Genomic DNA, 105,132 nt, shown 5'->3' on the forward strand with positions numbered 1-105,132 from the left:
GTTGAAAATAATACTAAACCCAAGAACTGAAAGAGAAGCTTGCATTTATTATTACCAGAGCCTGGAACATAGTGCCACCCTCAGATTTTTTTTCCTAGGTTCAGAATTTTCGATTGTGCTTCTAACAGTAGAGGATGGGGAATGGAAAATAGCTGTGGGCTCTTCAATGACCCATGCATCACTGTTTGGAACAGTGATACACACAATGAGAGTGCACCTTTTACTGAGTGATTTTAGAGGAACAAGCAGATCAAAGAGGCACAGATGAAAAAAGTTACCATCACTGGAAGATTTGAAGTATTTCCGTGTATATGGGATAGGGGGGTACGTGACATGACTTTTTGCTTTAAAACTGGCACTCTTGAAGCAGTAGGAGTAGGAGATTGGAAGACAGAGACTAGGAGCAGGTGAACCCTTCGGTGACCCCTTATTACCAATGGTGGAGCCCCCAAATAAGGAAGTGGCAGCAGGGATGGAGGCAAGGGAATGGAATGAAAGATATTTAGAAAGAAGAATCAACAGAACCTAGAGATGGAAGATACAGTTAGCCCTTCGTATCTGTGGGTTCCACATCCAAGGAGTCAATCAACTACAGAAGGGAAATATTTTTAAAAATCTAGAAGGTTCCAAAAAGCAAAACTTGAATATGCCACATACTGGTAATTATTTACATAACATTTACATTGTATTTGCAACTATTTACATATCATTTACATTGTATTAGGTATTGTAAGAAATCTAGAGATGATTTAAAGTATACAGAAGAATATGCTATAGGTTATATATATAGGCAATTACTATGCCATTTTGTTTAAGGCACTTGAGCATCATGTATTTTGGTATCTGCAGGGTCCTGAGACCCGTCTCCTGTGGATACCAAGGGACAACTGTACTTACATTTGTTATTTATTTTGTGTAACAAATCACCTCTAAACTTAGCAGCTAAAAACTGCAAATTTATTAACTCACACAGTTTCTGAGGATCAGGAATCTAGGAGCAGCTTGACTGGGAGGTTCTGGCACAGAGTTTTTCAAAAGGTTGCAGTCAAGCTATTGGCTAGAGCCTTATCATCTCAAAGTTCAGCTGGGACTGGAGAATCTGCTTTAAGTTTCACTTTCATAGTTGTGGGCAGGCCTTGGTTGCTAGCTGGCTGTTGGCCAGAGGTGGCGCACAAGGGAGCCAGAGCTCAAAATAGAAGGCACAGTCTTTTTCTTTTCTTTTCTTTTCTTTTCTTTTCTTTTCTTTTCTTTTCTTTTCTTTTCTTTTCTTTTCTTTTTTCTTTTCTTTTTTTTTCTTATTTTATTGAGTTATAGTCAGTTTACAATGTTGTGTCAATATCTGGCACAGTCTTTTAAAGCAGTCTCAGAAGTGGCCTGCCATCCCCTTTTGTATGCTATTAGTCAAAAAGACCAACCCTAGTCGGGGTGGGGGGTATAGCTCAGTGGTAGCGCGCATGCTTGGCATGCTTGAGGTCCTGGGTTCAATCCCCAGTGCCTTCCTTAAGTGAAAAAAAAAAAAAAAAAAAAAAAAAAAAAAAGAATAACCCTAGTACAATGTAGGATGGGAATTCCAGGAGGAAAGGATCATTGTTGCCATGTTGACGGTTGCCTACCATAGTAATAAAGGAATCAGGAGTGACACCCAAGAATCAAAGCCTGTGGGACATTATGTAGGGAGGCCCACCAAGTGTTTACATATGTTGATCTGAAGCTCAAAAGAAATTTGGATAGGAGATAGAGGTTTAGAGGAATATAGATGGTAGTTGAAACCATGGGAAAAATAAGGTTGTCCAGGCAGAGGGTATGCAAAGTGCTCAGAACAGAGCCTGGGCATGACTGGTACTTGGTGTGCTTACAGAGGAAGCTGCATACGAATCTGCGATGGAGGGATCAGGAGGGATCAGAGACATAACATGGGAGCAGAGCCATCCTCAGAGGAACTCCAAAGGCCTCAAATATGAGGGGTAGTGATGGTAAGAGCTTTCCTTCAGGAGTTTCATTCTTGGAGGAGAATGTAAAGCTCAGAGAGAAACAGACACTTGGCAAATGTCACCAGCCCCGAGGGACCAGGGTCTCCCAACCACACTGAAGGCTTCTTTGAAGTGTGGAAAGCCCTGGAACCTCAGCAGCTGGGTACCACGTGAGGTTCCACTCCCAACCACCTCATCATAGGCTGAACCCCAGGCTCAGGACCCAGGCTCCAGGGCAACTCAGAAGCAGCACAACTTACCACGGACTTCCTGGGCTGCAGGGCAGGAGGCCAGAGCTGGAAGACCAGCATCCACTCCATCCTGGCTCAAGGGAAGGGAAGACTCAACCCAGGGCAGTGGAAGGACTTCCCCAGACCAAGGCCAGTGAGCTGGTAAATGGTTGCTACCCTCTGCTCTGGCAGAGGATGGGGGGGAAAGCCCAGATTTGTAGTGTTCGCCCATTTCTGTGGTCTAAATATTCCCATGAGATGGAGATCAAGACGGCAGAATAAGAGGATATGGAGCTTACCTCGCTCACAAACACTTCAAAAATACATCTACATGTGGAACAATTCTCACGGACAACTAGCTGGAAACCAGCAGAAAAATTCCTATAAAACTAAGGCTGCAAGAAAGACCCCCATGTAATCAGGTAAGATGGGAAGAAAAGCATCAGGCTGGGACCTGTAACCTATCAGGGAGGGGACTAAGCAGAAAAGGGAGCTCACACAGGTGGACACTAGCTCTGGGGAGTGAGTGGGTTGAGCCCAGACTGGGCATCCCAGACGTGAAAGAGACAAGCTCCTTTAGCTGCTTGGAGAATGGCCGGGACAGATAACGGGGCTGGAGAAACCTAGACTCCACTCGTGAGGAGTGCGCAGATGCTGGCTTGCCATCAGACAGGGCGGAGAAAGGTCTGCCACAGCAGCTGCCTCCTTGCCGCGCTCCCCAATAAGAGCTGGGAGAACACCCCGGCCCCACTTACTCCTCACCACAGCTTGGCAGTGGACTTCGGGCAGCCAGGACCTGGGAAAAGACTTGATCTACGGATGCAGAGGCAACCCAGGGGTCTGGGGAGCGGTCCAGGTGGGGCATGAGTGGACATTGTTGGCAGTTACTCAAACAGCGCCACAGAAGCAGCCCAGCCTCCGAGGTCAGCAAGGCTGCTTCAACTGCCGGGACCCTCAGTCTCAGCCTGGTGAACACGCTGACTCCACCCACTCTGCACCAAAACTTTCCATTGGATGTGGGATGGCCGTAAATGTGTGTGTGTATGTGTGTGTGTAAGGAACAGGCTTGTTTGATTTTGCCAACATTGTTTGACTAGCACCTGCCTTCTCTGCAGAGTGATTGGATCAGTCTGTTTTACCAGCTGGGCGTGGTGAATCTCACGTCACCACCAATCCTTGACATTATTTTCTTTTCTAATTTTTGCCAGTCTAGTGGGCATGTGGTGGTATCTGATTGATGTTTTAATTTCTTGATTCCTCTTACTAATGCATTTGAGCACCTTGAATATACTTTTGGTTTTTCTCTTCTGAAAATTACTTCTTCTTGTCCTTTGCCCATTTTTCTGTGAGGATTGCTGCATTTGTTGTTGTTGTTGTTGGTTTGAAGGAATTCCTTGAATAGTCCAGAAAAGGCAGTCATCTCTTGACAACCTTAAGCATCACGAGTATCTACCCCTACTCTGCCAACGGTTAACTTCCTTCATGGTGTCCTTTACTGAGCAGATATCCTTGCTTTTCACATAATCAGCACCTTTAGTTTTTTGCCTTATGGTTTGTACATTTTTTCTTTAAGATGAGTATTTTTTTATAGATCTTTCCCATCACCCTGTGTGATATCCAGGTTCCATGGACACACTTGTGAAAGCGCCAGAAGAATTTGGCTACAGGATAACCTGGACTGGAAACCTCCCAGGAATACAGAGAGCACCCACCTTGCCTTCCTCTGGAGATCTTGCCTTTCTACCCTGTACTTTCACTTCTTTTGCCTTTTTATATGCTCTTAATGTAAACCTACCACTTTTAATCTAATTTATTCTGGGTTTGAAAGTGTAAAGACTATAATGATTCTGGGAGAATTCTGAGTACAAAGACCTTCAGCCTATTCAGCATATAGGCAACTTCCTATGACTCCAAAGTCTAGCCACTCAAGCTGTTAGGAAATCTCTGTGAGCCTTTAAAAAGACAAAAACAAAAACAAACAAACAAATTTTATCCCCGTCTGGATACCGCATTGTATGTACTAGTACAGGAGTGTCGAAGGGCACAAGTGTTACTGGTTTTCACAAGCTTGTGAGTGGGCTCAAAACTTCAACAGCTCTGGCCTCCTCAAGACATCATGACCTTGCTTAAACCCTAGCTCTGGTACTTGGTTTCTTATTTAGTTCCTCCACCCCCAGCCCTTTGCTATTTTGAGAAACAGAGTAACCAAAACATTCTCTCCCCTTTCCCACCATCCATTTCAACAATAACAGCCAGTTATAACCATCTCATTCTCCTTGCCCGAAACTCCGCCTCAGTCTGTTGGATTGGCAGAAATAACAAATAACATGAGAAACTCTGACAGTTTTTTTTCCTATACAACCCACAGATTGAATTTTATACGTATTTTTATAATCTTTATTTTTCACTACACTCAGAAACTAAGTTGCTTGATTCATAAATTATTTCTAGCCAAAAAAAGTAAACAGGAAATATTAATTAGTACAATTGAAAAAGACCTTTCATTATTTGATTATTAAAAGCAACCTGTAGACTCAGTTTCAAATTCTTAGGTAGGAAGAATTTGTTGCTTATTTTCTTATCAAGCTTAAAAAAGTTCCTGCACTGTTCTATGCTGCTTTGCTAGACTCTGTAGTCTTCTAGATAATCATATACTGGGAACAACTGACGGCTGTATTGAACTCTGTCCACTCTTTGTACTTCTGGAGCATGTTTTGATACTTCTTCTGCAAATGTTAAGGAAGATCTTAGAGGATGCTAGTTGCGAAGGGTAACCTACAAAGGTAATGCCAGTCATGGCTCCCAATCCCCTGGTGACTCTAGGTCTCAGGTGCAAGGCCTAAATTAAGAGCCAAGTCAATGATAAAATTCTCTGTAATCCTTGAGGGCTAAAGATCCCCTTCGGGAAAGTTTATTTATACTTAATATGTTGACACTTTTGCTGTGCTCATTAAATACTACAAAACACTTGCAATCCATTTATGCCAGTTGGGTTTCCCTTATCATAAATATCAGGCACCTACTGCTTTAAGCACCCTGAAAAGGACAGAGAAAAGATTCAGGTGTTTCCCTAAATGATTTTATTCCTAGTTGAAGAGAGCAAACACATGCAGAAAATTTTAAAATGAGTAAATGCTAAACTCTGTTATTCTGATTGTAGGAGCAACAGAATTTTAAAGGGATTAATCACAGTGATCTGCTAGAGTTAAGGAAAAAACATAATGAAAGAGGTGAAAAATAAGGACGGTAGGTTTGATGGGGCCAAATAATTGATTAGTCTGGATTCTCTGGAACAACTCCAACTTGAAATTTTGTGTGTTGTTTCCTTCGTATGACAAACTAACGTTCAAAACTTTAATAGTGACTACTACAATAGTTAAGGATACAAATTGTTCCAAAGACTGAGGACAAAAGGATATCCAATTTGGGCAAAAACAACCTTGCAGGTTTTATCTATTCGTTAAACTAGTTTTTACTGAGCACTTGATGTGCTCAGCCCTAGCCATGCAGGGTTCCTTCCTTCCTGAGCTTACTTCTCTTTCAGGAGACATTCGCGTTAGAGTATCTGAACCACTACAGTAACAATGCCTATTATGTGCCAGGTACTGCGCTAAGGTCCCTTCACATGCCATCTCATTTAATCATCCCAACAACCCTAGAAAGTTTGCACCTGAGGTTTCCGGTTCTGTCTTCGAAGGGCACCTCATCTACCAGGGGTCCCTATGATAGAAGCTGCAAAACATTTTGCTGCATCAAAATGCTATAAATCCCTAACGCCCCCAAAACGTTCAAAAGTAGGTAGCTCACGGCAGGAAGAAGCCGGGTGGGGGTGCAGCCAGCAGGCACAGAGAGTCTCCCAGGCGACGGGACGCTTCCAGCCGCTAGGTTGCCGTAGCCCCTCCCCGCCCCCGGGGCGCCCTCGGGCCCAAGCCCGCTTTCTGCGCATGCGTAGCGCGCTGACCCCGCCCCCTTGGCGCCGCGGCCGGAGCCATTTCGCCGCCGCCTCCATGCAAGTTGAGGTGCGCTCGCCGGTTGTCTGTGGGGAAGACAGGCGTCGCGGACTATCCTGAGAGGGCTGTGCTCTCGGGCACTAGGAGGCGGACGCCGGTAAGGAAAGCCGTCCTTGTCACCCGTTGGGGCGGCAGGGGTGCCCGCGACTCTGCAGCCGGGCTTTGTTGCGAAGCGCGGGCCGGGTGGCGGGTGGGGGGAGGGGGAGGGGAGCCGCCCCGCTGGGTTCCCGGATTGTGGGCTGCGGGCTGCTCCCCGCGCCGCGCTGCTCGGGGCCGCCATGGGGCCCCCAGTTGTTCGCCAGCCGTTCGGGGTCCCACTTCCTCCCCCGGCCTGCACGCGGGGGTGGCTCTGTTGCCGCGGCGCGGAAGCGGGGGTGAATCCCCTGGGGGTGGGCCCGCCGAGGCGCCACCCATGCCAGGATCTCTTCCTTCATTCATTTGTGCCACAAGCAGTGGGTGCTGTCCTGCAGGCGTGGATAGAGCAGTAAGCAGGTTAGGCATGGTCCTGCCCTTCCTTCCCGGGGGTGGGGGTGGGGGGGCAATAGGCAAACATGCCTGCAGGTTTAGGTAAAAAAATCGTGAGAATGAGCGTAAAGAGAGAGAGCTACTTTACACAGAGTGGAGGGAAAGGCTTTTTTGAGGAGGTAGAGATCTTTGAGCTGATGTCTCCGGAATGCGTCAGCTATGAAGATGCGGAGAAAAGCAGATGTCCACTGAAATAAATGCACCGCCTGAAAGTTGAAAGTTATGTTTTATTTGGCGGACATTTCTGAGGACTCACACCCCTTCGACCGGGTTGACAGCCTCCCAGGTCGCTCTGAGGGACTGCTCCAAAGAGATAGGGGAGGAGCTAGGATATATAGGAGTTCTACAACAAAGACCAGGCAGTCCGAACATTAAAAATTACTTGTTAACTGAAGAAAGCCAGACATCTCAAGTTAAAGAATTTAGCGCTGCTCTATGTATGGGAGGGAGCAAACATTTGGGCTTATTGAAGTCATTCCTTTGACAAGCATTTAGCTATTTAGGGCCAGTATCCTGTCCTTCATATTTTAAGTCCTCTCAGGCTGCAGAAGCTGAGCTGCAAGCTTATCTTCACTGTGAGGGGTGGTGGCAGTGACTGATGATTTGATGGCTTTTACTGATAGGGCTTGCAATATTTTTGGTTCACACAGAACAGAGAAAGAAGGGATTAGTTAGTGCTTACTGGCCGAGATCGGAAGGAAACCGAAAAAAGGCCATGTGACTGGAATGTGGCGAGAAGAATGGAGGTAGTGTAGCCAGAGTGTGGGAATTGCTTAGGGCGTTATTGTTTTTCTGCAGGTGTGCGGTGGTGGTGGCAGGGGAAATGGAGAGAAGCGAATGGATTGGATGATGTTTTGGAGGCAGAAGTGCACGGTAGATCAGGACTACCTGGCTTGAAATTCTGGGTCTCCCAATAAGGAGCTCTGTCTCCTGGGGCAAGTTATTCTTTGTCTCAGATTACTCTTCTGTAAAAAGGGAATGATAATAATAATGCACTTAATAAGGGCTCTACAGCAGATGGCTATGGAGAAAGATCTTTAGGGTGTGAATGAAAAATCCTGCAAGCCATATCGGTTAACAAAGAATGCTGAAGCCATCAAGTCAGCAGCCACTGCCGCCAACCCCCAGTGAGGACAAGCCTGCAGCCCAGCCTTTGCAGCCACTCACAGTGGTGCACTCTGAGGGGACTCACAGTAAGAAAGGACAGGATACTGGCCCTAGATAGCTAGATGCTTGTCAAAGGAATGAATTCAGTGAGCCCAAAAGTTTGCTCCCTCCCATACATAGAGAAGCGCTAAATTTTTAACTTGAAATGTCTGGTTTTCTTCAGTTAAAAACTAATCTTTTAATGTTCAGACTACCTGGTCTTTGTTGTAAAACTCCTATATATCCTAGCTCCTCCCCTATCTCTTTGGAGCAGTCCCTCAGAGCGCTCTGAGAGGCTGTCATCCCGGGCTCGAGTCCCCCCGCCAAATAAAACAACTCTCAATTTTCAGGCTGCGTATTTGTTTCAGTCGACAAGGGACTGGATAAATCCCAAGCTGTGACTTGCATAACTTGGTGGGTGGTGGTGCCATTTAGGAGATGGGAATTACTGGGATTGTCGGGAAGAGGTACAGGTTTGGGGAGGAAATTTAAAATTCTAATTTAACTGAGATTCCAAGTTAGGTATTCAAATGGGTACTTTTGTGCTGCAGTTGGATGAACTTGATTTTGGAGCATAAAGAAAAAAGACTAAACCTTCGGTACATATTTGAACATCATTCGCATATTGTTGATATTTAATATTATGGAGTTAGCTGAGACTACCCCGGGAGGAAGGAATTTGATAGTGTAGTTCTTCATGTTTCATGTTAGTCATTCACTCTGAGGGCTTGTTTTTTAAATCAATTATTTAGGGTTGGAATTTGTAAATAGATATTCAGCTTTCCATAGATTCTTAATAGAATGGTCCCCAGGGTTAACCTATGACTGAAGAATAAACTTTATACTAGGGTCCAGTTCGATGACACAACTTAGGTGCTAACAAAATGCTCTAGACATTAACAAGAGACACAGACAGTGCTAGCAGTGGGGTTTCTTCTGACATCACAGCAAACTAAATTTATAGCATATTTTCTCTGGTTCTAAATTTGGTCTCAAATACCTTGTTTGTAATTTAAACTTAAGTGCCATCTTTTGCTGTCGTATGAACTGGATTAGAGGGAGAGTGCCAACAAGTGTGGCATGTTGCATTTCAAGAAAACGTAATATCCTCAAATTTTAATAAATAACGAGATCCAAAGGAGAGACTTGGTACAAAATATTTAAGTTAACTGATTACTATTTTCAGTTTAAGTACTGAATACTTAATATTTATTTGGACTTACTAATATAATATTGCCTACAACTTTGAGGACAGTCTACTAAGAGACATAATCCAAGTGAGGATAAACTATTGGATTTATATACAAAATGATTCGTGACCATTTTTTAATATACTAGTTTGTGTTTGAATTGAGGCCTTCACAGTGGGTGACTTGGAAAAGTTACTTAAACTTTCTGTGCTCTAGTTTCTTCCCCCGTAAAAAAGATGATATAGTAGAATCTACCATATATAATGTTATCTATCGTTATGAGGATTAAATTAGTTAAAATACATAAAGTGTGTCTTGTAAAAAGTAGAACATTAAGTAAAATGTTTTTTAAAAAAAATATAAAAATCACGTGTAGTTACTCAAGGATAACCATTTGGATGGGAGGGAATGTTTCTTCTCCAGTCTTGATTTGTGTATGTGTACTTACTGTGTAGTTCAAATCATACAGTTTTGTGTCCTGCTTTTTCTTACATCATAGACCTTCCAATTATGCCATTAAAATTTCTTCATAGGCAGTGTTGATAGCAGCAGGATACTTAACCTAGTATCTGTACTATCTGTACTTAACCTAGATTTCCGGTGAATTCCAGTTATTGGTTATTTCCAGATTGGTAATTAACAATGTTTGTTCTTGTAAATAATGCTGTTTTTAACTAACTTGTTTTCTTTCTTAGGTCTGAAGAAGATTTGAATCATGGGTGATGTTAAAAATTTCCTGTATGCCTGGTGTGGCAAAAGGAAGATGACCCCAACCTATGAAATTAGAGCAGTGGGGAACAAAAACAGGCAGAAGTTCATGTGCGAGGTACTAAAAAAATACCATTTACATTTATGTGACTTTTGAGGCTTATTAGAAGAGTGTTTTCTGTTTGAAAATGTTAATGTGTTGTATGATGGAGAATTTTGTTTATTGTGACTTGCCTGCTATTCTATTTCATTGTAAATCTTTTTTTTTTTTTTTTAATAGATTTATTGCAAGGGTCTCACATGATTGTGGGGTTTGGCTGGGTATGTTTGGCTGGGTGGTCAGGGAGGGCAGGCTGGGCTGAACCTACTTTCTATAGGTAAAATTTCTGCTTTTGGGGAACCACAGCTCTCCTCTTAAGGTCTTTCAACTGATTGAATCAGGCCCATCCAGGTTATCTAGGATTATCTCCCTTAGAGTCAACTGAGTATGGATTTTATATATATCTGTGTATATACATATATATAATACATACGTATAGAAGCATAGTTGACTTACAATGTTGTGTTAGTTTCCCATGTCCAGGAAAGTGAGTCAGTTATATATACATACATTCTTTTTTTGATTCTTTTCCATTATAGGTTATTACAAGACACTGAATGTAGTTTCCTGTGCTACACAGTAGGACCTTGTCTTATTTATCTATTTTATATAAACTCCTAAATTTATCTCTCCCACCTCTTCCCCTTTGATAACCATAGTTTTCTATGTGAGTCCATTTCTTACAACTTACTTGTAAATAAGTTCATTTGGTTTTTTTTGTATTTTGTTTTTTGGGTTTTTTTTGTAAATTCAGCATGTAAGTGATATATTTGTCTTTCTCTGACTTCACTTTAGTATGATAATCTCTAGGTCTATCCATGTTGCTGCAAATGGCATTATTTCATTCTTTTTTTATGACTAATATTCCGTTGTGTATATACACTATACCTTCCTTATCCATTCATATGTTGATGGACACTTGGGTTGTTTCCATGTCTTGGCATTGTTAATAGTGCTGTGCTGCCATAAGCAAACATTGGGGTGCATGTATCATTTTGAATTAGAGTTTTCTCCAGATATATGCCCAGCAGTGGGATTGCTAGATCATATGGTAACTCTACTGTCAGTTCTCAAAGGAATCTCCATACTGTTCTCTATAGTGGCTGCACAAGTTTACATTCCCACCAACAGTGTAGGAGGGTTTTTTCTCCACACCTTCTCCATCATTTATTATTTGTAGACATTTAATGATGGACATTCTGACTGGTGTGAGGTGATACCTCTTTGTAGGTTTTATTTGCATTTGTCTAATAATTAGCAGTGTTGAGCATCTTCTCATGTGCCTGTTAGCTATCTGTGTCTTCTTTGGAGAAATGTTCATTTAGGTCTTCTGCCCATTTTTTTGATGGGCTTGTTTGTCTTCTTGATACTGAGCTGTGTGAGCTGTTCATATATTTTGGAAATTAATCCTTGTCGGTGGCATCGTTTGCAAATACTTTCTCCTATTCTGTAGACTGTCTCTTCATTTTGTTTATGGTTTTCTTTGCTATGCAAAAGCTTTCATGAGGTCCCATTTATTTATTTTTCTTTCATTTCTAATACTCTAGGAAATAGATCCAAAAAAATATAGCTGCGATTTATGTTAAAGAGTGTTCTGCCTGTGTTTTTCCTTTTAGGAGTTTTAGAGTGTTACATTTAAGTCTTTAATCCATTTTGAATTTATTTTCTATAGTGTTGGAGAATGTTCTAACCTCATTCTTTTACATGTAGCTGTCCAGTTTTCCCAGCACCACTTATTGAAGACACTGTTCTTTTCTCCTTGTCTTAAATGCATGGGTTTATTTCTGGGCTTTCCATCCTGTTTCACTGATCTTTGTGTCTGTTTTTGTGCCAGAACCATACTGTTTTGATTATGGTAACTTTGTAGTATGAAGTCAGGGAGCATAATTCTTTCTCAAGATTATTTTGACTATTCAGGATCTTTTGTGTTTCCATTCAAATTATAACTTTTTTTGTTCCAGTTCTGTGAAAAATGTCATTGATAATTGGATAGGGTTTGCATTGAATTTGTATATTGCCTGGGTGATATGGCCATTTTAACATTGATTCTTCCAATCCAAGAACACGGTATCTTTCCATCTGTTTGTGTCATCTTCAGTTTCTTCCATCAGCATCTTACAGTTTTCAGAGTACAAGTCTTTTGCCTCCTTAGATAGGTTTATTCCTAGGTATTTTATTTTTGATGAAATGGTAAATAAAATTTTCCTTAATTTCTTTTTCTGCTATTTCATTGTTAGTGTGTAGAAATGCAACAGATTTCTGTATATTACTATTGTATCCTGCAACTTTACTGAATTCACTAATGAGCCCTAGTAGTTTTCTGATAGCATCTTTAGGATTTTCTATGTATAGTATCATGTCATCTGCAGACAGTGGCAGTTTTACGTCTTTTCCAATTTAGATTCCTTTTATTTATTTTTCTTTTCTAATTGCTGTGGCTAGGACTTCCAGATCTATGTTGAATGAAAGTGGCAAGAGTGAGCATCCTTGTCTTATTCCTGATCTTAGAGGAAATGCTTTCAGCTTTTCACTGTTGAGTATGTTAGTTGTGGGTTTGTCATATATGGCCTTTATTATGTTGAGGTATGTTCCATCTGTGCCCACTTTCCGGAGAGTTTTTATCATAAATGAATATTGAATTTTATCAGAAGGTTTTTCTGCATCTGTTGAGATGATCATATGGTTCTTATTCTTCAGTTTGTTATTGTGGTATGTCACACTGATTGATTTGTGGTTATTGAAAAATCCTTGCATCCCTGGGATAAATCCCACTTGATCATGGTGTACCATCCTTTTAATGCATTTGGAGTTGGTTTCCTGGCATTTTGTTGAGAAATGTTGCATCTGTGTTCGTAAGTGAGATTGGCCTGTAACTTTCTTTTTTTGTGATATCTTTGGTTTTGGTATCAGGGTGATGGTGGCCTCATAGAATGAGTTTGAAAATGTCCCTTTTGTTCTCTTGTGATTTGGTGCCTATCTATATAGTGTTACGTATGGATTCCTTTTTCTTTTTGGTGTGTATGTCCATTAGAGGTTTTTGGTTTGTGGTTACCATGAGGTTTTGGAATAGTGATCTATCTATTTAAGGGCTCAGGAAGTCTTTGGGCAGCTTGTGTGCTGTTGGAGGGGAATGTGCCCCCACCTAGTTAGTTGTTCAGCCTGAGGCGTTCCAGCACTGGATCCCACAGGCTGTTGAATGGGGCCAGGTCTCGGTGCTAATGACCCAAGCAAGGTGTCAGCCTCCAGGAGAGTTCATGCACGTAAACACTCTCCAGTATGTCTGCCACTGTGTCTGTGTCCCCAGAGTGAGCCACAGCTGCCTCCCCAGGAGACCCTCCAAGACGAACAGGTAGGTTTGGCCAAGCCTCCTACGAAGTTACTGCTTTTGCCCCTGGCCTGCCGAGTGTGAGATTTTGTGGGCGTCCTTTTACAGTGAAGTCTCTCTTTCCCCCAGTACTGTGGAGCTCCTGCAATTAAACTCTGCTGGCCTACGAAGCCAAATGCTCTGGGGGCTCCTCTTCCCGATGCCGGACCCCCGAGCTGGGGAGTCTGCTGTGGGACTCGGAGCTCTCACTCCTGTTGGGGAACCTCAGTGATATAATCATTCTCGTTTGTGGGTTGCTGCTTGGCAGGCGGTGGGTGTGGGATTTGATTATGTCCTGAGTCTGCCCCTTCTACCCATCTCGTTGAGGTGCCTTCTTTATGTCTTTAGTTATGGAAGATCTTTTCTGGTAGGTTCCCGTCTTTTTTATTGATGGGTGTTCTGCGGTTAGTTGTGATTTTGGTGTTCCTGGGAGCAGTTGAGGTCCGGTTCCCTCTACTCTGCCTTCTTGGCTGTCAGCCCTGAGTGTGTAAATCATTTTCAAGTGAGCATTAACTTGAAACAATCTGATAGGTAAATTATTCTCATTAGAACATGAATCTCCCACAGCTCCCACCGTACCAGTAGTGCAGATTAGAAAAGCTGGGTCAGCTGTTCATAACTCTGGTAGAAAGTAGATCAGCTCTTGTTTGCTTCAAGTCAAAGTGCTTTAGGATAAATACAAATATAGAGCTTGTTCTTGGGTCTCATAAAATTTTAATGTGGAACATTCTGTTACATGAGAAGAAAGTATCTGAGCCGTGTAAATTAGCATTCTTTTTCTTGGATTAGCTTATCATTGGCCAACATGATTCAAGCTTCTTTATAAGACAATCCATGAATTCTTTTAGCTGTTATTTTCAGTGTGTTTACAGGGTATATCTCTAACAGTTAACTATTATCCCTTAAGGGACTAGTGAATTATGAATTTTTAAATCTTTGAATTACCCAGGTCAATTTCTTAATGTATTTTTCTCTTGACTGTCAAAGGTCCGAGTGGAGGGATACAATTACACTGGCATGGGCAATTCCACCAATAAAAAAGATGCCCAGAGCAATGCGGCCAGAGACTTCGTTAACTATTTGGTTCGAATTAATGAAGTAAAGAGTGAAGAAGTCCCAGCGGTTGGGGTAAGTATGGCCGAGCGCTTGAGACATGCATTGTGCAATTATGCTCATCCAGGGTGATCATTCTTCACTGTTGCTTTCAGATAACGTATTAATGTGTTCCTTAGTGAACCTTGGCATCTTGTTTTCACAGAGAACTAGGAAGAGTTCCTGAAGGTTTGGATTTCATTCTCATTATGTACCTGACTTGTGGGCTTGGGAGAGTCCTTTAGTCTGTGTGTCTTACGGTTTTATATATTTCATTCGTTCATAAGCTGATTTTTCACATTTTTCCTATTGTTTTGTGTACTTCCAAAGATAACATTTTAAACAGAATATAAAAATTAGTAACAATTTAACATTAGTAAAAAATTAGTGACTTTAGTAAAATTAGTAGAATACAATGTTTTCTCCCGTTGACGCTTAGCTTTGAAAAGGTAATATTTAGTGCATTGGAATGTCATCCTTGTGTTTTTGAGATCATGATTATTTTAATTGTGAATATGCAACAAAGACCCCTTTTTGGTACTGTTTTTAAGAAATAAGCTTTATCATTAAAAAAATGAAAATACTAAGTTTCATAAAAATAAGAGGTATTTGACATTATAGAAGGATTCACATTATGATTTAAGTAGATCCTTTTATGTATTACATTAAAGATCCAGTAAAACCTTGGGAATAATATATTAATTTTAACATTTTTTACTGAGTTTTTGTATTCTGACTTGCTTATAAAGGTAAAAATGTTTTATTTTCTTCCATTGCTTTTATCCAGAAATTAAGAGATTTACTTTCCTAGTATATTGTACCACAAGATAACTTTAGAATTTTCAGTTACATTGGTTGAAATGGAGGGATTGGACAAGATGACCTTGAAGATTCCTTCTGCTGTGAAAGGAATGTTGCAAATATCTTCCAAATATTTGAAAACATTTGGTATTTGCTCTATCTGTTTTAGCCTTTTCCCCTCTCTTGTAGTATAGGTTTGCCAGTGACAAATTCTCTTAAATTTCTTTTATGTTAAAGTATTTTTACTTTATCTTCTGTCTTGAATATTATTTTGCACTGGATGTAGAATTCTGAGGTGCCAGTTTCTTTCAGCAGTTTAATTTTCCATTGTTATCTTACTTGCATTGTTGTCTGATGAGAAGTCAGCAATAATCATATCAGTTCTTCCTGTACGAAATGTGTTTTATTTGGTTGCTTCCATTTTTTTCTTTATCTTTGGTTTCCAGAAGTTTGATTGTGATGTAACTAGGTGTGGTTTTCTTTGTACTAATAATGCTTGGGGTTTGCTGAGATTTTTGACTGTGTATTTTTAAGTCCTTCACCAAATTTGGGAAACTTTTGGCTATTTTTTTTTTTAAATGTTTCTTCAGTTTTTCTCTTCTTTTCTGGGACTTTCATGTTATGTATGTTAAACCTTTTATATTATCCCAAAGGTCCTTGAGGCTGTCTCATTTTTTTCCTTTCTCTCTGCTCTTCAGACTGGATGATTATATGTGTGTGTGCATATATATATTCACCATATATTGAAGAGAATCAATTTCTTCTATATTTCTGGTGGCATTTCTTTTTCATTTATTGTAAGAATATGTTTATAATATGAATGTGAGTTTGTTTTATGTCATTGAGCATAGTTATAATAGCTGCTTTAAAATCCTTGACTGCTAATTCTAACACCTGGGCCATTTCAGGATTGGGCTCTGTTGATTGTGCTTTCTCTTGAGGTTTTTCCTCTTTGTATGTCAAGTAATTTTGGATTATATGCTGGGCATTGTGAATATTACCTTGTAGAGATTAAACAATATTATTCCTCCAAAGAGTATTTCTTTTGTTGTTGTATTGTCGAGTAGTTAATTTGGACTCAAACTGCAAACACCATTTTTTGAGTAACAGCTTAGATCACACTTCCGTTTTCTGATCCTATGTTAAGGAGTCTTCGAATTTTTCCTGTATATATGTAGTTCAAGGGTTAACCAGAGATTTGGGGAGTTTATACACAGAATTTGAGCTTCCTCCTTTCCTTTCCAGGATTCCCTTCTCACTTTGTAGCAGCTTTGGTTTCCCCAAATTTTTATCTTCTGATTCTTCAGGCCAGGAAGACTAGGTATTCTGTTGCGTTTTAGCTGCCTCACCTGATCTTCCTTCAGGCTACAAGGCATAATAAGCAAAAATTACATCCTTGCTATTTCTTGCTTTCTCATTTCAAGTTCCTTCTAGAATCTGCCAGCTTTTGTTCACTTTTTAGTGCCTGCATGTAGTCGTAGTGACTTCATGTGTATTTTTGTTTTTGTATTTGTTTTCCTAGAGTTTGTTACCTGTAGGAGGATCAGTCTAGTAGAAGCTTACTTGGCCCTACCAGAAACGATACCCTATTCTCAGTTTTTTCATAACAGCATTTTAGCACATTCAGATCTTTCCCATTGAATGCTTTGACTATGCATTTCCTATTTTCTCCCTCACTTCTTCCAGCGACACTGGCCTTCTTGCAGTTCCTCAAATAGGCCAGCACCTTTTCCACCTCAAGACTTTTGTGCTTAACTATTCTTTCTGCCTAGATTGCTCTTCCCCAGCCATCCTGTTTGAAATTGCAAATCTGCTACCCTGGTACTTCTTACCTCCTTTCGCTGTTTCATTTTTCTCCATGGCACTTAGTTAAATTAGCTTAAAGCCCAGTTGACAAAAATCAGCTGGAGGTGATCTTGTCCCCCAGGGACATTTGGCAACATGTGAAAATATTTTTGTATTTTGTTGTTAGAACTGGAAGTGGGTGGCGGCTACATTGACATCTAGTAGGTAGAGGCCAGCCATACTGCTCAACATCCTGCAAGCACAGGATTGCCTCCTACAGCAGTTATCCAGCCCAAAATGTCAGTCGTACTAAGATCGAAAAACCCTCTTCTACTGTTTTCCCCCTTGATCCTCATATTAGAATGTAAATTCATGAGTGCAGGGGATTTTTTTGTCTGATTTTAGTTCATTGCTGTGTCCTTAGCATCTAGAATAGTTCCTGGCCCATATAGCAGGCACTTAAAAGTTTTTTTGGTTAAATGAATGAAGGAGGAATGGATGAATTTGGAGAAATACTAATTACAGCACAAGCCAATCTCTACTTTGAGCTGCCATCTTTATCTCACCTCCCCATCCCTGCCAGGCCCTGTTTGTGTCCACTTCACTTGCTCTTTCACTCTGCAGATGGCACTTGCCCAAGATTACCTGTTTCTAAGTGCAGAGGATACTTAAGTTTTTTATTGTGCAAAATGTCAAACATGTATCAAAGTAAGAATACGAATAATATTGTGAATCCCTGTGTTCCCATAATCCAGTTGCAGTACTTTTCAACATGGCCAATCATGATTCATCTCTAGTTTCTGTCTACCTTCTTCTAGATTATTTTGCAGCAAATCCCAGACATCTGTCATTCACCTGTTACTATTGCAGTTTGTATCTCTAAAAGATGATTCTTTTAAAAAAAAAACAGCAATTCTATTATCAAACCTAAAAAAAAAAAGTTAAGTATGGTTTCCTAAATGTCCCCAAATATACATACAACAGACCCACACTATAAATTCCAGTGCTACCACCAATAATACGATTACTGAAAAATTTAAATTTTTTTGTAGTTCTTATCATATTTAGGGTATGTCTCACTTACAGACATACAAATTACTGCCCTTTAAAGTTTGAAATAATTTATCTTGGTTATTATACTATCATCTCTGTACTTGAGTTCATTTGTTTCATTTTGCTTTTGATTTTTAGGGATTGGCTTTTTAAAATTAAATAATTATATGAAATATTTACATAGTTTTGATGTTAACAAAACTTAGAAAAGTCTGGCTTCTGTCTCTGCCTTCTCCATCCTTTTTCCAGTCTTCTAGTTTTCTGTTTTTGTTTTTTTAGTCTTTGGTCAACCTTCCTTTTTCTCATTATAAGCAAATAATGTGTATATTAATATCCCTTATCTCAACTCTTTCTTAACACTATTTTATTGTGTACACTTTTTTCTTTACCTACCTGTTTTTTACTTTCATGGTACCATAGTTTATTCAACTAGCCTTTATAGGTGGATTCCTGTTTCTTTTTACTGTTACCTATAATGCTGAAATGAATAGCCTATATATTATGCATATGTATTGTATTTTTGCTAGTCTCCCTATGGGAGAGATTCCTTGAAATGAGACTGCTGGATCAAAGGATATATGCATATGTGATTTTTTTTTCTTAGTTGAAGTATAGTTGTTAATTTACAATGCTGTGTTAGTTTCTGGTGTACAGTGTAGTGATTCAGTTATACATGTATGTGTATATGTTCTTTTCCACATTCTTTTTCATTATAGGTTATTACCAGATACTGAATATAGTTCCCTGTGCTGTACAGTAGGACCTTGTTTTCTGCATATGTGAGCTTGCAAGCAGTTACCATTTTCTCTCTCCATAGGATAAGGTTGTATTATTTTGCATTTCTACCAGCAGTGGTTCTCAACAAGGGGCAATTTTGCCCCCCACCACAGGGGGCAATTTTGCCCCCCACCACAGGGGACAATTGGCAATATCTAGATGCATCTTTGACCAAGGGGGAGGAGGGTTGCTACTGGCATCTAGTGGGTAGAGGCTAAGGATATTGCTAAACAATATCCTGTTCAGGACAGTCCCCCACAAGAAATTAAGTGGCCAAAGTGGTGGTGTCAGGGTAGAGAAACCTGGGTCTGCAACATCACCACCGCTGGATTTTTGTCCATCTGTTGTAGAAATGTCAGTGTACCTTTAATTTGCCTTTCTTTTATTCTGAATAAAGTTGAAGATCTTTTGGCATTTAAGTCCCATGTATTTTCAATGAACTTGTTCTTACAGCTAACCCCTTTTTCTGTTGAATTCTTGATCTTTGTTTTTAAGTTATTTGCAGTTAGCTGTATTAACCCTTCATCTGTGATATGTCACAAGTATTTTCCCCCAGTTTGTCCTTTATATCTTAATTTTTGCTCGTGGTATTTTTTGCCGTACCAAGAAAAATGTTCTTAGTGTAAACTGAATACTCCTTTACTCCCCTTGCCTAATCAGCATTCAGCTTTATTGTGCCGTCTCTACACACTCTTCCTTTGTCTTCTCGAGCACCCATTTTTCTTGATGTTCTTCCTGTCTTTCCCACTGCTGCTTAACTTTTTCATCATCCCTTCACTTAGTAGGGTGTGGTCCCATACCCTTAAGTCTAAGTATTCCATCCTGTCGTTATCCCATCCTTTGTCCATCCTGCTCTGTGAGCTTTGCATTCTGTCAGGTATTGGTACTTGTATCTTTTTGTAATGAATGTATCAATTCTCAACATTTCCTTAGGCTAAATCATAATTAATCTTCTGTTATTACTTGACAGGGAGCCATATATTCCTTCATCTTGAATAAGACCTTTAATCTCAATAGATCAACTTTAAACAGGCATTCCGAAAGACAGAGTGACTACCGTGAGAATTCATGAAAGTTCCCTGTGCAATTCTTTCCTTAACCTTGAATTTTTGAATTATGTATAGTGAGCAGTCTTTCTGGCGTTGCTTCCTTCTATTAGATGAAAATCTTTTTGGGTTTTGATGGGGATTTTGTTTGATTTATTCATAGGAACAATATGCTCTCTGAAATAGTGAACCTATATTGCCACCTGTTTTGGGCGGGGGGTTGGTCACACCAATCAGTAGGTGAGTATATGTTGAATATTATAAATTCTTAATGTGATATTGCAAGATTATCAGAATTCTTGAACCATTTTACATTTCAGTGTATCACTTATATCAACAGAGTTAGTATTTTTGGTGCTGTTTTTAAAAAATTATTTGTTAATTTGAGAGATAAAGATAGTATGTTTTAATTTGTATTTAGTATTAATAGGTCTCTTCTAAATGTTTTATCTTTTCATTTGTATTTCTTTAGTTATTAATAAGTTTCTTTCTTCTAAGTGTTATTTTTAACTTCCTTGTTTGGATTATCTCCTCGCTTATCTATCAGTAGTTTGTGTTTTACTAACTGTAAGTTCTAGAATTAAAAAAAAGTGTTTTTTACAGTAATTAGTATATGTTGATTGCAGAAATTTTGGAAACAAAGATTACAAAAAGATGACATAAATGAACTATTGTATTGCCAGTGTTGCTAAAGTCTTTGTATTTTTATTTAGATATTTAAAAGTGTATTTTAACATGATGGTACACATTATTGCATTTACTATTTTATAACCTCCTTTTTTCGTTTAACATCGTAAACATTTTCTTGTTTTATTAAGTGTTCCTTAGGCAGAGCCAAGGTTATACACAGTGACACACTTTTAATACCCTTTCCTGCACCTTAAATCTTAATTGATGAATAAATGTAAAAAAAAAAAAGGAAATCTTCCCTGTGTTAGTTAGGGCTGCTGTAACAAAGTATAGTAGATTGGTGGCTTATAAACAAGAGAAACTTATTTCTCACACAATCTGTAGGCTGGGAGGTGTAAGCTCAAAGTTCTGTCTGATTCAGTATCTGGTGAGAGAGCTCTCTGCTTTATTTTTAATAGGGGCACTATACCCAATTAGGGGGGCTCCACCTCATGGCCTAATTACCTCCCATAGGCCCCAGCTCCTAGTACTGTCACATTGGATGTTAGGGTTTCAATATATGAATTTGAGGAGACACAGGCATTCAATCCATAATACTCCCTATCACTGGAAAATAGGAGGTTGGTTGTCCCAGTAAAAAACCTCGAGGAAGAAATTTTTTAAGTTGATGTAGATAGGTGGAGTGGAATTGTGGCCCTGGAGTGGGCAAGGTGGTGGAAAGAGGAAACACAGGTCAGCGTTGTGACACCAGGGCTGACCACTGCATATTTCCGGGGACCTGCTTGTTAAGGCTGTCCCAAGACTAGGCTATACTTTGTCTCCACAGCCTAACCTTGGAGGGGGTATCATGCCTCAAGCCCTGTGCTATGTGTATAAAATAATCTTTTAGTCAGAAAGATTGAAAGTAAAGACAAAGTGTACAGGCAAATGAGATACAAAATAAAGTAGGAGTACCAATATTAATATCACAGGAACCTTTAAGGAAGGAAGCAGACAAGACAGACATCATCTCACAGTGTCCCAATGTGTCTAGCATTAGAAATGCTGGTGTATATATTGGTAAACTAAGTGGTAATGTGAACAGGTAGCAAAGGGACCAAAAAGTTCCAGACACTTGGAAATTTGAACACTAAGTTCTAAATGAAAGTTTTGAATTACAATTACAGACTATTTAGATAACATTGTCTATCAAAACCCTGGAGAGCTAGAGGAATAGTCATTTATTCAAAGGAACAGCATCCAATGCTTTTATTATTATGTAAGGAATAGTTTTTTAAATGAATGAAAAAATAAGTTTCGACTCAGAAAGATACACCAGATAAAACAGGAAGAAATTAATAATGACAAAATCATCTTGCTGAGTTAGAAAAAAAAAAGTAAAAGTGATAAGTAAAAATTGTGAATTCTCTTTGTAAAAGAAATAAAATAGTCCATCCCAAGTCTAATAAAGAAAAAAGTAAATACTATAGATTCCTAGATAAAATCAAAGAATCAAAAAGCCACGTGGTTAGATTGGTCTGGAAATTGAGAATGTTTTGTATTTTAGAAAAGTAATGTGGTGCACATACCATATCTTATATGACATTCAGCACATTTGAATTAGAACCTTGTAATCAGACTTTCTTAACTACATCATGATGAGTTTAGAAGAGAAATATCTACTCGGTGGTCAACTTAATAGAGGCTTTAAAAAAATTTTGACTAAATTAAATGATTATTACCAATAAAGTACTTTGGAAATGGAGTAGAAAAATACTTCCTGACGTGCTAAAAGGCATCTTCTAAAAATAACAGTAAGCGCTGTTCTAAAAACAAGCCCTAGGGCGGTGCCGCCCAAAGTGTTTGTTACAGTTTGTGAGGAGGGAGGTACAGAAGTGAAGCATTTGGAAATTCTTAACAGTTTTGACAGCAAACGTACATTTGTTGAGTCTAATAAGTAGAAAATTTGCACTTGTATTTTGTATGCTTTTCTGTTTCATATTTCTAGCAATTCATTTTTTAAATACTTTACAAAAATATTGTTCCCAGTGGATTAAGGGGGGATCTCAAAGCCAGTTCTTCATCACATACAGTTTGAGATACCCTGCACTAGGGGAACTTCTGTTAAGTTAACAAGACCGAGGTGTCCACTGTCAACCACAATACTTAATATAATGCAGTAAATAAGAAGAAATTAAAGGGACGTGCAATATAATAGAAAGAAATGAGGTATAAATATTATAAAGAATTTGATTGGAAAAATATTTGACTATAATAGTAAAAATTATAACAGAATTAAGAATGTGTAGTTTGTAGGACCTGTAAGAACAATACAGCAGATTTTCACTGAAGAATGGCATCAAGAACTCTTAAAAGAGTCTGAGATTTTACCGTGCTTGCAAGCTGACAGTTCAGACTGGCAGGTTCATAGATGCCGGCAGAAGACACAAGACTTATGAATCAGAGGCAAAGGATGTTATTACTCGGGGGATAGCAGGCAGCGTGAGCTTTGTGTTTGCATTGGCGTACCCCCATTGTCCCTAAATCCCGTGGGGGACAGTGTGGAGTGGGTCCAGGTGGATACTGAGGACACAGTGGGTTTGTATCACAGCTGAGGCACTTTGAGCTTGGGGAATTCCCAGTCTTACAAGGGGGCTACTGGCAAACCTACCACCTAGCTTTATCATTGTTTTAGGAAACAAGCCCCCCTCCTACCCTAGAGGAAGATATTACCTCCATCTTCCATAGTTATTTGCTATCCAAACATGCTTGAAGAAGCGTTTAAATAAGACTTGCAGAAACAAGATATCCGATCTCTGGAGAATTGTCTCAGCAGATAGAAGACTTGATGAAATGTAGAGCCATGCCCTGTTTCTGGGTGGGTGGTTGTGTTATTTTAAGATGTCAGTCAGTTCTCCCTGAGTAAGTTACATAAATTTAACATATTATTTGATAAATTAGACTAAGCTAATTAGGAAAAATAATTGCTAAAGAATACCCAAGAAAAACTGAAAGTTAAAAATACTAGTCACTCCTATCACATATTACTAAAGAATTTTAATTATTTTAAATCTACTGTAACTAAATTTGCATGACACTAGCTTCAAAATGGGAAGGGGAATGTGTGTGTGTGTGTGTGTGTGTGTGCGTGTACACGAACATAATGTAGGACAGGTCTCAGGATAGGGAAGGCCATTTGTGGAGGATGTCACAAGCAGAAACCAGATTGGACTGCAGAAACAAAGATAAAATAGCATTAAGCAGCATTTAACAGAGTTGAAAAGGACAAACAAAAATTACTTGCAACTTGTATAAGAGTGAATAGCACTGAAATAGTAAATTCTTAGAAATCAGTGAGAATGATGAATATCCTGATAGAATAATGGGCAAAAAAAAATGTAAATGAAAATGATAGGTTGCCGTAACAAAAAATAAAACTAATACTGGTTGGTACAAGTGTAAGACACATGCTGTAATTCCCAGAATAGGTGAGGATATGGGGAAATAGATTCTCATATGTCATGCTAGTGTAAGTGTGAAAGTCAGCAAGCTTTCTGTAGAGCACTGTGATGCTTTTTTAAATGTTGATGCCTTTTAACCCAGGGATTCACTTCTATGAATTTTTCCTGAAAGAAGTAAGCCAAAGTGCAAAGAGTTTATGGCAATACTGTTCTATGATTAAAGATTGGCTACAATCGAAATGTCCGTTAACATGGTATTGCTTGAGTTCTGTATAGTAGCATCCGCACAACGGATTTGTAAGTCAGTCAGATACATGTAGATCAGTATTTAAAGTAGAAGATGTACATAAAATGGTTTGTATTTGTCTTGGAACTTGGTGTTCCCTCTCTCTGGAAACCTCTTCTCCCAGATATTCTTAAGAAGTTGGCTCCGCACTTGCTTCCTGTCTCTTCTCATGTCGCCTTGTGAGTGCAGCTCTGCCTGTTCTCGGTGTTCAGACGGTGTTCTCCCACAATCCCCGTTTTCCTTTTCTGGTGGTATTGTATCATACTTAACGGGCCACGTGACTTGTTTATTTAGCTCTGTGAGAATACAGAATTAGAGTGTAGATACTTGAATGTAGCTCTGTAAGTACAGAGTATCTGTTTTGTTCCTTGTTTTACCCCCAGTACCCATAGCAGTGTCTGTCAGAAGGAAGTCTCCTAACAGATGCTTCTTGAAAGTTGAACATATTTATAAAGATATTAAGTGGAAAAGGTGAAATTATAGCACATACTGATCCCACTTTGGGAAAATTCATTCATCTAAATAATTATGTAATCTCCAGGTGGAAAATTAATTTTTTTTTACTACCCTTACCCTCTCTTTTGCCTGAAGTGAGAATATAACTGTTTTATAATCACTGAAACAAGATGTTAATATTATGGAGAGACAAGGGCTGACACATGGGCCTCCTCTAAGCATAAAGGATTTAGCAGTCTCTGGAGGCAGAATTACTGACACCGCCTTGACTTTGCCTATTTCAGGTGGCACCTCCGCCCTCAATTACTGATACACCTGACACTACAGCAGATACTGGGGGAGGTTTACTGACAACCATGGGAGGACCTCTTCCTCCACATCTGGCTCTCAAGGCAGGTAAGGGACTTGCATGTGTGCACACGACTGAGAATAAGATAGACACAGTCTTGGTTGATCACTGTCTCCCTTTCTCACTTGGATAGATTGAAGTAATGGTACTAAACATAGTGTTGAGAGAGAGAACCCAAGGCCTTCGTAAATCTGCAAATACCACCAGATTACTTAATCTCTCTAATAAAGAGGTACAGCTTAATTCCTTGTTGTCATTAGCTTTTACTAGTTTTTGAACTCTAGATAGATTTTGCACAGAACATTTGGTTAAAGGGTCTTATTTACTGCCGTTTCTTGTTTTTAACTTAATTCTATCAGATACGTTGTAGGCTTGTTTGTTTGCCTTATGAATCCCAGTCACTGCTGAATTCTGTATATTACTAAAACTTTTATGTAGGCTAGATTAACTAGGATATTGGCCAAATTACCTAAGTCTCAGATCCAGTATTTATGAAACAAGAATAATGTTTGTATTTACTTCATAAGGTTGTTGTGAGGAGTAGTTTTTAAAAAGCATGTGCTGAACTTAATAGAATTTTAGTCAGTATTAACTGTTGTTTTTAGTTACTCTGCTTTCTCATCAAGATTCACTACTTTTTAACACCTTTTCAGCTTCTCCTCATTTAAATCTCTAGCACTAGCAGTTAGCTTTCTTTCAGGGTTGTCTTTAGCAAAGAAACAATTTTATCATTTAATCAGTTGTTACTGCATACGTAACAAAGTTAGTACATGTGGAAAGCAAAGCTGCACTGATGATGTATGCTGGATTACCAGCTACTTCTGATCATTACCAGTGGCATCCCCTGCATATGGAATGCTCTTTAAGTAAGTCGTAGAGATTTCAGGCCCACTTCCAAATAATTGAAACCTTGGATTTCTAATACTGGAGAGCTAAAATCTTAATTAGGAATATATATTTTTTTAAGATCTGGAATCTTCCTACAGTTTGATTGCTCAAGAGAACAACCGTTTTCTTCCCTTAATAGAAAACAGTTCTGGAGTTGGGGCCTCTGGCTATGGTGCTCCTGGGCCCACCTGGGATCGAGGAGCCAATTTGAAGGATTATTACTCAAGGAAAGAGGAGCAGGAAGTACAAGCGGTAAGGCTGTCCCCCGTGCTGCGTCTCTGGGACTGAGCTCACGGCAAGGCTTGAGACACTTGCAACTTAATAATTTGGTGATTGTTTTAAGTAGTTGTTTGAGACTCTTTGCTGACACAGGACACCATAAACCTGAGCAGACTGTTAAATCTGGTCACTAGAATTGCCTGTGGAATAAAACAGTGTTTATCCTGGTGGTGGAAGGTCTCCTCATCTGCTTTATGGAAAATGTAGTGGGCTTAGTAAGCTTCATTTCATGAGCACTCACAGTACAAGTGCTTTGATAAGACAGCTTACTTTTCCACTTAATACGTTTAAAATGTTAAAGCCAGCATAAAAAAATTGTTAAAGGTTTCTCAGGAACAGTTTAAATACAGCACGTTAACTACTAGCTCATTTATACACTAGGGCCATCAGATGGAGTAAAACCTAATTCTGGCTCAGTTTTGACTAGGATTAGAAACTATTGAAAAAAATAATAACTTTTGCATTATGAAGCATGTGGTACAAAGGTATTTTTATAAATGTTTGTACCTTAAATATGCATAGCTAAACTAAAATTTAGCACAGCCAAGTTTAAGTCTCATTGATTCCACAGACTCTGGAGTCCGAAGAAGTGGACTTAAATGCTGGGCTTCACGGAAACTGGACCTTGGAAAACGCCAAGGCTCGTCTGAACCAATACTTTCAAAAGGAGAAGATCCAAGGGGAGTACAAGTACACCCAAGTGGGTCCTGACCACAACAGGTTTGCTTGTTTCAGTCTTAACCTTCTATAGTAAGTTAGGGGTTTATATATTCATTGTTCCGTTTTTGTACATGTTATCTGGTTCAGTTTGTGGATTGATGGATTGTGAGAAGAAGATGTGTTATTTTGCACAAGAAAAATCGTCATTGATTTGTAATGTATAGTTGACCATGGTGTTCACTTATGAGTGTGATTTTTAGCTGTGTAAGAAGTTCTGCAAAAATCTGCTGTTTGTGTTGCTAGACTTTTAGGTTCTCATATGAATCTGAGAGGCAAAAATCACAGCCACAAGAGTGATGTGTCCATAATTGACTCGAAAAGTCCGCCAGTGGCAGTTTATCTCCTTGGTGTTGTTAGAAGTAGTCATGATGTTTATTTCTTTAATGGGTTGAGTTAGACACTTAGGTTTCACAGTCCTCAGAGGTAGATGGCTTTGCATCTAGAACCAAATTTCCCACCAGCTCTGATAGTTAACTACCTCTCAGGAGTCCTGTTCTTGAAGATTCAAGGGCTTATGTAAAGCTGAGACAGCTTCGTCTTTGTGAGTTAAATTAGCACACTTCTATTACATTTATAAAGCTGAACACAGACGGAGGAGGTGGTTCTGACAGTGGCAGTATGTTTCTCAGCCTGCTTGCTGTTCTTCCTGAGAGCGTTCCAGGGTGTGGTCATTGTTACTCCCGGGAAGGCTCATGTGGATTAGACCTTCTGGGGACACTGTGCTTTACTGGAAGGGAGGGAATGTTAAACTAGAAACATCCTGGATGATTTAATTTGCTGTCCTTTACTTGTATGAAATAAATTACTCAAAATATATCAAAAGTATTTTCCTTGAAAATCCAAGTGTTCTCCTTTGATGCATCTAGCAACCATAAAATAATTATTACTAAAATAAGACTTCAACACTGTGGTCAAAATGATATTCAGAGCATGGTTCCCCCTGCTTCCTGCTGTTTTGTTCAGTCCTGAATTCTTAAATACTTAATTTTGATGTCAGACTTTTTCAGCTCTCAGATTGTAAAGCAAAGATTCATTTGTTGATGACTTTTCTTTAATAGTTTGTTCTAAACTGATAGAGCTAGGTAACAGTGGTGATTTTAAGAGAAGTTAGATAATTTGAGTATGCCTGAAGCGTATTATAAACTTTTTTTAAATTATTTTTTAGAATCTTACTGACTTCTGATACAAAGAGTTGAAGGATTCAGGCTGTGACAAGGAGGGCACAGACAGCTGGGGGAGCTAGGACAGCCTCGCTTCTTGTATGTCCTTTGTTTAAAGGCGCAACAGACAGCGACACCAGAGGTCTGTGTTCACACACATGTGCTGCTGCTTAGGCTGAACTAAGCAATCACATGGGAAACTCATGTAAACTGATTTCTGGTGTCGCTGTTCCCCCAGGTGGAGGAGAATGAGATTGAGTGCTGACTTTAAGCCTGGCTGAGAAACATACTGGCATCGGTGTCATTAATGAAAGGGTGGATGTTGTTCCCCTGAAAGCCAGTGGCCTTTGACCCCTGAAGCCGCTGTGCCTGAAGGTCAGTTCACGAGAGGTATAGGAAGGAATCTAACGTTTATTTTTTTCTTAAGCCTCATCTAGCCGTATACTCAGCACACGGCACGATTGGCATATACCTGAGCAGTGAAGGATCAGAAAGCAGTTTTCAAAGGACAGTTTTTCCTTTATTAAAACCTAAATTTCTTCTCTTGAGTCTGCTAGAAATTTTAGCTATAATTTTCAAAAATATTTTGTCATCCAGGACCTGATTTAAATAATTGTGATACAAATAAGCTAAACTTTTGTTATCAAGGGCTGCTTCCAACTGCAGGCAGATACCAGACCCCTGCCTCAGAGCCACTGCCGTATGCACAGCGTTTGTATGCCCATGTGTATGTGTGTGTGCATATGTTCAGCTTCTCTTAACAGATTGAAATCGTTGGTGGGTGGCGCATGCAAAGGAATCCTAAAATAATCATGACTATAATTTAAAGAGTTTTAGGTCTGTTTTATTTCTTGGCCTCAAGCTTAGTGGATTCCTTTTCACTGAATGTGTTCTAGCTACTCAGACTGCAGCCTTTGGAATAAGAGTTGAGTAAGTAAGTACAGAATCAAGAGCCCTAACACTTTCTTTTCATGAACAATTGGCTCATCAACTTTGAGTATAGCTGTTTTGTGCCATGTTGTGCATTATTTGAAGTTCACATACTTCATTTGTTCTAGGATTAAACAGAAATGAATGTTGACAGTGATTTTTTTGCTGTGATTTGCCCAAGCAGTTGGAAAGCTTGCCAAATTTGGGAGTCCTGGATTTAGTAATTTCTAATAGTGGGATTTCTAACCTTGTTCATATATGTTGTTACAGGAGCTTTATTGCAGAAATGACCATTTATATCAAGCAGCTGGGCAGAAGTAAGTGTTACTGCTTCCCTAATATTCTGAATCGTGTATGGTGTGGTAATACTCACTTTAAAGTCTTGAGGCACATATATGTGAGTTTATTAATTTGAAAGAGTACATGATGTAAGGTAGCATTTAGGGTATTTTAAAATATTAGTAATTAAAGGGCCCAGTTTCCCATTTTTATATGTGGGAAAAAAAGATTGTACTAGGGTTACATTTCATAGGAGAAGAGATCGTAGGCTACTGAGGAACCTGCCAGTGTCAAAGAATTTTAAAACATTTTTTTAATCTTTCTATGTAAAAGCTAGAGTTCCTTCAGGTAAAACTAGCTAGATGACATTGAGAAAGGAGTATATCAAATGATAGGGTTGGAAAACTAAAAGTGGATGTGTAAGCGTTTAAGAGTCAATAGAGTCAAAAAAAGAAAAAGAAAATCTGCATTTCAGTTACTCCTTGGGTTTTATTAAACTACTCATACAATTCTTTAGTTAGTTTGTGAATTATGGACAAAATAAGATGCTCTTGAAAGCTGTATTTCCTAGAGACTCCAATAAAGAGATTTTTATGGAATTTAAAAAAAAAGTCAGAGTTGAGAAGGTGAGAAGGTTACTCTGAGGAAACACTTAAGGGATAGATGGGGTTTATTCATAAAAGAAGTAAAAAGGCAAAGATATGCATGTACTCTATTTTTAGTAAGTTTCAAGCAGGCAGTGTGTCATGCTTGAAAGTAAGAAATAGTAGGGGAGGGTAATAGTTCATTGGTAGAACACACACTTGGCATGCACGGGGCCCTGGGTTCAGTCCCCAGGACCTCCATTTAAAAATAATAATAATCATAAGGAATAGCCCTGTGTACTTGGTTTTGTTACTAACAAGTTTTGTGGTTTTGAATAAATCACACCCTGAGTAAATTGCTGGGACTCAGGAGAACTGGAACTCAAAGTGAGAGAAGTGGCCTAAGAGTCTTTCCAGCTTGAGAATTCTGCAGTTAACTCTGATGATTTAAATTTAGTGTATGGGCAACTTCTAATAGAATCAGGCCTTTGAATGAATCATCAGGAGATGATGTTGAATTTTTTTTATCCTATAACTTAAAAATAAGTTGTTTTGAGTGGTTGGGTTGTTAAGGGAAGAAGATAAAGAGTCTGTCAGCCCATTCTGACCGTCAGAATTAATTTGACTAAATCGACCAGTCAGGCAGGAAGGTACCTCTGCTCCTTCCTTCCTTATGTCATGTCTCCTGAAGCTGACTGGTTGGAGGAGAGGAACCTTTATTAACATTTTCTTTAAGAGTATGGGTAATTACTCGCTTCAGTCTAATGCCAGGATCAGCAGACTACAGCTCTGTGACCAAAGACAGCCTGCTTTGTTTTATAAATGAGTGGCTTAACTGTGTTGCAATAAGACTTTATATTTAATAAGTTTATTTTAAACTTACTGCAGTTCAGCTAGTCATTCATTTACATCAGGGGGTAGCAAACTTCTGTAAAAGTCCAGATAAATATTTTAAGCTTTGTGAGTCACGTGTAGCATACATTGTTATTTCTGTCTTATTTTTGCAACTCTTTAAAAACATAAAAACAAGTTAAGTTCCTGGGCCTACAGTTTGTCGAACCCTGGTTTATGTCTTGTCAGTGAATGCTTTCTTGCTTCAGAGGCAGAGTTGAGTAGTTACGACAGACCGGGTGGCCTGCAAAGCCTAAAATATTTATTACCTGACCTTTATAGAAAGAGATTGCTGGCTCCTGGTCTAGGCGCTTTGGGCCCATTTTCGTTCCTTTGATTGATTTACTTTTTGACGCTTTGCTTTTCAGAAGTTAAACTCTCTTCCCACTTTAATCCACATGTTGTTCACAATGACAGCTTTGTTGAAATAAGTGTGTTTGCTTTTATGAGGATTTGTGTCTTAGTGTCTGCCTGTTATCAAGATGGTTGGTCACTTAGTTGATAAGCTGTTCTGGAATTGCTTTTGGTTAGCAGTTAGAATGAAAAGGAATGTAAAACCCATAACATACTCAGTTTTAGGGCAGCTTTTGTACCTATGCCCCTAGTTGCTTATGGTAAGATGTTCCTTTACTCAGGTGATTTATTCTTCTGTCTTTGGTAATCCTGACATTAAATTACAGGAATTTTTGCACGTGAACACGGATCAAATAAAAAACTGGCAGCACAGTCCTGTGCACTGTCCCTCGTCAGACAGCTCTACCATCTTGGAGTGATTGAAGCTTACTCTGGACTTACAAAGAAGAAAGAAGGAGAGACAGTGAGTCTTTAGACTTAGTAGCCCAGAGAGATATTGTAAGGTTCAGTTTGGCTTCTGTTTAATATTTGGCTAAAGAAGTTTAATTGATAGTTATAGGACTTTTGCCTCAAGAAATGGAAATGATCCTGCTAACCATCTGTGGCGTGATGCTGTGTTCATGGTTGGCAGCGAGTGAATAATCCTTTAAGTAGTTCTTCCACAAGGGAACGGACTCACTGGCTTTAGGAATATTGTAGCCTGGGTGTGGACTACGTACCCTTAACCCTACTATAGTGGATGTGAGTAGTGCTCGTGGGCATATGTTACATGATTTTCATGGCCATCCCTCTTCTGTAGGTGGACCCTTACCAAGTGAACCTCTCTCAAGATTTGGAACATCAGCTGCAAAACATCATTCAGGAGTTAAATCTTGAGATCGCGCCCCCAGTGAGCATACAGCTGTTTGGTTCACCTTTGTATTATTGAACTTCTCTAGTCAGACGAGCAACTGATACTGTTTTTTTGGTTTGGTTTGGTTTGGTTTTGTTGTTATTTTTTAATAGCCTGATGATCCTTCTGTTCCTGTTGTCCTCAATCTTGGCAAATTGGCTCATTTTGAGCCATCTCAGCGACAGAACCAGATGGGTGTGGTTCCCTGGTCACCTCCACAGTCCAACTGGAATCCGTGGACGAGCAGCAACATTGATGAGGGGCCCCTGGCTTATGTGAGTGCGGTGTTGGCTTTGAGATCAGACTCTTCTGTTTTCCTTTTGAATGTATTTCATTAGGATGTCTAGATAAAAAAAAGGTTTCATTTGAAGCTAACTTACGCTTTTGGCGGCTGCCTTCCCATTTACAGGCTACTCCGGAACAAATAAGCATGGACCTCAAGAGTGAATTAACGTACCAGCTGGAACAGGATCATGATTTGCAAGTAGTAAGTCTGTGGAGTATTTAGACATACGGTGCTCAGAGCTTCAGGACTTTCTAGGTATGGGCAGAAGGACAGTGAATGACATATTTTTGCTTTAGGGAGGTAGATCAAAGATATTAACCTAAATGCTAATCCTCGTTACTTCTATGGTAGTTGTTAAGGGCCTGTGATTCTCAGTGTAAGTGGAGAGGTGGATAATAACTTTCTTGATGTGTTTTGGTATTTTCTGAATAAGACAACTTAAAATGTTAGAAGAAAGGGAGTGCATATGAAATATCTAGGGAGAAGAGGAGAGAATAAACGTGTGGATAAGGCCAAAACATAGATGCTTCAGAAATTCAGGGAAAAGAGGCAGTTCAATTAGAGATGTAAATATATACGTTCTTTTATGAAAAAGTATATTTTGACTAAGCCAATGTAAAGGAGTAACTTTTTACAGAGATGGCAGATATTTTTAGAATTGCTTCTAATATATATGCTGGCAGAAATTTGAGGTGTAACTTTTCTGATACAGATCTTACAGGAGAGAGAATTACTGCCTGTGAAGAAATTTGAAAGTGAAATCTTGGAAGCAATTAGTCAAAATCCAGTTGTCATTATCCGAGGCGCTACTGGATGTGGTAAAACCACGCAAGTTCCCCAGTTTATTCTAGACGACTTTATCCAGAATGACCGAGCAGCAGAGTGTAATATTGTAGTGACTCAGGTAAGTGGCAAGCCAGCCTACACGGGTGTGTCCCCGGTGTGGGTTGTGTTTGAGAGGTGGAAACACCCAGAAGCCAGTCTCTTTCTAATTCTTTGATCAGCTCCCCTTTGGAGCCACGTAAAGTTCTGAAAGTGATAGACTAATAGGCCCTTTAAAATTAAAAAAAATAGAAAAAGAAAAAAGACATGAAAAGAATTTAAATCTTGTGCTAATCCCGAGTGTCCTTCACTGACAGGCTGAACTGAACCATGCGGGGAGTTCTTTTTGTCTGGACTAGAGAGAGTCTTTGGGTCTAGAATTAAACAAAACTGAGAGTACTTTCTCCTTAAGTTCACATCCAAATCTTGACTCTCTTTATCTTATCACCTCAATATTCAGTTTAAAAAAAAAAAAAAAACAACAGAGCCAGAGTAGACAAGCGAGGCAAACGTAAAGGTTGACTTTGGTTGAATGCTTACCGTATGCTCAGTTCTGTACAGTTCATATTTTTTAACTTATTTAAATTTTATGACTCTGAGACATAAGTGCTATTTTATTTAGTATTTCTCTTTTAATCACTTAAGGCACAAAGAGATTAAAAAATTGCCCAGTGTTACCATAGGAAGTATTTGAAACTAAGATCATAACCAAAAAACCTGCCTTCGGTATTCCTCCTTTTGACTGCTGCGTGCTGCTGGCTTACCAGCAGTGAGCGATGCCTGCAGGTTTGTCCGGCTGCTCAGGGAGGAGCTGACTAGCTCTTCGAAGCCTTCCTAGGTTAAAGCAGTTCCCTCAGCTCTGACCTGGGTTTCCGGCCCTTGGAAGGAGCAGTGTGAGAGGCCAGGTAACGCTCTTCATGCTGCGCGGACCTTGACTTAGGGATTCTTAACCTGTGAAGCATAGTTGATACTCAGGAGAGTAATGCACCTTGAAATAGCAAACAATGTTCGTGCAGGTGCATTTATGTGTATGTACAAGTCATATTGCTTAAACATGCCTGAAAGGGAGACATGTCTTATAATTGACATCTATGTTGTAAATGAAAGTTGGGTTTGGGGGCCTAAAAAAATTACTGAAGGACTCAGTGTTGCGTTTAAAATTGGTGATATCTTAAGCTTGAAAAAATTCGATAGGTCTCCCTCCATTTTTCTGAGATAGGACCCTTAGGTTTCTTCTTGAAACATTCTTTGATTGCCCTTCTCATTCCCCAAACTGGCTGTGAATTCTTTGCCTCACAGTGGAAGTTCCTACTCCAGGTACATTGATCAATAAAATATCCTTGCTCTTAAGGTTTATCTGATCTCTCAGGAGGTATACTGTTCCAGGATGGCATCATTTTACAGAAGAACTTTGAGTTCTGCTCTGCTGTCCCTCCTTACTACCACTGTTCCATTTCTAAACTCAAAAAACACTCAGCCATATAGCAAAAATGTGGAACGCAGCAGATAAGCTGAAGCCCTGTGTTCTCACGCAGAAGTTGTTTGCATGTCATGAGTAGGAAGAAAACTAACTCGTGCCCAAGTGAGAAGTATTTTTTTTCCCTTCCTGTCTCACTTGATCAAAGCCCGGTTGTTCTAGACAGAGGTGGTTTTTATATTGTGGTCTTCAGCTTTGAATAGTTTGCTTACTAACTTGAGTCCCTTCCCAGATAATGTGGACATTTCCAGTGGGTTTCATCTGTAAAGTGTGCAGATTTCTGTACGCAGATTGTAACAGATGTAAGAACATTGAGCTACAGGGGGAAGAGCTACATGTTCTTCTTTTGCGTAGAAAACAGCTCTCACTTACCTACGAGTCCTCCTGCATTTATATTCCTTCATAAAATGATGGACTCATGGAGTTAGAAGATACTTCAGAGAATTATTCTGTCTTTTTATTTAGGGTGGAATGTGCATAATAGGTGGTCACCTGACTTCTGCTTAAAAATTTCCAGTCATGTGGAGATGTGGCCTTGACTTCTGATTTGGGATGAATGCCTGAACCGTCGTATTAGGTCTGCATCCTGTGGCTTCTATGTTCTTACCCAGTGCTTGTCCCCGGACCAGTCTCTGTACCGCTTATGTATAGTAAGCCTCCAAAACTTTGAAGACTTACATAGTGTCCTAGTGTATCTCCTTTGTCTTATAAATGTCTGTGATTCAGCCATGAGGTTAGGGCCCAAGGCTATTAGCCACATTCGAAGCATCAGCATGCCGGCTGTAAAGGCAGGCCTGAGCGTGCTGCTGGGTCACTGCAGAACACAGGTTTCAGTGTTTCTGACGATATGTGTAGGACTTCTGTCAAGGTAGTCTGAGGCCGTGTTAGTAACTTTTGTAGTAATGCCACTCTTGTGCCAGTTTTCCTTTTTCCTTCACTTGCAGTCATGTATAGGACACCACATGAAGTCATTACCTTAAGTTTTTTATGTGCTTTGTTTAAATATGTTATTTCAAGTCCTAGAGCACAAGTTGAAAGTTATTATGAACTAGAATAAAACAGAGTGAGTGGTTCCGACCTTAGCTCCTAACCTAACCACCAGCCTTAGTGTAAATTCTGTACCAAACTTACTGTATTCTTTCTGGGCCTTCAGGCTGTTCATACTGAAGCCACTTAAAACTGTGGTGTGAGTGAATTAGCAGTTGAAAATAGTAGTTATTTTCTGATCTTAAAGATGTTTGAGAGAGAGAAGTTATAACTGCTAGGATGCAAATCAAGTGTGTTAAATTACCATCTTCTGTGACTATTTTGGCAATCCCAAGTACCGTCATTTTGGGATACAGCTGACCCTCGTGTAAAATAAACTTGGACCTTAAGAAAGTAGAGGAAGTGGAGCCCAGTATGTTTTGTGGTATCTAATGCCTTAGAAGTCTTGTGTTTTATTGCAGCCTAGTTCTGCTACCGTGCATTTGAATACCCAGATGAGGAATAGAGGTGCAAAGCTCTGAAACTTGTACTCTTTCAGTTAGATATCTCTAAGATTATAGTTCCAGATAAATGTTGGAAGGGGTGCAAGAGATGCAGATTGCAGAATACTGTAAAAGAGCACCTTGAGACAGGTCGATAGCCACCTGTGGTATGGAAAATTTTATTCCTAATATTAGCTATTTTAATTAATTAAAGTAAGCAAAGAACTGTGAAGAGGAGGTAATCACTTTACTCCTATGGCTAGACTCCAGGCTAGAGTAATAAGATTCTGGAGAGCAACTGAGAGCAGATAAATAAGCGAAAATGAAGAAAAGCTCGTATGCTGGAGGATAATTTGAAGTGCTCTGCTGGAATGACTTAACATTGTCCCTTGTGTTCATCGCCACTGCTTTTTAAATTAGTTTCACTTAAATGGGTTATTGTCTTATTTTTAACATATTTAATCCAAATTCAACATAAAGTTACAACATTAAGAGGCACAATAGTTGATAAAAGGATTAGATTGGGAGTAAAGAAAATTTGTATTATATCTAAAGTCACGTATATGAATTTAGGCAAAATAACTCTTTGAGCTTGTGTTTTTGTCTACTAGAATGGGAAAAGCTGTTATTCTGAAGCACAAGTAAAATAGTATATGCAGTCCTGGTTTTTACTGATACTAATTATGATTGTTTTGGGGGTTTTCATAGTCTTAATTATATTTCCTTTAGGCTGTAGTGTATTTCTGTATACTGTGAAGTATTTGAGAGGGACAGTTAAGCCACGTGTGGAGAGGTGTAGAAAGAAGATGATGTTTTACCAGTGAAGCTTGCTTTGTACTTACTGTAGGACAGTATGTAGAACGATTATTTAGTATCACGGAAAAAGGTAAGTTATTCAGGGGATAAGTAGAGCGACTTCTTTATACGCAATTGGGTGGCGTGCAGTCTGAGAAGTGTTTAAACGTTCATTAATCTTTTGTGTTAAGCATTGTTCTCCTACACAAAATGCCTGTCCTGTGAGTATTTCTAATGAGCTAAGAATTATGAGAATAAGATTTAATTTTTAAATTTTTTTTCTGACTATAACAGTAATATATACTCATTGGGGGAAAAAAACCAGAAAACAGTAAATTTTAAAAGAAACCGAAGCTTACTCAAGATCCCACCATCCAGCAGTAATTTTTACTTTTGGTCTTTATCCTTTCAGATTTCATGTGTGTATACTGTATGTTCACCATCTTAACCTGTCCCCTTTATGTAACAACACGTGTGGTATTAAAGCAACAGCTTAATTTCCTAATGACTTCATAATTTTCCATTTTATGCGTATGCCTTTATTAAAATGATGGAGATATTTCAGGATTGTTTCTAATATTTGGTACTGCATATGCTGGGATGAACATACTTGTACATGCATTTTGTGCTCTCATTTGATTATCTCATTGGAATAAATTCCTAGACATGGGATTGTTGGGTTGAAGTGTATGCATATTTTAACTTTTTATGCAATTGCCATACTCTCCTCAGGAAAAGCTACACTGATTTCCAGGTGAATCAGTTATGAATAAAAGAAGCACCTCTGTTTTTAGTTTGTATTTTGAATGCTTTATTTAGAAGGCAGGGCTATTGACATCGGAAGCCGACAGGTTAGAGAAGCACACAGAGCACGGCAAGGAGACACGGGCTGGTTCTTTGCGGTGTGAGTAGTCGTCTTCATGTCGATGTTTTCTCTTTATGCTCAGGGAAATTTGGCCTGTGCGGCTTCTGGAGATGATGCTTCAGCACCTACTGTATTAGTTGGTAACCACCTCTGTTGTGGATGACTTGGGGGTGGGGGCAGTACGTTAAGAACTACGGCAGGTACTGCTCGCGGAATATGCCGTCTCCTGTTCTTCTTCGTTTTAAAAGGCTGGAAACTACAGAGATGACAGACCCCAAAGTAGCCTCAAGGTGATGAAAGCAATCCTTGAGCACCCAGTAGCGTATGAATGCACCTCAGAAGAGTCAGATGTCCTAACTGATCTGAAGTTCTTCTAGAAGCCAGCTGTTTAGTAGAAATGTTGAAAACTGTAGGAAAGACAGGAGAGGAAGGGGATAATAGTAGTGTTGAACATTTATACCTGTTCTTCATAGAATGCAAAGAACTTATTCAGAGTGCCTGGAAAACTTTGTATTTTATACCTTTAGTGGAACATCGTCTTCACATTCCCTGACATAAGTGTATAGCAGAACTCTTCTGTTGGTGGACAAACGCGTACTCAGGCCTTCATGTAACACTTTTATTCAGGGTTAGCGAGGTGCAGAGAACTAACTGGTCAGTGGTGGTCATTAAAAGCTAGCATCGTTCAGCAAGTGAAGGCACATAAACCAGACATAATAAGACAATGTAAGCTCAGGAAAATACACAGTATGTTTAAGATGGCATCTTTTAATCCCTTACCTCTGTGGACAGATTAAATATGAACTGGGTGCTTATATATACTTATCTGTACTGGTTACTAGCTCTATACCATGAGGGACTCATGCAAGGGAATGGAGTAAATCAGGTTTTATATTAATCCAAGGGATATTGATAACTCTCATGAAGTTACTCGTCTTCTGAATTTTAGGGGTTTTTTTTTGTTTTTTGTTTTTAAAGATTGTGTCTCCTTCTGTTTTCCTGAATAGTCATGTCATAACCTGGGGTATAATCATATAGGTACTTAACTAAATGTGGAACTCAGAAAAAGTTTTTTCATTCTAAGAACTAAAACACAATCTGTCATCAGGAACTTTTTGACAAAATCAAACACGAGGCAACCCAGAAGCGTTCAGTCTATAAATCTACCTGTGTACCTTCATAGCTGAACTTCCAGGATGTAATGTTAGCCATAGTATTCATCAGGTAAATGCAGTTTTGTGTACTTAGAAGATAGGGAACACTTTGGAAGTTTTCGGAAAAATCAGGGTCCAACACTTCAAACACGAACCTGTAGCATTCTCTAAGCTTAGGGTTCAGTTACAGCAGAGGAGGAGATTATTCACCTTCCTAATTAATACCCGTGCGTCTCAGTTAAATAATTCTTTAAACGTGTGCTTTCACCATGGCAGGCAGTTACAAGAACAAACTTTCCCCTCGTGTTCTGTGTGCTTCCCTACTGGAAAATCATTCGATACCATTAAGAGTTGGGCCAATGGTAAAGAAATTTTTTATTTTATTTTTAATAAAAGTCTTGGAATCACTTTACATACAAAGTAAAAAAAAAAAAAAAACACTTTTTTAAGTGCCGTAGAATTAAGTGGTAAATTTTTGTCTTTTTTTTTTTTTTTAAACTAAATTTTGGAGCTTCCCAAAGATACCGTGACTGTTATTGTTTCTGTTGACTACTGAGCTGGCAGTGGGACAGATTTATTACAGTAATTTAATAACCCTAATAAACAGGTACAAGTGTCATTTTGTAGCTTTTCAATTGTGTGTGTTTGTTTTGTCTCAGCCCAGGAGAATCAGTGCCGTTGCTGTGGCAGAGCGAGTTGCGTATGAGAGGGGAGAAGAGCCTGGGAAAAGCTGTGGCTACAGTGTTCGATTTGAGTCCATACTTCCCCGCCCTCATGCCAGTATCATGTTTTGTACTGTGGGTAAGTAACGTGGGTTTTTTTGGTCTTTCATTTAGGGTTTATATTTTGGTTATTTGTGAAGAAAACTTTATGGTAACAGCACAGAATGACTAGAAATGGTAATCAAAAAGCCAGTCTCAGAATTCTTATTTAAATAGAACCTTTGGCATTTTTTTTCTGAGAGAGACTTTGAGGTACCTGCTGGTTGATGTAGCTTAGAGAAAATGAAATTATCTTAGGTTACTAGAGTTATATCTTTTAATACTCTTTTCACTAAGCAAGCATGTTGCAGAGTACACGATCACCTTTTTAATAATTTAAATATACCAGTGATTATCCTTCCCCTAAAATGCTAGGATTATATTAAAGCGTAGTTGATTGTCTAGACATTTTTTTCTTTGCATTTTTCAATACCTCCCTACTTTAATTAATATAGAAGCTCATCTTCAGTTTTTCCTCTGATTTTCTTTTCAAGGTGTGCTCCTAAGAAAATTAGAAGCAGGCATTCGAGGAATTAGTCATGTGATTGTAGATGAAATACACGAAAGAGACATAAATGTAAGTAACTTGAGAGTTACGGTAAAGTACAAATGCTAGTTGTTCTGAAAGAAGAGAAATCAAAGTAGAATGTCTTTTATTTTATTTCCCTTTTCCCACTGCTGACATCGTCTTGTCAAAATTACGAACTTCAGTCACTAAGATATCGGTTACCTTTTAAAGCAAGGCCATTAAACCTTTTTTTTTTCCTTTGGTAAAGAACAGAATTCTGAAAGTAAAGACTTTCCTGTAAAGCAAGTGTAATTGCAGTGACCACTGAGCTATTAGCATGATTCAATTGAGCTAATGATTTACTGTTGAACAGCTGATGAAATTTTAATAACCAGTTTTTCTTTGGATTGGAATTTATCTGTGATAAATTTTACAATTTTTAAATGTAATATAATTAATAGTGTATTTTTGGATGTTTGCAGCTCCAGTCTTTTCAGATGTTACTGACAATCATGTCAGAATTAAGAAATTAGAATGTATTTCACATCCTCCCCTCTTTTGGTCCTTGGCAAAACTCGTATAGAATTAACTTATTATACAATTGTATAATTCAGAGAGTGTTACCATAAAGCAATGACTTATTTTTATGACAGCATTTTGCATACCAAAGGCGTCGGTGGATTGATAGTATGTCATTCAAACTATTGCCAAGCTGCTATTACTCAAAACATTTGTTGGAGTTCCTCCTCTTTAGAAAATCTTCCATCACCATTATTATTAATTATCTTTGGTTTTAGTAAAATTTTGACCTTCGTGATTGAGCAAAAGCAAGTAAGAAAGTTTGCATGGTTTTTATCAGATGACCTTTTAAAATCTGAAATCTGACTATTCAGTAGGATAAAATTTTTATTTTTGTCATTCAAAATCTTTTGTAAACACAATTTTTTTCCCAAATAGCTTAACCAAACTTAAATGCTTCAGTTTTTGTTGTTGCTAGCATGGTAACATACTAGAGTTCTTAGAGTTTAAATTATTCCAGATCATACTGAAAACATGGATCATTACTATTTTCCAAAAAAATAAGTGGTTTTGGTCAACTTTTCATGAAAGTTTGATTGTCAGGTCCTTATTAATGTATCCTTCACAGTGAAAAATGGAAAAATGACTTTGCAGAAACATGTTCTCTTTCAGAGGAACCTTATCTAAATTTCTCACTCTACAGTTGAAACCGAAAAGAACTTATGGACTAGTTATTATAAATAATAGAATATAAGCAGATAGCAATGTGGCTGGATGAAAGGATGACATACAGAAGTCAGTTGCATTGTATACACTATAAACAAACAGATAGAAAACAACTAGAAAGATACCACTGTACTAGTTAGAGTGTCAGGTACCCAAGTCCAAGAAAAAGACCTGTAGAACCTCCACAGGAAAAATAAAAACTTCATTAGAAACACTTATAAGACTACATTGTGTTCACGGCTAGGAGGACTTAATATAATACAGACGTCAGTTCCCCTTAAGTTGATCCATATTTGAATGCAGTTCTAATCAAATTCCCAATAGGTTTTTTAATAGCCTAATTATAAATACCTGTAAGGAAGACTTATGGCCAGAAATAACCAGGACTCTTACAGAGGAACAGAATGGAGGGTCTTGCTTTATAGATACTGGAACTTAATTTGAAGCTGTATTTTTTGAGAAAGTATAGGACACGCATTGACGGTGTGACCCGTGGAACGATGCAGAGTGTGTGTTGTCTGCAGCTTTGGTACAAGAGTGAGAGAGAGGCGGCGTGTTGCATCAGTGGGAAAGGGAGTGGACTGTTCAATGGATGGGGCTGGAAACAAACGGTCGTCCACGAGGAGATCGTTGAAGTTGGATCCTTACCTCATAACCAAGTGCAAAAATCAACTCCACATAGATAAATCAAGTCTTACATGCCAAAGCAGTTCTAACTCTTAAGCGGAAAGTGTTAAGTGGGCACATGGACAGCACTATCAATAGAAATATAATGTAGACCACATGTAATTTTTAATTTTCTAGAAACATATCTTAAAAGGTGAAAAGAAACAAGAAAAATTAACTCAGTGTACCTAAAATATTTTCATCACGTAGTCAATTTAAAAAATACTGAGGTTTTAAATAAATAAATAAAATACTGAGATTTTTTACATTCTCTTTTTCGTATTGAGTCTTCAAAATCTGTGTTTTACACCTAGAGCACACCTCAGTTCAGATTAGGCACATTAGTTTCGTGTGCTCGGTAGTCAAAACTGTATTGGACAACAGTTCTAAACCTGCTGGAAGAATTTCTTAAAATACGAAATGCATTAATCATGAAACAAAAGACTGAGATTAAGATCATTTATTTATTCGAAAGCTGTTTTAAGGAAAATCACAAGCTAGAATATTTCCAATATAGCCAGCAAAGCACTGGTGTAGAAATATATCAACACTTCCTACAGATCCGTGAGGAAAGTACAGATGACTCAATACAAAAATAGGGGAAAATACAGGCACTTTACAGAAGAGGAATTTGGCTGATAGTCATGACGAGGTGTTGAGTCTCGTTGGTGAGTAGGAAGGTGCAGGCCAAGACTGTAATTTGATAATTGATCAAAAAGGATATAAAACCAAATGGCTTTATATCCTTTTGATAAACAAAAATTTAAGTGACGATGCCAAGTTTTGGAGAATATAAGCAGCAGCAGGATCTGTTGCTCATTGTCATGGTGGCTTGTAAGCTGGCGGAGCTCCTTGGGGAGATGGCTGAGCATTATCTCCTAAAGCTCAACATTTACACGCCCTGTGAGTGCAGTTCTATACCCACACTTAGGAAAAGGTAAATTTAAAAATGTGTGTATGCCTGCATGCGTGTGTGTGTTTAGGAATCTAGGTGAGAGGAGTGGTACGTAAAAGGAACAATAGAAGATTCAGAATGGTGGATTCCTCTAGTTTGGGGGGCAGAGAGTGATGGGACTTGAGGACCACACAGGCAGAGGAGTTTTGTCAGAGTTCTCCAGCTTTCATATTGTTTGGTGGGTGATGGAAACTTTACATTATTAAATAATAAATGTCTTTTAACCATTGTTTTGTTTGAACTAAATAGTCTTTTCAGCATTTTTAAGATTAGCCTTACAGGTGATTGGAAAACTGATTTTTGGCTCATTATGTCTTTCCCCTTTTATCTAAAGTTTGTGTACCTGCAAATTCAAATTTCGCTGAAATTTTTGAGGTGAATTCTGTGCTCTCATTAATGTTTTTTTTTCTCTTCCCTTCTCGTACCCGAATAATACTCGTTTCTAATCCTCACAACTACTAGGCTACAACTGTTTTGAAAAACAGTTATGCATCCCATGGTAATTTTTTATTTTACTTCTGTAAGCCGCTTAAGAAAGTGAATTCACTGATGTCTTGTGGCTGTATAACACGAGATCTTTTAGCTTTATCTTACAGCGAGGACTTTTTAGTGCATCAATTTTTCCATTTGTGTTTGTGTTTTACAGACTGACTTCCTTTTGGTAGTGTTGCGTGATGTGGTTCAGGCTTACCCTGAAGTTCGCATTATTCTCATGTCTGCTACTATTGATACCAGCATGTTCTGTGAATATTTCTTCAATTGCCCCATCATTGAAGTCTATGGGAGGACTTACCCAGTTCAAGGTAAATTTTTTTTTGATCCTAGAAATTGGAGTAACAGCTTAAAGGATATTTAAAATACCATCCAAATTACAGTATCAGGTGCATCGTCGCATTCTTGGGGTTTCAGTCAAGCAGTAGTGAGTGTCACTCACTATTTGAGTTTGCATATCAAGTAAATTTCTTGCCCTTTACTTATAGCTAAACTTAACTTTTAAGATTTTATACAGTCAAATAGAAATTAATATGGCCTGATGGTGTTCATGGGAAATACTGTTTACAAGTTTAAGCACCTAAGGTCAAATTAACAAGAGAATTTTTCCTAGAGCCAGAGCAGGCAGATTTGAAATGATATGAAAGTGTTTCAAGGTCAAGTATGTTTGATTGTTCAAAAGCTGCTTTATTTAGAAGATTTTATCCTCACCATTTTCCAGATAGTCATCTAGAAACTTGGTTTAAAAAATGAGTTATGGCACAGTCTAATTGAGGGCATGAAAATAAGCTAAAATATTCTCAGTGTAGGTATGAAATTACAAATGGCTATCAGGGTGCCAGCTTTTGAAATTCAAAAGTATGGGTAGCTCTGAAATGAAAGTGTATTTATATCTCACAGGAGTCCAGGTTAGCAATCCTAAAACTGCTTTGTGTGTATACTAGGATTGAAAAAATAAGTAAATACAAGGCAGATGGTGGGAGCCATGTTTGCTGCTGGTGTGAGGTTACAGGTAAGTAAGGGAAGCTCGAGTGAGTCATGGTACTGGATCACAGTTGGAGACATCAGTAAGGACTCATGTTCAGACACAAGTGGGCGGCTACATGGATCAGTATGCATGGACACATCTCCTAGGTCTGTCTGCTGCAGGCTTAGAAGCAGTGGCATCCCAATAGCAGGGATCGTGCCCAACACCCAGCTCTTGTTTCCAGTACCAATCTCCACTTGAAGGAACCAGGTGTCCTTGAGGAGATGGCTGATTCTGAGGCTGAGGCAGGGAATATGCAAGGTGAGCCTAGAACGTCTTGTAGTGCCAGAAAGTCAGGAGGTGCTTAAAAAACATGGTACAGGGGAAAAAGAGAACATAGGAGTACAACCGGAAAGCAGTGTCAGTGGCCAAAAATGGAATAGTTTGAACAAAAAAATAAAAAACATAGTATTTGATTATAACCCACAGTATAAAATAAATACACATGAATTTATACAATAGTTGAATAAATAAGTGGGTAACAAAGCTCTCATGTGGAAGTATTTCAAAAAAATTATGTAGATACTCTCACCTCAAAAAGTGGCGCTCATTAACTCCGTATGTTTTGAGTATACTGTGGTTAATGACTTGCTTCCAAAGAGTGGAGTGTGGAAAGGGGGGCATGAGTGACTGCAGTGGAGTAACTTGGCAAACACTAGTAAAGGTGGTAAAGTTTTAACATCATCCGTGGTGAGTCATGTTGATAGTATGTACCTTTGAAACAGTGCGATGAGAATGGTAATTTGGGGCTCTTGAGGCATAGAGGGAAAGCGTTGAGATTGAGGCACTTCTGGAACACTTTGAAGAACCTCAGGAGCATACCTGGTCAGCAGATGTTCCAACTTTGCATTGAGATCTTTCTTTAGAGTAATAACTGGAAGGAGCCCATTTTATGTGTGTATCCTGACAGAGGAAGGAGGGGCTGGGGTGTGTTACTGATTGTGTTGGTGTCGGTTTCTTTCCGTGTGTAACTCCCACACCTTGCGCACAGTGTGCGTTCCATGAATGCTTGGTTGAATATTGTCCGTAGAGGATACCCCGACTGGCTTTGTAGGCACACGTGTGAGAGATGCCCTCACCCTTCTTCAAGGTCCAAGAGAGGGGACAGTGAGTTTGATTAGGAAAAGAGGTTACTGGCACTGGAATTTCTTGGCAGTTGTGAGGAGTCACATTGAAGGATGTGAAGGCAATTTTGAATTATGAATTAGAAAGTGAGTTTTAAAGACTGTTCCATTCTGCAAGTTGATGGTACCTACCTGACTGGCTTGTCCTTTCAGAATATTTTTTGGAAGACTGTATTCAGATGACCCACTTTGTTCCTCCACCAAAGGACAAGAAGAAGAAGGACAAGGAGGACGATGGTGGTGAGGATGATGACGTACGTCATTTCATGAGGAGTTTTCTTTATGGGCAAGTTATTGCAGAGAACGATTTTAGTAAAAGCATGCGATGAGTTAGCATCACAAAGAACTTATAAAAACTGTTTGTCTTTGAATTAATTGGTGTATTTCACCCCAAAGAATTTCACATTCAGTAACAAGTTCTTTTCATACCGTGAGTCCATGAGTTAAATCATCTCTGGCATAAAGATTTTTTTAAAAAGAGGGAAGAATAAGATGTTTAATAACTGTTTTATAAGGCTTTGCTGCTCAGAGTGTTTTCCATGAGACATAGCACCTGGAAAACTGGCAGGAAGGCAGAATCCTGTGCCCCACTCCAGGTTTACTAAATCAGAATTCACATCTTTAACAACCTCTCTAGGTGAGCCTTCTATGCACAGTAAAGTCTGAGCAGCAGCAGCTGTAGCCCAGGTTAGAGAGACCATATGGAGAGGGCGTTACAGTTGCGAGCAGCGAGGGGGTTCCTAAGGAGAAATGGGGCGGGGGATGACACTTCATATTTGTAGTGCTCGAGAGCTGGACCAATGATAATATAAAAGTGCATCTTGGATCTGGAAATGTGAACAGAATGAGTACTGTAAGATAGCCAGCAATGCAGAACATGATAAAAACATGACCTGGGGTAGGATGTTTTTAGTTAGAAGATTTGAAGATGTAAATGAATAGCAATTTAGAAAGTTTATCAGAGGAAAAAGATGAGTTGTAAAACCTTTCTCATTGCTGAAGGCTTGGTTTATCATTGGTTCTAAGGTAGTTTTTGGAAAATACAGACCACATTATTTCAGAAATAGATGAAGGTGATCAGATACCCTACCTGCAGGACACCGATGTAAGAATTAAAGGACTTCATATTTGGTGTGAGTCGAGCCTGGGAATTACACAGGGAGGCATTGTGTATATATAGAGTAATTACGTGATAATTGATACAGAGGATCATAGGAGCAGTTCCTTAACTAAGGAACGAAGCATTTATAGTCATAAGAGAGGAATACACTATATAGAATGAGCCGTTAGAAGTTTCAGAGCTAAGAGTTTGCTTGAATTTTAGTGATGTCTTGTGAGAAATACTGGTCAGTGGAGAAATTCAGTATGTCAACGTGCAGTGATTTTAAGTTTTTAAAAATTAAATTTCTTCTATATGCCAATGTGACTAATCAGCTGAAGGATATTAGGTGTCATTTGAACATTGAGAACAAATCTAGGAGACTTAACTCCTACCTGTAGTAATTGAGACAATCCAAAATATGTCTGTTTTTTTACAGGCAAATTGCAACTTGATCTGTGACGAGGAATACGGCCCAGAAACAAAGATGAGCATGGCTCAGCTGAATGAAAAGGAAACTCCTTTTGAACTCATCGAGGCTCTGCTTAAGTACATTGAGACCCTTAATGTTCCTGGAGCTGTGTTGGTTTTTCTGCCTGGCTGGAATTTGATTTATACTATGCAAAAGCATTTAGAAATGAATTCACATTTTGGTATGAGTCTTTTTTGAGTTCTCAACTATTTGAGAGTGAAAAATGCATATTTTTGCTAGTGCCCTAGCCAATACGTGAAAACAAAATTTAGTTTTTTGTCAGTTTTTGATTAAAAATATGCGTAACATAGCACAGTTTTAAACTAAGCTCCTATTTTTAGACCTTAACCTTTCCATGTTGTTATAGGAAGCCATAGGTATCAGATTCTGCCTCTGCATTCTCAGATCCCTCGAGAGGAGCAGCGTAAAGTATTTGACCCAGTACCCAGTGGAGTAACCAAGGTAAGTAGTCAGCGTTACAGCTGTGGGGTTGGAAGTGGTGTGGATATTAACCAAATGCTACAGGCCTTCTAAAAGCTATCCAAAAAAATTGTAATCCATCTAAATTGAGGAAGAGAAAAGAAATCCTTTTTTCCTCAGCTTGATAGGGTTTTCAATTATCCAGTCAATGAGTGAGTGATTTTTTTTAAGACTTCTGTAATTCTCTTCTCATTTGTTACGTAAGCAGATCAGTCCTTTTAAGTACATAATAGGAAGATATTTTTTGAAGTGTAATTTTTCTTAATGTTTCTTCATAGGTTATTTTGTCCACAAACATTGCTGAGACGAGCATTACTATAAACGATGTTGTTTATGTCATTGACTCCTGCAAGTAAGTCCCCAAGGAACCCATTCGCCTAGAATAAATCTTTAGAGTGTTCCACATAGTGTCAGTTAACAGAAACAAGAACACCTTACTTTTAAAGCTTGTGTTCTTGCACTGTCACGGTTACTGGGCTTCATCTGTGTGTACCAGGCAATTAATGTTTCTTCCTGGTGTTGATCATCATGTCGGTATCGTGATGGCAAGTGCCAAAGCTTAACACCGCCTGTGGCCGCTCCCCGCTGCTGTCTGCTAGGGCCGCGCTCATTCCCCAGTGGGCTTTTCCGCTGACCGCGGCCATGCAGTAGTGGGAGCAGGTGCTGTTTGGTGTATGAAGATGTCCAATATTTAGCTCGTGACAGTCGTCCTACTGGTAGGACACTCATTTAAGAATTAAAAGACTTCAGGCCCTTTTTCGCTCCCTCCTGCACTGTGTCTGTGGAGTGTGCACCTACTTTTACTTTAACCTGAGCACCCAATTCCCACACCTCTTGCCTTGCCTTTCTCTTGCCTTACATTCTATGCAGTATGCATCTCTCTAAATAAATCTACCTTTACTCAAAAAAAAAAAAAAAATTAAAAGACTTCATATTTGGTATGAGATGAGCCTGGGAAATACACAGGGAGTCATTCTGTAGAGATAAAGTAATTACATGGTAATTGATACACAGAGGATATATCATTATCACTTACTTACATGTACGTGCCAGATTCTGTTTAAATACTATACATTCATTAATTCACTTAATGTTTATAAATAAAAATGCTATGAGGTAGGTAATATTATAACCATTTTCAGATGAGGAATATCAGGCACAGAAGGATTAGCCAGGTGGCCAAGATCATTCAGCTGGTGAGCGGCACACGCCTGTCCCGTGGCCTCGGTGGCTGGCCACTGGGAGGGTGCTGCCTCAGGTCCTCACTGCTGCTGTTCGCAGACAGGTCGTCAGTAGGCGCTGACTGTCTGGAAAGCACCTACCACTTAGTGGAAATGTGGTGGTTATGTGTTCATAGTACATACGGGTTTCAGGATTAACCACTCTTTCCTGTTTAGGCAAAAAGTGAAGCTGTTCACCGCTCACAACAACATGACCAACTACGCCACAGTGTGGGCATCCAAAACCAACCTGGAGCAGCGCAAGGGGCGTGCTGGCCGCGTGCGGCCGGGGTTCTGCTTCCACCTCTGCAGCCGAGCTCGTTTTGAGAGGTAAGACCAGTTCTTGAATAAAGAGTGAAGGTTTTTTTTTCTTAGCCCTTCACACACACACCCCTTCCCACGCCTCTCTGCCTTGCCATGAACTTAATGAACTCACTACATAAGTGCCTCTAGTTAAGTTCATTAGAGGAAACTTAGCTTAGATAGCAAGCTTGTGGTGAGAATGAAAATCAGAAATTATCAGTGGTGGCACATTTGATACCAGGTTACTATTTATTAAAACCTTTTGAAAGCAGGGTATAGAAACGTTATTCTGGCACTATGTAGCTTTATCACTTGGAGATTGCTGGTATTTATGGAATGGTTAAGCTTCTGAAGAATACTTTTGTATTTGTAGAATTCCCACACACCCATACTGACTCACACTGTTAGCACATCACCTCTCTTGTACGATCCTCCTCGTGTGCCTGAGAAACGGGGTATTATTTGGAAAAGGGAACCAAAGCTTAAGGAGCATAGCTGACTTCTTCAGGACTGAAACCCAGGTCTGTTAACACCTTGTCCATTTCATTTATACCACAGAGCCTTTTGGGGAATGTTAGTGGATGGGACCAATTGGTTACAATAATTCTTCTCTGTGAATTACAGATGTTAAGATAATGTATTTAGTTGTATGTTCCTGGAAATCCACGTGGTGTATGTTAGCTCTAACTAGTTGATACTAGAGGTAGAATTAGGAGTTTTGCGTACATGTATGTGTGTTTACCACAGTGAAGAACTGAGGGACAGACTAATTTAGGTGGCCAGATGCATATGACACACTGGAGAAAAATCAAAGAAGCTTTGATTTGCTTTTACGTTGGTAGCATATGGCTCCCTCGTAACTGTAAATGTAGGTTTATTGGAGCATCAGAGGTTAACCCAGGAGACTGGCTGCAACATTTGGGAGATACTTAGTGCTTTTTAAAGGTTGGATTGTCCCTTGAACAGAAGAAACAAGTACTGTACCCTAACATCTTAAGAGGAAAACCACCTACTAGTATTAATCAGTAACAGCATGAATAGATTTATAAGGGGTTTTTGTTCTTTTCTCTGTAGGATGAGGAATGTTGTCTGCGTTTATGTAATCCTGGTTTAAGCTGATCTGAGTCTTGCCAGCAGTGTTAGAATTCACCTTTAAATGGTTCCCATGAATCTTCATTGTAAATAGTTTATGGAGAATAAGCCTGGATTAGAAATGTAGAGACCTGGGTTTTAATACTGTTTGTGCCTGATATGTTACAGAGCCTTAAACATTTGCACTTCTAAGCCTTTGTTTCCGCATTCTACAAAGTAAGATTAAGCTACCTAACTTTTCTGCATCTCTTTCCTTCATTAATAAAGGAAGATAATGTGATACCCAGCCCAAAGGATTTGTGTGAGAATTAGTGAGTCAATGATGTGAAATACTGAGAACAGTGCTTGGCACATGGTAACCTCTCAGTAAACGTTAGCTGTTACCATTGTTAATTTATATTAATAGTTGTTGTTATTAAAGTTTTAAAGGGTTAGATAATCTGTAAGATCCTTTCCAGTGGTACTAAATTTATATGGACCAGGAAGGGCGGGAGGAGGTTACAGGAAAAGGTTTGTGTTAGCCTGCGTTTCCCACAGAAGGTGTTGCTACCATTTTTAACCCTTGTTTGTCAGCAGACAGGACCTGAGGAAGCCATAGTAGAAGTAGTAACATTAGAGATTTGGGATAATTTTTCATCCTCCTTCACTTCTCGGCCAAAAATACCTTCAAGCTGTAAGTGTAAAGTCATAAGCCACTACTCAGCCAGTTAAGAGGGTCTTGTTCAGAGTCTCTGGTAAATGTAAAACGCTGTCTGGTAATTGTAAAAGGCTAAGGGAAGGGCAGCTCTAGATCCCTGAGTATCTCTCTGCAAAGATTTTATTAAACAAACTGTGTATATGTATATAAGAGAAGATGGTTATTTTATGCTAATTTTGTCTTAGACTCGAAACCCACATGACACCAGAGATGTTCCGAACGCCGCTGCATGAAATTGCTTTGAGCATAAAACTGCTGCGTCTGGGAGGCATCGGCCAGTTCCTGGCCAAGGCGATTGAGCCTCCGCCTCTGGATGCCGTGATTGAAGCAGAGCACACGCTTAGAGGTACCTGCGAACACGTGCCTACCCAACACATGCCAATTCAGTCCTTGTCTTGTCCTGGTAATTAACACTTAGCTGTGAACTGAGAAGGGGATGCCGTCCACAGGGCTGTGACAATGTGGCTTCCAGTGTTGCTTCATGTGCTTGGTATAGTCAGGATGTAAAATTAGCAACACGAGGTAAGGGATAGTGTGAGTCTTATTTAGGGGACAGAGATGGAGAAAAGGCGGTGTCTTCTCTGATCCAGGGTTCAGTGATCAGAACATGAATTACTCATGAGACCCACAGTGTTCTGTGCACTTCTCTTAGAACTTGTGTTTCTGTTTGTTGCAGAGCGAGCGGCAGCACGGCACCGTAGGGGGTCGGCAGGGCACGGGGGCGCAGGGGGTCTGAGCCTGAACTTCGAATCTCCCTGTGCTCATCTGCTATGTGAACTTCAGGCTTTTATTCTCCAGATTTCATTTCTTTCTAAGACTTGCCAGGGGCGCTGTCGGACTTGGCGCAGCATGTGGCTGCTTACGCTGCTGCTGCAGTTACTGCAGCTGTTACAGACTTCTCGTGGACTGCGCTCAGCTCGACAGCCTGCAGGGCCTCATTCTAGTGACTTCTTCGTATCTGGTGCTCTAGAATGTGGCTTTGCTCTGTTTTTAAGTGAAGAGAGTTGTTGGCTATGGGCATGGTGCTGGCAGTTGGCTTGACAAATGATGAAAACTTAAGTGCAATAAGGAAGTACTCCATCTTTGCCCAGGTTGCAGGGGTGTTCGTTGCTGTTTAAACTCACAAAGAAATATCTCCCCACAGAGCTTGATGCATTAGATGCCAATGATGAATTGACTCCTCTGGGACGGATCCTGGCTAAACTCCCCATTGAGCCTCGTCTTGGCAAAATGATGATAATGGGGTGCATTTTCTAGTAAGTGCTTTGTTTTATTGCTGATAGTTAAATGGGAGAACAATTTCAGAATCTCACCCCCTCCCAGTAACAACAGTATGGGCTCGGATAGAAGAATATACTAACTATCCTTCAGTGCAGAAGTGACATAGTTTAGTTACTGAGGGAAGCACGAAATATGAACAGTGTTCCAGTAGATGGATACCTGGGCCCAACTTGTTGTGGGGAAGAATACAGATTTCTCAAAAGAGAAATTCAATTCCTCAATTAAGTAGTCGTCCTTGAGAAAGAAATACCATTAGGAAAACAGGTGTATTTTATCAGAAAGTTTTAAAGATTAGGGAGAATAGAAAAGGAAAAGCATAACATTTGGTCACAGTTTGTGGTAAATATGCGTCCATCAACATCAGAGCCCATTGTTTTTTCCCTTTTTGCTTCTGGAGGGAAGAGCTGTGAGTTTCTTTGTTAAGCCAGTCTCAGTGCTGATACAGCAGTACCATAGCCAATACTGACTGACCCACGGTGAGCAGTACTGCCTGAGTTGCTGGGACAAGAACGATCTAGACTGAATTTTCCTGTTTGTTCTAGTGTGGGAGATGCTGTTTGTACCATCTCTGCAGCCACCTGCTTCCCAGAGCCTTTCATCAGTGAAGGAAAGCGACTGGGTTATATCCATCGAAATTTTGCTGGAAACAGATTCTCTGATCACGTGGCCCTTTTATCAGTATTCCAAGCTTGGGATGATGCTAGGTACGGCCTTGAAAGAGTGGAGTTACAAGATGTGGGGGAACTGTCTCTGGTTCGTGGTCTGTGCCTGGTTCTCTGGGCTCTGTGCGTGACTCTTACCTTGCCTGTTTGCTTTAGAATGGGGGGAGAAGAGGCCGAGATACGTTTTTGTGAGCACAAAAGACTCAATATGGCTACACTCAGAATGACCTGGGAGGCCAAAGTTCAGCTCAAAGAGATTCTGATTAACTCTGGATTTCCAGAAGGTAAGATTCTCGCATTCTCCACACCTGTCTGAAGTAGCCTCTGTATAATACATGCGCGTTGATAGTGCAGTACATTGTAGCTTTGGACTCCAGGCCCTGTGCTTTTTTTATGTTCCTGGCTGTTTCTTAGTTCTTTGAACTATAATGACAATCAGTTTTTCACATTAGTTCAGTTTCCTAAAAAGGATGCAAAAGATTATGCTGTTCACATTGTACTGCAGTGCACGGGTGATTAGTAGGTGGTCTGAGAATTGTGCTGCTTTGATGGGGAGGGTTTTTAAATCTCTGTTTTGTGAAGAAGGTAGTTGGGCCAGATCTAAATAACTAAACACGGTAGTTCTCTTCTATTGTAAACTGACTAAATTTGTAATTTTTTAATCAAAGGAAAAAGGAACGTTTTTATATGATAGACTCTTTACAGCCCCTGAGATGCAGGTATCATTGCCCCATTTTGTAGATGAGGAAACTGACACAGGAGGTTAAACTACTTGCCCGGACTCACTCAGTTAGGCAGTACAAGACTAGGACTCAGGTTTTCTAGCACAGTATTTCCACACTCGCAGTAGCTACCATCGTACTTTCCAAATGCTGTGGTGCGCGTGAAGCACCGACGGTGAGAGCGGCAGCCTTCTCCCAGCGGGTCCCTCCTGAGTCGTCACGCCGTCTTCTGTAGGAGGAGTAGCTGTTCAAGAACAGCAGGTGGAACACGTTGTGGTCATACGTCTAGTTCTGTTTTTTAAGTAATAACTCCAAGCTTATATTATGTTGAGTTTGTAAGAGAATACAGACATTTTAATTTCCTTATTATTTGAAGACTGAGCAGAATTTTTCCTTGCACTTAATCTGAGTGCAGGGGTTCTCAGGAGAGGAAGTTAGGCAGGTGTTTGAAAGAAGAGGGTTGGGAGAGGAGTCAGTTCCTCCAATTCTTGTAAATGGTTTGCATGCAATGTGAGGATCAGCCAGATACCTGATTTTTTTTTTTTTTAAATCCCACTCTTAACAGATTGTTTACTGACACAAGTGTTTACCAACACTGGACCGGACAACAATCTGGATGTTGTTATCTCTCTCCTGGCCTTTGGTGTGTACCCCAATGTGTGCTACCATAAGGAGAAGAGAAAGATTCTCACGACCGAAGGGCGCAACGCACTCATCCACAAGTCATCTGTCAATTGTCCTTTCAGCAGCCAGGACATGAAGTACCCGTCTCCCTTCTTTGTATTTGGTGAAAAGGTAAGGAAAGTTTACATTGAAACTCCAGATTCTCTGTACTTACTAATGTGCAGTGGGAACATGAGTTTTAATTTTCAAAGCGTAGCACATTATCATTATATGGTAGTTGATTGACAGTTGGAATGTCGACTATATCCTCTTGCCTCTTTCTCCATTCTTCAGATTCGAACCCGGGCCATCTCTGCTAAAGGCATGACCTTAGTCAGCCCCTTGCAGCTGCTTCTCTTTGCCTCCAAGAAAGTGCAGTCTGATGGACAGATTGTGCTTGTAGATGACTGGTATGGATTTTCAGATATGCACTCAACTGAATTTAGAATTGAAATGCAGTGGAATTCAGCTGCTAATCTAACTTAATTTATGAAACAAACATGGCAAAATTTGATGGCACAAATGAGGAAACGAGGTGCTTTGTAACAGTCTTAGTAGTGTATCTTAGGAGTACAGTTCATACTTGGTGGTGAAGTCGTAAGTCGACTGTACCAGTAGAAGCAAAAGCATTAGGCGTTGGAGCCACATCCACTACCATGATTTTTTTTAATATATTTGTGTGTTTGTGTGCCTTAGAATGTTCTGTATGTTTTGGGGTTTAGAAAGCTTGTTTTGTTTTATTTTTTCCATTTTTATATAATTCCTTATAATAAAATTTTTTATTTTTCTTTAATTGGAGTAGAGTCAGTTTACAATGTTGTGTTAATTTCTGACTTACAGCACAGTGTTTCAGTTACACATGTATTTATATATTCCTTTTCATAGTCTTTTTCATTGTAGGTTGTTCCAAGGTGTTGAATATAGTTCCCTGTGCTACACAGCACAGTAGGACCTTGTTGGTTACCTATTTAGGGATTAGAATCTAACTGGAACTTAGGTGCCTCTTTCGTGCACTTGAGATTGCTGAGAGACGAGTGGTGAGTGTGTAGTAAGCACTTGGCAAAAACTGAATAGAATTTAATGAATAGGTATTAGGCTCAGTCATTTCATGAAAACTTTCAGAACTCCAACAATCCAAGTGTCTTACTTCATTCATTCTTTTACTGGAGGCTGAGGGGTCTGTGTTGCTAAGAGTGTTCTGCTTGTGATAGACTTCATGGTTCACAGCTCCTGCCAGTAGCTAGCGGTGAATTGTAAGAAGTGAGTGTAGATTCTTGTTGTTCTGCATACTGTGTTTGCCTGAGTCTGGGGCCACTGCAGTAGTTGATACTTGGAGGTTGATACATGGAAAGAAGCTGAATTTATCCCATCACTTGCCATGTATGAAGCTGAGGTAATAGTCCTTTCTGTGTGTACCACCTGTTATTTTTAATGTTTTCCTTTGTTAGGATCAAACTGCAGATGTCTCATGAGTCTGCCGCCTGTGTCACTGCCCTCCGGGCCGCCGTGGAGGCTCTGGTTGTGGAAGTAACCAAGCAGCCTGATATCATCAGCCAGCTGGACCCTGTGAACGAACGCATGCTGAACACAATCCGCCAGATCTCCCGGCCCTCGGCTGCTGGCATCAACCTCATGATTGGCAACACACGGTGAGCAGCGTGGTGACTTCTGTTTGAACTGAGTGGAGGGCAGTGATCTCACACTCGCCCAAAATCCCCAGTTAGTTACTCGAAGCCTTGTCATTTAAGTTAAAATTCTAGACAAATGCTGAAAGAACGTGAAGTTTAGTTGTGGTTAACACGCTCAGAGAAAAGGGTTTTGCGTTTGTGTTAATGATCTGTTACAGCCGTTCACACAGAGACAGAAGGCTACAGCCGGAAACGTATGCAGAGTCCGAGGTGGGTCACGTGCCAGGAAGGTCACAGCCCAGGCAGCCCTCTTCCCACAGGACTGCTTTGTCTTCTCTGAAGGAAAAATTACGAGGGGTTAACTTGCTCCTTCAGATGAAAAGCATCAGGGTTTATCTTCAGGAAATACAAGAATGTGGGTATCTTAAACCAAAGAAGTGTGAAATTTCTCTTAATTCTTAAGATGTTTTATTTGCTTTAGTTTTTTTCACCTTTAAAGTTTTTCTCTGCCCACTGCTATTTGGAAATACTCGATACCTGCAGAAAAGGCAGGACAGTAGTGCAGTGAGCACCCATGTAGTCTCTTAACTTAGGTTCACTGACTGTCAGCATTTTGTGACGCTTGCTGTCATACATGTATTACACCCACACGTACTTCTTTTGCCTGATCATCTGTGATTAAGATGCAGACATCATGACATTCTACATCAGTATGCTTCATGTATCTTTTAAGAACATAGCTGTAATACCAGATCACACCCCAAACATGTTTTGTCACAGTAAAATTAATATGCAAACATTAAATTTTTTTCTAGTCATTCAAAACTATTTTTTAATCTCTCCATCAAGGATCACTTACTGCATTTGATTATAAACTGTTACAGTCTTAATGTATAGAACCATGTGGCTTATGGATTCTGACTTCCCATTTTGGCCATAACTGAGTTAAATTAACTACTCTTTAAAATGAATCAAACACATAGTACTTAGGGTATGCCACACTGCTGAGTGCTTTTCTCATGTTAACTCATTTTAATATTTAATGTGCCTGAAATGTAGTCAGAGCATTATCCTCTTTAGTATAAGTAAGAAAAGTAGGCAGAAAAGTTGAGACCGAAGGTCATACAGCTAGCGAATGATAGACCTGGGTTCAAACTCAGACAGCATGGCTCCCATTTATTATTGTGGTCCTCTCAGCAGGTCAGGTGTGTAGAAGAACTGTTGAGAAGGAGAAACTTCAGACATAAAGATGGAAGATAAGTGGCCTAGGCAGGAGCAGATGCGGTGCTCAGGTGTTCAGGAGAGACTTTTGTTAGGACGGGTGGTAATCAGGGAGGCTTCACATACAATCTGCTGTGTGAGGGACAAAAGGCCAGAAACGAGAAAGGATGGGGTAAATACAGAAAAGAGGTTAGGATGTGTGAGTCTAACGGTGGCCTTAATTGCACTAGGGAGAATTGAAATGAGAAGTAGACAGACTAGACAGATTCGGTAGGAGTTTGTGATGGATTAAAATGGGGAGAGCAGTGCAGTGAGGGAAGGGGGCAGGTCCTGCCGTGTTTCTGACTCGGGCAGCAGCTGCACTGGTAGTGCTGGCCTCTAAGAAAAGCTGCACGGAAGACTAGGCACTTTGGGGTCTGGTGGGTTGTAATTTTGGTGAGACATCTTGATTTCCTGCAATTCATTACTCATTTTCTTTGTTTGCCTTATGGAACAGATTTAGGTGTAAACAGATTGACCCTAAGGCAGTTTTCAGAAACATGCTTCAGAGTTAATGCAGGAAAACGTTTTGTGGTAAAGGGCAAGTAATCTGTTGTCAGCCCTGGGAGCCTCTGTCTAACACACGTTGCTTTCTGAGAGTGCCGTGTAGTTGAGGTGAGTGAGAGAGAACTGACTTCAAGCTGTAAGGACATATGGCCGAAATTTAAGATCTTTGAGAACAAACCAGAAAGAAACTTTAGAAGCACATGGTTATACTTACGTCTCTTCTTCTGTCTTTTTTGGATTTAGCAAATTTATTTTGTTTTAGTTTGTATTTGTGCATTTGGCTTCATTCCCTTTATGCGTTAAATTTTCAAATATGACTGAATGTTTGTATTGTGTGACTAGCTGAGGAGTGTTAAGGATATTGTGCTGAAGTGGTGGTTTTGTGCTGTTCCCAGGTATGGAGATGGTCCGCGTCCCCCCAAGATGGCTCGCTACGACAACGGGAGTGGATATAGGAGGGGAGGCCCCAGCTATGGCGGCGGGGGCTACAGAGGTGGGGGGGGCTATGGTGGCGGCGGCTACGGTGGCGGCGGCTACGGTGGCGGCTCCAGCTCCTACCGGGGAGGCTACGGTGGGGGGGGTGGCTACCGAGGGGGCTCCCGAGGTGGCTACAGAGGTGCATCAGGAGGAGACTACAGAGGGCCCACCGGAGGAGGCTACAGAGGGCCCGGGGGCTTCCAGCGAGGCGGGGGCAGAGGGGGCTGTGGGGGTGGCTACTTGGGACAAGGGAGAGGAGGAGGATGTGGCTACTAAAGCTTGGGTATGGCAGCGCCTGTGCACAGACCGCGGGGGGAGAAAGCATGCTACTTGTTTTCCCAGGTTTACTTGCTGCCGACAAATAAACCCATTTCCCACCCATTCTGTGGTTCATTGTAGTTTAAGGAAACAAAGCACATAGATGTATTGGTGGTTTTGTTTATATTATGTAAAATAGAATAATCTATTATAAAAATACCACAGTTTGTATTTTTTCTTTAAGGAGTAAAGATTTGCCCTTAAAATTAACTTGATATTTTCTTGGCTTTAGTTTAAATACAATAGAAAATAAAAGTATTACATTGAATACCGGCTACGAAGTTAATTGTTCATCATGCACATTAGAATAATTTTACAACCCCAGTTACGTCTGTTTAAACATCAGAGGAAACACTGTACTGTTTCACAGATACACCGACTGATGTCGTTGCGTGTGGTTAGAGTAAACAGCCCTGGAAGGGAATTGTCGCTCTTGCAGTGAATCCTGGCCGGTACACAGTTCACGTGGACCTCTGTACCTGAGTAAAACTTCTGACCGAGGGCTGGACATACTTACTTTTTCCCAAGCGTTGTCTTTGAAAAATCTGAGACCAAGGTCAGCATTCTCTTTTCTAGTTAGTTTAAAAATTAAAATTAATATAAAATTTTATAAAAATTAATAAAAATTTTAGAATTAAGAATTGTGTAAAAATTAATTTAAAGTTAATATAAAAGTTTAATTAGAATTAAGAAGTAATCCACATAACTCTTGAGTGAAGATTGATTATATTTAGCCAAAGAACTAAAGTAAGTGGAGCCGCACCGATGTGTGAAGTTCAGGTAGGTATCTGACAGCTCTGTCCACATTAACGTGTATTTCAAAGGACATTTCTAAGCTAGTTTATTTTAGTGGAGAAGTTTATATGCTTATAACACTTCACAGTTTGCAGTGAGTTTTCACATAGTTCCCATTTCAGAAACAGCACAGCACAGTGGAGATTACCGAGGCTGTGGATTAGACAGCGGAGCTCAGATCTTAACGCTGCCCTCTGACACGAGTGGTCTTCGGCAAGCTGGATTTTGTCTTTGTGTCCTTTTCAAAATCCTCTTGTTCTACGTATGTTCTTTAGATCACCTTCAACAGTTACTAATGATAAGCTCACTAGTCCAGTTTATTTACAGACTCTGGAATCTGTATCTCCAGCTGAGATTTTCCGAGCATCAGACCTACATAAACTGCTAACTAGACATGTATTTCTGTCCAGAAATAAGTACTTTCCAAACTGAAACAAAAAACTCCCTAACTCACCCTGTGTCCTATACTGTCTCCTATTCAGCAAAATGTTTTAGTCGCAGGAGTTGTAGCTACATAAATATCGCCATACCTAGTCAATTCTGCTTGGGAAACACCTTCCAGTTGTAACTTATAAGCCAGCTGCCTCTGCCCTCCTCGGGCTGTCCATTAACTTGCACGTGCAGTGATGCAGCGACCTCAGGTCAGCACCACGCCCCTCCCGGCTCACACCGTGCTTCCTGTTGTCTTCAGGGTGAAGGCTAAACTCTGCACTAAGTTCCACTCAGCAGCCATACGGAGCATCCCGCCGCGTCAGTGGCTGGCTTCTGTCCTTTGCACATGTGAACACTTACATAAAAGGTATAAATTCAGTGATGCCTCACTTGACGCTTACATATTCCTCCAACTTCTTCAACTAGAAATGAGAAGTCAAAGATGGCCAAGATGTCAAATTTACATTCTCTGAAGTTTGAAAGAACCACTCAGGTAGTCATAGTTACAATCTTTTAGAATTCAGCTGAAAACGTAAGGGAATTGGCTATGGTGATTTCTAGAACTATCCTCTAGAGCTCCCTCTGTGTCCTGCCCCACAAATCCCAGCTACCGTCCTCAGACCCCAGTGCCTGTCTCCAGCTCAGTGACACTGCTGTGCAGCCTCTCCTGTCATGATCTAGCGCCTCCACACCGAAAGGGTGATCATACGCTCACCCAGCTTCTTCCCTTCCTTGGGGGTCACAGCTCTACATTGCCTGTTCAGTGTCTGAAAGCAGTTGACTCATGTAAATGTATACACACATAAACATACAGTTTGCGTATATATTGTTTTTAAAATAGAATTTGGTTTTCTAGTTGTTTATATGGGGGAGGAAATCAAGTACCAGTTACTGTCGTAAGTGCAGGTCAACTTAAAGTCACTTCTAATTGTCAAAGACTCCATTATGACACCTAGAAGTCATCTGTGCGATGGGTTTCCTCTCATTCTCAACCACAGTCTGCCTAGAACAAAGAATATTTGGTTTGTGATGCTGCAGCAGGTGTGAGATGATTGGAAAGTTCTTCCAAAACAAGAGAGCTGATTACACCACCCCCCCCAGTCGGGAGATGAAATAAAAGGGGCTGGACACAGTAGGAGGAGAGAATTTGGGAAGAAGGAACGTGGGGAAATGTCAAGTTGCTGCTCACCACCCTTCTCATTACACATCGGGGTTTGAAAGCACAGTGAGGGGTGGTCTGCCTTTCTAGAAATTCAGGCAGGGGGGAATGGACCTGGTTTTGCACATGTTCTGTGACTGGCAGCTTACATAACTGGCGTCTTCACTTTGCACTAGTAAACAGGAAGGTTGTGGTGACAGCCCAACAGCTTGCTTTAGGGCAGAGAGAGGTGTGGAAGAGAATGGTACATTTCCTTTGGGCTCAGAAATGCTCAAAGGTTAGTAACTGAGGGGGTAATCTAATGTGCCAGTTGCAGGAAGCCACGCTGCCGAGCTGCCTGCTGCAGTGTGATGGGCTCTCCCACACTGTGAAGCTGCACATAAAGCTGCACATCACCTGTGCCAAGGGAATAAATCAGGAGACTGAACGGCTGTGTCAGCTTGGGGTCAGCATAGACGACTTCTAGAAAGAGGATCAGCGACCGTGCCAAGCACATACTGGAACACTAATCTCCCTCCCTCCGGATCTAGAAGGGAATAGGGGTGGGAGGAGAGTAAAGAACCAGAAATGCAATTTTTGATTGGACTGGGACCGATTTATGAATTTGGCTTTTGACTAGAAAAAGGTTCCTGCATCCCACTGGGTTTACTACCTGAAAGATTTAGATTTGAATTGGCCCAAAGACAGGAAAGTTATTAAAAGAGTATTTGTGCACTTTTGACATTTGTAGACTGTCCTTTTACATGTGATTTTTTTTAAGGTTTCTCAATCATGGGGAAATGTACAAGACACCTCAGAGAGATTACAGGTTTGGTTCCAGATCACCACAATAGAGCAAATAGCAGAATAAAGTGAGTCACATAAATGTTTTGGTTTCCCAGTGCATATGAAAGTTACTAAAAAAAAATTACATAACTTAGTTTAAAAGTACTGTACTGCTAAAAAATGCTAACCTCGGAGCCATCAGCGAGTCTATCTTTTTGCTGGTGGAGAGTCTCGCCTCGACGCTGATGGCGGCTGACTGATCAGGGTGGGGCTTGAAGGCTGGGGTGACAGTGGCAATTTCTTAAAACAAGACAACAGTGAAGTCTGGTGCATTGGTTGACTCTTCGTTTCACAGACGATTTCTCTGCAGTGTGCAGTGCTATTTGATAGCATTTTACCCACATAGGACTTCTTTCAAATGGAGCCAATCCCTCTCAATCTTCACTAATTAATTAATTAAAAACTCTGCTTTATCAACTAAGTTTGCTATATTCTCAACACTTTGTCACTTCAACAATCTTTGCAGCATCTTCAACAACCAAGAGTAGAGTCCATCTCAAGACGACACTTTCCTTGCTTGTTCATAAACAGCAACTCCTAATCCATTCAAGCTTTATCGTGAAACTGCAGCAATTCAGTCACACCTTCAGACTCCACTTCGAGTTCCAATTCCCTTGCTATTTCCACCAAATCTGCAGCCACTTTGTCACTGAAGTCTTGAACCCCTCAAAGTTATCCATGAGGGTTGGAATCAACTTCTTCCAAACTCCTGTTAATGTTGCTGTTTTGACCTCTTCCCATGAATCACGAACGTTCTTAATGGCATCTAGAATGGTGAATCCTTTCCAGAAGGGTATCAGTGTACTTTGCCCAGACCCTTCATAGGAACAGCTACCTATAAGAAGACTTCAAAGTTGAAATTACTCCTTGACCCATAGCCTGGAGAATGGATATTGTGTTAGCAGGCATGAAAACATTTCATCTTTCTCCGCATCTCCATCAGAGCTCTTGGGTGCCCAGGTGCATTATCAGTGAGCAGTAATATTTTGAAAGGAATCTTCTTCTGAGCAGTAGGTCTCAACAGTGCACTCAAAACATTCAGTAAACCATGTTGTCAACAGATGTGCTGTCATCCAGGCTTTGTGAGCACAGGCAGAGTAGATTTCGTGTAATTCTTAAGGGCCCCAGGGCTTTTGGAATGGTAGATGAGCACTGCCTTCAGCTTCAAGTCAGCAGCTGCATTAACCCCTCATAAGACAGTAAGCCAATCCTTTGAAGCCAGGCATTGACTCCTGCTCTGTAGCTGTGAAAGTCTTAGGTGGCATCTTCCATTGTAAGGCTGTTCTGTCTATCTTGAAACCCTTGTTCAGTGGAGCCACCCTCAGTAACTGTCTGGGTACCTTGCTGCAGCCTCCGTGTCAGCAGTCGGTGCTTCTCCGTGCGCTTTGATGTTATGGAGACAGCTACTTTCCCCAAACCTCAGGAGCCAACCTCTGCTAGCTTCAAACTTTTCTTCAGCTTCCTCACTTCTCTCAACCTTCATTGAGTTGAAGAGAGTTAGGGCTTTACTCTGGATTAAGTTTTAGTTTGACAAAATGTGGCTGGTTTGATCTATCAAGACCACTAAAACTTCCTCCACATCAGCAATAAGGCGGTTCTTCTTTCTTATTCATGTGTTTACTGAAATAGCACTTCTGATTGCCTTCAGAACTTTAACTTTGCATTCACAACTTGGCTAACTAGAGAGACAGGGGACTGGAGTAGCCAGGACACACACATGAGTCCGCTGTCTGTTATGGGCACAATATGCAGTGCTCCAGAACGATTATAATACGAACATCAGAGATCACTGGTCACAGATCACCATAACAAATATACTGATAATGAAAATTTGAAATATTTCAAGGATTACCAAAATGTGACACAGAGACATGAAGTTATTAGCAAATGTTGTTGAAAAAATGGTGCCGACAGACTTGCTTGATGCAGGTTTGCCCCAAACCTTCAAATTGAATAAAACAAATCTGTGAAACACGTTAAAGCAAAGTGCAATAGGAGGTCTGCCTGTACTACTGAGTCTGTCAGAGTTACTGATGGAGGTCCCCTGAATTTACCAGACTGAGTGGTAATTTAGCTTTTAAGAAAAGCATCTACTTCCTAGGAACTAACTAGAAACTGTCCCATCTTCACCCAGATTGTGGTTTCCTGAGACATGAGAAGTGCTAAAACTGAGACAGTAGTCGGCAAACTGGGGCGAGTTGGTGGCTCTAGGATTAACCTTAATGGGAGATCTTTCAGGAACTTCCAAACTTTGAAACTGTGTATTTCTTTCAAATCTAGAAGTAAATTTAAGATAAAGGAAATAAAGGAATTGGCTACAAATCTAATATTTAATGTTTCTCAACTGGTAAACCTATATAATATTTTCATGTTAACCTGTGAAATATGTACTTGGTGGTTATTTTTAATACTTTAGTAATTACTCATTTAAATAACTGAAATTTTTAGCTCTTTTCAAAATAACAGGAAGCAAAATAGGGTTAGGTTAACCTGCTGATCTAAATAAAACCTAAGTGTTTTGGCAGGAATAGTTGTCCTGAGCATTTCCCTGTTAACCTAGTATTCTAATACCACCTGCCAGTGGCTTCAGAATTTTATCAGGAAATAAAACAAATGTTTATCTTATGCAACTGCAAAATCTGAAAAATATCAAACTACAAAAAAATGGTATGTTTAGTATTAAAATATTAATGATATAAAGTTGCCTGAGTTTTCTACAGAACAAATCAGTATTCTGTAGAAAGAGCAACAAACACATTTTGTTAAAAGACAGCTGTTTTAGGCCTCGATTGAATAATAATGAGGACTGTGTGAAAAAGAAACTTAAACACTATCTAGTTCAGTTGTGTTGAGCTTTTGGGGGCTAAGAGGCTCCTTTGAGAACATGGTGACAGTTGTGGACTCTCCAGCAAGAGGCGTGCACACAAAGATCTTACTTAAGATTTCAGGTAGTTCGCACTCTTGGAACCTGTCTATTTACCTCGGCCTAAGAACACCTGATTTGGTTCAGTCACTGAAAATACAGGATTTTTTCATTTTTTGCTTTAATACTTTGGAAAAATTAAGACTCTTGTCCTCAAATGTATTGCTTTCTGGTGATAACTGTTAAATATATAAGACAACGTGCATCTTGAGCGTCTCACGAAGAACGGTGACTGGCTCCTATGGTATTAGCAACTTGTCTGTGCCCGTGCTGCTGGGGAGCGCCTCCCAGCCCTTTGGCTTGTAGCCACCTGCCGCTTCCGTTGCGTCCACCTTCCAGACCGACAAGAGGCTCTAGCACTGCGGTCCCCATTCTGTTCTTCAGTTGGGGCTTTGCCACAGCTGCTCCTGGCCCTGCACTGGAGCAGAGGAAGTCTCCACTCCTCCTGCAAGTACCTTATGTAAAACCAAAAAGGGGTTCTCCTTCATCCCTTTTGGTTCCACACCAAGATCATTCTTCTCATCTTGATTTATCCAGTCTTCACCTCGAGAATCCTAACATTTCCATCCCCAGCAACCGTGATGAAATGTTGTTCAAAGTTCTGGAATGTAAATCTCATTTCAGTCTTTTGCATAAGCATTGACCCACTGGTAGCATTCTTTTAAAACTTAACAGTTACTACTCGCAATGCACAGTACAGGGTGGGGCATAATGGTTACTGAGACCCCACTGTCTGTACTCCAAAATGTACAATAAAGCAGGAAGCCAGGTCTGTGCACAAACAGGAAGGACAGCCGAAATAGGGAACCTCTCTTCTTTAGGTTCTAAATTAGAATCTCTTTTAAATGCATACAAGCTATACATTGGATAGTTCATCTTGATGGAAGAAACTTCTTAAATCCCACTTGAGGAGGAGAATTAGGATTTGCCTTCCCCTAACCTAGAAAATTGGTTTAGACAGGTGGCAAGCAGAATAATGGCCCCTCAAAGATGTGCACGTCCTAAGTTCCCAGGGCCTGTGAACACATCTTACATGGCAAGAGGGACTTTGCAGATGTAACTGAAGTTAAGGACCTTGAGATGGGGAAATTATCCCGGATTATCCAAGTGGGCTCAATCTGATCATGTGAGTCCTTAACTCGTTCACTGCCCACTGTGGATCGGGTGCCCCTGAGGAAACACAACTGTCACCCAAATTTGGGTGACGTGGAGATCAGTATGCTAAAAGTGGAAGGAGGGGGCACGAGAGTGGGTAGGAAGAAAAGACTGAAGAAGAGGCAGGAAAATTCCAAAGCAGGAAAGAGACTCAATCTCGTGTTGCTGGCTGTGGTGATGCAGGAAGGACGTAACCCAAATGCCATTAGTTACTAAAGGCTGGGAACAGCCCTCAGCTGACAACTATCAAGGAACTAGTTCTCAATCCTACAACTGCAAGGAACTCAATTCTGCCAGCAACCCAAATGAGCAAGGACACAAAATCCTCCCCTAGAGCATCCAAAAGAAATAAAGCCCTGTCAACACTGATTTTAGCCCAGTGTGCCCTATGTCAGACTACAACCTGCAGAGCTGTGTGATGATCAATGGTGTTTAAGCCTCTAAACTCGTGGTACTTTGTTATGAGGGAAAATGTATGGGTGGGAAGGTGAAGGAGGGAGAAAACTTAAACTTTATGAATGTTCTAATTTCTTAGAAGATCTTACAAATGCTTTGTGCATGATTTATGGATATGAGAATAGGGGAAAAAACCCTGTATTCTGAAGTGAGCTTGGGGAAAAGAGTAATTAGTTGGAAACCAATGGCAGCAGCAGAAAGGAGGCAGATGACCCAAGAGCTGAGAAGTCTGCTCATGTAAGGCTACGGTTTTCTGCTCACTCTCAAAAGACCCTATCTTCGTCCGTCACCTACCCTTCCTAAAGCCAAAAACAGGTAGAGGAAGAGGACTGGAAAGGAAAATCCCCTCTTACAGCTCATGGAACTCATTATGGAGAGACTGTTCTTGTTAAGCCTCCACAGACAATCCCTGTCTTACGTTACCTGGCTAACAAGACCTTGTGGTTTGGTTTGGTTTGGTTTGGTTTTGAAAGCTATTCAATGAAAACACTGAAGAACATCTACTATACTGTAATCCACTCAGCCTCCAGAGATTCTCCACAGCAACACAGGGTCACCTTTGCTGAGTTAACAAAGTAAAAGTCAAATTAAGGAAGGGAAGGTTAAGAGCTAAAGCCTGAGCGCTCATTTCCTTTTATATTCCAAAGTCAAAGTAAGTTCTGCTTTGTGAAAAAGACCAGTTGTGTCTTAGAAAATGAACACCCTATTTTAGAGGACACATGGCCGTCCATTTTAAAGATCGTATTTCCTGGCTTCATTTGCAGCTAGGTTGTAGCCACGTGGTTCAGTGCTAGCTGGAGGGAGGCATGAAAGTTGAAATAATGTGTGCAACTTTGTAAAGAGGCCCCTATCCCTTCTGCTTGGCTGGAATTTACAGGTAAAGGCTTGAACAACAGTTGCTGTCTCGGACCATGTGGTGATTGTGAAAGGAAACCATACAAACGGTAAAAACAAGATAGAAGAAACTTGGGTTTCTACCACTTAACACCCACCCACCCACAGTCCTGCGCTGAGAACCCACGTGAACACCCACTAGCTCTATACTGAGCACCTCCGGACTTCTTGAATGTGAGGGAGGAATACACTTCTCTGTTGTTTGCCTCTCTTATTTTGGATTTTCTTATTTCCTGTAGTTAAGCCTAATCCTGTATAACATAGTGCTAGCTTACCTTAGTCCTTATCTCATCTGCATAGATAAATGGAAATGACTCAGGAACTGGCTATAAATTTTTTTTTCTATTCTGTACATAGAACACCTAATGCTTCTTATTGGACTGAGAGTATGTAAAACAATATTTAACCACTTTTGCTTTTGGACTTAATTGGTGATGATGGTGCTACCATATGCTAAAAATATACTAAATACCACTGAATTATATAGTTTAAAAGGATGAATTTTATGGTGTGTGAATTGTATCTCGAAACTGTTATTTAGGAAAACATGTTAAAATGAATCATTCCGTGAAAGAGCATTAAATATTAACTTTTTTTAATTAAATAAGTTTTGAATTTAATTCAAAGTACCATTAATGTGGGATATGAGAATTATTTATTAAATGTCTGAAATATAAAGCTTTAACATAAATCCAGATGCTTTAACTTGTGACTATTCTGATATCCCCCTTTAAGTTTGCTTCTATTTTATTATTATTCATTTCCAGATTCAGATTTTGCATTACTTTGGAGATCGTATTATCATCTTTTTTATCTCCGGAAGCAGCCCCTTTGTTGAGGGCTTCTTCTGCTACAATAAAAAACTGTTCAGTTGGTTGAAGAATGCTTAGTCCATAGCCATTGTTGCTGTAAATATGATTATTAGTCATCTTCAACTTGGGTGCTGGAAGAACCTGTTAAATTATTTAAGGAAATTAGTTTTTCAATAATTTCTATAAAAACAACGTATGAACTAATGAACATGTCATAAACTCTAGAACTTATTCCTGAGTTTGCACATTTTCTTCTTTGTTTTTGTTGGTTTGTTTTTTTTTTTTCGGTTAGGGGGAGGTAATTAAGTTTATTTTTTTATTCTTAGAGGAGATACTGGGGATTGAACCCAGGACCTCCTGCATGCTAATAAGCATGTGCTCTACCAATTGAACTACCCTACACGTTTCTTTAAAACAACTGAATCTCAGTTTTAAACAAGTGTTATTTTTCTTCGCACTGGATTAATGTAATATTAACTGCAAATATGTGTATCAAGGAAATATTAAATAAAGTTTTCAATTTATTTTTATCAGTTATTGATAAAAATAACTGATTCTAGATGGGGATACAGCAATATCCCAAGAAGCTGACTTTTAATATAACATGAGAAATCTGAAAATAATTTCAGGTAACAAAAATGATGAAGATGAAAATAATTTCAGATAATGAGATGTAAACTAGAGTTCTAGGGGAAAACTTCCATTAACTATACAAGTATAGAGAGGGACTTAGAAAGGCAGAATTTATAGAAGTAGAAATGAATAGAAAGGCATTTCACTTATAAATTATTGCTATTAAAGTTTTAATTGGTTAGCTTGAATTATTTTACAAAGTTTAAAAGACAAAAAAGTTCTTAATATATTTATTATCCTCTTAATTTGCTTTACTTTGTGAAAGTGTTACAAATCCGCTCAATGAAAAATCTAAAACATATTTATAAGAGAACTTAACTACTTTTTCATATTCAAAATTATTTGCTCAAAGAATTTAAGTTGAAATTATTAAATTATGAGACTAAACTTGTTTCCTATTAACCATCATTTAAACTGCATTCTAATTATTTGTATTTCTCCAAATCAACAATAACATTTAGACTAAAATTTAAGACTAAAACTAATAGTATCTTTCTAATGATTATTTATATTTCTTACAACAATTCTATGTTAAAAAATATGAGATCACACGGCAGTGGCTGGAGCAGATGTGAGATGGTCATCCGTCCCCAGGAGGGCAGAGGGGGGCAACGAAAGAGCCAAGGGGGAGAAGCATCTCAAAGACATGTCCTTCTCCAGGCAAGATGGCAGAGTAGTAGGTCCACGAGCTCACTCCCTCTCACAAACACATCAAAACCACACTGGCTGCTGAACAACTGTCAGTAAAAAAGGCTGCAAACTACCAAAAAAGATCTTCTTCAATTGGAGACACAAAGAGGGAACCACAGAGGGACGGTAGGAGGGGTGCACCTGGGATATAACCGGGTCCCACACCTCCCGGTGGGTGACCCATAAGCTGGAGAATAGTAACACTGCAGAGGCTCAGGCGCAGGAGTGAGAGCTCGGAGCCCCACACCAGGCTCCCCAGCCTGGGGGCCTGCATCAGGAGGAGGATGCTCCAGAGCATTTGGCTTTGAAGGCTAGTGGGGCGCAATTGCGGGAACGCCTCAGGGCTAGAGGAAGCAGAGGCTTCACTCTTAAAGAGCGCACACAGAATCTTATTTGCTCCAAGACCAACAACCCAAGCAGTGATTTCATAGAAGCCTGGGCTGACCTGCCTGCTGGTCATGGAGGATCTCCTAGAGAGTGGAGGGCACCTTTGGCTTACCCAGGGGACATAAAAGCTGGTGGCAGACATTCAGGAAGTATTCAGCCTCGTGAACTTGCCTGGAGGCAGAAATCTCGCTTGGGTCATTAGCACCAAACCTGGCCCCTCTCAATAGCCTATAGGCTTAAGAATTGGAATGCCTCAGGCCAAAGAACTAACTGGGTGGGAACACAGCCCTAACCATCAGCAGACAGGCTGCCTAAGGACTTCCTGATCTTCTAGACATGCCCTTGAACACAACTCTGCCCACCAGAGGGCCCAGCTCCACCTACCTGTGAGTAGACAATGGCCCCGCCTGTGAGGAAACCTGCACAAGCCTCTAGCCCAGCTTCACCCACCAGGAGACAGACACCAGAAGCAAGAAGGACTCTACCCTGGGACCAGCTGGCTCCTGACCTTTGGGTCACAAGAGGGGAGTGCACTGCTGGGACACACAGGACATCACCTACAAAGGGCCACTTCTCTAAGGTTGAAAAACTTAAACTATCACATATATATATATATATAGAGAGAGAGAGAGAGAGAGAGAGAGGGCGAGAGAGGGAGAGAGAGAGAGAGAGAGAGGGAGAGAGAGAGGGAGGAAGAGAGAGAGAGAGAGACATCTATACCAAAACCTCATGGTAACTGCGAACCAAAATCTATAACAAATATACATACAAAAAAGAAAGAGGAATCCAACAATAGTGCTAAAGATCGTTACCAAATCACAAAAGAAGAGAACAAAAAAAGGAAGGGGGAAAATACCTACAAAAACAAATCCAAAACAATTAAGAAAATTAGAATAAGAACATACATATCAATAATTACCCTTAAAGGTAAATGGATTAAATGCTCCAATCAAAAGACAGACTGGCTCAATGGATACAAAAACAAGACCTGTACCTATGCTGTCTACAAGAGACCCATTTCAGAGCTAGAGACACATACAGGCTAAAAGTGAGGGGATAGAAAAAAATATTCCATGCAAATGGAAACCAAAAGAAAGCTGGAGTCCCAGTACTTGTATCAGACAAAATAGACTTTAAAATAAAGACTGTTACAAGAGACAAAGAAGGACACTACTTAATGATCAAGGGATCAATCCAAGAAGATACAACAGTTGTAAACATATGCACCTGATACAGGAGCACCTCAATATATATGGCAACGGTTAGCAGACATAAAGAGAAATTGACAGTAATATAATAATACTGGGGACCTTAACACCCAACTTACAGCAATGGATAGATCATCCAGACAGAAAATCAGTAAGGAAATACAGGCCTTAAATGACACATCAGAGCAGGTGGACTTAATGATGTTTATAGAGCATTCCATCTGAAAGCAGCAGAATACACATTCTTCTCAAGCGCACACGGAACATTCTCCAGGATAGATCACATGCTAGGCCACAAAGCAGGCCTTGGTAAATTTAACAAAACTGAAATCATATCAGGCATCTTCTCCAACCACAGTGCTATGAGATTAGAAATCAACTACAAGAAAAAAATCTGCAAAAGCCACAAAGAAAAGACGTGGAGGCTAAACAATGTGCTACTAAACAACCAATGGATCACTGAAGAACTCAAAGAGGAAATCAAAACATACTTAGAGACAAAAGAAAACAAACATGATGATCCAAAACCTCTGATATGCAGCAAAAGCAGTCGTATGAAGGAAGTTATATCAATACAAGCTTACCTCAGGAAATAAGAACAATCTCAGATAAACAACCTAACCTTACACCTAGAGAAATTAGAGAAAGAACAAAACCTGAAGTTAGTAGAAGGAAAGAAATCATAAAGATTAGAGCAGAAATAAATGAAATAGAGACTTAAAAAAAACTAGAAAATATCAATGAAACTAAGAGCTGGTTCTTTAAAAAGATAAACAAAATTGATAAGCCTTTGGCCAGACTCATCAAGAAAAAAAGAGAGAGGGTCCAAATTAATAAAATCAGAAATGAAAAAAGGAAAAGTTACATACAACTGACACCACAAAAATACAAAAGATCGTAAGAGACTCTTATGAGAAACTATAGGCCAATAAAATGGAATATCTAGAAGAAATGGATAAATTCTTCAAAAGGTACAATATTCCAAGTCTGAACCAGGAAGAAATAGAAAATATGAATCAGTAATTTAAAAACTCCCAACAAACAAAAATCCAGGACCAGATGGCTTCACAGGGGAATTCTACAAAACATTTAGAGAAAAGTTAATACTTATCCTTCTGAAACTATTCCAAAAAATTGCAGAGGAAGGAACACTTCCAAACTCACTCTATGAGGCCACCATCACCCTGATACCCAAACCAAGCAAAGATATTACAAAAAAGAAAATTACAGGCCAATATCATTTATGAATATAGATGCAAAAACTTCAACAAAATACTAGTAAACTGAGTCCCACAATATATTAAAAGGGTCATACACCATGAGCAAGTGAAATTTATCCCAGGGATGCAAGGATTTTTCAAAAACCACAAATTAATCAATGCGATACACCACATTAACAAATTGAAGAATAAAAAACATATGATCATCTCCATAGATGCAGAAAAAACTTTTGATAAAATTCAACATTCATTTATGATAAAAACTTCACAGAAAGTGGGCACAGAGGGAACATAGCTCAACATAATAAAGGCCATATATGACAAACCACAATATAATACTCAATGGAGAAAAGCTGAAAGCATTTCCTCTAAGACCAGGAACAAGACAATGATGCCCACTCTCACCACTTTTATTCAACATAGTTTTGGAAGTCCTAGCCACAGCAATCAAAGAAGAAAAAGAAATAATAGGAATCCAAATCAGAAAAAAAAGAAGTAAAACTGTCACTGTTGGCAGATGACATGATACTATATATAGAAAATCCTAAAGACACTATCAGAAAACTACTAGAGCTCACCAAAAACTCTGATAAAGTTGCAGGATACAGAATTAATACAGAGAAATCAGTTGCATTTTTATACACTAACAACAAAATATCAGAAAAAGAAATCAAGGACACAATCCCATTTACTATTGCATCAAAAAGAATAAAATACCTAGGTGTAAATCTACCTATGGAGGCAAAGGACCTGTACTCAGAAAACTGTTAAGACACTCAGGAAAGAAACTGAAGATGACACAAACAGATGGAAAGATATACCACATTTTTGGATTGGAAGAATCAGTATTGTTAAAATGGCCATACTACCTGAGACAATATATGGATTCAATGCAATCCCTATCAAATTACCAATGACATTTTTCACAGAGCTGGAACAAAAAATTTTTACATTTGTATGGAAACACAAAAGACCCTGAATAGTCAATCTTGAAAAGGAAGAAAAGAGTTGGAGGAACACACACACCCTGACTTCAGACTATACTACAAAACTACAGTAGTCAAAACATTATGGTACTGGCACAAAAACAGACACAAAGATCAATGGAACAGGATAGAAAATACAGAAATAAATCCACACACTTATGGTCAATTAATCTATGACACAAGAGGCAAGAATACACAATGGAGAAAAGACAGTCTCTTCAGTAAGTGATGCTGGGAAAGCCGGACAGCTGCCTGTAAAAGAATGAAATTAGACCATTCCCTAATATCACATACAAAAATAAACTCAAAATGGATTAAAAATCTAAATGTAAGACTGGAATCTATAAAACTCCTAGAGGAAAACACAGGCAGAACACTCTTTGACATAAATTGCAGCAGTCTTTTTTTCAAATCAGCTCCTAGAGTAATGGAAATAAAAGCAAAAATAAACAAATGGGACCTAGTTAAACTTAAAAGCTTTTGCACAGCAGAGGAAACCATAAACAAAACAAAAAGACAACCTACGGAATGGGAGAAAATTTTGCAAATGATGTGACCGCCAAGGGACTAATTTCCAAAATATATAAATAGCTCATACAGCTTAAAAGCAAATAAATAAATAAATATCTCAATGAAAAAATGGGCAGAATACCTAAAAGACATTTCTCCAAAGGAGACATCCAGATGGCCAACATGAAAAAATGCTCAATATTGTTAATTATTAGAGAAACACAAATCAAAACTACCATGAAGTATCACCTCATACCAGTCAGAATGGTCATCATTAAAAAGCCTACAGAAAGATAAATGCTGGAGAAGGTGTGGATAAAAAGGAACCCTCCTACCCTGTTGATGTGAATGTAAATTGGTACAGCCATTATGGAGGCTCCTTAAAAAACTAAAAGTAGACTATTGTATGATCCAGGAATCCCACTGCTAAGCATATATCCAGAGAAAAATATAATTCAAAAAGACACATGCACCCCAATGTTCATAGCAGCACTGTTTACAATAGCCAAGACATGGCAAGAATCTAAAGGTCCATCGACAGGTGAATGGATAAAGAATTTGTGATAGATACACACACACACACACACGATTATTACTTAGCCATAAAAAGGAATGAAATAATGCCATTTGCAGCAACATGGATGGACCTAGAGATTATCATACTAAATGAAATACACCAGAGAAAGACAAATATCATATGATATCACTTATATGTGGAATCTAAAAAAAGATAACAAATTTTATTTATAAACTGGAAATAGACTTATGGATATAGAAAACAAACTATGGTAACCAAAGGGGAAAGAGGCGAGGGATAAATTAGAAGTTTGGGATTAACAGATACACACTACTATATATAAAATAGATAAAACAACAAAGACCAACTATATAGCACAGTGAACTATATTCAATTTCTTGTAATAAGCTATAATGGAAAAGAATCTGAAAATATATGTGTGTGTGTGTATATATATGTATGTATGTATAACTCAAATGCTTTGCTGTACACCTGAAACTAACATTGGAAATCAACCATACTTCAATAAAAAATAAAATTAAAAAATATGAGAATACCTTCATATTAACTCCACCTAAGGTGCTTTTTGAAATGTCACTGGTTCTGAGGTTATTACAGTGATGAATTTCATTCCTTTCCAAAACAGCCATGCTCCCAGGATACAGTTCAACACCAGCACCCTGAAAATTAAAAGCAAATAAAACAATCTACAAAAGATACATACCTCTCCAAAATTTTCTTCAGATTTAAAAATTGTAATTTTATATTAACAATTTAAACACATTAAGTTACATGAAAATATGTGATAGTGCAAACAACAATTTACTGTGGAGATAAAGTTTTAAAATGTTGAAAACAAAGATTATCTGTGTCAGAGAATCATTAGACCCAGAAGGAAGGCTGAAGTCATATGTTCCATTACATTGGTCTCCCACCCAGATGAAGTCTCTAGAAGGGAGTCAAAAATCTCTTTAAGCAATTATTTTTAACAGTTATAAAAATTTATTTATATATATTCTAAGTCCATCATAATGCTCTTAAGGTCTATTTCCTTCATTTTAGTAGAAATTAAGAAAAAGTCATTCTATAAAAATGTCTTATTTTTCTGCTTCCTTTAATCTTTTTTTCATTCAATTTTCTAGCCCTTTAATGATCTTTGGTGATTGTTATCTTTAGACTCAAACTGTCAGAACTGATCACAATACCTTCTAGCAATGTCTGATAACTTATAAGCAGTTATTCCTTTTTATGTAAACCGTCAAATAACTGACTCATGACTTGTTTTATAGCCACGGATTCCTAGATTTTGAAAACATCACACATAATTCAAGGCTAATAATTCCTTACTTTGGACTGAGGCAGTTCACTTTTCCTAAGTGTACTATGACATACTTGTTTGTCCTTTTTTTTTTTAAATATGGGATGCTGCACAAATTTGCATGTCATCCTTGTGCAAGGGCCATTCTAATCTTTGTATCATTTCGATTTTAATATATGTGCTGCCAAAGCCAGCACTTATGTTTGTTCTTGTCTTCATTTTGTTTATTTTTATCAGTGCTTAAGTTTAATTATATAATTCAATTCAAAGATAAAATAATTGTTACCCTTTGTTTACATATTAAGGTCACTCAAAGTTGTCTCTATCCATACAAAGCCATAAATTTTATTAAATAAAATACCTGGGCACCAGTTATTTCACTGTCTGTGATTGTCAAAGCAGCCCCTGTAAGAACACACACTCCTGTTCCTTCACATTTTAATATACAGTTTTCTAGAGTCATGTGACCAGACTCCACTACCACAATACCATCAACCGTCCCTTGTTGTATCAAAGACAGATGCATTAGTTTCACATTATCAGCTTTGGACACCACAAAACTGTCATGAGAAGGTTCAGAAGTAATCATAATTTCCTCTCTCTTCCCAATTCCTGATTCACAGGGAGAAAAATACATAATTCAATCAGTAATCCCAAAGCTTAAAGCCCTCTAGTCACTCAATAATATTTGTTATTACTAAGTTTTTCTTTTCACATATTTTTAATAATACTGTAATTACTCAATTAACTAAGTAGATACTTAACCAAAACATAATCTTTTGTCCTTAGTTTGATGACATGGTGGAAGAATCTGGGTTTATAATGAATCTAAATATACCTATGGTATTTATTCAACATACTCATTCCACTACATATTTCCCCATATTATACAGTCAACAGTCATCTACAAAATATCTAAGATACAAAAAGTCTCTTGCCATAACCTGGTTTCAAATCCATAATAAATTACCATAACTAAAAAAGACTGGCAGAGAGTCTTGAATTAGGGTATAAGATTAACATAATCACATCCACAAGTAGTCCGAGCAATCATTTAAATTTAACATCAGTCCAAAAATTGGTTTGATCTTCAAGAAGGCTACAATTTTTAAAAATTACAAATATGATCCTTATAACCCATATAATTCAGCAAAATACTGAATTTCAGTCATCAAATGATCACAGTCATCAAAATCTAGTGAAAATTTTGCTCTGTTTTTAAAGTGATAGGCAAAATTTAAAACACCTGTCTTTTCTTTTGGCCAGACAGTAAACTCTGCTTTTCTACTTCTATTTTAATAAGCTAGCATGTGAGTTAAACTTTATGAGAAAATGCTGAGTATATTTGAATAGAGCCTTACATCTGGGTTTTCCTATGAAAGTGATACCAATTGCTATGGGGACAGAGCAGACAAAAAGTAGTTTGGGTAGAAATATAGATGGGGCTAATAGAAAATATGATGAACAGATTTTTTTGTTTTTTTCTGTTTTTGATCATTTATTTAGACTCTGTGCTTGCAGTGCTACATTATCACCGGGAAGAAGCAGTCTCATTGATCGATTTGCTCTGGTACAGTATGTCAACACAAGGTCACTTGTACATACTCCTGAACAAGTGGAAAATCTTAATTGTAAAATGCACATAAGGGATTTTTGTGAAACATAAACTCTTCTAATGTCTAATAATCTGATTAATCATGTTTATAATATGCAATTTGTCCAGTATGTAGACATTAAAAGATTGCAAAGGATGCCCTGCTAACCCTTTATAATGATGTCATCAGTCAATAAAGCAAGATTTACAGCTTGATATTCTCCTGGAAAAATAACTACTGTATCTCCACTATAACAACTATCCAAAGCCAAATCCAAATCATCGTGCTGCTGGAGAAGTGTGTCTGAAGATAAGTCCTTTACCTGAAAAGAAGAAACAAAACAATAGGTAAAACTGAAACAGGTTATTTAAATCAGTTAACTTCATTCGTAGCATGTGCTTTTCCCAAAGACTCACCTTGTATAGGTAATATACTGTAAATACTGTATGTATTTATGTTCATTAATTGCTCAAAGTATCAAGTCTATGAAGGAACGAGGAAAGGAGGCTTTCTTTACGATCACTAATAATTTTACAGCAATTAAATACAGCCAGAAGTCATATTTGGACCTTTACATACTACCTCTTAAGCTTCACAACAGTTCTTTAGGTCAAGTATTATTATCCTCTTATAAGGTTAAGAAACTGACACTCAGTGAGACGAAATGATTCGCTTAAGGAAATAGAGGTAATGAGCAATGAAGCTAAGCTTTAGCTCTAGGTTTTGATGATGCCAGCTCTCTTTCCTACTGGAAACTACTACTTTGTTTTCTTTAAATCAGACTGACCCTACGACTTTGCTAAATCAAAAAAATCTATATATATCATAGATTCTAGAACTAACAGAAATACCAGAAATTTGCACTGGGAGTAGAAAAGGGGAAAGAACTTTAAAACAAAATTTGGAAACTAAAAATATACTCTGAAAAAAAGCCTATTTTATCCCAGTAGGATGGCATTATCAGTCCCATATCTTTTTTTTATTATAAGAGGGGTACTTGTTTAAAAACCACAGAAAATGAAACAAAGCATAATAACAAATATGGAAAATTTAACCTATAAATTTTTACCTAAATAAAATATATTTATATAGATATTTCCTTCTTGTCTTTTTTCCATACATATATTCATTTATTCACAATACCAATATATCATACCATAGATGCATATGGTTTTGAATCCTGATTTTTTTCATTGCATTTATATATCACATTTTCCCGTGCCTTCAAATATTTTTTCAAAGCCTAGTTTTTAATGGTTGTAGTAAGTACTCAGTAAATGTTTACTATTACTGCCACCGCCACCACCACCACCACCACCACTGATACCACACAGGGTTTTCTGAGGATGAAATAAGATGTGTAAAATACCTGGCAGTGCCTGGCACACAGTGGGTTTTCAGCAAATTTACTCCCTTTTCTCTTACCCTTATTGCTTGTGTGCTTCGCTGACCAACATTACTACAAGTTCTTCTCAGCATCTTTACCTCATGTCTCACTAACATACAACAGTTCTAAATTTCAATTTATTATTTTTTTGTACACAGCCCGTCTCTAGTCCTCCTGTATTCTCTATTCAGTTGATGTCCTAAATATCCTTTCAGTCAACCAAATTAAATGTCTTTACTTTTCTGATGATATGCAGCTAAAACTTAAATGAACAAATAAAAAAAGTGTATTTCTTACCATGTCAGTAGTCATCACTTTTGCTACGATGTGTGTTATAGTCTTTCCAAAGTCTCTTTTTCCTTTCCTACGCCTCAGAATTCTTGGAAAAAATGGCCCATGAACTCTAAGGTTGAAAACATTATTTATGGTTAAATTAACATGAAAAAGACTCAACATATACTTAGAAAATAAAACTTGAAATAGGTTTCACTATCTCTAAGCTTCTGGAGAGCAAAGAGCAATTTGAGAGCAATAGAATGACTGAAATCTTTAAGATAACTGAGTATTTAAACCTTTGTACTGTGAAATATTTTCATTTTAGTGAAAGTCTACATGCAACCTACTACAATCAATATGACAATTATCTCAACTTTTCAATATGGTAGAAAAATTTTTGATTGTACTTTCATAATCCATGGAATTGAGAGATGGGTTATGTCTGTGACACTGAGGTATAAGATGTTTTTGGGACAAGCCTAATTTTAGATACTATGTTTAATTAACAGATTTTTTTTTTTGTTTCAAAGGATAAAGTCCCCATAGATACAGCTGGCTGCTGGCCTCCCAGCAGAATAACTCCAGCTTCTTTCTTCATTGTTTTCTGTTTACTGTTCAGCACTTTTAGTTAATTCCACTCATTCTCTTCTTTATGCTTCTCTTTACAGGTCCTGTTTCCTATCAATCATTTAAGTGTCATCAAACAAAGGAAAAAAATTGAGTATAACTTTTACCATTACTGTCAGACAAAAGGGCCACTCCTTTTCCAACAGATGTAGATTTACCAGTAGTCTCCTCAGGTATAATCTTTTCGGTTCTCTGCAGCACTTTGACTACTGCTTGATGCTAATGGAATGCAGCATTAGTACCATTATTTTTCAGCTTATATTTCAATTATCGATATTTTTTGAAGCTTAACATTTCAGGAAGTTGCTTTTAAAACTTTATCATGCCAATTATTAAATTTCGAATTCCAAGATATTAGCAATGTCCTCCAAAGCAAAAGTTTGATTTAGTATTTCAAAATCAAAGCCATTCAGCATTTTTACACCAATTTAAGCAAGTGGTTTTGATTTTGAGAAAGAAAAATATTCATGATTTTTCACCATATACCTAATTATTGGTTGTTCAAAAAGAAAAGCATCATGCATGCAGGAAACCCAGTAGTTTATGATACAATCCTAGTTTGAAAATTAAAGGACATTTATCAGAGATTTTTAAAAATTGTACCCTATTTTAAGTAAACCATTCTATAAGATTTCACAAATGTATACACCCATTTAACTCATAATAATCAATATACAAAACATTCCCATCACAGATAAGCTCCCCATGCATCTTTGCAGTCAGTCCTCCACACAAACTCCCAGAAATCCACTGACCTGCTTTCTGTCATAGATCTCCCTTTCTTGGAATTTTTAAAGAGAATTTTAAAGTGGAATATGCTATGTACTCTCGTGTCTGTCTTTTTTCAGTCAGGCTATTTTGGGATTCATCATGTTATTCTGTGTATCAGCAATTTCTTTATACTGCTGAGCACTATTTCATTACAGGATTCTTTACATACAAGATCCTGTTATTTGTAAATAGAGATAATTTCACCTTTTCCTTTCTGACTTGGAGGTATTTTATTTCCTTTTTCTTGACTATTGCTCTGGCTAGAACCTCTAGTACAATTTGAATAGAAGTGACAAGAGTGGACATCCTTGTCTTGTTTCTGGTCTTAGAGGGGGAAACATTCATTCTTTCACCAGTAAGTATGATGTTCGTTATAGGTTTTTCATAGATGGCCTAAAACAGGTTGAGAAAGATCACTTCTATTCTAAGATTTTGAGAATTTTTATCATGAGTGTTGAATTTTATCAAATGCTTTTTCTGTGACTATTGAAATGATAATGTGGCTTTATTGTGTATTACATTAATTTATTTTCATATGTTAAACCAATCTTGCATTCCTGGGATAAATCCCACTTGGTCATATCTGATTCTTTTTATATGTTGCTAGACTCAGTTTGTTAATGTATTATTGAGAATTTTGCATCTGTATGCAGAATATTTTCTGTAGTTTTCTTTTCTTGTGATGTCTTTCGATAGTTTTGGTATCAGGGTAACAACAGTAGCTTCATAAAATGAGTTGGGGAGGTGTTCCCTTCTCTTTCACTTTTTGGAAAAGTTTATAAAGAACTGGTATTCATTTTTCTTTAAATGTTTGGTAGAACTCACCAATGAAGACATCTGGTTCTTGGTTTTTGTGAGTAGTTTCTTGAATTCGTTAATCTAATCTCCTTAGTTGCTCTAGGTCCATTCAAATTCTCTGCTTTTGCCTGAGACAGTTTTGTGACCATAGGTAATTGATTTTAGGTTTTTGATCATAGGTTTAGGTTTTTGATCATAGGTTTAGGTTTTTGATCATAGATTTTAGGTTACTGATCATAGGTTTTTGATCATATGATATATGATCAACATCATATGATATATGATATATTGATCATAGGTTATTGATCATAGGTTTTTGATCTAGGTTATCTGTTGGCATATGATTGCTCACACGATTCCTTAATTCTTTTTATATCTGTCCGGTTTTCATATGGATATGTTTTCAACGTATTTGGGTAAATACCAACTAGGAGTACAATTGCTGGGTTGTATGGTTAGACTAAGTTTAGCTTTTAAGATACTACCCAAACTGTCTTCCAAAGAGGATGTACTATTTTGCATTTCCATAAACAATGAATGTATTCCTATTGCTCTACATCCTTGCCAGTAATTGGTATAGGCAGATTGTTTTTTTGGTTTTTTTTTTTTTTTTGCTTTTTTAACCATTCTAATAGGTTGTAATTGATTCTTATTTTAATTTGTAATCCCCTAATGACAATCTTGACCATCTTTTTAAATGCTTATTTACCATCTATATATTTTCTTTGGTGAGGTGTCCAAATCCTTTTCCCATTTTTAACTGGGCTATTTGCTATCTGTGGATGCAATTTAAGAGATTTACATATATATTAGATACAAGTCTTTCATTAGATACTTTTGGCAAATATTTTCTCCAGATCCATGGCTTACTTTTCATTCTCTTAAGTGTCTTTCACAGAGTAGAACTTTTTCATCTCAATAAAATAATTTTATCATTTTTTTCTCTCATGGATCATACTTTTGGTGTTATATCTAAAAGCTCCTCATTGCCAAACCCAAGGTCACATAGGTTTTTCTCCTATTTTATTCTAGAAGCCATACAGTTTATTTTACAGTTAGGTATATGGGTCACTTCGAATTAATTTTGTGAAAGGTGTAAGGTCTGTATCTAGTTCATGTTTCTGCATATGAATACTCAATTATTCTAACACCATTTTTTGAAAAGAATATCCTTCATCCATTTCATTTCCTTTGTCAAAAATTGACAAAGACAAATATTATATGATATCACTTATATGTGGAATCTAAAAAAGTGACACAAGTGAACTTATTTATAAAACAGAAACAGACTCACAGACATAGAAAACAAATTTATGGTTACCAAAGGGGAAAGGAGGGGGTATAAATTAGGAGTTTGGGATTGACAGATACAAACTATTATATACAGAATAGATAAACAACAAGGTCCTACTGTATAGCACAGGGAACCATATTCAATAGCTTGTAATAACCTAAAATGAAAAAGAATTGAAAAAAATATATTTGTCTGTAGAACTGAATCATTATGCTGCAATCAGAAACCAACAAACATTATAAATCAACTATACTTCAATAAAAAATAAAGTGACTATTGATATAGTTGGATTAATATCTAGTATATTTGTAACATTTTTCTATTTGTTATATTATTTTTCCCCTTCTTTTCTGCCTCTTCTAGTTTTAGCTGAGCATTTTGTGATTCCATTTTATCTACCCTCTTAACACATTATTTGCCATGTCACTCAAATCTGGGTGACAACTGTGTTTCCTCAGGGACTCCCTCACCCAGATATGGGTGATGCTTTCCTTCATCCAATTATGCACAATTTATTCTGAATCTATTTCATGCAGAATAATGACATTCCAAGAAGAAATAAAACTGTAAAGAGGTTGAAAATTGAAAATAAAAAATTGTTTTTTAAAACAATTCTAATGATACTGGAAAAACAGATTAATTATAAGCACATACATTGTTAGTGCATCACACGGTGGTGAAATGTGAATTTGGGCCCCACAGGAAACCCACCCAATCCACAGTGGGTAATCAACATGTGAACATATCAATTTAAAAAAAAATTAGTTTGCCATATAGATGGCAATATACGTTTGTAACTAAGTCCATCTTCAAATAACACTATATTACTTCACATGTAGTACAGGTACCTTTTAACAGAGTATTTTCCCAATTCTCCCCTCCCATCCCTTCTGATATTACTGTCACTTATTTAACCAATCCATATACTATTATCACCTAATATCATAAGTACTATTATTTTAAATAGGTAGCTTTCAGACCAATTGAGAATAAGAAAGGATTTTATTTTCCCTTCTTTTATTTCTTCTCCAAAGCTCTCCTTTTGTATACATAGATCTGAGTTTCTGACCTTTAATAACTTTTCTTCTCCCTCAAGAACTTCCTTTAGCCTTTCTTGCAGGGCCAGTCTATTGGTGACAAATTTCCTTGGTTTTCTGGCTAAGAAAGCTATTTCCCCTTAACTTTTGAAGCATAATTTCACTGGATATAGAATTCTCAGATGATGGTCTTCTTTCAACATGTGAGTATTTCATTCCACTCTCATCTTGTTTTCATGGTGTCTTATAAGAAATCTGTTGTATTTCTCACTCTTGTCACCTATCGGTAAGGTTGCCCCCTTAACCCCTTGGCTTTTTTCAAGATTTTTTCTTTATCTGTGGTTTTCTTCAGTTTGAATATGATATTGCCTAATTTATACATTTTTTGGTATTTATTTATCCTCTTTGGTGTTCTCTAAGCCTCCTGGATTGGTGGTTTGGTGTCTGCATTTAATTGGGGGTAATTTTCACCACTATTTTTTTTTTTTCTGCTGTATTTGCTCCCTTCTCTTCTGGTATTCCAATTACACAGATGCTACATTCTTTGAAACTGTTCCACAGTTGTTGGATGTTCTGGTTTTTTTTTTTTCTTTCATTCTTTTTTCTCTTTACATTTCAGTTTGAGACAATTCTACTGATATATCTTCAAGCTCTCTGATTCCTTCCTCACTTGTGTCCCATTTATTAAGTCTTTCAAAGGTATTCTTCATTTCTATTTACAATGTTTTTGATTTTTAGCATTATCTTTTTTTGAAGATTTATTTAATTTTTTTTGGAAAATTTTACTAAGTGACTATTTTATATTATTTTTGTGAGCTTTTGGGGGGAGGGAATCAATTAGATTTATGTATTTATTTATTTACTGGAGGCACTGGGGATTGAACCCAGGACCTCATGCATGCTAGGCACACACTCTACCGTTGAGCTATACCCTCCCCCATCTTTTAATTCATTCTTAGTTTCCATCTTCTGCCTACATCTGCTCTTCCATGTTGTGTACTTTTTTTTCCACTAAAGCCTTTAACATATTAATCAGTTATTTTAAATTTCCTTTCTGATTAATTTCAAAGTCATACCTGAGTCTGTTTCATATGCTTGCCTTCCCTCTTAGTTTTTTCTTGCCTTTTAGCATATCTTACAGTTTTTTGTTGAAAGCCAGGCATGATGTATTGGCTAATAGGAAGTAAGGTAGATAGGCTTTTAGTGTGAGGTTTTATATTAATCTGACCAGGAGATAGCCTGTGTTTGTTTGGTGTAGCTTTCGGTTTCAGAGGCTTCACATTCCAGTAGTTTCCATATTTCTGTATCCTCTATATCTTTGGGCCTCCTTTAAAACTCTTTTGTAGAAGATTTTGTGTCTTGCAGCTCTTTTCACTATAATCCAGTTATTATACTGGAGCCCTGTCGCTATCATTTTAAGGTTCCACAGAGAGGAAGTGTTCTGTACTCTTATGATTAAGTATCAGTCTTTTAGTGAGTCTATGTCCCTGGACACAATCTTCACAAGTGTTTCTTAATCCCCTCTTCCTCCAGATAGGCAGGCTAGAGTGGGGCAGAGTTAGGGAAATGCCCTTCCTCTAGGTGGGAAAAAGCTCTGGTAAAAGTTTTTTCCCCAGGGGAGCAGATCTTTGTTATGGAGCATGCTCTGGGTATATTTCAAAATGCTTACTTTTCTCTTCACCTTGCCAGAGTCACAATGGGATCTTTCTTGGCTATTTACCTGAGAACCTAGTAAGATTCCCAGAGGTAAAAATACATAAAGGTATGGGGTCTCCCTAAGAACAGCGGCCCTCCAGGAGCTTCTCACTCTCAAAATAGTCAACATTCAGCCTCCAGCAATCTATCAAAATTACCATTTAAATGTTCTTACAATTTATGGCTCTGGTGGGTTCTGTTCAAGGTAAAAAGTTCTTAGCTGTGACTCTGAATTTACCTCTCTCTCCAGATTTCAGGGTGGCAGTTTGCCCTGTGATCTCAGTTCTATAATAGGTCCAATAAAGTAATTTTCAGTTTGTTCAGCTTTTTTCTTGTAAGGATAGGAGTGATGACTCATAAGACCTTTGCAAGTCAGAGCAGAATCTGGAAATCCTTGGTTCTGTTTTATAGTCTTAATTTCTCTGTTGAGATTCTCTGTATACTTATGAACAGTACATTTTCCTTTAACTCTTTGAACATACTTATAATAGCTGCTTTGAAGTTTTCATCTGACAAATGTAACACCTGGCCCACTCAAAATCAGATTCTATTACCTCACCTTTTTCCTCAGTATGGATCTAATTTTCCAGTTTCTTTGCATGTCTATTAATTTTTGTTTGAACACTGGAGATTCTGGATAATTCTATCCAAAGAGAATCTTTGGATCCTAGTAACTCTGGACTGTGTTACGTTCTTCTAAGGATTGTTAGTCTTGCATTCTAGCAGGCAGTTAGCTTGCCTAGCTTCAAAATGCAAAATGTTTCCCTAGAGGTATGCAGCAGCTGACATCTCTGCTCAGTTCTCTCAACTTCCATGCTTCAACATCATGATGCCTTATTTAGCAAAGTTCCCAGATTTCTCTCCTCTGTCATTGCTAGCATAGTTTAGCGGGCAGCCAAGAAGCTAAGAAGAGTTTATGCTCAAATTTGAGGTCTCACCCTTTCTGCAGTTCTCCCACTTTCAGAATATCCTAACTAAATTTCCAGCTGCCCTGACAGCCTGAACTCTGTCCTCTGACACCTTGAAACAGTTAGACTGCGTTCTTTGCTGCCAGATCTGAGAACTGATGACCATTAGACAAGAAAGCCACAAGTTCCCATTTCTTACCCATTCCAAGGATAAATATATTTTAAGGATAAACTTTTCTGGTTGCTGCCTGCTTTTGGTCATTTAGTAGTACCTTCAAATAGATGGAGACTTTTAATGTTTTGTCCTGATTTCATAATTGTTATCTATGGAAGGGTTTGACCAATTAACCACCACCCCATAATGAGATTTTCTGTGATTGTAACTTTTAAGATGACAGAACTCTGTGTTGCCTTATACCATTAGAATCTAAAGTCAAGTGATGATAAGAACTTGTATTAAAGTTCAGGGTTTTTTTGAATCTGGATTTCTAGATAAGTGGATTTCAAAAATCTTATCTATACTGATTTCCCAAAGTAATCCTAAGGTTTTATCACACAGGAATCCAAATAACAATGAAACATCAAAAACAGGCACTAGAATGAGACTGTTAGTGATTTTTTTAAAAGGTCAAACTGGAAAGAAAATACAAAAAGATTTAGGCTAATAAGTAATAGTTAGACTAATAAAATATGGCTCAGAATTCCTAAGGCAAAGAATGAGTAAAGGTGGAACACAAGGAAGGAGTTTAACAATTAAGTATGAAATAGTTGTTAAGTCCTTTGGCTGCACTCAAGATTTTCCATTAATTTTGGGAACATGAGCAAGACTTCTTGTTTCCTCTCAACTTAAAATAAAGACAGAAATATAAACTTTACTGCACAGTAATGTAAATAAGTATTTTAATACAGTTGGAAGTATTCTGGAGAATGACGCTGTTTAAATCTGCATTGTTTTATCATCAAAAACAACTCATTAACTTATTTTGGTTAGAAAAGAAGAAATTATGACACACCCAATTTAGTCAACTCTCTATCTACTTTGCATATTATATGTGGAGAAGGTCTAACTACTCTTTTCCTATGTTCTGGCCAAAGTCAAGAAGGAGAAGAAGGAGAAAAAGAAGAGAAGAGAAGGAAGATTAGGAGGAAGCAGAAGGAGGAAAAGGAGGAGGAGGAGAAAAGAAGGTAAAGAAAAAAGGTAAGGAAAAAACTAGATTTATGAAAATTTTTCTCTTTTTTTTTCTTTTTCAAATCTTGGTATGAGATTTTTTTCATCAAAAAAATCCAAAGCAATGATTTCAGTGAATTCAGCTAATATAAAAATAATTTTCCAATGTTGGTAGCTGCACTTTGTGTTTATCTAAGAAACTGGACATCTACTTTAATAATCTATTTCAATCAGGGTAACATATATGACAAGGTAAGTGATACGATAAAAGAATGACCATATAATCTTTTTGTTTCCATTTAAAATAGAGCAAGTTATTACCGGAGACGTAAATCTTCCCACATTTTCAATAATCCACAGAGCATTACTATCTCATAGTATTTTTTCCAGCATTCAACAGCCTCTGCTGCAGATGGATCTTCTTTAATATTGCTCTGATACTCAACGAGCTCAACACGCTTGTTTTTATACTTCTCCAAAGTTTTTTTGAAACGTTGTGCAATAGGACCAGGTATTGTTCCATCTTGTATATCACACCACCTGAAAAGTAACAGTACAGTTACAATGTCTATCTTATATAATGTGATGAATAAGTTTTTAGCTATACTTACAAATTAATTCTTTCTTCAATCAAAGCAGCGTAATTCTCACAACTTTCTTCATCATCCCAGTCCCTCCAAAGAAAGTCATAAAAAAACCTATGATAAATCAAATTGAGGTGAAAGTGATCAAAATCAGCCAGCAGCAGGTTCAGAATTAAAAAGACATTCTGATGTCAGAAATCTTTATATGAATCTTAATTGCTAAGAAAAATATTTTAAAATGATCTTTCAGTGAACTAATATTAAAAGTAAAACTTTAAAAAATAAATCTGGATTCTATTTTAGGTTATTACAGATAGGATGTTTCTTGAAGTGGGATTGTAAAATTCAAGTTCCAAATTTCATAGATTGTGGCTATGATTTTGTTTACCAAAGAAATAATACTTGAGATATAATTGTATTGTATATTGTTGAGGGAGCATTGTAAAAATAAAAACATGCCCCCAAATATTCTTTACTATATTCATGGATAACTTCTCTCAAATGATATCAATTTGTAATGGGGATGATGGTATCTAGTATCTGTAATGACTTTAAATGTGAAAAATGAATTCTAATATATTTAAGAAGCTTAAATATGAACAGAATTTAGTGTTACATATTTCCAGAACTTTTTAAAACTCAATTTCGTAACATATAATATCAAAAAATTGCAAACTTCATTGCCCATATATAATATTTCTGCAAGAGAAAATGTTTCAAGTAAGAGTTACAAATAAATTCATTAAAAACGGATGAATTCAGCAATAAAATTAAATCAAATAAAGTGCCTATATGAATAAAACTTATATTAAATTAACTTTTTGAATGTGAGAACTTTAAGAAGTAAGAAGCTCTAATACCTTACAACTTCCAAGGCCAAAGCAATATCATGTAAATCAGAATCTTGTCCTTCAACAGGGTACACTTCCAAGAGAGGCACATTATGTTCTAGCTCTTCCAAAATCTCATTGACCAAATTCCTTGGAATATTTGCAATGTTAGAAGAAAAGGGCTCAGCAATAGAAACAGTAACATTGAAACAAGATGATGAGCTTGGGCATGGTTTACAAGTCACCTAAGATAAATGTTATAAAATTTGTAATTACATGTGAAAGTAAACCACAAGGATTCTATCTCATATATGGGCCACTTAACAAAATTTCTTCTTTTAAGTTTTTATGACTTCTCTAACCATCAATATACATAATAATAATTAGATCAATGTTAAAAAAATGTCAATACAACTTTTCAAGCCCTACTTCTTAAATAACATTAGTTTTAACACCTTTATTGTGGTATTATTCCTATATAGTAAACTACACATATTTTAGATGTACAATTTGATGAATTTTGATAGACTAAATTACATTAGTTTTTAAGGTTCATGAGAGGAATTGCCTAAGTTTGAGTTTCCAGATTTTTGGATTTTATAAAACAGTAGTATTACAAAAATTTTTTGACTAATTTTGCCATGAAAGTATGTTTTTAAAAATCCTACTATTTATATTACATTATTTGTAAAAGAAGGAGTAATCAAATACCAAAAAAAGTAGAAAGAACATAATCAAAGAGTAAAGTCCTGAAATTGAATAAATTTAGCTTCATAAACAACACACTATATTGTTTACTTGTCTCATTTCACCAAAATATAGTGATAACCTCCAGCATGTCTGAAAACCAGTGCCTGAGAACCAGAGTTGACAGTAGCTTTAAAAATTAATAACTTATAACTGAAAGTTTGTACCCTTTTACCAATTTTTGTTAATTTTTAATTTTGTGTTAATATTTAGTATAAGTTATTAATTTTTCTGAGGACCTAATAAATAACATAGCGACTATAGTTGATAATATTATATTGTATATTTGAAACTTCCTAAGAGAGAACTTAAATGTTTTCACTAAAAAAGAGAGGGTAAATATGTGAGGTGATAGACGTGTTAGTTAATTTAATGGGAGGAAATCCTTTCACAATGTGTATTTATATCAAATCATCACATTATACACCTTATCTTTCAATTTTTTCAATTATATCACAAAGCTGAAAAAACAAACACTTCCAATAATCAATTTTGAAATTTATTAAGTACACATCCAGTAAAATTATTTTTAGGTAGAATTTATTTACCTAACACTACTTATAGCAGCTTTATTCATGACTGCCAAAACTTGGAAACAACTAGTAAGTCCTTCATAGAAGAATGGATAACAAACTGTGGTACACCCAGACAATGGAATATTATTCAGTGCTAAAAAGGAATGAGCCATCAAGCCATGAACAGACATGGAGGAACCTTAAATACACGTTACTAAGTGAAAGAAACCAATCTGAAAAGGTTGTATACCATGTGATCCCAACTATGTGACATCCTTGAAAAGGGAAAACTTTTTTCCTACTCTTATACTTAACTGGTAGCATAGAATTCTAAGTTAGAATATCACTTTTCTTGAAAATGTATTTTCTTAGCCTTTTAAAGTTACTGTTGAGATGTCAAATGCTATTCTGCCTCTTGACCATTTACATGAACCTATTGTTTCTCTAATATTCCTCGACCTTCTCTTTGGCCTTCATATTCTCAAATTTCACTCTGTGCTAACAATCAGTGGGACCTTTCAATCTGGAAATTCATATCCTTTTGCTCTGGGAAACTTTCATGATTTGACAATTTGTTTTCCCCTGTTATTCTTGTTTTCTCCTCTTCCTACTTCTCTCACTCTCCTCCTCTCCTCCCCTCATGTTCTCTCTCTGGAACATTTATTTGGATGTTGGACTTGATCCCCTAATTACTCTCCTCTCTTTTCATTTCTTAGGCCTTCAGTGCTACTTTATGAGAGATTTACTCAACTTTATCTTCTAGTGCTTCTAATCCTTCTAAAACTAAAGTTTTTCACTTCTGCTATCATATTTTTAATTTCCAAAAGCTCTCTTCCTTTCTTGGAATTTTCCCATCATATCGGTTCCAGTTCTTGTTTCATGAATGCTTTGTCCTTTCTGAGAATACAGTTTTATATATGTGTGTATTTATCTTCTCCTTATCATGTTTCTTCCAAATGTCTTTTCTGCTATTTTAACCACCCTTTTGATATTAGAGTTTCCTCAAATGTCTGGTGACCATTGGCTGTCTGCTCATATTTAAGAGTGGAGGACTATAAAAGTAACTGGAAGGTCTGTGTGTATGAGTGGAACACGTCTACTCTGGATTCACTGTAGGATGTTTTCCATGGGAACTTCACATATTGGTACTTTGGGTCTTTTCTTTTGAACTGACCATAGAAAAATCTTCCAACTCTCATGCCCAGAGGGATATATCTTAGCTGCCTCTATTCTAGAAGCAGAACTGGAGTAGAAGGCAAAAGGATCCTAACATTCAGTACCAGTAGACTGTCACTGTCACTTATTCCCTTCTTTCTAGTGGGATACTCCCATCCTTAACCAACTCTCATGCCCAGAGGGATATATCTTAGCTGCCTCTATTCTAGAAGCAGAACTGGAGTAGAAGGCAAAAGGATCCTAACATTCAGTACCAGTAGACTGTCACTGTCACTTATTCCCTTCTTTCTAGTGGGATACTCCCATCCTTAACCATACTTCTCAAGCTAGCTTCTTAAATCTGTAGATTTGCCTTTTGCCAAGTTTGGGGAATTTCAGCCATTACTTCCCTCTTTTTTTTTTTTTTTTTCCCAGCCCAACCTTTTTTCCTTTCTTCTAAGACTCTGAAGACATGAACGTTAGGTCTTTTGTTATAGTCCAACGTGTCCCTGAGGCTCTGTTCATTTTTTTTTTCAGTCTATTTTCTCTAGGAGGTTCAGTGAGGTCATTTGTTATTCCATCTTCAAGTCCAGTTTCCTTTTTCTTCACTCTTCTGTTGAGTGCAGCCACTGAGTTCCTTATTTCAGTTATTATATTTTTTTAGTTCTAAAACTTTGGTTTTTATGTCTTTCATTTATTTGCAGAGATTTTCTATTTCCTTGCAGAGACCTGTTTTTTCATTTTTCTAGCATGTGTTCGTAATTGCTCACTGATGCATTTTTACAATGCCTGCTTTAAAATCCTTGTCAGATAATTCTAACATCTGTGTCATCTCAGTGTTGGTATGTATTGTTTTATTTCATTCAAGTTGAGATCTTCCTGAGTCTTAGGAGTGATTGAGAAGTAATAACAAGTGATTTTCTATTGAAACCTGGACATTTTGAGTATTATGAGTCGTGATCTTATTTAAATCTTTTATCATCCTTCTTCTGACACCAGTCTGGCATGGAAAAGAGGTTACCACATCGTTACTGCCAGATGGGGATGGAAGTCCAGATTCTCCACTCAGCCTCTGACACTGAGGGGTAAAGTGTCTGCTCATTACGCTATTCAGGGGTGGGGGCTCAGATTCTCCACTAGGCCTCCACTGACACCGCCCTGGCAGAGAGACAGGGGGAGCACCTTATTACTGCCCATCACATTGTCTCCACTGACATCCTGGGGTGGTGGTGAAAGTACTGATTCTCCACTAGGTCTGTTCTGACACCACCTCTGCAGAGAGTGGACAGAGTCCAGGCTTCCCGTGTAGTCTACACCGTGGGGGGCAGGGAAAGTTCCTTATCACCCAGCCCCCAATCTTCTGCCCACTAGGTTTCCTCTAGCATCACTCTGGCAGCAGGGCTAGTGCGCCTTATTACAGCTTGGCAAGGTTGGAAGTCTAGGCTCTTCTCTTGGTCTTTTCTTGAAGGATGGAAGTGAGAGGCAGCAGTTTTTTTCTGTGGTGTTTGGCTACCCTTTTCCTGACTTTGACTAGAGAAAGCAGGCTTTTGGAGGGACTTCTTTTTTTTTTTACCTACACCTGTTGTTGTTTCCAGATTTCCTGCTCCTCTGGTACCCAGTTTAGGATATATGAAGCGACGCCTAGGGAACTCATCATCGTGTCATTCCCTAAGTCACAAGGTCCCTGGTCTATCTGCCTTCTCTCCAACTTTCAGATCTTATAGTTGTTTATATGTATAATCCAGAGTTTTTAGTTGTACTTGATAAGAAAGAAAGGGAAAAGTATGTCTACTCCCATCTTTCTGGAAACGGAAGTCCCTGTTTCTTAAATAGCTTTCAAGCAATTCTTCTTGAATTTAAGCTCCCTCTTCAACCCAACCCAAGTTGTAAGTATAGTCAATTCTTAAGCCTTTGGGGTTTTACAGTGTAAATGAAGCTGCTTTTTTTTTTTTTTTTTTGGCTTTCCCTTCTGCAAACTTAGAATTCACTTTCTTAGCTCTACCAAGTCAGCTGTCATTTATTTATATGTTTTACACCTTCTAAATTGTGTTGCTACTGTCTCCTTTTCCATCTCTTGTCCTTGGGCAACCTTTAAAAAATTCCTTTGTTGTCATTTTGGTGGAGGACTCTGGGGATGATACAAGAGAAGATACCACAAGTTGTCAGACAGGAAAAAAGAAGTATCGTCAAAAAATCAATATTACTGGATTCTCAACCAACAACACTGGAAGCCTGAAGACAGTAGAATAGTATTTTACAAATTCTGGGCATGAAATCAAACCTAGAATTCTTGTACTCAGTCAATTTATCAAATAAATATGAAGATTCCATAAAAATATTTTCAAGTATACAAGATCACAATAATTTTATCTACTTTGTGCCCTTACCCATGAAGCTATTAGGATAAGATCTTTGGCCAAAATGAGAGAATAAACTAAGAAAAAAAAGAAGACAGGAATTTTGGGAAATAAGTTATTTACACAAGAGAACGATGAAAAGAATTTTTAGAATGATGATAGAAGGAGACCCCAAAAGCTATCCAGTAGGTCTAGAGATCACCAGTCCAGATTGTAGATCAGAAGGATGCAAGAGATACCCTCTTTAAGAAGACAAAACTGATAGTTATGTTTGAACATGCTGAAGATTTACATAATTAAGGAAGAGTTTGGGGATAAATTAGTGAGAAAACTAAACACAATGTAAAAACAAGGTTATTAACTCAAGGAAATTTCTTCCTAATGTTCAGGAAAGAAAAATTAGCCATAGTATACTAAACGCTTTATCTGTGAGGTGAATACTATCTATCTATGAAGGTAAAGACTGAGTATCTGATCAAATAAAAATTATTTTATAGGTATTTTGGGAACATGAGCATGTGAAAAATATGAGTATAAGATGGAACAGGGAATGGTAGTTGCAATGGTACATAAAAGTGTTACCCATTTTTCATAGTGGAAGCTATATGTAAAACCTAAAATAGAGACATTAAGGAGCAATATAAGCATGATACTTGGAGATGGAGAATTAATACTATAATAACTGATTGAAATTCGTTGCATCTGGAAAATACAAGAAATGGCAGCAGAGGGTGGAGAGAGGTTGGGTAACCACATCATTTTGTAACAAAAATTATAATTCTGACTCTATAAACTGTGCATGTTTAACTCTGACAAAGCTAAGAAAACATTTAACAACGAATGGACAGGCAGAAGGTAAGCAAACTGAGACATTTAATGTAACTATTTGGGGGCCTCTACAGTGAAACAAAGGAGAGAGACAGGATAGCAGCCGGAGGGAAGAGAAGGTCCCAAGCAGTCTAAAATATGAATTTAAATGCCTTCCCATTTGTTCAGAAAGCAAAGTTATAGAACAGGCTTTACAACCAGGGAGTCTATTACTAGAGTTTCAAAGGGACTAGTTCCTCTTTAGAACCATGATATAGTAGAATCCGGTAAATAGCCAGTTTCCAGAATCCACCGAGAATTCCCTTAAATATCTGCAAATTAAACATTAAAGCCTGATCAAGGGATATAAACAAAATACTAAAGCATATTGCCCAAAAAGTGAGGATGAGTATGTACAAAAAAGCTTACTGATGGTGACTAGACATGCTTTTGTACAAAATTTTAAAAAATCAAACATAATGCTATCACCAAAAATAACCACTGTTAATCTTTTGCTCTTTATCTTCCAGTTTTATTCCTATGAACTTTAGCTGGATCACATTGTATATCTAGTTTTGCATCTTCTGTTTTATTTAACATACACAGTGAAAATGTTCCAAATGATTTTTTTGTTGTAAGTTTTATAACTACATGATATCCTATCTTAGATATATCATCATTTATTTGACCAGTATCTTATTATTAAACTTTCATGGTGTTCCCAGTTTTTAGTTTTATAAATATCACAGTGATCACCTTAAACACATAAATCTTTTCATACATTTCTGATTTCTATAGAATGAATTTCTAGAAATAAAGTGAACTTTTAAATTTTTATCTATTTTTCTGTGCAGTGGGACCTACTTATTTGTTTTTATTATTTTAATTTTTTCCAGCTTTACTGAGAAATAACTTACAATGAGTAAACTATTTTAAAGTTCTTAATATATTTTGCCAAATTGCTTTCTACAGAGCTCATAAAAGTTTCCTTAATATCTGGCCCACTTTGTAACCAAGATTAAGGATATGCCCTTCCAATCAACTATAATACTTCCAAAATTTTAAAAATTTGTTTGTTGCTTGTATGGATCTGTAGTAGGCAGAATAATGGCTCCCAGATGGTCCCCTAATACTTAGAACCTGTGAATATACTACTTTATAAGGCAAAAGGGACTCTGCAGATATAATTAAGGTTAAGGAGTTGAGATGGGAAAGTCATCCTGGATTACCCAGCTCGACCCATTCTAATCATGAATCTTTTTAAATGGAAGCATCTTTCTAGACTGCAGAGAACCACAGAGATACAGTGTAAGAAGGACTTTGAAAATGGAGAAAGGGAGCCATAAGTCATGGAATGCAGGCAGCTTCTATAGGCTGGAAAAGGCAAGGAAACATTCTTACCTAGAGCCTCCAGAAAGGAATACAGCCCTGCCTACATCTTGATTTTAGCCCAGATAATCTCATGTAAGATTTCTTTCCTATAGAACTGTGAAATGATAAACTTGTATTAAGCCACCAAATATGTGGTAGTTTGTTACAGCAGAAATAGAAAACTAATACAGCATCTAAAGAAAAAGACAGAGAGTGAGGTCCACAGGAATAAATTATTGTGACTTCGGAACAAGGAGCATTATATACCACTGTTGATATTTCAATCCACATAAGACTAAAGTAGAGGCAGACAAAACAACAAGTCTGAATTGTACAGCATAATCTTAAGAAGTCCCATGAGCTAGTCTCACTGCCTTATAATTCAAAGAATTAGAATCCGTCGATATACTATATTCTGCCTTTTCTTCTGTTCTTCCTTTTCTTCCCACCTCTCTAATGTTTAAAGGACATTAGCATCTCCTAGAGGATTTTAAAGCAATCTAATTACCTGTAATCTTGCTTGTTACTTTCGGACCAAGAAAGAGAGCAAATAATCAATGTATTGCCTGTAAAATCTTAGAACTTGATAGAATTTTTAGATAACCTAACCCAGTGAATTTCCATGTAACTTTAGGGATCTTGAAAGGTTTTATGGAGTAGGGGCTATCATGCAATGTTGAGAGAGAAACCAAGCAATGGCCAGGATACCATCCCACATTTCAGTCAATAATGTTCTGTTTTAATGTGCTGTACATATTGGGCTTCATCATAAAACTTGACTGAAAAAAAAACCTAAACTGCTAAAAAAAAATGTTAAAGACACTGATACTGTCCATCTCCTCTTATTTTATCCACATGAAAAAATTCCAAAGAAGTTATAAAAGTTCTCAACAAAATCTACTCAAAATCTGAAGTTGAGCAATCCTCAAAGAAACACTAAAAATAGAGCATTACTGGAAAATTAATCCCAAGACTCTTTCATATTCCTTTGTGGCCTCTATGACTGTATGTATGCTACCCTTTATTGTAAAATACCACTAATTTACTTTTCCATAAAGCATAGAATTGAATTGTTTTAAGGTAGTGTGCAATGTAATGAGTTTCAAACATAAATTTTTCTTGTCACCAAAACCACAGATTTGAAATATCTATCTGAGGCGATTTGTGATGGTAAATATTAATTTCTATACAAGGATATTAACTTTTAGGGGAATCGAATTTATGATGTCAAATATGCCACAGTATTTACCCTACAGATCTTTAAAAGCAAAAGTTTATCATATGAGGTCTTGGAAGTAGACGCACTGCAATAAAAGGGCACTTTTCATAGGAAAAAATTTCAAATTTTACCAACAGTTTTCTGATCCATTTTTTTTCTTTCTCTAACTAAACCTCATAATTCAGATAAATGAAGATTAAAGAGAAATAATGAGAAAAGAGGTGCAAATTAGTTAAAGCTTATGTTACTAATTTTTAAGAAAAGCATTTTTGTTATTTTTATGGTATTTCATCAATTAAATCTAGACTAATAGATATTATCTGGTACCATTAGATTTAATGATAACTGTCTATAAGAAAATGGGTGCTAATATACCTCCTTACCTTTTTTTTTTTATCCTATTTGCTTACAAACTTAAAGTAGAAGTAAACTTTTGTCAACTTCTGTTTAAGTATGAAAGCCCCAAATTAATAAGGTGCTATTTTGGTCTTAAAAAGAACTGATAATTTCATGCAAAGAAAAAAGATCAGGTGAAAATTTTTACCTCAACCAGTATACCAACAAAAGGTATAGAAGCTTCTTCATATTTCATAAAGAATAACTCAGGATTAGTCTTCCAGACCCCAAGCCATTTGTCTTTCAACTTTAATTTTTCTGATAGGTATTTAGTCATAGCGTCATCAGCATCTTCTGCCTAGCAGCAGAAAAAAAAATATGAAATTATAGATTTATAAATAAATATTTTTCTTATTTAAATATGAAACCAATATATCCTTAAATAATGAAAAACCTGGAAAATAATAGATTTTAACTAAATCTATAGTTAATGGAAAATATCATGAATATTAAAAAATTAAACTTAAAAGAGATCTATTCCCTCAATGGAGTAATTCAGAGATGAGACATCTACTTATTATTTAAGTTTTAAATAATTTGTTTTATTAATCCACTGGATAAAAATACTGTAACTATACATAGAAAAAATAATTATCATCTTAAAAACTTAATTATTTTTTCTGAACTTCAAAGATGTAATGACCTATTTAAAACTTATTCAGTACATAAAAATTTAAAATAGAAATCCAAGCTATAAAACAAATGAGCACATTAAGCATTCAATAAATACCTGCCCATTTGATTTTCTACATTTAAATTCAGCTACCCTCAGGATGATAAATAATGTAAGCTATTATGAAACTCAGTCATTAGACCCTGCCTGATTAATGACACAGTAATTTATATCAATGTGTTTCAACTGGCTTTAAGAGATCTAACCTTCTCCAACACTCAGTATCAGATATAAGTTGCTCGTTAAATACCACCCTAGTGTTATTATGATAATGGTATTTTTAAAAATAAAATTTTCTTCTGATTATAAAATGTTTAACCTACAGACAATCTAAAAAATACATATTAACATAAGGGAAACAAAAACCACCCCTAATCCTGGCAGCCAGAAAAACCATTGCTGATGTTTTGGTGCATTTCCTTCCAGTCTTTTTTCTATATATTTATTCAACCACACACATGAATCATATGTTTAATCTTTTTTTTACTTAACATTATAGCATAAGCATATGTATAGGTCCTGAAAACAATTTTTAGAACTGCGTGGTTTTCCATTATATGAAGCCATCACAAATTCTTTACTACGCTCATAGTTGGAAATTTAGTTTCTAGTTTTTAAGTTTTATAAACATCAGTGCAACAGAATCCTCCTACACAAATTCTTCTGCTACACCTTAAATAAAAATACGGTAGAAGTATACAACATCTGTTCTGTTCAGCGTCACCAGGTAGGTAGGTAATCTTCTTTTACAAAACCTCACTACACATCCTAGACTAAACGTTTTTAGTATTGTAGCGTAAAAGTCAAGGCTGAGTAATCTTGTCCTTATGTTCGGGCACAGGTTGTTAAATTAAAACACTAAGACGCATACTTGGGCGACGACAAGGCCTATCTATCTTCAGATAACCAGAAAACACTCCATCAGAGTGGATGCTGTCCGAAGGAAAATGTAATTGTAACTCCTTCAACAGGGCCCTGGAAATGTGCAGTAAATGTGGTTTCTCGAAACGCAGGTTTTCCCTGTGCCCCCTGTACCCGCACCGCCGTAAAAGGGGGACCCGCGTCCCCGCGTGCGGGTTCCCGCCCGTTGCCCTCTCCGCCTACTCACGTTGCAGCCCCGCAGCACCTCGTCGCAGTACAGCGCCACCTTCTCGTCCCGCCACATCCCCCTCATGGGGGACCCGCAGACCGGGGGCAGCGGCCGCGCCTCCGCGTCATCCTCCTCCGGCTCCGAGAGAAGGGGCTCCTCATCCTCCTCCCGCGGCCCCTCTCCCGGGCCCTCGGCCTGAGACACGGGCGGGAGCTGCAGCCGCCGCCGCGCCGCCTCCCGGCCCGCCCTCCCCTTCACCGGGCGCGGGGACGCCACCACCGACCGCACCGGGGACGCGGTTCTCTTCAGGCTCCCCGCCGCCGCCGCCGGGTCTCCGGTGGGCGCGGAGACAACCTTGTCGCCTCGCCGGCCGGGGCTGGTCGTGCGGACCGAGTCGTCAGGCGCCGCGGGCCTGGGTCCCGACGCCATCCCCTCGGCACCCTCAGGACCGGCCGCAGCCGTTGGCCAATTTTCCCACCTGCTCCGCGCCGGCCAGTGGGCGGCGGCAGCTCGAGGGCGTCGCGCGCCCGCGGGGAGTTGGGGGATGGGGTGTCGGGCGCGGGCGGAGATGTCGGAGGGTGACGCTGGGGGCTGGGGACGGGCAGGGATGCTTTGGGGCGTGACGGGAAACGGTGAAGGGCAAGGTTCCGAGCGAGCTGTTGGCCGGGCGCGGCCTGAGGGCGGGGGCGGGCCGTTGCGGGGGAGGCGCGGGGCGAGGGCGGGGCGGGGGCCGGGGAGGAGCGCGTGGAGCCCGGGTGGCGGCGGTGCAGCTCCGTGATGCCCGCGCCTTGGGCGCGCGCTCCGACCTCACCTCTGTCCCTTTAGAGCCGTGCAGAGGCGCAATTCTTCCCCCGAGGAGAGTTTTCATAGATCTCACACATCTTCAGGGTGATTGTGAGTCACCCTCCAGTTCATCATGACCTAACACACGTAGGTATCTAGCCCTCCGCACACCCGTATCTGCGCAAAACACAGCCTGAAAGAAAATTTATTTTTATTCGGGGAGGCAGCGGTAACTGGAACCTTCTGGTTATTACTAGAGGAAACTCTAGTGCCAAATCCAGCGACCTAGGCTTCCCCCGACGTATTCACACGGTTCCCAAAATAAAATTTCCTTCACATGTTAAGCAAGACACTCATTCTCTGCCAAGAAGTTTAGGTTAGTCTCTTTCCATGTCCCTGTTGTGCTGCTCAAAATTCTCACATGAAAGATTACATTATGTAATTGTTAAACGGGACGTACATTTCCAGCTGGGAGAAATGTGTGCAAACTGTGAAGACTTTCACAGTAAAAGTCTGCCCAAGATAGTGCATTTTGGAGAACAGAGGCCACTTCTTTCTGTTATTTTGCTATTGAACGTACGTTGAGCCAATTGGAAAAACTTTTGTTTACAGTCCAGCTGTGGAGTACCGCCCTGGGGCTGACAGCTCCCACGGAAAAGAGCAGCACTGGGGAAACACCTGCCTGCCTTCACCCTCATCTGGAAGGACACTGTGTTAAATCTGGAGTTTATTTTGAGGAAAATATTAGTATTAATATCGTGTTACTATAGTTCAGGGAATAATTGCAACATTCATCATGTTTGACTCCAAGTTTATTTCTTTTGTCAGAAGTCCTGGACTTGGGGGAAAAAAAAGATTTCACTCACTAAAAGTAAAACCGATTATTCTAGCATTTCTTCAAAAAGTTTTGTTTTTAATAAATTTTGGGTTTGTTCTTAGGTTCAGAATAATAGAGACCACTTGTCCTAGTCAAAAGTGCAAAGCCAACAGCAACCTCCCAGCTAAAAAAAAAAAGAAAGAAAAAAGAAAAGATGGCAAATAATTTTTAGGAAACTGCTATGTGCCAGGCAATGCATAGATGCTAAATTTATAGAAATAAAAGACAAAATTTCTATCCACATAATCATAGTGAAGGGTGCAGATGGGTGAATAGATAATTGTATTTGGTTAGGACCATGGTAAAAAGCTTATATACACATATGTAAGTTTTAATATATATATTTTCCACATTTTGAGAAAAAAGGACTTTTCTTTTCAGAAGCGATACTTAAGCTGAGTCTTGATTATGAAAGTAGTATCTGTTCTCTGAGCCAATTTGGGCAATACAGAAAAGCATAAGAAAGAAGAAAATTTAAATAAGAAAGAAGAAAATTTAAATACCTTGTACTTCCAGTGCCTGGCAATAACTACTGTTAGATTTTGTCATATTTTTTCAGTACTTTTTCCTATCACATTATTACAAAGTTTTGATCCTATAACTTCATTTTGTTTTTCATTTAGTTTATCATAAGCATTTTCTTATTATGAATTATTAAAACACATCATTTTCAGTAGCTACACACAATTTTTGTATGGATGTAATTTCCATAAACCTGTATGTTCAGATATTTGGGTTACATTAATTTTTATAATAAGTATGCCATTTTTATCTTTGTTCATAAATTTTTGAAAATTTCAGATTTCACCCTTCCCAGGGAAAAATGGAATTCCTGAATCGCTTTAAGGCTCCCAGTATTGCGAAATTGTTTCCGGAAAAGGATGTATTAACTTCTACTCCAATTAGCAGATAAGATTCCCAGATGGGCTGTGCTATAAAATAGAAGGCTGTAGGCACCTAAGGCAGGGGTAGAATGGGGAATGGAGTAGGGTAAACATTCTAGGCAGAGAGAGTTGTTAGTGGTTTTACAGAGGGCTAAATATAACTTGACCTCGGTAGCTTGGTATTGCTGGAATAGAGGGGGCAAACTGGGACACAACGTCAGGTTGGAAAGACATGCAAAAGCCATTATCACAAAGGGTCACATATATGATGTATATAAGGAGTTGAATTCTAACCATCCTGATAAACTCTCTTATCCAACTTTATATTCTGCTCTCCCGTCCATCGCCCTCAGTATCGATTCCCATATAAACTTTCCCGACTCCTGCCAGTACATATTGGCCACTCCTTCAGTATCCTCATCCTCCATTAGCAGACACAGCACTTCTCTGGCTGGGTTATGTTGTATCTTAACCCTATTTATTGGACTGGTGGCCAGGAGGAAATTTGGGGTAGATCCTCAGAAGTGGTGCACGGAGACTTCGAAGGCAGAAACCTACGCATCACCTCCAGGCACAGGGGAACTAGCCTTTAACAGGGGAGATGTGTGCTCAGAGGGTTTAAGGGATTCTGGGGAATCAGTACTTTCAAATGTGTCAACCAACATGTCCCCAGCTCTCAGGATCTCAGTCCTTCCCAGTCAGAGCCTGACTTTGGTTTAGCAATCTTACTCTGGCTGAGAACTCAACCTTCTCTGAAACTTCATTCCTGTAATAAAAACCTGGAGCTCAGTTTTTTTCTGCCCTTCAACAGGAAAGGAGTCTTTTTGTTTGCTGCAGTGCGGGCTTCTGGCCCCTCACCTTAAATTGGTGATCAATCCCGCAGCATTTCTTTGCCTTTTGCTGGTGAATAGGATAGGTAAGACACAGCAAGAGCCTTCTGAGTCCATAGTCCTCATGAGAACCGCTTGCACCAAACTTCTCAAACCCTTACATTGTACCACCGCTGAAGCTCTCCCCTTTTGCCCACAGTGAAAGTGTCAACAACTGCACCTGCGTATCAAGCTATGAGTTATCAGCGTTCCACCCACCACCCGTGACAGGGTCCTTGTTGACAGTTGGCTAAAAGGTGATCCGTCTCCAAAATATCATTTTGTAAGCTGCTTCCATACCAATGGTGGGGTCCCCTAGGAAACAGGGTCTGAGATGGTGACTTGCATAAAGAGAATTTGAGGGAGTACTTGGAGAACAACATCTGTAAGGGAATGAGGGAAGTGGAAACGGGCAAAGAGAGATATTGAACTGTGATACATTTGGAACAGAGTCCTCAACCATTTCTGCTGGAAGCTCTGGACTGAGGTGGCCCTTTAGAGTTGAGGCAAGGGGTCATTGTACCCCTGCATCTTCCAGCCATTGGATGTGAGCTGCCTACAGAGAGGGGGCATCACCGTGGTATGGCAGCTGCCTTTGTAAGAAACTGCCAAACTGTCTTCCAAAGTGGCTGTACCATTTTGCCTTCTTAGCAGCAGGGAATGAGAATTCCTGTTGCTTCCCTTTCTCACCAGTATGTGGTGTCATCAGTTTTCTGGATCTTGGCCTTTCTAATAGATGTGTGGTGCTGGCAGCTCCCTTTGGCTGAAGGCAACTCCCAGAGAGGGATTGTGATGTGAGTCTTCAGCAGGCAGTACTCCCAGCAGCTGGAAGAATGAACGTGTTGTCCTAAAAGAGGGACTGGGGCAGCTTGCCACAGTATCCACTACATGCAGTTATCACAATGGGGTTATAAGATAGAGTAGAACTCTACAACCTTGGACTTGACGATGAGTCATCTGAGCTATTGGCCTAAAAGACAGCGTTAGTTCCAGCACTTGAGATTATTGTCTTGAAGTCAATCAATCTTAGCTCTGGTATTGATAGAAAATTAGGCAACTACGTTAGACTATACAGAGTTTGTTTTTTTTAATTTTTTAAAATTGAAGTACAGTCAGTTATAATGTGTCAATTTCTGGAATACAGCACAATGTCCCAGTCATGCATATACACATATATTCATTTTCATAAAAGGTTATTACAAGATACTGAATATAGTTCCCTGTGCTAGGCAGAAGAAACTTTTAAATCTGTTTTTATATATAGTGGCTAACATTTGCAAATCTCATACTCCCAAATTTATCCCTTCCCACCCCTTTTCTCCAGTAACCATAAGATTGTTTACTATGTCTGTGAGTCTCTTTCTGTTTTATAGATGAGTTCACAGTGTCCTTTTTTTTTCTTTATTTTTTTTAAGATTTCACTTATGAGTGGTATCATATGGTATTTTTCTTTCTCTTTCGCTTACTTCGCTTAGAATGACAATCACTAGGTCCATCCACGTTGCTGCAAATGGCATTATTTTATTCTTTTTATGGCTGAGTAGTATTCCATTATATAAATATACCACAACTTCTTTACCCAGTCATCTGTCAGTGGACATTTAGGTTGCTTCTATGTCTAAGCTGTTGTAAATAGTACTGCTTTGAACATTGGGTTGCAGGTATCTTTTCAAATTAGAGTTCCCTCTGAATATATACCCAGAAGTGGGACTGCTGGATCATAGGGTAAGTCTATTTTTAGTTTTTTGAGGAATGTTCATACTGTTTTCCATAATGGCTGCACCAAACTGCATTCCCACCAACAGTGTAGGAGGCCTCCCTTTTCTCCACACCCTCTCCAGCATTATCATTCATGGACTTTTGAATAATGGCCATTCTGACTGGTGTGAGGTGATACTTCACTATAGTTTTGATTTGCATTTCTGATAAATAGTGATATTGATCATTTTTTACATGTGCCTGTTCACCATTTGTATGTCTTCATTGGAGAATTGCTTGTTTAGGTCTTCTGCCCATTTTTGGATTGGATTGTTTGTTTATCTTATTAAGTTGAATGAACTGTTTATATATTCTGGAAATTAGGCCTTTGTCAATTGCATCATTTGCAAATATTTTCTCCCATTCCATAGGTTATCATTTTGTTTCACTTATGGTTTCCTTTGCTGTGCAAAAGCTTGTAAGTTTAAGCTTAATTAGGTCCCATCTATTTATTTTTGCTCTTGTTTCTATTGCCTGGGTAGACTGCCCTAGGAGAACATTGCTAAGATTTGTCAGAGAATGTTTTGCCTATGTTTTCTCCTAGGAGATTTATTGTGTCTTGTCTTATATTTAAGTCTTTAAGCCATTTTGAGTTTATTTTCGGGTCTGGTATGAGGGAGTGTTCTAACTTCATTGATTTACATGCTGCTGTCCAGTTTTCCCAACACCACTTGCTGAAGAGACTGTCTTTTCTCCATTGTATATTCTTGTCTCCTTTGTCAAAGATTAATTGACCATAGGTCTGTGGCTTTATTTCTGGGCTCTCCATTCTGTTCCATTGATCCATATGTCTGTTTTTATGCCAATACCTACTGTTTTGATTACTGTAGCTCTGTAGTGTTTAGACTATACAGTGTCAGTCACCCTTGCCCTAAGGCTGGGACTCGGGATTTAAGGGATGGAGACATGCAAAGGAATTGAAAAGCCTGAATGTCCATAAAACTGATCTTATTGGACCCCTGTCTTTGAGTTTTCTTTCTATCCAGTACTTTTTCTCAATTCATTTCTTTGCTGAATTTTTATTACAAAATGTATAGTCAAAAGCATGGACCCAGGCCAGACTGCTTGAGTTCAGTGGTTTGGCTATGATGTTAAGATAAGTTTCTCCTCCTGTCTGAGGCCTTAGTTTCCTTGTTAATAGAATGGGATTTAAATAAGTTTGCGGTAATGAGGTCACATGTTTTGCTGTCTAGCTCGTGTCTGAAGCACACTCCATCAATGTTAAATCAGTCTGTACTTCCTCACAGCAGTTAAAACAATTCTCATCTGATTAGTAACT

General features: G+C 38.5%; 2 protein-coding genes and 1 non-coding gene across 7 annotated transcripts; 1 reads left to right on the forward strand and 2 right to left on the reverse strand.

The window, feature by feature from the left end:
- The first annotated feature begins 6,166 nt into the window (after positions 1-6,166).
- DHX9 (DExH-box helicase 9) lies at positions 6,167-58,730 on the forward strand. 3 transcript variants are annotated; one of them, XM_031435617.2, is made up of 28 exons: positions 6,167-6,307; positions 9,767-9,897; positions 14,231-14,371; positions 24,894-25,005; positions 25,986-26,098; positions 26,697-26,845; positions 29,206-29,252; positions 31,370-31,506; positions 31,843-31,932; positions 32,049-32,210; positions 32,345-32,422; positions 32,934-33,125; positions 39,463-39,604; positions 40,059-40,141; positions 43,585-43,741; positions 45,735-45,835; positions 47,120-47,333; positions 47,520-47,614; positions 47,911-47,984; positions 49,030-49,182; positions 51,130-51,290; positions 52,089-52,200; positions 52,768-52,929; positions 53,044-53,171; positions 54,175-54,404; positions 54,567-54,682; positions 55,721-55,921; positions 58,063-58,730. In XM_031435617.2, the coding sequence occupies exons 2-28, from the start codon at positions 9,787-9,789 to the stop codon at positions 58,418-58,420; spliced, it is 3,819 nt and encodes a 1,272-aa protein (XP_031291477.2). In that variant the 5' UTR covers positions 6,167-6,307; positions 9,767-9,786; the 3' UTR covers positions 58,421-58,730. The 3 variants fall into 3 exon arrangements, with proteins under 3 accessions (XP_031291477.2, XP_031291478.1, XP_031291480.2); XM_031435618.2 differs by lacking the exons at positions 54,567-54,682; positions 58,063-58,730 and having other exon boundaries at positions 55,721-55,888; XM_031435620.2 differs by lacking the exons at positions 6,167-6,307; positions 9,767-9,897; positions 14,231-14,371; ... (1 more) ...; positions 25,986-26,098; positions 26,697-26,845 and adding an exon at positions 28,244-28,380.
- A 9,009-nt stretch (positions 58,731-67,739) lies between these two features.
- Positions 67,740-99,371, reverse strand: SHCBP1L (SHC binding and spindle associated 1 like). 3 transcript variants are annotated; one of them, XM_031435621.2, is made up of 10 exons: positions 98,701-99,371; positions 97,068-97,217; positions 88,383-88,597; positions 87,550-87,636; positions 87,260-87,478; positions 78,662-78,767; positions 77,146-77,299; positions 75,744-75,994; positions 74,622-74,744; positions 67,740-68,054 (listed from the first exon to the last, which is right to left on the reverse strand). In XM_031435621.2, the coding sequence occupies exons 1-10, from the start codon at positions 99,109-99,111 to the stop codon at positions 67,803-67,805; spliced, it is 1,968 nt and encodes a 655-aa protein (XP_031291481.2). In that variant the 5' UTR covers positions 99,112-99,371; the 3' UTR covers positions 67,740-67,802. The 3 variants fall into 3 exon arrangements, 2 of the variants coding, with proteins under 2 accessions (XP_031291481.2, XP_031291484.1); XR_004131495.2 differs by lacking the exon at positions 75,744-75,994 and having other exon boundaries at positions 67,916-68,054; XM_031435624.2 differs by lacking the exons at positions 67,740-68,054; positions 75,744-75,994 and having other exon boundaries at positions 74,335-74,744.
- Positions 75,476-75,579, reverse strand: LOC116148242 (U6 spliceosomal RNA). The gene has a single exon (XR_004131761.1). It is a non-coding gene; the product is annotated as a U6 spliceosomal RNA (small nuclear RNA).
- Positions 99,372-105,132: the final 5,761 nt, after the last annotated feature.

Source organism: Camelus dromedarius, chromosome 23 (assembly GCF_036321535.1).
Source record: "Camelus dromedarius isolate mCamDro1 chromosome 23, mCamDro1.pat, whole genome shotgun sequence".
Taxonomy (NCBI): Eukaryota; Metazoa; Chordata; class Mammalia; order Artiodactyla; family Camelidae; genus Camelus; species Camelus dromedarius.

Excerpts from the sequence above, each read along its gene's own strand:
- DHX9 (XM_031435617.2), top strand. The coding sequence starts at position 9,787 with ATGGGTGATGTTAAAAATTTCCTGTATGCCTGGTGTGGCAAAAGGAAG. Across the intron at positions 9,898-14,230 it reads GGCAGAAGTTCATGTGCGAG|GTCCGAGTGGAGGGATACAA; the intron begins GTACTAAAAAAA and ends TGACTGTCAAAG. Across the intron at positions 39,605-40,058 it reads TATCATGTTTTGTACTGTGG|GTGTGCTCCTAAGAAAATTA; the intron begins GTAAGTAACGTG and ends TTTCTTTTCAAG.
- SHCBP1L (XM_031435621.2), bottom strand. The coding sequence starts at position 99,111 with ATGGCGTCGGGACCCAGGCCCGCGGCGCCTGACGACTCGGTCCGCACG. Across the intron at positions 77,300-78,661 it reads AAGTGATGACTACTGACATG|GTAAAGGACTTATCTTCAGA; the intron begins GTAAGAAATACA and ends TCTTCTTTTCAG. Across the intron at positions 74,745-75,743 it reads GTGAAATAACTGGTGCCCAG|GGTGCTGGTGTTGAACTGTA; the intron begins GTATTTTATTTA and ends TTTAATTTTCAG.